A 144179-nucleotide genomic window follows, 5' to 3' on the forward strand; every position below is an offset into this window, starting at 1 on the left:
ATCAAGGCGGACCAAAATCATGCATCATAAGTGGATTTAGAAATTTATAACTTGAATTTGAGGAAATTTGTCATTTATTTTTTGAGTATGAAAATATGAGTATAAGAATGAATATCAAATTGATTTTTGATCAAATAAATGCTTATGTTTCATTATTTCACAAGGCACGCCTTGACGAGCTGAGAAGAATGATCTGTAATACGTGAAGATCCGATCATTGTGTCAAAAGTTATGAGTGTTTTGTAAAGAAGTTATGAAATCTTGATCCTTGAGGTATCATTATAAGCGCCTTCCCACTAGGAAATCCTGAAATTGAGTGATTCTGATAGAACATAACCCTTATATAACAATAAATGATGCAAAATGATTTGTTATTGTATCCACGTATAAATAAATAATAATAATAAAATATGAATTTGATCTAAAAAAGCTATTACAATAAAAAGTTGAATTTTGGCTGTAGGATTTGATTTTTTATTTCTGCTAGTGCTAGTATTCTACCTACTCCTACACTAGATTTTGAAACTTATGAGAAATCTGGTTTAGAATTAATATTGTTCTCTCAAATTATATGTGATTTTCCTTCATTACTACTTGATAATAGGTTCTTACTCCAAGTTGTATAGAGTAGTAGTAGTAGTGAGTTTACAGAAATTTAAAAATAAACATTGAAAAATACCCCTTTTTGAAAATTTGTAGCTCAAAACCCAGGAATCGTATAGGCCTAATCCTGCACAACCACTCAATTTATTGGAAAATTTATTTTCTTTAATTTTGTAGAGAATGCTCTTTCTCGAAAAACAAGGGGTTTTCGAGATAAAATCATCAAATTTCAGATTCGAATTCAGCGCTCCAATATATAAAACCGACGTGAAAAATTATTTCGGGGCTGTTTCCTGAGAAATGATTTTTTGACTGGACTATCATGGCTATCTTTAGTGTAATTCTTGTTAACTATAGCTACTATAGTTCTAGAAGAAGTATAGAATAGCCATGATTCAATTTGTTTCTGTTCAGCATACAATTGGTGATTTGAACAATATAGTCAAATTTTCCTTGAATTCAAGTTTCCTCAACATTTGGGTAAAAAGAGCGTTTGAGTGAAATGAAAGATTTTTGCAAACTTGAAGTCAGGTTTACTTGAATTATTATTGAGTAAAAAATCTAATCTCAAAGTTTTCTTTTTTATCTGCGTCCTGCGCTACCAGTAAATTTATAGGAAATTTTGTAAAGAATGCTTTTTCTAGAAAACTTGAGGTTTTCGAAATAGAATGGTGAAATGTGCCAAAATTTGGGTGTTTTTAGGGGCAAAGCCCTCTGTCTGGCGTGTTATCAAATTTCAGATTCGAATTCAGCGCCCCAAAATACAAATAAAACTGACGAAAAAAATTCGTTCGGGGATGTTTCCTGAAAATTTACTATTTGGACTAGAAGGGGTTCCGACGCAGCTATAAAATTGTCCATTGTCCTTACGGCGTTTTCCTACTCCATGTCATGGGCATTAGAAAAACGATATACAATTATTTTCTTTTGTGAAATGAAAAACTATGCTCTGTACCAGTACCGCAAGTTACCGGTAGGCTTTACTTTTTCATGTTGAGCAATACCCGTAGATCTGTGTGTATTATCTCTTAAAACCATGTTAACGATTTATCAAGATTCTCAAATTGTAGAATCTTAGGCGGGGTTTTATCACGATCGTAACGATTTTTGACAGCCGAAAAAAGCTAGATTTCTAGTCAAAAAAAAACCCTCTGCTACACAATGCCCCTAATGCCGGGTTTACACGACGATATTTGCGCAAACCAGGTTTGCGCTAAATTTGGGTCGTGTAGACGGGAGATCGTTGCAATTTCTCAGGTTTGTGCTTTTTTCGATCAATCTCATCCATGTTTGCAGCGATTTTTCTAGAAAACGATTATGAACATCCTATCCATCAAAACCTAAATCGCTTCAACATGAATATAGAGAATTCACGATTTCAGATTTGGATTCAGCACCCTCGAATATGTGCGAGGTCAATTCTCAAAAACAAGGAAGATATTTAATGGATGATAATTACCGTATGTTTTTACTCTATAGTAATGTTAAAGATTTATGTTATTCACTCTTCACTTGATAAGCAGTATTCTTGATTATTATATTATTAGGGAGGACACTTTCCTCTGGGCTAGTATATAGAACTTATCAACTTTTATCATAATTATAATTTATTGTACGAAATTCCAATTTAATTAAGATATTAATTACTACTCTGAAGATTCCGCTACTGCGCATGTTGATAACAGATTGATTGAATAGTTGCAATATCCTATCTCCTTACATCTTCACTTATTAATTTATTCTTTTACAATATCATTGTACTAAAGTTCAATGATCTAGTAAATTCATATAGTTTCTACTCTTGAGTGTGGGTTTACATTTCCAGCTTCAAACAAGTTGGAGCCAGAGGAGGGCTGGATACCCTGGATTTTCATAATTCACAAGGCTCATTTCCACATGCAGTTCCTCAATGCGATTTTTTATGGGTTTATTTGAAATAACTGGTTTATGTCGATCGACCACGGACCATAGCACACCTGAAGAACATCATTCGCGACACTGTTGCCAACATACCGATTGATATAGGTACTGCAACGAAATTTCAGAAATCGACTTTATCAGTGAATGCGCAATGGGGGTCGCCATTGGTCTGATGTCATTTTCAAGACTGCATGGAAAAAAATTGAGATATTGTATTCTTATATAAAAAAGATTGAAACAATAATATGTAAAGTACTTTTGTTTTAATTGACCTTTCAAATAAGTAAGTTTCTCTGGCGCACATTGTATATTATATTGAAATGTTATCATACCCTGTCCCTTGCAAAATATCAGATTTAAAACTATTAAAAAACATTTTTAATTTTATTAAATTATCCTACAGGAACTAGATTTGATGAGAGGTTAATGTCAGGGATATCTTAAAAAATGTGAACACCGACTAAAACAATGACTTTAATATAATTAATAAGAGCCATAATTATAATTATAAAGAAAAACAAATATACCTACTATTTCAGTATCATTATTTACAATTTGAAAATAACAATTCTAAATAAAATAAATTATTTACAATGAATAATAAAAAATCATATATATTTTTTTACATAAGCAAATAAAAATTCAACTAAAAAGTAGACAAAAATTTCAATTGAAAGTGAATTCCAAATAAAATTCAGAGCTTATTGCTATGATGAGATTTGGTGTCGAATTTTAAAGATAAGAGTTACAATAGACATAGTTTAGTAACTTGAGTTGAAATTGGGTTTGTTGTCGATGATATTTGGGAATTAGGTCTATGACATTGGATTACTTCTTAATAGAGGATGAATGCATTCTTTACTCATCTCAGGAATTCTTTACTCATGTTATACATTCTTTACTTCTCTTATGCGTTCTTTACAACATCATGGTTATAATTGTGGTAATCGTTACGATGATCCACACACTTATATGTATAGATTTGTGACTCAAATTTTCAGAACTTCTGTTTTGATAGAAGTTAGATTTGTGTTCTAATAGAACTTCTGTTTGAATAGGAGTGGTTAAACTAGAGGGATCGATCATACACCCATGATGGAATAATTCTACTATTGGAAAGTGTGAATAAGTACATTGATTTTTTCATGGAAGAATATTATTCCACCATGGCCGATAGAAGGCGAAGATGAGATTCCTAGAATCATTCTTGAATTATTCTAAATATTCAAGAATGAATTGACATAATTATTATTCCACATTGAAGAATAGTGGAAAATCAAGTTCATAGAAATTCTGAATATAAGAGCGATTTGGCTTCCTACAAAACTTTTTTTGCAATGGTAATATCTGATCTGGATGAATCGGGTTTTGACTCCGATTTTATTGTTTAGAAACCAGATCGAAATAATAATATAACTATTTAGGTCCCCGAAATATGAGTAGGCAACAGGATAGGGCATATTTACATGATCATAAATTTGTAACCTACAATTATTACTGAAATAACAAAATCAGTCAATTATTGTCAACTATGGATGAAAACATTTACATGAAACAATAATTATAAACTAACATCACATACTTATAAAGGTATGGTGTCTTAAATACCTCAACTACTTAAAATGCGAAATGCACTCCTAGGACTCCAACTTGAATTTGACAGTAATTCTATTATTCATGGTGTTTGATTTCATCCGGGATAATAAAATTATACTTCACAAGTTTATTGATGATTGCGAGTATATATAGTGAGTAAGCTAGTTGAATTCAATAATATTATTCCTGCAGCTCTGAACTTATAGGATTTTATAATTCTCTACGTTAGTGATCAAGAATATAATATTTTAGTCGTGACTAAATTTTTATCAATTACTAATTTTTTATTAAGGCATACATCAAAATTTCTGCTAAACTGGAATGGACATAACGGAAGTCGACAATAGTCATTTCATGTACTATTACTTTAGTCGACAAAACTTTATTCGATGTATAGAAAAACTGCTGACTTACATAAGCGCTAAGCTACAATATTTTTCATCTCAATAACTACGAGTACTTGAACCCCTTTTGATTAACAAAAACTAATTCAATCAACAAAGCTTTAAATAAATCCCATTATTAAAAATTCAGTCATAGAACAATTTCCAAGTGTCAACCAAACACATAGGAATAATATAATTAACAAAGCATTAAGTTTTACATGAAAATGATAATTTATATATTGTTTCAGACGACCTAATTCAATTTAGCTTACTTATCAAGAATTGGAGTTTCATAATCACATTGTAGGCTATATTCAATAGTAAAAATAAAACGGCATCGAAATTGAAAATATGAATCTCTACAGACTGTAGTTATTACTGTAACTTCATAAAGTTATGGTAACAATATATTATATAATTATAAGTTCCGTGGCCTATAACATAAATATTTAGAAGTTGCAAAACGTGTTAGACATTAGGATGTGCATAGGCCTACACTAGTCCAATATTGACATTTTTTATGCAATTAGATTGGGATTGACAAGCATGTGCACAATCGATTAGCACCAACACGCAGTTTACTGGACTCGTGTGTACAGTGTACAATGTGCACATACTAGTCAATTTTCTCAGTAGTAGTGAGGTGATATTTTAGAAGATATTCGTATAGAGTATTTGAAATTAACACAATCCCTTGAAGTCCCCCAGTCTTGAATTGTACTAGGAGTTGTCACCATATTATGTCACCTTGTGTATATTATAAATACTGTAAGGGTTGATACGCCTTCTTCATTATGCACTTCCTTGTTAAGGGCTACTCGTATTCACGTAAAAATTAAAATCAAAGTACCCTTTTTTCAAATTAATTTTAATTCTCACAAAATGCTTCGATTTATAATGTCATTTTTAAGAGAGTCAAGCACTCAATCTTGCACTCACTTAAAAATACATTATAAGTCGAAACCTGTCGTGAGAAATAAAATAAAGTTGGAAAAGGGGTACTTTTATTTTTCAATCTTTACGTGAATACGAGTAGCCCTTACCAAGGAAGTGAAATAATGAAGAAGGCGCATCAACCCTTACAGTATTTATAATATACATAAGGTGACATCATGGTGACAACTCCTAGTTCAATTCAAGACTGGGGGTCTAATTATAAACGAATTTAAAGGTGAGCTTAGCAAAGCACGCTTTAGTGAACCAATCACTTAACCTAAGCTAAGACATCTTTAGTCTTGAATGAGACAGTTCTCGGAATAGTTTAGGATTAAGACCAACATAAGTAGTTTACTATCTTATTACAAGCAATCCATTTATTCTATGTTTGTCTAGTATGGTTACATCCTACTGTCACCTGAACACGTTTTTAAATAGTTCCAAATATTCATACGACAGGTCAGGTCACCATTTAATATGTTTTCCTCAATTATACTTGAAAAAAAAAAAAACAATTTCAGATCAATTAGTTGAAAATCAGCACAATAAAATATTGTACAAAGTAAAATACATTGGTTGATAATAGAATATAATTCTACTTCTTAGGGGGTGTGTAAAACAATCACTTGGTGCAACAACATTTTTCTTCAATAATTTACAGTGAATAATCATAGTTACAGTACAGACGTTTCAAAATTATCGATTGTATAATTAATATAGCGATTAGTAGGCAAGACTTGAGTAATATTTTGTGTAAACTAATTGGAATTTATAATACATACCTCTTACTGTGGTACCGTTAATGATGGAGAGCTTGTTTATAAAAGGGTGTTTAATATTAAAACGTGCATCTGATTTGAAATGCAAGATTATACCGACGCTAAAAAAGTCAACAACTACAATAGACGACACTAGCGCACTGCCTGCTGGAATCAGTGTAACTAAAATGCAACAATATTATAATTATCGAGTTCCGTTAGTTATTCGCCCCCCCTTGCCACGCTGCAGTATTATTAACATTATTATCAATATTTTAGTGTTTGATGGAGCTTTGAAATGGAGCATTCAACGCAGGTCGGGGTTGTCGTTGACCTGTTTCTTGATGCGCAGTAGGATGGTGGTGTACCATTGGTCGAGTCGCGATATCGAGTCGTAGTCCTTGACCGCCTCAGTGAACCCGTCCGCGTTCTGCTCTTCCATGTGATCCATCAGCACCTGCAACATTCACCACACCACAACATTCAAACTTCACTATAGTTATAAATATATATTTCTTCAACTCACATTGATGCGTATGGTATTTACGGCCTTATGACTTGCACAACAAGCTGTTGAACAAGTTCAACTATTCTTCAAAAGATAACTCGATACGAGTTTTCTCTTCATATTTATTTAGGTGAATTCGTGGTTCAAATCTGAACGTTTTACTAAAACTTGGTGAAGTATAGTTCTGAATTCTAATTGTACAATATCAATGAGCAGTTTAATATTTATTATACACTCATGAGCTTTATATGTTGTGTATCTGTCATACGCTTAATAAATAATAAAGAATAATAATTAGCTGTTGCAATGATCACTTATCTGACAGCATATCTAATTGCTTGATGCTCAAGCATTGTACATGAAAGCAGAGAGGATAAGAAGTTTAAAGTTTGAGCTTCAGTATGACAGTATCCTTATGGATTAGTATCAGTTAGGCACATTGTATTTGAGCCTCCTAATTTCTAACACTTGCTTGCAAGATCAGTAAAATAAATAGTTATCTCGGAAAGTTTTGGAAAGCACCTTCAACTGGGATGGGAACTGAAGTAAAGACTTGGCAAAATATCAGCGTTGCCAAGTTGTAACCTTTTCATGGAAGCCCATATGACTGAATATAGTCAATAAGACAACAACCCTGCATCGACTGTGTTCTCAAATTGAATAACTTGAACTAGTGACCCTCTGGGTTGGAGAACTCGCTCAAGAACTTACAGTACTATTGTAATCTTTGAAACCCGCAACGTTTAATTATACAGAGTTGGTGAAAATTATGAAAACGGCTAAATATGTCTTTTACAAGTATAATCTGACAGGATGTTTCATTGGTGATCCTATTTGAAATGAAAAATTACTCTTTCGCTTCATCCTATGAATCCAAATTTCTCATTTTTTTAAATGATACATGATTTCGATACAGAATTCCAAGAGAAAATTAATGGCGAAAACCACACATTGAGCCTCAGCACATTGAAACATCTGGCTTGAGTTTCTTTAGCCTTGGTACATGAAATAGTCCAGTGTTTTCCAGCAAACTTTACACACACAGGTTCATGTTGACAGTATGCCTGAGTATGACCAAACGGCTGACAACGTTTACATTGCGGAATCATTTTATTGCTTCTAATTGATTCAATTTTCACTTTCATATAGCAAATATGTTTAATTTTATATATATATTTTTTTTGTATCTTCTGTACTCTTGAATGTTAACATGAACATTAGAAGTCTGGTAAACTGTTCTTTTCCATCCTTCTCCACTTTTTTGTTGACAGCACTGATTATTTGAAAGCCTCTGTCTAGAAGATCGTTCTTTATATCCAGATCCTCTGGATCGCATGATGGATGAAGCTCTTTAGCCATGACACGAATTGGACGAGTTTGTTTTTTTTCGTACGTGTGCCATTCATATTTAGCTTCATTCAACATCTTAGTTAAATCTCTGTATTCTTGTTCAGTTTCAACATTCAATTTTAGCTGGTTGTTGTTCATCATGTTGGCACTGAAATTGAGATTTTTTGATTTCAATGCCTTTTTAATTTTAGAATACTCTTGAGCATTGCTTAATATGACTGGTGGTGGCTTGTTTTTCTTTTCTGTCGGTTTCATACTTGTAGACTCAGTAGCAGGCCTCATTTTTTTCTGGTGAGTCACGGATTTTTCTCTTCTTTTGCTTAGGGAGAATCCATGCAGTCTCTGATGCTACAATTTTCTCTTCTTCCTCCCAGTTGGGTGGTGAATAACTTTTATTGTTATTTCTAGAAGATGCAGGTTGCATTGCACCTGAAGCTGATGATTGGAGCTTCCGTGTCGTTGAAGATGCTGACGAAACACCTCTTTCATCTGATTGATCTCCGTCCGTGCTTTCTCCAACTCCTTTTCCAGCTTATTCATTTTTCCTCTCTCATAATTTTTTTGGCATGTGAATTCTTTCCATGCGTTGTGCAAAAACTGCTCGTTGCAGTTTTCAGTTGGTTCGTTTTTAGAAACGATTCCGGGGAACTGTTGACAGTTCCAGTCGTTGACAGTCATTGACGCTGGTTCAACTCTCTTAGCCGGTGTAAGTTGACTCATCATTGTGTCGTCATTTGTTTCCTCCTCCTCCTCCTCTTCGAACTCTGGCCGTAGGAAGGTCAGCAGTCTTTTGGGAGTCGACATTCCTCACATTCCTCTTCAATATATAATTATAATATAATATATAATATTAAACGTATATTATATATTGAAGTAAATTGTACTTCTATAGCCGGACTATATGATAATTCAGCACTGAACTGTTTTTTTCAGCGCAGGGCACTGAACTCGCGCACAACAATCAAAACACCGAACTCAGCACTTTACTATTGCATACACTATTCCAACTACTATCACTAAAAAAGTACCTCTGCTCGCTACGACTGCTCGATCGATACTTAAAACCAGTGACCGGAAATTTATAATTAAAATAATATATCTATCAACAAAAAGCTCAAATGTGATAATATTATGAATAATTATTATAGTAATAACTATAAAACTAAATTGACTACATAAATATTCTACTATACGAGGGTAGTTTAGAAGATTCCTTTCTAGCCAAGAAGACAATCTTCGTAAACATGTTCTCATGTATCTTTTTGGTCATATTTTGATTGTAACTCATGAAAATTTCAGCCACTTTAGACACGTAGTATTTACGTATGGTACATTCGTTTGAGTTAGTCGATGACTCACATCAGAACAAAAATTGTACCATTCCAACTTCTTAATATACCACTGAGTCAGTAATGCATTCAATTATAATCCAAAGTAAGTATAGTGGTGCCAAAATTTAAATCATTGCACCTAAACTGCACCAACAGAGCTGTAATTGAACAAGTTTTGGTCTGATGAGAGCAGACTCAGCACCCGTAATCGACTATAGCATACACGCGCTAAACGACAATAATATACGTAAATACTACGTGTGAAAAATGGCTAAAATTTTAATGAGTAACTATAAAAAAAAACATTCTTCTATCCTATTATCAATATATTCAATATTCATCATCATCATCGTCATTCAAGGATTAGGCTCTGTTGGCCTGTTCCGGCATCCATTTCTTCATCGGTCGTCCGACGCCTCTTCTCCCATCGGGTTTGTAGTGCCTAGCTTGAATTGGAAGTCTATTTGCTGGCATACGAAGTAGATGGCTGGACCAGTCTTCCCTACTTTTCTTCAATATTTGCAATCAAGACTCTACAGTCTAGTTCGGTTCTTATTACTTCGTTTCTTATGTAATCCAACTTGGTGTAACCTTTGACTGCTCGAAGGAACCTAATTTCGGCTGCTTGGATACGTGACTCAGTTTTTTTTTTCATTGACACCCAGGCTTCGCTTCCATAAGCTATTATTGGTACAGTCTGTAGAACTTCATCTGAGTGGCTTGTCTTGTTTTCTTCCCTATTGTTCTACGTATTGTACCACACACAGCACTGAATTTTGTCAATTTCTCACTTACATCATCTTCTCTGTCAAATGAGATACGGCATCCCAAGTAATTGAAGCATTTAACTTGTTCCAAAATTTGGTTCTCAAGCACTATCTTGGATCTAACTGGCCACTTTCCTTTAAACGCCATGACCTTGGATTTTTGTGGTGCGATTATCATGCCAAAGTCCTATTTAACATGAAAAGTGCATATTGAAGTTGGTCTTCTGTGTTGAACATAATTACAGTATCGTCTGCATATAGTAAAGAGTTTATGTGTACAGTATTGCTGAGCTTAATGCCTGAGTCCACATATCGATTCCAAATATGAAGAATCTCGTCTGTATATATATTAAACAAAGTCGGGGACATTGGACAGCCTTGCCGTACTCCTTTATTTATCCTAATTTGGTTTGTCTTCTTATTATTGCCGAACATAATTGTAATATCTGTATTGGTGTATGCACCCTCAATTGCAGCAACCAGATGTTTGGGGTAGCCTTTTTGAAGCATTATATTCAATAACTTTGATCTTAAAACATTGTCGAATGCCTTCTGCCAATCGATAAAGGCCATATGAGTTTCACAATTGTATTCCCGATTCTTCTCTATGATCTGTTTCAGGGTAAATACCGCATCCATACAAGAGCGTCCTCTGCGAAATCCCATCTGTTCTTCCCCTATCAGGTTTTCTGCAATTACCCGTAAACGTCTGTTTAGAATATCAGCATACAACTTGTAGAAGTTGTTTAGGAGACTTATTCCACGGTAATTCTCAGGTTGTGTTCTGTCGTTTTTCTTGTATAATGACACAACTTTTGAGCTTGCCCATGCCGCAGGTATTCTATGGGTTTTCCAACACATATTGTACAATGTCAACAGCCTTAAATAGAGAAACATACCTCCATATTTCTCCATATTTACACCATCAAGACCACAAGCTTTCCTGTTTTTTGACAGTTTAATTGCCAGCAGCAGTTCAGCCAGCATCAAGGGTGATGTCATCAACATGGCATTCAGCACAATTCACAATTTCTTTTTCTGGCAACGTCTCATCAAACCAAAGTTTTTTATAGTGCCTTATCCAATCTTCTTCTGAAACACAGTCTAATTTGACACGTTCCTTTCGTTCTTTGCCCACTGACTTCATGAACTTATAGGCAAATTCCTGTCTACCATGTAAATCATGCTCCACATTTGATATGAAGACATCCCATGCCTGCTGATTAACTTGCCTCACAATTTTCTTAGCATGGTTCCTTGCTCGCTTATAGATATTGTTGTTATCCTCTGTTAGGTGACTAAGCCAGTTCTTGAAGGTTTTCTGCTTTTCATTTATGGCATCCCTGATCTCATCATTCCAAACATTGAGCCCTTTTCGGTTTTGACGCTTTCTTCGTGTCCCAAGAGCTTCTGTAGCAGCCTGTTTTATGACATTTTGCAGATTTTCCCACTCATCATCTATATTTTCCTTTGTTTCTGTTGTTGTTAAATAAATGAGTAATCGATTTTGATACAGCTGTCTAATACTTTCATCTTGCAACAGCCCCACCTTGAAAATTTCTTCCTCTTTTATTATTCTTTTTGTAGATGAATGATGGTACCATCGAGCTAATATATCAATTTTCCCTACAAGCAAGATAGCCCAGTCAATAAAGGTTTTTTCGATCCGAAAATTAAATAAAAGCTGAATCTTTCACCATCGATAGAACCCTCCCAGAGGGCCATTCTCCCAAAAGTCCCAAGAAATCCCCCTGGAGCTTTCACCCCTAGCAACCCTCAAAGTTGAAAAATGCAGGTAATCACGGAAAATCAATTATCTTTGTAACCATTAATCGAAAACAGTTCTATTATATACCATTCGATTCATCACATTATGGACTACAATATAAGTTCTATTCATTTTTTCAATAAAATAAACAGTTTTCTTGATAAAATAATATATATGTAAAAATTTAGGAGGTTTGTAATTTGATTTTTTTGTTTTCTTTGATTAACTTCGAAGAAAGTAGTTTTAAAGAAAACTGAGTCAAATAATTAATGTAGCTACTCTCATTGCAAATCCATTGGTGTATATTGTTACGTATTTGCGATTCTATTTGACGCCGTGGAAGGGGAAACAGACGACGCGGTACGGCGCGACTGACTCTCTTAGCCATAGTAAACAGCAAACAGGAAATCGATTATCTCTGTAACCATTAATCGGAAAAAAATCTATCATATGTCATTCGATTCGTTGAATTAAGGACTACAATATTAGTCGTATTCATTTCCTCAATAAATCGAACAGCTTCCTTGATAAAATATTATATATGTAAAAATTTAGGGGTTTTTCGATTTGATTTTTTTGTATTCTCAGATTAACTCCGAAGCAAGTAGTTTAAAGAAAAATGTCACGAATAATTATTGTAGCCACATTCATTGCAAATCCATTGATGTATATTGTTATGTATTTGCGATTCAAGTTGACGCTGTGGAAGGGAAGCAGCCGACGCGGCTGACTCCCTTAACCATAGTGAACAGAATAATATTGCTGTCTACATTGCATCTCATTTTTACACTATGGCGCTCGAAACAATTAATTTTGTCTATTGTTTTGACATGCGCTGTATCTAGATTTTCACTTTTCAATACTCTAAAAAATATTATAATTCTCTTGATTTAACCATGCTCATGATAAAAATCAGGATTTCGTTGTCAGCTCACAGAATTTATTATATTAATTTGAAGTGTGCCTTCTCCATACGAGTCAGAGGTATCACAATTTCATAACTCTAGTTTCAGATATTGATGTTTTTTAATGAAGTTTCATGATATATTAAGTGTCCGACTCCTTCATCTCATGTTTATGAATAAAAGCGAGACTGTGATAGAAGATTAGTCAAACTGAAGTATAAACATTATATACAATGCATATATCTGATCAACTCAAATTACAAATGATAGTATCAAGCAGAAATGAATTGAGCAACTGAATTTCAAAGTTACTATCCACTGTTCAAATCGCACTGTGATTTCCTTTTACTTCCAAATAGATTGAATCGCCTCACTTTTCAACGTAACAATTATTGTAAAAAAAAACAGTGGAATGTGAACGTCATCCAAATGGCATTTGAATTCCAATTTCCAGATCATGAAATTCATAAAAAAACTAATTCTTGAGAGAATAGTGATGAATTGCAAACAGTGCAAGTAACATTGATACAAAGCGATACAATGAAAATCAATATAGATTAATTTAATACTGGACTTATCAAATTTATATTACCGTTAATTTATATTATTTATAAAGCTTATAAAATGTAAAACCAACATTTTCAATTTTCTCCACTGGAGCAAAACATCGATAGAAAATAAAGAAGAGGCCATTATAAGCACAAAATACTTGTGTACTAGAATTCACTTGAACTAATAACTCATCATTTCAACCCTTCAATGATCACAATGAACGAGAATGGTATGAAAACCATGAAATTGATAATCAGGTACATTTTTCAAATAGCTTCACCCGAATAAATCTGTGAATGCCAAGTCATGAGAAATCATGTTCAATAGATTTAATTTGAATGCTTCAAATAGAAAATGATCTATTCTTTTGGTGCCCGAATCAAAATCAATAACAATCAACATTAATCGACATCAAGAAAAGCTTCTGCCAGTATGATTCTGCTCATGCTTTACTTCCATTTATAAAGTTCTCATTAAGGCCCTTGTGTTATGAATGACAAGATGCGAGTGGAGGTGAAAAATCTATGTGTTAACAAAAATGATAGAAGATGATGAATCATCTTTCAATTCATTTTATACGGTAGGCTACTTTGTGCTTAAATGTGAAAGACTTTCATTATTTTCCTACCTTTTATGCATGCTTAATTTTTATGTTTGCATGGCTTTCATCTTTAGAATCTACTGAATTTTCAGATTGGACTGTCTAGATAATGTAGGTCCAACTAGTAAGAACGGAAGATAAGCTACTTTACAGAGAGAATCATAGAAAGTTTCAACTCAACAAGCCTAAAGTATACATTTTTTGATGTCTTAGCCGTCATATATTTGGCTCAACTGTAGGTATATTATCAACCTGGCTTGGAGAATATTAACTGTAGAAAACAGCAAACACTGCACGCTATGATTTTTCAGGAAATTGCCACTGTTAACACTATTGTAATCGATGATTTATCTCAGTTTTTGACATTAATAACCTATGATAAATTTTAGCATAGAATTATGATCATACACACATATTTCAAATATGTATTGTATTATGTAATAGTATGAATATTTTATCGGTTGCAAACAATATCTTTGACTGCCATAGAATGCAGGATTTAGCACATATATAAATACAAAATGATTTTAGAGAATTAAAATGTGAAAAATTAGTTTCATCGCATGTCAAAACAATAGACAAAATTGATTGTTTCGAGCGCCATGGTGTAAATAAGATGCAAATTGAAAAGCAGTAGGCCTACTATTTTACTGTTTACTATGGTGAAGAGAGTCAGCCACGCCGTGCCGCGTCGACTGTTTCCCCTTCCACAGCATCAAATCGAATCGCAAATACATAACAATATACATCAATGAATTTGCAATGAATGTGGCTCCATTAATTATTTGTCTAATTTTCTTTAAGATTATTTGCCGAAGTTGATCGGAGAAAACAAAAATCGAATCGAAAAACCCCTAAATTTTAACATATAAACAATATACAGACTCCAAGATTAAATAAAACATATTCAACAACTAATATTCAGTACCTGTCACACATAATACTTAGAAACATACCTGACTATCTTAAAACTTTTCAAATTACAGATCAGGCCAGTATAAGCGACTTGTTGAGAAGTGGTTAATTGTAAGTGACCAGGAGGAGTCTGAACGCGTGCTTCTCTCTGTATATAGGTAGGGAATGTGGAACTAGGTGATCTTGTCTGTGGTCCTTCGAAATCCAAGTCCCACAGTGCTTATTATTATTATTTTATTTTTTTTGTAGCCAGTGTAGTTTACTGTTATGTATTACATGTTTTTGATTGGATTGTCCATCGTCATCACCATCTTTCATTCTAAGTTTGGAAAATTCTTTATAACTTAGTATTTAATTGCATTGCTATAGTGTATCTACCTTTTAGTTTTACTAACTTTTAGTCATTAATTATAACTGGCTGTTTCTGCAGCCAATTATTTGTTTTTCTGCCTATAATATCAACATTTACTTATATCTTTTTTTCAATCTGTATTTTTCTCAATTTAGTTTAATATATCAATTTTCATAATTTAGTTTATCGATTTTTAAATTCAGCGAATTACGCCAGGCCCTCACAAACACAGGCTTTTGCCTACATGTGAGTCTCTCATAACGTAAGGGTATATATAAATGTACTGTAACTGTACTGTATTATTTGTAAACTGTGAGAATAAAAAATTTGATTTGATTTGAATTTGACTTTCATTATTTTCCTACCTTTTATGCATGCTTAATTTTTATGTTTGCATGGCTTTCATCTTTAGAATCTACTGAATTTTCAGATTGGACTGTCTAGATAATGTAGATCCAACTAGTAAGAACGGAAGATAAGCTACTTTACAGAGAGAATCATAGAAAGTTTCAACTCAACAAGCCTAATGTATATATTTTTTGATGTCTTAGCCGTCATATATTTGGCTCAACTGTAGGTATATTATCAACCTGGCTTGGAGAATATTAACTGTAGAAAACAGCAAACACTGCACGCTATGATTTTTCAGGAAATTGCCACTGTTAACACTATTGTAATCGATGATTTATCTCAGTTTTTGACATTAATAACCTATGATAAATTTTAGCATAGAATTATGATCATACACACATATTTCAATATGTATTGTATTATGTAATAGTATGAATATTTTATCGGTTGCAAACAATATCTTTGACTGCCATAGAATGCAGGATTTAGCACATATATAAATACAAAATGATTTTAGAGAATTAAAATGTGAAAAAAATTAGTTTCATCGCATGTCAAAACAATAGACAAAATTGATTGTTTCGAGCGCCATGGTGTAAATAAGATGCAAATTGAAAAGCAGTAGGCCTACTATTTTACTGTTTACTATGGTGAAGAGAGTCAGCCACGCCGTGCCGCGTCGACTGTTTCCCCTTCCACAGCATCAAATCGAATCGCAAATACATAACAATATACATCAATGAATTTGCAATGAATGTGGTTCTTGCTCCATTAATTATTTGTCTAATTTTCTTTAAGATTATTTGCCGAAGTTGATCGGAGAAAACAAAAATCGAATCGAAAAACCGTTTGAAACTGTTTGATTTATTGAGGAAATGAATACGACTAATATTGTAGTCCTTAATGTAACGAATCGAATGACATATGATAGATTTTTTTCCGATTAATGGTTACAGAGATAATCGATTTCCTGTTTGCTGTTTACTATGGCTAAGAGAGTCAGTCGCGCCGTACCGCGTCGTCTGTTTCCCCTTCCACGGCGTCAAATAGAATCGCAAATACGTAACAATATACACCAATGGATTTGCAATGAGAGTAGCTACATTAATTATTTGACTCAGTTTTCTTTAAAACTACTTGCTTTGAAGTTAATCGAAGAAAACAAAAAAATCAAATTACAAACCCCCTAAATTTTTACATATATATTATTTTATCATAGATTGTTTATTTTATTGAAAAAATGTATATAACTAATATTGTAGTCCATAATGTTATGAATCGAATGGCATATAAAAGAACTGTCTCCGATTAATGGTTACAGAGATAATTAATTTCCCGTGTTTACCTGCATTATTCATGTTTTAGGGGGTTGGGGGGAAAAGCTCCAAGGGGATTTCTTGGGACTTTTGGGAGAATGACCCTCTGGGAGGGTTCTATCGATGGTGGGAAATTCAGCTTTTATTTAATTTTCGGATCGAAATTGCTTTTTTGGACCTTCATTGACTGGGCTAAGAAATGATCAGAATGTATGCCAGAGCCTCTAAACACCCTTACATTTCTAACTTGTCTCGCTAACTTCTGATTGATGATAATATAGTCGATTATTGACCTGCTTCCCCTTGCTGACCACGTGAATTTATGGATGTCCTTTTTCCTGAAGAAGGTGTTCGTGATCTTCAACTGATTGTAGGACACGAAATTTCGAAGTTTCTCTCCATTTCTGTTAACCACATCTTCACCAAAAGTACCAACACACTTAGATACAGGCTGATTTCCTACTCTTCCATTCAGGTCACCCAACAGCAGAAGATCATCTCTCTTGTTAATGCTGTCAACTACCTTCTGAAGCTGTATGTAGAAACTTTCAGACTCCTCTTTCTTCTATGGGTCTGTACTATCTTCGGGGGCATACACACCAATCACAGAAAAGTGTCCTCTGTCATGTTTGATTCTGACTGTAATTATTCTGTCACTGATAAATCTGTAATCTTTTATTTTTCTATCTTTACTCTTTTATCTTTTATTCAATATTTAATAAGTAAATTATGGGCCTCAGTAACAATTTTCTTCTAAGGCTGGTCACTAACGGTAGTGCATACATGATACACATGACGTCATACATAGTTGCGTCATCACAGGGAAAGGCTTTGAGCAAAATTTTTCAAGTTTCGGTTTTTGTATCTCCGATTATTTGTTTATTTTTTCTTCGCTGCTCTATTCGAGGTTGAATTATTTTTATCATTACTAGTAGTTCTGTGAGCAGTAGACCTCGCGCAGTTATAAGCCACAGCTTCCTTTAATAATTTCCAACAGAGTAAATTCTGTCCTGTCTTGTCGTGTCGGCGAAATATAGGTGTGAAAACGGCTGATTTAGCTGTTTGGGTTGTTGTATTGACAACTAGTAGGTAACCCGTGCTTCGCAAGGGTCTATTTTAAAACTGCAAAATGAAAACTTGACGTAATAAAAAATTCGAAATTTGAAAATAGGCCTATAAGCATCCTCGGTTAATGAAGAATCTATATGCAAAATTTCAAATTAATCAGTTGAGTATATTCCAGACGTGATGATGCGTCAAACATAATTCCCTATTCCTTACGTGTATAAGCCAGTTCTTTCCTTTATTATAGTACTAGCCGTCAGGCTCGCTTCGCTCGCCATATCCGTCTAGCCAGGGGGCTCCGCCCACTGGACCCCCGACTGGATCGTCCAGGAATGAGATCAGCAGGCTCGCTTCGCTCGCCTGCATTTTTCATTTGAGCATTTTTATCATATGTTAGAACAATCCAGTCGGGGGTCCAGACTAAACGTCTGGCTAAACGGATATGGCGAGCGAAGCGAGCCTGACGGCTAGTAATATAATATTCCCAGGATTGAAGTAGCAGTGCCCAATCAATTTTTCCGCGATAAATGCATTTAAATCTTCAACTTGGTGCCAACCTAACAAAGTCAACTCAACTTAATGCCAACCTGACAAAATTATTAATTTAGTTGCCAGTTAACAACTGTTTCGAAGAGGTACTCTATCTAGATTATAGTTCTATAGTAACATATGATATGGAAATTTCAATTATAATTAAGAGATTGGGAGAAGAAGAATATACATGCTAAAAGACGAACTTTAAACCCTTAAAAACAACCCTTAGAGTTAAAATATTGCCAAAAGATTTCTTAGTGCGCCTCTAAAGGGCCAACTGAACATACCTACCAAATTTGAATGTTTTTGGTCCGGTAGATTTTTAGTTATGCGAGTGAGTGAGTGAGTGAGTGAGTGAGTGAGTGAGTCAGTGCCATTTCGCTTTTATATATATAGATAGAAAACTGAAGAATACATAATACTTGAAAACCTCACAGAATCATATTGATTTTTCCAATACATCAATAAATTTTAGTTCGATTAGGATCCTCCTCAATTTGAATCAGGCAGCCTTTTGTTTTCCCAATTCCAAACAAAATACCTAAAATACTCGTTTCACTGGGAATTTGTTCTGATAGTACATTATAACTGAATAATATAAATTATTACTTATTTTATTGTGATCTATTCATGTTTTTCTTATGAAATTCAATTATAGGCCTACAGCATGAAGACTATGTCCAATTCATTTGTACTGGTGGCAAAATTTTACATTAAAAATAATTATTTGATAAAATCCAAGTTCAATAGTAATGAAAACAAATTCCTTCAAAAAATAATTGATAATAATACGTTTCGAGGGAAAAAATTAAGAACAAAAAAAATGGGAAGCATCGGGGATTCGAACCGAGGAACTATCGCTCCGTAAGCAAGCGTTTTACCGCTGCGCTACATAGACGTTCGTAAATGGTAGTCTTATAACACCATTATAACCTGCTCATAAAAAACACACTTTGGGCTATGGAACTTCATGTAGCCTACGGTAGCATAGATGAATTTGAACATTAATTCTGAAAAATCTAGAAGGAGAATTGAAATTTGGGCTTCCAGGTGCACGAGATTGATATTTTTAGAATCTATGTTCAAAATTTGGAGATCTAAATCATTCCCGTTTTCCGGTATGCAATCCACAAGTTGACATGTTTTGATGCGAACAAACGAACACACGAACAAACACAACCCTACTCTCTCTTATTATATAGAAGATGCTAATCATCTGTTGTAAAAACTACTATAATCAAAAGCTAATTTAATACAAGATATTCTGGTAACTGTTCAGCCCGCCCCAGTAGGTTGGGGGAGCTTTGAGTCGAACATCGTACTCAAGAGTTTGTTGAAAACCAGCAACAGTAATACACCAACAGTATCCCTGCTTGTCGTAGGATGCGACTAAAAGAGACCCCCTTTCCAAACCCCGTCTCCTTTTTAATATGCTTTGGAACTTTTCATTTCTAGAATGGCACTTTTTCCATTGACTTGGCTTTGTGCCATTCTTCCTTTCTTTTTCTATCTGTAGGCCTTCCTTGGCCATATTCTTACTCCTTCTTAGGCCAACCAAGGTTTGATGTGGATCGTGCTGATGGGTGGAGCTTTTATATGGTGTCTCTAACGGTGCATGCAGTATGTACCAGGCGCCCTCCTGTAGTATTTAGCCTTGCCTGCACATGCGGGGCTCTGTCTGGGTTGACTCCACTTCCCTAGCTGATCGTGGGAACCACGGTATTTAGATGAAAACGGTAGTGGTCACGAAATGTGTGCGCAGTGGCCAGCGAGCTAGATTGCGTCATCGCCACCAACCGAGGTTTTTAACACCTATTGGCAATTCATGAAACTTATTTGTTAAAAACAGATGATTGGATATATAATGACGTCAGATACACCAGAAATGCGCGTGATACCTACCGTCTTCTTCAATATACCGTGGTAGGAGCCACATGAACAAACCGGGGTTTGGAATGACGGGGTTGGTAGCACTGGGCTGCCTTGTTAGTGCTCAAATCTGTAGCTCTGTATTTCTTGTAATATTTAAGTATTCAAAGTGGAATAGTTGACAACTTGTTATTATCAAGTGAGTTATTAAGTTCTAGTTTACCTTCTGATGATATCCACTGGTCACAAACTGAAAGTAGACAAAATTAATAATCTGGCGAAGAGCGCGTACTTTTCACTCGATCTTGGAGGATTTCGGCCATTTCTAATTGCCAGTATTTGCCTGATGAGTACGATACGAGCAGTAAACAACTACTGAGTAAATTTTGTCGTCTGTTGTGAACCGAAGTGATAACATCAACATCGAGAAGCAGATAGCGAGAATAGAGAGTTTATTTCTGGTTGTCAAAATACCGTTACTTCTCAGCTGTTCCAACTGTTGCGTGTTTACTCGTATCCATGACAACGTTTCTATCTGAACAGTTTCAATCTCAGCTGTTTTTCCAGACGCGGGTGATTCGGATTCAGAGTGATATATTATTTTGATGGTGGAATTAAGTTGATAAGGGAGACCACTCATTTCATCTATTAATACCCTGTATATGAGGATTGTCAGACTATGAACTTGGAATGGAATTATAATTTATGATATCCTAATAATTATTCCCATCAAATCAGGAGCTTCCATGTCCTTGGCCTTGACAGCTCTCTTGGCAGTCCTTGGTTTTCCTTTCTGCTGATCCTTTTCTGGGTGTCCTTCTCTCTTCTGCCTACCCGATCGTCATATCCCACACTAAAATGTCGAGTTTCATTGAAAAATTTCAAACAAAAAAGGGGAATCAGGGCATAAAAACCGACGGTTACAGTTTCAGACGGGATCGCTCGTTGGCTAATGGGAATATTGCATGGCGCTGTCTCAAGGTGGGGTGTTCCGCGAGTTTCAAAACGGACACCAGCATTGGGAGTATTGTTGAATATGGCGGAGCCCATAGCCATGCGAGGGTTGTGGCAAATACGGTCCCAGATGGCAATGATAAGGATGTCAGAGGTGGTAGGCGCGATATCTCGCTTGATGAAAGTGGTTTAATTTCTCCAATAAAATCCTCTAGTCGGGAAAATAGTGTGTCAAACACCCCGGTGGTATGTGATATGGGTGTTAATACACCTACAGCTAGGACGGTCAGTGTTGATGAGGATCGGAGCCTGCGAGAATTGGAGCTCTTGCAACAGAGAGATGATCTGATAGCTTTCTCAAGTAATATGACAAATGAGATTGAACAAATAAAAACTAAAAGCCAGTCAGAAAGTTGTGAATTAAACGAGTTAATTTTATTACGCAAGGCTGAGAAAAAATCATTGTCTAATAGTCCTCTCAATGTCCACTTCAATTGAAACTTTGGAGGCGGACAATCTTGCTCTGAGGACCGAGAAAGCACTGGATAAAATTGAGATAAATAAATGGAGGACACTATATGATGAGTTATTTGTGAAATCAAAAGAGTGCCTTGAGGAGAAACTTTCAGGGATCGACAAGCCGCCCATTTTCACCCAATCAGAACTCGACGGTGCTCATTCTGAGGGTGGATGTGAATTGAAACCTCAGTCCAGCGGCTCCACACATAATAAATCTAATCTTATGCACAAAAATTCTGATAGATCGAGCTCAATCGATTCATCTTCTAATATTAAAGTCCACCACTACGCAGATAGTCAAGGAAAGAATGTGAGAAGTGAATTTACAAGGAAAAGCAATCACAGTTTCACTTCATTTGTCAAACCTGGCGCTAAATTTCATGACGTACTACCAGAGAATTTAGCAGATTACAGTGAAAGAGACCTTCTAGTGATTCAAGCTGGCTCAAACGATGTGTCCAAGAATGAGGCGGGAGACGTGCTGGTGGCGCTACGGAAGAATTTGGCGTATCTCTACAGAACTAATGTTATTGTTTTCTCCATTCCTCATCGATATGACTTGGCGGTCTGGTCATGTGTTAATAAGGCGATAGCACAGACTAACAAGAAGATGCAACAAATTTGTAATCTGTTCTCAAACTGTAGTTTCATTGATATTAGTAATATAGGTAAAATATGCCATACGTCTCACGGTATGCATCTAAATAAGCAGGGGAAGAAATATGTTAGTGACAGCATTATGAAATACATTGACATTCAACTATCAAATTTGGAATCATCTCCACCGATATCACTTAATTTTTTAGAGTAGAGTCGAGTCTCACAACGGAGCTAAGCTTTGAGGCAACTAATAGATCAGGGTTGAAGATGGGTTTCATTAACGTTCAGGGTTTCATTAACAAAGATTTAATTATGAATGAATTTGCACTGGATAACAATATTGATATTATCTGTATTAGCGAGCACTGGTGTAGAAGGGATGTATTATCTTTTGTTAAACTGAATGATTATTGCTTGTTGAACGGGTTTTGTAGGATACAACACATGAGAGGTGGTGTAGCTATATACAGTAAAAGTTCGAATGACTCGTTCGAGTCTTTAAATTGTGACTTTCTCTGCAAAGAGTTGGATTTCGAAGTAACAGGTGTGGTAAATCGCATCACCAGACTGGTGATTGTCTCTCTGTACAGGTCTCCAAATGGAAAGCCAAAAATATTTTTAGAAAACATGGAGAAGCTTTTAGACTTTTTACATAGACCTGAATTTCAAAATTTTCAAATATTTATAGGGGATGACGTAAATTCTGAATTTAATGTTAAGAAAAACCAACGTAGCACAACTGAACTAATAAATTTGCTAAGACAGCACAATGATTTATTCGAATAGCGAGAATACTAGAGGGAATGCCTGTCTGGACAACATTTTCACTAATGTTTGGAATGCTGCTACTACCAATAAAGTAGTATCATTTAGTCACTCAGACCATAAGTTCTTGACAATTGAATGTCATAATGATGCAACTGTTGTAAGCGGTAGTCATTTTAAGATGGTAGTTACTAGACCTATTAATAAGGACAACATATTTAGATTTAAGAATCTACTGTATAATTGTGACTGGTCTAATTTATTATATAGAAATGAGCTGTCTGCTAATGATGCATTTCAGAGATTTTTTCATCAGTTCACTGAAGCATTTAATGAGTGTATTCCACAACGTGAATGTAAGGTTTTAAATAATGGTCGCATGAGGGTCAAGCACGATAGAATGTTGCTGTTGTCACAAAGTAAAATAGTGACGAGAAAATAATAAATAATATTATTGAAAGACGCTCGGCTATCAGTAATGCTAGCCGACCGCGGAGATAAGGGAGGTACCGATGGCGCACCATCTTCCGCGCATCAGGACGATTTCCACCGCCTCTGGCGGCGGCTCAACTCCATCCCCTCCACTTTGGGGGAGTATTTAAACGCCGGACGAGCCCCAGTCCACAGCATTCCGCTCACAACCTCCCTGCTCCTGGTACAGCGGCCCGTTGGCTGCCGTACGTCCCCGACCTCCTGCCCTGGTACAGCGGCCCGTTGGCTGCCGTACGTCCCTAACCTCCATCTCCCTAGGGCACAGCGGACCGTTGTCTGCCGTCCCTGTCCTCCCATCTACCTAGGGCACAGCGGACCGTTGTCTGCCGTCCCTGTCCTCCATATACCTAGGGCACAGCGGACCGTTGTCTGCCGTCCCTGTCCTCCCATCTCCCTAGGGCACAGCGGACCGTTGTCTGCCGTCCCTGTCCTCCCATTTCCCCAGGGCACAGCGGACCGTTGTCTGCCGTCCCTGACCTCCCATTTCCCCAGGGCACAGCGGACCGTTGTCTGCCGTCCCTGTCCTCCCATTTCCCCAGGGCACAGCGGACCGTTGTCTGCCGTCCCTGACCTCCCATCTCCCAGGGCACAGCGGACCGTTGTCTGCCGTCCTGTCCTCCCATTTCCCCAGGGCACAGCGGACCGTTGTCTGCCGTCCCTGACCTCCATCTCCCTAGGGCACAGCGGACCGTTGTCTGCCGTCCCTGTCCTCCCATCTCCCTAGGGCACAGCGGACCGTTGTCTGCCGTCCCTGTCCTCCCATTTCCCCAGGGCACAGCGGACCGTTGTCTGCCGTCCCTGACCTCCCAACTACCTAGGGCACAGCGGACCGTTGTCTGCCGTCCCTGTCCTCCCATTCCCCAGGGCACAGCGGACCGTTGTCTGCCGTCCCTGACCTCCCATCACCCTAGGGCACAGCGGACCGTTGTCTGCCGTCCCTGTCCTCCCATTCCCCAGGGCACAGCGGACCGTTGTCTGCCGTCCCTGTCCTCCCATCTACCTAGGGCACAGCGGACCGTTGTCTGCCGTCCCTGTCCTCCCATTTCCCCAGGGCACAGCGGACCGTTGTCTGCCGTCCCTAACCTCCCATCACCCTAGGGCACAGCGGACCGTTGTCTGCCGTCCCTATTCTTCCTTCTCCCCGGGGCACAGCGGACCGTTGTCTGCCGTCCCTATTCTTCCTTCTCCCCAGGGCACAGCGGACCGTTGTCTGCCGTCCCTATTCTTCCTTCTCCCCAGGGCACAGCGGACCGTTGTCTGCCGTCCCTATCCTTTCTGTCCTTCCTTTTCCTACTCCACTGGAGCGGAACCGAGGCCGTAAGGCCGATACAAAATTACATCAAAGTGGTGTCATCAGAGAAGAGAGCGACCTTCACGCCGTCAGAAGCACCAGGAGGTGCTGTTCACGCCAACTAAGGATCAAAGAAGAAGGAAGAGGAACTTCGACTTGCCTCCTTTCCCCGCCCACATTACGACTGAGCGAAGTCATCCAGGAGCAACACCTGGGTATCAATCACCCACCTCTGAAGCTACTCAGGGTGTACGTGATAGATTGGCGCCCGCACTTGGGGCACGAGGCAACGAAGTAAGAATCATGAGTGAACAGGGAGAGTCTGATTCAGATGTTCAACACCAGGAGCTGACAGAGGATCAGTCAGTCGAGGACATAAACCCCGAGGTGATAGCCGACCCCAGAGTTTCCTGGATCTATAGATTGAAAAAGGATGAGGCATTCAACCTTCTACAAGATTGGGGCATAGTGTCATCTGGAACACTTGCTGAGTTGAGAAAGTTGTTAGTAGAACAACATAAGAAGATGGCTGTACGTTTTCCCAGCCCAAGACCTGGAATAGTGAGCAGAAGCAGTGAGGAATCCGGACACTCAGCAACAGGTACTCATGCTGAAGTTGGAACCAACATTCACACAAACCCCCTCATGGACCCAGGGGCGGTATGTGACAAAGTAAGAAGCTGGAGACTGTCATTCGATGGCCAATCAGATGCTCCCAGCTTCTTAGAAAGGCTAGACGAGCTACAACAAGCTTATGGGCTCACTGGCAACCAACTACTAGTCGCGCTACCTGAATTACTAGTTGGTAAAGCTACTCTATGGATGCGTAATCGTCGCGACAAGTGGAAAACATGGGACAATTTTGTGACAGATTTCAGATCACGCTACTACCCACTTACCTATGAGGAGGACCTCGAGAATCTAATTCAGGCAAGGAAGCAAAAGGAAGGTGAATCGTTTGACGAATTTCTCGAAGATGTACTGACACTCATGAGGCGTCGAGGAGGTTTTACAGACGAGAATAAATTACAGAGAGTGTATAAGAATCTCCTCCCACGGTACAAATTGTATATTCAGCAATCAGATGTTCATAGTATCAACGAATTGGAAAAATTCGTGAGGGAGTATGAACAAATAAAAGCAGAGGAGAAACAGAATAGACAGAATTCGAGAGTTCACATGATTGAGGACACGAAAAAGATTACAAGGCTCAAGGTTGAGACAGTTATAACCCCTACTAGTAACAGACCATCTCTTAGTGAGTCTGAACCCATGTGTGGGCAATACAAGAGACCGGGGCACTGGAGATCACACTGTCCCGATATCCCACCATGTAAAAGGAGCGGAAAGAGAGCACTGAAATGTGTCTGTGATGTGCAGAAGGAGAATAAAACTCCGAACAAGACAGCAGTGATGCGAACGGCACACAGGATTCCTGTGATTGAAGAGTCATCAAGGGACAACAGACTATTCATTACTGTGACAATCGGAGGTAAAAAGTGTCGGGCATTGCTAGATAGTGGTGCTGAAGCTAATTATATGAGTAATTAAGTTGATAAGGGAGACCACTCATTTCATCTATTAATACCCTGTATATGAGGATTGTCAGACTATGAACTTGGAATGGAATTATAATTTATGATATCCTAATAATTATTCCCATCAAATCAGGAGCTTCCATGTCCTTGGCCTTGACAGCTCTCTTGGCAGTCCTTGGTTTTCCTTTCTGCTGATCCTTTTCTGGGTGTCCTTCTCTCTTCTGCCTTCCCGATCGTCATATCCCACACTAAAATGTCGAGTTTCATTGAAAAATTTCAAACAAAAAAGGGGAATCAGGGCATAAAAACCGACGGTTACAGTTTCAGACGGGATCGCTCGTTGGCTAATGGGAATATTGCATGGCGCTGTCTCAAGGTGGGGTGTTCCGCGAGTTTCAAAACGGACACCAGCATTGGGAGTATTGTTGAATATGGCGGAGCCCATAGCCATGCGAGGGTTGTGGCAAATACGGTCCCAGATGGCAATGATAAGGATGTCAGAGGTGGTAGGCGCGATATCTCGCTTGATGAAAGTGGTTTAATTTCTCCAATAAAATCCTCTAGTCGGGAAAATAGTGTGTCAAACACCCCGGTGGTATGTGATATGGGTGTTAATACACCTACAGCTAGGACGGTCAGTGTTGATGAGGATCGGAGCCTGCGAGAATTGGAGCTCTTGCAACAGAGAGATGATCTGATAGCTTTCTCAAGTAATATGACAAATGAGATTGAACAAATAAAAACTAAAAGCCAGTCAGAAAGTTGTGAATTAAACGAGTTAATTTTATTACGCAAGGCTGAGAAAAAATCATTGTCTAATAGAGTCCTCTCAATGTCCACTTCAATTGAAACTTTGGAGGCGGACAATCTTGCTCTGAGGAACGAGAGAGCACTGGATAAAATTGAGATAAATAAATGGAGGACACTATACGATGAGTTATTTGTGAAATCAAAAGAGTGCCTTGAGGAGAAACTTTCAGGGATCGACAAGCCGCCCATTTTCACCCAATCAGAACTCGACGGTGCTCATTCTGAGGGTGGATGTGAATTGAAACCTCAGTCCAGCGGCTCTATACATAATAAATCTAATCTTATGCACAAAAATTCTGATAGAACGAGCTCAATAGATTCATCTTCTAATATTAAAGTCCATCACTACGCAGATAGTCAAGGAAAGAATGTGAGAAGTGAATTTACAAGGAAAAGCAATCACAGTTTCACTTCATTTGTCAAACCTGGCGCTAAATTTCATGACGTACTACCAGAGAATTTAGCAGATTACAGTGAAAGAGACCTTCTAGTGATTCAAGCTGGCTCAAACGATGTGTCCAAGAATGAGGCGGGAGACGTGCTGGTGGCGCTACGGAAGAATTTGGCGTATCTCTACAGAACTAATGTTATTGTTTTCTCCATTCCTCATCGATATGACTTGGCGGTCTGGTCATGTGTTAATAAGGCGATAGCACAGACTAACAAGAAGATGCAACAAATTTGTAATCTGTTCTCAAACTGTAGTTTCATTGATATTAGTAATATAGGTAAAATATGCCATACGTCTCACGGTATGCATCTAAATAAGCAGGGGAAGAAATATGTTAGTGACAGCATTATGAAATACATTGACATTCAACTATCAAATTTGGAATCATCTCCACCGATATCACTTAATTTTTTAGAGTAGAGTCGAGTCTCACAACGGAGCTAAGCTTTGAGGCAACTAATAGATCAGGGTTGAAGATGGGTTTCATTAACGTTCAGGGTTTCATTAACAAAGATTTAATTATGAATGAATTTGCACTGGATAACAATATTGATATTATCTGTATTAGCGAGCACTGGTGTAGAAGGGATGTATTATCTTTTGTTAAACTGAATGATTATTGCTTGTTGAACGGGTTTTGTAGGATACAACACATGAGAGGTGGTGTAGCTATATACAGTAAAAGTTCGAATGACTCGTTCGAGTCTTTAAATTGTGACTTTCTCTGCAAAGAGTTGGATTTCGAAGTAACAGGTGTGGTAAATCGCATCACCAGACTGGTGATTGTCTCTCTGTACAGGTCTCCAAATGGAAAGCCAAAAATATTTTTAGAAAACATGGAGAAGCTTTTAGACTTTTTACATAGACCTGAATTTCAAAATTTTCAAATATTTATAGGGGGTGACGTAAATTCTGAATTTAATGTTAAGAAAAACCAACGTAGCACAACTGAACTAATAAATTTGCTAAGACAGCACAATGATTTATTCGAATAGCGAGAATACTAGAGGGAATGCCTGTCTGGACAACATTTTCACTAATGTTTGGAATGCTGCTACTACCAATAAAGTAGTATCATTTAGTCACTCAGACCATAAGTTCTTGACAATTGAATGTCATAATGATGCAACTGTTGTAGGCGGTAGTCATTTTAAGATGGTAGTTACTAGACCTATTAATAAGGACAACATATTTAGATTTAAGAATCTACTGTATAATTGTGACTGGTCTAATTTATTATATAGAAATGAGCTGTCTGCTAATGATGCATTTCAGAGATTTTTTCATCAGTTCACTGAAGCATTTAATGAGTGTATTCCACAACGTGAATGTAAGGTTTTAAATAATGGTCGCATGAGGGTCAAGCACGATAGAATGTTGCTGTTGACTATACATGACAAATATCAAACTATAGATACTAGACTAGCGTATATCAAATGTAGAAATGAGTATAAAATCGCTATAAGAGAGGCTAAAAGGTTACATAATAAGAACTCCATTGGAAACTCAAAAAATAAATGTAAGGCTGCCTGGAAGACAATAAATAATGTAGCCAAGGAATCAAGACGGACAATAACTATGCAACCGGAGACACTTAACAACTTTTTCATTCAGTCAGTTAGAGAAATCAGAGCCTCTGTGAATGGACCCAGCACTTTTAGAATTGATATGCAAGCAATCAACGGGCCAAGTTTGCCACAATGTTTCAATTTCTGTCAGGTGTTGCCTGAGTTGGTTATAAGTATAGTAAAAGGTTTCAAGTCTTCGAGTAACAGAGACGTCTATGGAGTATCTGTTAATTTATTGAGGGAGATAATTGATAGTATAGTGGAGCCTCTGACTCACTGTTTAAACAAGTGTCTTAAGGAAGGAGTGTTCCCTGAAGAGCTGAAGAAAGCGAGGGTTGTGCCCATTTATAAAAAAGGTGACAAGAACTGCCCAAGTAGCTATAGACCCATTTCTATTGTTCCGGTCTTGGCCAAAATATTGGAAACAATTATGTACATGCAGTTATCTGAGCATTTCGAGGAGTTCCAACTAATGAATGAGTGCCAATTTGGCTTTAGGAGGGGAAGGTCCACAGTGGATGCTCTTCAAAAAGTGGCGAGAAAGGTACTGCAGTCATTCGAGCAGGGAAGCTTCACTCAAGCCACCTTCTGTGACTTGAGTCGAGCTTTCGAGTGTGTAGATTCGGGGATTCTGCTTGACAAGTTGAGGTATTATGGAGCTGGGCACATTGCCCTTAAGCTTTTGAGGTCGTACCTAACGAACCGTACGCAATTGGTGACTGTAGGCAGTGATAATAATAAGTCTGCATTGTTAAATATAGAATCAGGCGTGCCACAAGGCTCAATACTTGGCCCTTTTCTTTTTCTTGTCATGATAAATGATCTGCCTGCCTACATAGGGTCTGATACGGTGCTCTACGCAGATGACACTACATTCTTGCACACCAATAATGATTTGAGAGGCCTTATCCAAGAGACGGAGAGTACGATGGAACGAGCATCTCTCTGGTTCAGGGCGAATGGCTTTGTATTGAATTCAGATAAGACAGAAAGAATCAATTTCAATTTGAAATACGGAGCTACTCTCAACGCATCTAGTATAAAATTTATTGGTGTACATTTAGATCCAAAACTCACTTGGGAGCCTCATGTCAAATATGTAAGCACTAAGCTGTGTAGAGTGATCTATCTGCTGAGAAGCCTCGCTAATACGGTACCAAAATTATATTTACGGACAGCATACTTTTCTTTCTCTAAATCTTTAAACAGTTTTGAAGCAGTTGGGCAAAAGGTGTATAATAAGTTACCGCTACACCTCCAACAAACACCCCTAAAACTGTTCAAATTAAAGGTGCACGATTGGCTGGCAAAAAATCCTTTTTATAAATTAATTGAATTTTACGAGAGCAGAATCAGCATACCTTAATTCTTATTGTTAGCATGTATGAACTAGCTGCTTAATTTTGTAATATTGTCTTTGTTATTTGTAATATTTGGAAAAGTAATCTAAATAGCAATGTAATAGTAACAATGTGTCTCTTAATGTGTGACTGTCTATTTCATGTTCTATTTGTGTGACTTTGTCTTGTGCTTTTTTGGCTGGCTGACAATAAAATTGAATTTATTTATTTACCAAACCCCAAGGCAACTCCAGAAGTTGCCTTGCCTTCAAACCCATCGGGATCTGCCACATCAGGGTAGGTTCCTCAATCTGAAATGAGTGCTTCAGGAACACAAAAAAAGAAAAAAAAACCCAAGAGACCAGAGATGGGTGAAATTCCAGGCACAAATGTAGGTCAAGAGGCTGAGTCGAGGGTGGCCGGGCGCCAGGCGCCCTAGAGGCAGTTTGGCGACCCCTCCCTCAACTGAAGGACCTACAAAAAGGCCAGGAGTGGAACTCACGTTGGTCACGAGTTTGCAGGTGGAGAGACCAAACCTCACCACTGCTCAAAGAAGAACGGTCATTCAGGCAAAACTCCTTGGGAGAGGTGAGGCTTTTGACCCTGCAAAGTTTCGGAGGAGCGGAAAGAAAAAACCCAAGAGGCTGAGTCAAGGGTGGCATTCCTCAGCGGAAGGACCTGCAAAGAAGGCCAGGAGTGGAACTCACGTAGGTCACGAGGACCCAGTATGAAGAGACTGCCAAGCATATCACACTGGATTGCGAAAGACCAGGGGCAAGAAGGGCTCTGTTTGTCTGCAAGCAAACATGTGATGAATGGGAATTAACAGGCCATTAACAGTAGAACATGTGTATGTGGATGATAAACATGCAGGTCTATCATGCAAGTTCTACTATTAGTGGCTAGCCTAAGCGCAAGTTTCACAATATTATCGTATTAATTATCTCATACAGGTCTAGTACCTCGAGATGGACTCGCCCTCATTGACATTTTATTTTACAATAAAAGTTATACAGTATAAGTTTACAATAAGCTAATGCTCCAAGTGTTGAAATTGTATTTTTTATTTTTGTAATTGTATAATGTTTTGTTTATAATGCTTTGTTTTTTGCCAGTAAAGATTTAATCTCAAAAAAGATACACCAGATCTTGACATTATGGTTGTGAGTGATGTTGTGGAACTTCTCCATAATGAATAACCCAACGAAATGTCTTTTTGTTATTTCATAATAATACATTTATTTATAATAGCTTTTTTATTATTAACATTTATATCATGACAGGTATTGTGGCCATGAATCAGGTATTGTCACGACAAAATTGTTGGCTTAATAATAAAAAAGTGGTTGACATTTCTTTGAACCATTCATTTTTTCTATTCATTGTACCATATGTTGTTAGCAATGGCTGTCATCTTCTATCTAATCTATTGTGGTATTAGATTGATAATGAGTGGGTTATACCTTGAGCAGTTTGTACTCCCTGGAGTCCTGGAAGGCCGGATAGAGATCGACATACTTGTCCATGGCATGCTGAGCGTTGAGCACGTCCACACAGAGGTGGCACAGCGCCGCTCTGAACAAGTACTCCTTGGCGCTGTACTTCAGCAGAGAGCTTTCTAGTGACGACGAAGCCACCTACAATAAAAAGTGACATTGTAATTATATCAGTCATATTGTTTGTTACAATTAGTATTTCGACCAATACAACGACATCATCAGGTACATCAGAAAAATATTACAATGCAATGCACAATGTATACTAGCATCGTTCAAAATATAACTTTCACTTAGAACGAGATAAAAACCTATGTACCCTTTTTTAAAAATAGTTTACTTACGACATGTTTCGATATTTATGTCATTATCAAGTAATTGAATGCTATTCATTTTATTCATTTACTTGATAATGACATAAATGTCGAAACATGTCGTAAGTAAACTATTGAAAAAAGGATACTTAGATGTTTTCTTTTTATTTAAGAGTAGCCCTGACAAAAAAGTGACTTTCAATTAAAGTAAAAGTAAATTCGTATGGCTTTTGTTGGTGGAGAGTCCCTTGCGGGAAGGTCCCACCGTCAATGGGCCTTACGACTGTCATACTTCAGCAATTCAATTATTTTGTTGCGAAACAATAAATGCCTTTATTGAATGGGGTAGTCATAGAATAGTACCAGGACTTCCTATATACTACTGGACCTGTGCCTAGAAAAAATGGACGCCATAGTTGATGAACTTTCCACTAAGAAAAAAATCACTAAGCAGCTGTTTGAGAGGGTCTCAGTTTGTCGAAATCTCAGTTCGACTAGTTCCCGTTTAAAATATTTATGCCAGCCACCAACTACGGCGGCCATTTTTTGTAGGCGCAGGTTTGATATATAGGAGGTTCTGATAGTACTATTTTTTATTTGTGTTATAGCCTATTTAAACGTGCATTCAAATGTTGTCAAACATGTGATCTATACTCAGTTCCGTGAGCCGAGTGACGACGTAAACATGTGCATATGTGAGTGGGGCTTGTAGCAGCAACACCTGTGAGCATGGCTCACACTAGCCACTTAACATGAACTCAACTGAATTATCAGTAAGTGATTCAATTTGAATGAAAACGCGTTTCAATGAGATCATATTTTTGAGTTGGAATAGAGCTCGGTGTGCACTGCTCTGCTATCTATGAATTTCAGTTCTCTGGGTTATTCTTATATTTTTATCTATTGCGGATGATGCCAGCTTGTGCGAGAGTGGTGATTTGATGAGGTGATCAAACGTCCTTGCCTACCGGCAGGATCCGACCCCACGTCCAGGTACCGCTAGCAGATTGAGGGGTGCAACGCCTTAGTTGTTTTTCCTAACCTGGTCGGCATCTATGAGTTTCATAGAAACCGCGACGGTTCATTAACATGTTTTCTGTGTGCATATCACCTTATCTAATCCATATTGTACAAAATTGTAACTATTGAGACAATATATTGTACAAACTATTCTGACCATTGGCTTGAGGCGAACGCACACAGCAGCAGGCAGACAGAGAAAAATCGAATGTCTGCTTGCAGACGTGAGCAGACATATGCAGACAGATAGACGTCTGTGTGCGTTACGACATCCCAACACCTGGGGAGGTGTTTTACTTCTGTGTGCATTCGCCTCTAAGCCCAAAACTCACATTTAGTTGAATGTTATCATCAATCCGCCCACCTGTTCGTAGATTTTGATAGCCTTGTCGTAGTTCTCGAGCTGGGCGGCGTACTGAGCGACCTTGAGCATACACTTGTTGGCGGACGAGTTGCTCTCCTCGCCCTTGAAGTAATCAGCCGCCTGTTCGTAGTGCTGCACGGCGCGGTCAAGGTCAACGGCCTCTGTCTCATACATCTCGGCGATGGTCTGGTGGTGTTTGGCCGCCATCGTGAACCGACCCATGTCCGTGTAGATCTCGATCGCCTTCAGCAGGCACTGTACCGCCTCTGCAACGCAAACAACTCATTATAATTCTATATTCAAATTCATTATTTGTGGCAATCCCATTACGTTGTAAGGTGTAAGTAGTGTAGCAGGTAACCCGTGCTCGGCAAGGGTCTAATTAAAAACTTGACCTACTGAAATATTGAAGAATTTAAAATAGGCCTATAACCATCCTCAGTAAATTGAGAATCTATATGCAAAATTTCAAGTTAATCAGTTCAGTAGTTGAGACGTGATGATGCGTGAATTTTCTATTCCGTACGTATATAAGAAAATTCTTTCTTTTATTATATTTCCTTCTTCTTTCTTCTTGGCCTTTTCCGTCTTTTCTCCTTCCGTTCCTTTATTTTTAGTATCCTCTTTATTATTAAGTACTAGTTTTTATTCTGTATTTTTTTCAAGAAATTTGTTTTGGATCATTTTTGTTAAATATTTTTGAAAAACATTTATATTGCAACTCACACCTGCGCACAGGGTTTCTTTGCAGGTGTAGATTCTTATATATATATTTTTGTCTTGAAAGTGTTGTATATTTTTTTGAGAATCAATAAATTTGAATTTGAATTTGAATATAGATTACAATACAAACATAATCCAATTTTCAAATGAAATTCGAACGTGAATTAAACCAAATTTAGAATAGAGATCAGATAACAACTTCAAATAAGGGGAAAGATCAGGCAAATGATACCTCAACATTCAAGTTTGATTTAGCCAAGGTATTATGAGGCACTTAACTTTAATTTATCAATTATGTACATGGATAACCATTGTTGGAAAACCCTTCTATCCTCCCCCTTTTTTTTTGAACCACTGTTCTTAATTTGATTTCATTTTTTTGCAAGTATTCAGTTGTATATTTGTATTGGATTTGTGTGTGTAAATGGATAAATAAATTAAATTGAAATTAATAGAGTGAAATATTCTAAAATTAATTATTTTACACATTACTGCACTTTAATTCTTAAAGTAGTTCAGCAAGTGATGTAGGCCTATGTCACATAAGAAGTAGAAGTACGGTACTACATTAGAGTGAAAGCTAATCTAAAAAAGACATTCATCCATATTCATGTAAACTGTTATCAAGCACTCATGACAGCTCAACTGTTAGAATAGCATGTCACAATGCAACTGTAGACTAAAGAGATACTGTTTTAGTGTCATAAGATAAATTCTTCAACTGAAAAATGAAGAAATATTGTTAGAGTACGCTGGTAAAATATTACCTATATTAAATGCACGTTGCTCTCCATGAGATCAAGGATTCATTCCTTCTGATTAAAAATATTCTATTGATCAACGAAAAAGTAGTTCATCGATATTTGAATAAATAAGTAGTAGTAAAAATTGAAAATATTTTTCTTCAATATTTTCAAATATATTTGTTGAAATGTTTTGTTGAATTTTTTGAATTGATTAATTCAGTCAAATAGAAAAGTAGACTTGACATGTGACGTTATAAACTTAGTATAGACTGCATATATAGGCTACAGTATGCCTATATTTCTTGTGAAGCTCGTGAGGATATTTCTTACCACTCCATGAAATGGGAAATGGCCAAGTAGCCTAATACATTGAGCTTTTACAGTGGATTCCTAACCATCGTGGAAGTAAGGAAAGGTGAGGGCTGAGACTATCATACAAACAAGCCAAACCTTAAAATAAGTGCAATCCAATCAGAAATCAATAAAAAATTGAGTACATTTAAGCATTCAACTTTTTCATATCAAATGAAAAAATACTACTAATTTGAAATAGGCCTAATAATAACCGGATTGAGATTATTACGCCCAGAACTGGTCTTCTTTAACAATTAAGACAATCAGGCTAATTTATTTCTTGTTTTTAGACACTCTAATAATGACCAAATTTGAATATCGTTCAATATATAATGCAAATTGAGCAATACCGTAGCATAAAGCTAAATTCATCACTCACCGTTGGGGTCTGCCTTCTTGTAGCAATTTGCCGCGTCAACGAAATTAGTGGCCGCGTCATGTCTACTTCCGGCCTTGTTGTGGAGATTAGCTGCCTCGCAGAATGCATTTCCGGCCGATCCCCACTTTTTCGCCATTTTGAACATGTTGGCCGCGCGCTGATAACATTCTACTGCTTCTTCCACTTTTGAAGATCCACTAAATTAAAAAAGAATTGAACATTCTGAAATTAACGATCAAATACATTTTTTTTGCCGGGCGTTTCTTACTGACAGGGAAACTGTCTTCTGTAACAGCTGACGTAAGAGCACACAAAACTGCGTCACAGCGTCACAGGCGACTGGTACAACGTTCCTGTTTTTGACTATAGGGACAAGAATATGCGGCACAACTTAAAGTTAGTTTAGCTGGCTCAAACTATACGAGCGTCTCAGACGCGCAGAATCTTTTTCGCTAGTTAACCGGATACATTGTCTCTCATGAGGTAAACTATAAGAGCAAAATAGACACTCACTATGTGAGACTATACCACAGAATACATACAAAATGGATAGTATCAATCAAACGCATATCCAACCAATGCTTTTTACATGTCGCAAATCTTGAGTGCACCAAGACCACGTCACGTGACTGCGCCACAATTTCTTGTTAGAAATTAAAATCCTGGTTTTTTTATTGGCTCGCGGCAGTGAACGAGAGCGATTGACCCGGATCAGTAAAGTGATTCGAACCTCCCATCAATACTATTACAATGCTGAACTTTCTTACAAGATGGCGGATTTTTGTGCCAGGATCTTAAAAGAGACTTTACCTATTAACAAAATAGGCCTACATGCTGATTTTGATACAAGCCGACTTTTCATTCTGTATGTATTCTGTTACTATACATTCTAAAGCCGCGTAAAATAAATTCAACGCGTCTAATAGGTCTAAGCCAAATGAGGCGGCAGGGCAGGAAGCTCTTAGATTGGCGTTTGGGAATTAGCTGACCTGATAAACAGCCAATCTGAGAGATCCCCTGCAACTAGTTTGAAAAACACCTCATATGGGTTGGCTTTCAACGATTCTATAGTCGCTAGCGGTTCTAGCCACCACTGGTCCTACTCAATTTTGTCTTGATTCCTCAAGACAATAGACAGCATCAAAATGTTAGTAGCCTAAATCAATGTTGACATCTTGAGTTTTTTCTATGGTAATTAAAAGTCCAATTTAGACAAAATGACTAGCCTACAGATTTATAATATATAGGCTATTTTGTTTAAGATTAATATTATGATCATCTGCAGTGTCTAATATTTCAAGCTTACAATTATAATAGATTCACATTATGACATAAATTATGTGCAGTTAGCCTAGGTACAGTAGTCTTAGTAGAGCTATAAAAACGATAAACTCAAAATTTTATTACTTATTTCCATTTTGTGTAAATTACACAAGTTCAAAAACTCAACTTGAAGTTGAAGGTACGAGTAACAAAATAAAAATAATCAAGTAACGGATATTAACCAAAATATAATAAAAGAAGTCAAAATAAGAAGGAAAGCTACCTAGCCTAAATCTGGTATAGGTTGGAAATCTCCAGAGCTTGGGTGGAAATCAGAAATTCAACAATGACTTCTAAAGAATTAAATAGCTACAAATAATTGTAGCAACAATGGATTGAGGTACCAGGAAACTAATTAAATAAGAAAACAACAAAGTAACATAGAAACGCAATACAAAAAATGAACACGAGATACTCACCCAAATAAAGAGCCAAAGAATCCTTTTGACGAAGTCAACTTTTTCTCGGCATCTGCCATTAACTGCATAGCTTTTTGTTCGTTATCAGCCATCTCTATATGATTAAATAACTATCAAATTTTGATAACTAGACTTTCAATTTTTGAGAGAAAGACTTTACCTATTGACAAAATACTTGCTGATTTTGACACAAGATGGCAAAACGATCTCAGCTGTTGCAAACGCATGCGTCATTTCTTCTGGGACTTTGATGATTCATTTCTCGATAACTGATATGTTGATTATAACAATCGATACTTGATATCATAGAATATTATCGATAGTATAATCAATATTCTATCTATCGATTATCCTATTGTCGATGTCGATAAGATGTTTAACAAAATAAACAAAGACACATAACCTACAAAATTACAATATTAGTTTGAACTTTGAATTGATCATTGAATCATTACAGTATGTTATTGAATTATAGTTTTATCATTAAGTAAATAAAGTGTAATTTCTCATGGAAAGTCTATTTAGTGTTTGTTTAAAATCGTAATTGTCACAGCATAATGTAATTTTAAAAACATCAAAAGAAACAAAAATGTCTGTATTGAGAAATAGTTTTAGCCGGACTTCAGCTGCTAGAAGATTATTATTTTGTTCATTAAAAATTAATTCTCCGAGTATTTTTTGTGTCAAATGCAGAAAATTTGTACAATATTCAACTACTTCAGAAACTAATGTTATTTCTGGAGCTGTAACTTTGCCCCGATATCTAAATTCAGTGATCAAATTCAAAGGACCTATAAGTGTATTTGAATTTATGAGAGAAGCTTTAACAAATCCTATTCATGGTTATTATATGCACAAAGATGTATTTGGTAAATCTGGTGACTTCATCACATCTCCTGAAATTAATCAAATGTTTGGAGAGGTAAGTTAAGTCTTGACAAAACGGTACCGTTTTTCAAGACGGTAATTAGATACGGTATCAGAACCTTCAATTATTTCAAAGTGCAATTCCTTAGGAGTATCTCGAGACGCGCAGTTAGAACCACCGCAGCTAGAGCACATAACCCATAAATCCATTTGATTTATTAGATATGAATCTTGAAAGCTATATAGTAGCCAACACTTCTAACTCATCTGCCACCATAACTTTTATACAGCATAAAAATCCAATCAGTCATAGAATTTAATATTAATTTTTAGGTTATGTGCTCTAGCCGCGGCAGCTCTAACCACGCGTCTCAAGACGCCGCTATGGAATTGCACCACCTTTGCATGAAATATTACATATGCTAAACTCTCATCTCAATAGTTGGCAATTTATCATTTAATATTCATATAGAATTTTATTTACTTTTTTTACAGTTAATATCTATCTGGATAGCCAATGAGTGGATGAAACTGAATAAGCCTAAACCACTATTTCTCATAGAACTTGGACCAGGAAGAGGTACAATGATGTCTGATATCCTACGGGTAAGGATAATAATTTATGTACCTGTTATACATCGATAGAAATCTCAGATGGAAATGTCATATTATCTCTCACGTAAATCATAGAATAAAAAATGTATAGGTATCTTTATTTTCTAAAGATTAAACTCTATAATTGATTTCCTTATTATAATGAAGCTGACCTATTTTGCCTGCAATGGCATTTTGGTGTGGGGCAGTGCTTTTATGAATGTCCTGAGGCCTCTGTTGACTATCCAGAAGGGTGCTATGGGCCATCCAAGTCTCTATCACTCAAACCAGCTACAAGAGTTTGAGATCATTGTAAACAGTTCAGGGTCTTGGATGTAAGATAGCTTTCTATCAACGCATTACTAGTGCACATACTAGTCATATGATATATTAATGTATCAAAACACATTTATTTCAGTCGTTCCTCCAGTTTCAACAATATGAGAATGACTAAATTATTAACTCTAGCCTTATATCGATCCCCTTTTTTATGTTGCACATCGTTTGTGGTGTAAAATGCCTGCTTACTTCTCTGCCTTCAGCTGATACAGTGCAATATCTTATGAGAGAATAATGATCTGACTGGGAGCAGGGAAGGGCAATTTCTCCTATCCCTTGCATTAGGTACTCATTTTTTTCACTCAACACTATTATACTTGTATTTAATAATACCTTTTGCATGCTATACCGTTTTTAATGATAAATTTCTCCCATCTCTTTGTTTCCCCTTTCTTCAACAATTTTCGTTAATTTCAGGAAACTGAATTTTCATAATCCTCCTATTCCTTGCATGAGGAGGATTATTATATTATAATATATAATAGGTGTAGTATAACAACATATGTTTTGAATTTGTTATTACTGTTACTAAGTCTCCAAACAAGCTCATTCCAATTCGAAACCTGTATTGTTCAAGTTATTAAAAACCTTTCTTAAGGTATTAAATACTTATGTCGTGTTTACTCTCATTCCTATTACAATTTTAATAACTTGATATTGTAAAATGAATACGATACTGAAGCCAGACAAGTTTAGTGTGGATTCAAACTTATCAACTGCAAGCAAGGAATGGACACATTGGCACAAAACTTTTCAGAACTTCATTACCAGTATCGCACCACAATCATCAGACTCTGAAAAGCTCAAAACACTTATCAACTTCATCACTCCAGATATTTATGAGTACATAAGCGAAAGTGGTACGTATAATGATGCTATATCTACTTTAAGGAGAATCTATGTAAAACCTGTAAATGAAATATTTTCAAGACATAAACTATCTGCACGTCAACAACAGCCTGATGAGACTATTGATCAATATCTTCATGCCTTAAAACTATTAAGTAAGGACTGTGAGTTTAAAGCTGTGACAGCTGAAAGAAATAGGGATGATTATATTCGTGACACATTTATTGCTGGTATGAAGTCTCCTACAATTCGCCAGCGTTTACTAGAGAATGTTGCATTAACACTAGAAGAGGCATATAGTCAAGCCAGATCCCTGGAACTTGCATATGCACAATCATTAGCTTTCCAATCTTCATCCCAATTAAATGCAACTTCTTCCCAAAATACTGAAGCAAGCAATCAGAATACTGATTCAGAAAACTGTTTATTAGCTGCTGCTAATGAAAAATGCTATTTTTGTGGTAATCTGAGACATCCTCGGGTCAGCTGCCCAGCTAAAAATACAATTTGTCATAATTGTGGAAAACAGGGGCACTTTGCTAAGGTCTGCAGGTCGAGTAAATTACAAACCAAACAATCAAAAAAATCGAAAGATATTATGAACTCTATTGACCTAGCAGCTTCGCCCGGAGGATTGACAAAGAGTACAGTACAAGCCCTGGTTAATGGAAAATCTGTCTCTGCTTTGATAGATACAGGGAGTTCTCTGAGTTTTATAAACAATTCTACTGCTCTTAACCTAGGTCTTCCTATAAGACCAGGTAGGGGTACTGTATCAATGGCGACTACATCAATCACATCCAATATAACAGGACAATGCTTAGTAGATCTTGTCATTCTTGATCACTGTTACAAACAAGCAAATCTTTCGGTCTTACCAGAGCTTTGTGCGGATATAATTGTTGGACATGATATTTTGAAAAACCATGAAAGTATTAAAGTAGTTTTTGGTCACAGCGGACCGTTGTCTGCCGTCCCTGTCCTCCCATCTCCCTAGGGCACAGCGGACCGTTGTCTGCCGTCCCTGTCCTCCCATTTCCCCAGGCACAGCGGACCGTTGTCTGCCGTCCCTGACCTCCCATCACCCTAGGGCACAGCGGACCGTTGTCTGCCGTCCCTGTTCTCCCATCTACCTAGGGCACAGCGGACCGTTGTCTGCCGTCCCTGTCCTCCCATATACCTAGGGCACAGCGGACCGTTGTCTGCCGTCCCTGACCTCCCATCTACCTAGGGCACAGCGGACCGTTGTCTGCCGTCCCTGTCCTCCCATATACCTAGGGCACAGCGGACCGTTGTCTGCCGTCCCTGTCCTCCCATTTCCCCAGGGCACAGCGGAACGTTGTCTGCCGTCCCTAACCTTCCATTCCCCAGGGCACAGCGGACCGTTGTCTGCCGTCCCTGTCCTCCCATTTCCCCACGGCACAGCGGACCGTTGTCTGCCGTCCCTGACCTCCATTCCCCAGGGCACAGCGGACCGTTGTCTGCCGTCCCTGTCCTCCATCTCCCTAGGGCACAGCGGACCGTTGTCTGCCGTCCTGTCCTCCCATTTCCCCAGGGCACAGCAGACCGTTGTCTGCCGTCCCTGACCTCCCTTTTCCCCAGGGCACAGCGGACCGTTGTCTGCCGTCCCTGACCTTCCATTCCCCAGGGCACAGCGGACCGTTGTCTGCCGTCCCTATTCTTCCTTCTCCCCAGGGCACAGCGGACCGTTGTCTGCCGTCCTTATTCTCCCTTTTCCTCAGGGCACAGCGGACCGTTGTCTGCCGTCCCTGACCTTCCATTCCCCCCCAGGGCACAGCGGACCGTTGTCTGCCGTCCCTATTCTTCCTTTTCCCCAGGGCACAGCGGACCGTTGTTGCCGTCCCTATCCTGTCTGTCCTTCCTTTTCTACTCCACTGGAGCGGAACGAGGCCGTAAGGCCGATACAAAATTACACCAAAGTGGTGTCATCAGAGAAGAGAGCGACCTTCACGCCGTCAGAAGCACCAGGAGGTGCTGTTCACGCCAGCTGAGGCACAAAGAAGAAGGAAGAGGAACTTCGACTTGCCTCCTTTCCCCGCCCACATTACGACTGAGCGAAGTCATCCAGGAGCAACACCTGGGTATCAATCACCCACCTCTCAAGCTACTCAGGGTGTACGTGATAGATTGGCGCCCAACGTGGGGCACGAGGCAACGAAGTAAGAATCATGAGTGAACAGGGAGAGTCTGATTCAGATGTTCAACACCAGGAGCTGACAGAGGATCAGTCGGTCGAGGACATAAACCCCGAGGTGATAGCCGACCCCAGAGTTTCCTGGATCTATAGATTGAAAAAGGATGAGGCATTCAATCTTCTACAAGATTGGGGCATAGTGTCATCTGAACACTTGCTGAGTTGAGGAAGTTGTTAGTAGAACAACATAAGAAGATGACTGTACGTTATCCCAGCCCTAGACCTGGTATAATGAGCAGAAGCAGTGGGGAGACTGGTCACTCAGCAACAGGTAGGCATGCTGAAGTTGGAACAACATTCACACAAACCCCTCATGGACCCAGGGGCGGTATGTGACAAAGTAAGAAGCTGGAGACTGTCATTCGACGGCCAATCAGATGCTCCCAGCTTCTTAGAAAGGCTAGACGAGCTACAACAAGCCTATGGGCTCACTGGCAACCAACTACTAGTCGCGCTACCTGAATTACTAGTTGGTAAAGCTACTCTATGGATGCGTAATCGTCGTGACCAGTGGAAATCATGGGACAATTTTGTGACAGATTTCAGATCACGCTACTACCCACTTACCTATGAGGAGGACCTCGAGAATCTAATTCAGACAAGGAAGCAAAAGGAAGGTGAATCGTTGACGAATTTCTCGAAGAAGTACTGACACTCATGAGGCGTAGAGGAGGTTTTACAGACAAGAATAATTACAGAGAGTGTATAAGAATCTCCTCCCACGATACAAATTGTATATTCGGCAATCAGATGTTCATAGTATCAACAAATTGGAAAAATTCGCGAGGGAGTATGAACAAATAAAAGCAGAGGAGAAACAGAATAGACAGAATTCGAGAGTTCACATGATTGAGGACACGAAAAAGATACAAGGCTCAAGGTTGAGACAGTTATAACCCCTACTAGTAACAGACCATCTCTTAGTGAGTCTGAACCCATGTGTGGGCAATACAGAGACGGGGCACTGGAGATCAAACTGTCCCGAAATCCTGCCATGTAAAAGGTGCGGAAAGAGAGCACTGAAATGTGCCTGTGATGAGCAAAAGGAGAATAAGATTCCAAACAAGACAGCAGTGGTGCGAACGGCACAAAGGATTCCTGTGATTGAAGAGTCATCAAGGACAACAGACTATTTATCACCGTGACAATCGGCAGTAAAAAGTGTCAGGCATTGCTAGATACTGGCGCTGAAGCTAATTATATGAGTAACGAGGTCTATGAAGTCCTCCGGAAAATAGGGATGATACGGAAAGAACCAGCACGTCTCCACGCGATATTAGCTGATGGACGATCTACCCCATTAAATGGGAAGCTGAAAACTAATGTAACTATAGGACAAATCACAGTTCCACTAGTGGCGTCTATACTGGATGGACTTGGACAAGAGTTGCTATTAGGCATGGAATTTATGCGTGAAAACAGGGTGAATATTCACACATTCACGAGAGAGGTAGAGTGGGATCCTCCTCAACTGAATCCTTCAAGTCCGCTTATTATGTCGCGATCTCTCTTATTGGGGACTAAGACAACTGCAGTCCCAACAATATCAGCTATAGATTCCGATTCTCAGGACAACAAGAGTCGCAACAGAAGGATGTTCAAGCAGGTTGGCTTGAATGGAGTCAAACTTGATGCCTTGATTGATAGCAAGATGGAGATGTCATATATTCCAAGGCAAGAATCCTGGGCAACATTGTGATGGATCACAGGGATGAGATGACTGAGTATGAACGGCAGGCCACGATTCATGCCCCAGCCACCAATACAAGTGGTAGCTCCGAGAGTGATGTGGAAAAGTTAGTACCACCCCCCATTGATATGGTTGTAGAAGAGCCAACACAGTCTTTGACCATCAAGGAAGTAGTCTCACAGTCCCAGGATCCCAGACCAGGACTCTCAAGGAATAAGGATCCAGTGTTGTGTCACCGAGTCTCAACACCTGGTAAGCGTAAACGGGCTGGCAAGCCACGTATAAAGATCCAATTACCGGATGGACGACGTAAATATGTGCCCGTAGATCAGGCATAGATGATGCCCATAGGCAGTGGCATACACCTCTAAAGGTGATGCCTGAGTGGCATACACCTCTTAAGGTGATGCCTGAGAAGGTGTACACCTCTTAAGGTGATGCCTAGTTGGCTCACGCCTTTTAAGGTGGTGCCATAGAGGGCTCCGAACACCCCCCCCCCCCCAAGTAGGAGTGGGGTGTCACAAAGTAAAATTGTGACGAGAAAATAATAAATAATATTATTGAAAGACGCTCGGCTATCAGCAATGCTAGCCGACCGCGGAGATAAGGGAGGTACCGATGGCGCACCATCTTCCGCGCATCAAGACGATTTCCACCGCCTCTGGCGGCGGCTCAACTCCATCCCCTCCACTTGGGGGAGTATTTAAAGGCCGGACGAGCCCCAGACCACAGCATTCCGCTCACAACCTTCCTGCTCCTGGTACAGCGGCCCGTTGGCTGCCGTACGTCCCCGACCTCCTGCCCTGGTACAGCGGCCGTTGGCTGACGTACGTCCCTAACCTTCCATCTCCCTAGGGCACAGCGGACCGTTGTCTGCCGTCACTGTCCTCCCATCTACCTAGGGCACAGCGGACCGTTGTCTGCGTCCCTGTCCTCCCATCTCCTAGGGCACAGCGGACCGTTGTCTGCCGTCCCTGTCCTCCCATTTCCCCAGGGCACAGCGGACCGTTGTCTGCCGTCCCTGTCCTCCCATTCCCCAGGGCACAAAGATGTATTTGGTAAATCTGGTGACTTCATCACATCTCCTGAAATTAATCAAATGTTTGGAGAGGTAAGTTAAGTCTTGACAAAACGGTACCGTTTTTCAAGACGGTAATCAGATACGGTATCAGAACCTTCAATTATTTCAAAGTGCAATTCCTTAGGAGTATCTCGAGACGCGCAGTTAGAACCACCGCAGCTAGAGCACATAACCCATAAATCCATTTGATTTATTAGATATGAATCTTGAAAGCTATATAGTAGCCAACACTTCTAACTCATCTGCCACCATAACTTTTATACAGCATAAAAATCCAATCAGTCATAGAATTTAATATTAATTTTTAGGTTATGTGCTCTAGCCGCGGCAGCTCTAACCACGCGTCTCAAGACGCCGCTATGGAATTGCACCACCTTTGCATGAAATATTACATATGCTAAACTCTCATCTCAATAGTTGGCAATTTATCATTTAATATTCATATACAATTTTATTTACCTTTTTTACAGTTAATATCTATCTGGATAGCCAATGAGTGGATGAAACTGAATAAGCCTAAACCACTATTTCTCATAGAACTTGGACCAGGAAGAGGTACAATGATGTCTGATATCCTACGGGTAAGGATAATAATTTATGTACCTGTTATACATCGATAGAAATCTCAGATGGAAATGTCATATTATCTCTCACGTAAATCATAGAATAAAAAATGTATAGGTATCTTTATTTTCTAAAGATTAAACTCTATAATTGATTTCCTTATTATAATGAAGCTGACCTATTTTGCCTGCAATGGCATTTTGGTGTGGGGCAGTGCTTTTATGAATGTCCTGAGGCCTCTGTTGACTATCCAGAAGGGTGCTATGGGCCATCCAAGTCTCTATCACTCAAACCAGCTACAAGAGTTTGAGATCATTGTAAACAGTTCAGGGCCTTGGATGTAAGATAGCTTTCTATCAACGCATTACTAGTGCACATACTAGTCATATGATATATTAATGTATCAAAACACATTTATTTCACTCGTTCCTCCAGTTTCAACAATATGAGAATGACTAGATTATTAACTCTAGCCTTATATCGATCCCCTTTTTTATGTTGCACATCGTTTGTGGTGTAAAATGCCTGCTTACTTCTCTGCCTTCAGCTGATACAGTGCAATATCTTATGAGAGAATAATGATCTGACTGGGAGCAGGGAAGGGCAATTTCTCCTATCCCTTGCATTAGGTACTCATTTTTTTCACTCAACACTATTATACTTGTATTTAATAATACCTTTTGCATGCTATACCGTTTTTAGTGATAAATTTCTCCCATCTCTTTGTTTCCCCTTTCTTCAACAATTTTCGTTAATTTCAGGAAACTGAATTTTCATAATCCTCCTATTCCTTGCATGAGGAGGATTATTATATTATAATATATAATAGGTGTAGTATAACAACATATGTTTTGAATTTGTTATTACTGTTACTAAGTCTCCAAACAAACTCATTCCAATTCGAAACCTGTATAGTTCAAGTTATTAAAAACCTTTCTTAAGGTATTAAATACTTATGTCGTGTTTACTCTCATTCCTATTACAATTTTAATAACTTGATATTGTAAAATGAATACGATACTGAAGCCAGACAAGTTTAGTGTGGATCCTAACTTATCAACTGCAAGCAAGGAATGGACACATTGGCACAAAACTTTTCAGAACTTCATTACCAGTATCGCACCACAATCATCAGACTCTGAAAAGCTCAAAACACTTATCAACTTCATCACTCCAGATATTTATGAGTACATAAGCGAAAGTGGTACGTATAATGATGCTATATCTACTTTAAGGAGAATCTATGTAAAACCTGTAAATGAAATATTTTCAAGACATAAACTATCTGCACGTCAACAACAGCCTGATGAGACTATTGATCAATATCTTCATGCCTTAAAACTATTAAGTAAGGACTGTGAGTTTAAAGCTGTGACAGCTGAAAGAAATAGGGATGATTATATTCGTGACACATTTATTGCTGGTATGAAGTCTCCTACAATTCGCCAGCGTTTACTAGAGAATGTTGCATTAACACTAGAAGAGGCATATAGTCAAGCCAGATCCCTGGAACTTGCATATGCACAATCATTAGCTTTCCAATCTTCATCCCAATTAAATGCAACTTCTTCCCAAAATACTGAAGCAAGCAATCAGAATACTGATTCAGAAAACTGTTTATTAGCTGCTGCTAATGAAAAATGCTATTTTTGTGGTAATCTGAGACATCCTCGGGTCAGCTGCCCAGCTAAAAATACAATTTGTCATAATTGTGGAAAACAGGGGCACTTTGCTAAGGTCTGCAGGTCGAGTAAATTACAAACCAAACAATCAAAAAAATCGAAAGATATTATGAACTCTATTGACCTAGCAGCTTCGCCCGGAGGATTGACAAAGAGTACAGTACAAGCCCTGGTTAATGGAAAATCTGTCTCTGCTTTGATAGATACAGGGAGTTCTCTGAGTTTTATAAACAATTCTACTGCTCTTAACCTAGGTCTTCCTATAAGACCAGGTAGGGGTACTGTATCAATGGCGACTACATCAATCACATCCAATATAACAGGACAATGCTTAGTAGATCTTGTCATTCTTGATCACTGTTACAAACAAGCAAATCTTTCGGTCTTACCAGAGCTTTGTGCGGATATAATTGTTGGACATGATATTTTGAAAAACCATGAAAGTATTAAAGTAGTTTTTGGTGGAAAAAAGCCGCAGTTAACCGTATGCAGCGTGGCAGCCTCAACTGTAGAACCGGTGTCATTGTTTTCTAATTTAAAACCGGAATGTAAACCAATTGCAATCAAATATCATCGACACAGTACGGATGATTTGAAGTTTATTGAAAATGAAGTAAGTAAAATGCTTAAAGACGATGTTATAGAGCCCAGCATTTCTCCATGGAGAGCTCAAGCGTTAGTGGTTACAAATGAAAATCATAGAAAAAGAATGGTCATTGATTACTCCAAAACTATAAATCGTTTTACATTACTGGATGCTTACCCACTACCAAGAATCGATGATATTGTAAACAAAGTTGCAAATTATGAGTTTTTCAGTACTATCGACTTGAAAAGTGCATACCACCAAATTACGATAAGGAAAGAAGAAAAGCACTACACAGCATTTGAGGCATGTGGTCAACTCTACCAGTTTAAACGCATTCCGTTTGGGGTCACTAATGGAGTGGCAGTGTTCCAACGTGTAATTGACCAAGTTATACGGTCTGAACAGCTACAAGACACTTATGCTTACCTTGATGATGTTACAATCTGTGGCAAAACACAGGAGCAACACGATATAAACTTGAAAAAGTTTATCAACGCTGCAAACAAATACAACCTAACTATCAATAATGAGAAGTCTTCATTTTCACTGAAATCGATCAACTTGCTGGGCTATCATATATCTAACAAAACTATCAAGCCTGACCCCAGCCGATTGGAACCACTGAAAAATTTACCTCCGCCTAGAGACACTGCATCGCTGAGGAGGACCCTTGGTATGTTTTCACATTATGCATCACTAATACCAGATTATGCCACTAAGGTGATTCCTCTTGCCCGTACTGCATTTCCCTTGTCTAAAGCAGGGTTACAATCGTTTGAAACTATAAAAAGTGAAATAATTGGATCTGTAGTAAGCTGCATTGACCCTGAAGCACAATTCATTGTGGAAACTGATGCATCTGAGAGCACCATTGCTGCTACTTTGACTCAATCAAACCGTCCAGTTGCATTCTTCTCAAGGATACTTTCACCAGCAGAACAAAGACATTCAAGTGTTGAGAAAGAAGCACAAGCCATTGTAGAAGCACTGCGAAAATGGCGTCACTACTTGGTTGGCAAACATTTCAAGCTAATTACTGATCAGAGGTCGGTAGCTTTTATGTTTGATAACAACCGTCATGGTAAAGTGAAAAATGAAAAGATAATGAGGTGGAAACTGGAACTGTCTTGTTTTCATTACGATATTGTATATAGACCTGGCAAAGATAATATGGCTGCTGATGCTCTGTCTAGAGTATGTTCTTCAATCCAAAATCAGGAAAATCTATTAGTTGATTTACATGAGTCTCTATGCCACCCAGGCATAACACGGTTGTACCACTGGGTTCGGAGTAAAAACTTACCCTACTCAATTGATGAAATCAGACGTATAACAAACTCCTGCAAAGTGTGTGCTGCTGTCAAGCCCAAATTCTTCAAACACAAAGGGACTCTGATTAAAGCCACTTCTGCATTTGAACGGCTAAATATCGATTTCAAAGGCCCTCTGCCTTCATCAAGTCGAAATCGTTATTTATTGGTAATAGTAGATGAGTTTTCACGGTTCCCTTTTGCTTTCCCATGTCCAGACATGTCATCATCTACAGTTAAATCAAAACTGAAAACCCTGTTTTCTACGTTTGGGGTTCCTAGTTACATACATTCAGACAGAGGAACATCATTTATGAGTCAAGACTTGAAAAATTACCTAAACTCGCATGGAATTGCAACTAGCAGAACCACTGCTTACAACCCAGCAGGTAATGGACAGGTTGAAAGATATAATGGTATTCTATGGAAAACGATTGAGCTAGCATTAAAATCACTTAATTTAGAAATAAATCAATGGGAGTCAGTTTTAGAAGATGCTCTTAGCTCAACAAGAACATTACTTTGCACAGCCACAAATCAAACTCCTCATGAGCGTATGTTCTTACACCCACGTAGATCTGGAAACAATGGTGTTTCAGCTCCTTCTTGGCTTCTCAATTCCGGCCCTGTCTATTTAAAAAAATTCAATCGAACATCTAAATATGAGCCACTTGTTGAAGAGGTCCAACTTCTACATGGAAATGCTGAGTATGCACATGTAAAGCTACCTGATGGAAGAGAAACCACAGTATCAACACGTCATCTTGCTCCAGTTGGAGAGTACGAAAACAGAGATCACGAAGAACAAACCGATTCTGAAAATGATGAAAATTCTCAATTACCAACTTCCGAACCTGAACTTGAATACTTCCATAATCCTCAAGCAACCCAAAACCAAGAAAACGAAACTAGTACTACTGCCGAGAGCTTACAACCTAGACAACAGACTACTGGACAAGAAAATCAAAATACATATCCAAGAAGAAGTTTTAGAAATAGAAGACCTCCTAATTATTTGAATGACTACATTCATTAACTCTTTGGGGGGAAGAATGTAGTATAACAACATATGTTTTGAATTTGTTATTACTGTTACTAAGTCTCCAAACAAACTCATTCCAATTCGAAACCTGTATAGTTCAAGTTATTAAAAACCTTTCTTAAGGTATTAAATACTTATGTCGTGTTTACTCTCATTCCTATTACAATAGGATACATGAAATATATAATTATATTATGCTATATATTAGGACATATTTATTATCATTCTTACTCTATACTCTATTATGTTTGTATAATTATAATAATACCCTTTGCATACTATATTACTGGTGTTATATTTATCACTTTCCTTGTATTGCCTTTGACTGAAAATATCGTTATTTTTGTACAAACTTGTCGAGAGTGTGAATGTGGCATTACACATGACAAGGCCTTGCAAGGACTTATGTGGACTGGACTTTCCGATTGTTTTGCATATGTGTGAGCCCGGCAGCTGCTTTGATGGACGATCCTCTACAGTTACAAAGCCTTTTTTTGTATGTTTTTATATTTTTTTGTTGGCTTCAGCCTCTTTTCTTCTTCTCTATTTTTTAATAATTATATGTCTTTCTTAGTAGTTTAATTTGTCAATTATTACTCCCTCTACATAACTGAGATAAATGGAGAATTGATTCAGACCCTCCTTTCCACACAAGCACTATAGCCTGTTTCTGCTGAGGGTGATGCCCACATGAGCCCTAGACTTGTGCGTGTGGGTAATGAGGCGGATGATAAGAGATGAGTGAACCTACATTTTTAGGTGGGTGAAGCTATGTGAAACTGTTAGTCTTTCATACTGTGCCGTTCTTACACTCTTATCCTACCAAAACAGAATTATTGACAGTAGTCGACAGTAATAGGCTTGAGATAACAAAACATCGACTTAAAATTTGGAACATAAACGGCACAAACCATGGAATATATTCTTATTCTATCTTTCTATATGCTAGCCCCTAGTCATTAGTTGTAGCTATACAAATAAGATTATACACATGACTCGAACCAAGCATTGGCTTGAAAATTACTTAGAACTAGCAATTGCTTTATTCAATCGACCTATTGAAGAGGAGATAAATAAATTAAATTGAATTATGAACATGCTTTGGGTCTCTCCAACTAGAAAACTGTACGTCATATTTACTGAATACAATGATTATATTTAAGCGTTTACTGCACTTATTGAACATTTATTTTCTCAAGTAAAAAGAAGCGATATCTTCATTTTTTATTACATGAACTATTTCATTATCAACAACCATGAGTCTCTCTCAACATCATTGCATATTGGAATCGACAGCATTCAATAGGAAGTTGATTAAAATTATGATTGAAAACATCTATAAATTGTGAGACTGCACTAGAATAATTGGGTTGGGATGAGAAAGGCTCTTTTCAAGCACGGATCAGGTGCAACTATTATATTTGATTGTTAATCGCTTCAGGTATTCAAAAAACTCAACCTACTGGAGAATGTGAGCTGTCATTTGATCGAAGCCAGCCCGAAAATGACTCGATTGCAAGCTGAGAGTTTACATATTGATTTGGAAAGCCTGAACGACGAACCGAATGACAGCCAGTGCTTCTGTTCAGGCACAACCGTAGAAGGTGTTCGCGTGCATTGGTACAACCATCTCAAATCGGTACCTCCTGCTTTTTCTGTTGTTGTGGCACATGAGTTTTTCGATGCTCTCCCGGTACACAAATTCCGTGTAAGTAATTCTTCGTAAAGTACTTGTAATTTTTCAAGTGAAAACTGAAAAGTTTAAACTAGTAAAACTTGTTTTGGTTAATACACAATTATTATCTATTTCTAGTAAACTCTGCACAATATCACCTTCACTCTTCACTACTAACCAGGAATCAAAAATGAATAAAGAAAAACAGCAAAGAATAATATGTTGTATTTTTGACTATAGAGTACAAAATTCAATGAAGAATGGAAATTCATTCATATTAAATATTAAATTATATTAGATTCATAAATATATACGTTGTATATATATTTTTTTATTTCTATTAAAACTAGTCACTAGGATTAACCATCAATTTTGTTCTCTTATTCCTTATCCTAACATATTAATTTTTATTGCTAAAGTCTTCCAGTGAAGCCTACATTTCTAATCTATAATTATTTCTCTACTTTAAACTCTTTCGCAACACATTTATTTAATTTAGCTCAGCTGAGCTTTAGTGTTTACGAGTTTGTGTTTCTTGAATAGTTCCAAATTTTTTAAATAACTCAATATTATTCGTTAAAAGTTGTAATTGAGTGGAATATTTCTTATTAATTTATAAATTTAAGCCATCTAAATTCAAAATTTATAGTTTTAATGTTTATTTTGGACCAACATTTTATAAAAATTGTACACGTGAAATTCTAACCTTATATTGGACTTTTGTCACCTATAAATTTGGAAGAAAAATAGCACAAGGACTACCTTATTATTTTATCTTTCAATGTTATTACATTAGTGTTATTTGCATTGTAAATAAATAATAATAAATTTATACTTTTTTCACTTCACTAGCACTACACCAACTCGAAGGGCTTTGTTCTCTTCAACCTCCTTGTGAGTTCAGTGCTGTCTAGTAGTTGGATGACTTCGGTGTTGTCGTGTTGATGAAGCGTGACTCATGATGGGCTGCCAATCGTCTTATTTCACTGGTCACATAGGGGATGTGCAGATCTCGGTGCAAATCGCTGTTCCTTATGTACCAGGGCGCATTCACCATGTTCCGCAGTACTTGTTTTGAAATGTTTGAATCTGATTGATGTTAGATGTTCTAGAGCAGCCCCATAGCTGAATTCCATACGTCCAGACAGGTTCTAGGATTTGTTTGTAAATCAATATTTTGTTGTCCAATGAGAGATGTGATTGTCGGCCCAACAGCCAATAGATTTTACTGTATTTGAGTCCCAGCTCGCTCCTTTTCATCTTGATATGCTCTTTCCATTTCAACTTAGCGTCAAGAGTCATTCCAAAGTATTTTGTGATATTTTTGTTTGTGAAATTGATATGGACTTCATCTCATTCAATCGAATTCTCCATTTTTTGGTCCAGACACTGAATTTGTTGCTAGCATTCTGTAGTTTTGTGGCTGCTTCTTGTACTGTTTTCCCTTCTGGCAGTATTGCAGTATCATCAGCAAAAGTAGCAATTGTCACTGCATCCAATTCAGGAAGATCGCTTGTGTACAGCACATAAAGAACTGGTCCAAGAACACTACCTTGTGAAACTCCAGCCCTTATTTCCTTCAATTCAGAGACGTCGTCACCTTGTTTTACTCAGAATAATCTGTTGGTGATGTATGATTTTAAAAGTTTTACAAGTTGAGTGGGAAGAATTTTATGAAGTTTACTGATCAGTCCTTCATGCCACACTTTGTCAAATGCCTGTGCCACATCAAGGAAGATTGCTGAGCATATAGATTTTTTCTCTAATGAATTCTCTATCACATTGATGATTCTATATACTTGGTCCAGGGTTGAATGCTTTTGCCTGAAACCAAATTGATGGGCTGGTATAAGATTCCTGCTACTTATGATGGGAATCAATCTCTTCATTAGCAATTTCTCAAAAAGTTTTGAAATTACAGGTAGCAGGCCCGGGTTTAGGGTGAATAGCGCCCTGGGCTACACACAGCTTTGCGCCCCCCCAGGCGCCCCCCCCCATTTGAGAAATCCGTGGATATGAAAAAGCAAATGCAACAAGGCCACCAAAGTTGTGTGCTGAGATTTAAAGATTAATACAATACCGAAAAATTCAAGTTAAGATAGTAAGTATGTAGTAATGTGAATAAACCTTAATAAGCATAAGTTATAAATTTAAGTGACAGATTTCTTTCTGAATTTTGTTTGAGCAAATGTTTTAACAATTTCAGAAAATTTGGTTTCGAGAGTAATATCATGTTCAGAGCACATTAACACCAACGCATTCTGTTTTTCCTCTCGAAGAGTTGATCTTTTGGCATTTTTCACTCTAGATAGAATGGAAAACCCTCTTTCGGCAGAGCAGTTGGTCACTGGGAGAGTCAGGAAAATTCTTAGCGCTACTTCGGTCTGTGTGGGAGCAGTCATGAGTAGAGTCAACAATGAGGGAGTAGTAAAGAACATTTTTTATCTCACTTATAATGGTTCGATGAACAATATTCCCCATCATATCGATAAATTCATCACACGTACTAGCAGATAGGTATGAAACATGTCCTGAGCCTTTGTACGCATAATTTTTAATGTGTTCAGCAAGGAAGGGATCATATTCACTAATCAGCTCCAGGCATCCCAGGTAGAGTCCATTTGAAGTGGATCCTAAAGTTTCGTTGTCTCCCCGAAAAAGTAATCCTCTTACTGCTAAAACTTTCACTACAGAGACTACTCGTGATAGAACCTTTTGCCAATATTTTACTTCTTCTTCGTACTGAGTTGATAGCATGGTATTGACTTTGTAATTTTTTTGTCTGGTAATGTAAGTAAGCATGTTACGTCTGTGGTCAGCTGACTGTTCATGATGTTTGATCAGGTTTTGGCCATGCTTCCAGTCATTAAAACCAGAACAAAAGTTAGTTTTCTTGTTGTGGAAGAGGCAGCAGGGAATGCAATACAACTTTCCAGTTGATTGGGAGAACATCAGCCAGTCCCTAGTGTATGTCTCTCCATTAGGAAGCACACATTTTAAAAAATTAACAGACAAAGTACGTTTTTGATCTGAATAAATCCGCTCGGAGTTTGAAAAATCTGCATTTAAGTTTTGTTTGGGTGTTTTTTCAATAGACGAAGGAGTTTTAAAAAAGCAATCGATTTTTGGTACTTTTTTCAACAGTTCCTTTTCATCACTTTTTTCATCGTCTTTTCGCAGCTCTCTTCTTAAATTCCGCACCACTCAACTTTTTATTCATTGTTATATAATTATTATTTTGTGAATATAAAATAAATCTGATGAATGACAATGAACACAAACATTATCAAAACACAAACCACGAATTCACGATTCAACTCACAAACCGCGTTTCGACACATAAAATACGAGACTGAACTACGCCTACGGTAATAAACAAGCCCGTTCGCGATTTAGCTGTCGACTGATCGATTTGACGATTTCTTGACGGTGGTTGCGCGGAGCGCGGGTGGGGAAATGCACAGACGTCAAGACAATGAGTCAGCAGCGGAGAGCATAAAAATTCCTGTTAGTCTACTGTTTGTTTACTTTCCTCACAATGAAGTGCGCTCTTTTCGTCGCTCTTTCTCTCACATAATTATATTCTATTTTAACAAACATTTAGTACTGAATAAATACGTCAATATTCAGTCAGTAGCTAACCGAAACAGAATATTTTTTGCGGCTACAGAGTATTAGTTTCCAAATATAATTTTCTCTACAGTGGAATATAACAAATAAGCAAATAAAAGATATTTTAAAAAATGGGAATTTGGGACCCCAAATATTTGGCGCCCCCAAATATCTTGCGCTCTGGGCTATAGCCCAGTCAACCCATTATATAAAATGGGGCCTGACAGGTAGAAGAGATATTGAGCGGTACGATTTTGCTTCTTGTGGACATTTCCCAGGCTTTTGCAACATAATGACTTCTGCTACCTTTCAAATTGTAGGAAAATGCTATAATCGGAGTGATGCATTGGATACATATGTTAGCATAACAATACCTTTCCTTGGAAGTTTCTTCATGATTTCACCTGTAATCAGATCAAATCCAGGTGCTTTTTTGGTATTCAGATTATATTTTATCAATTAATGTTCAGTAACATTTTCACCTAAAATTGAAAATAAGCTCGAATTTCGATAAAATGTGATTATTTCAATTGCAAAGTGTTGGCAACAGTTATGAAATCATTCACTATGAAGAGATAGCAGACATCGTTTGTGTCCAGCGTTATTGTCCTGACACCAGCTGGCTCAGATCTTTGAATTAGTAGACTTTAGATGCGCGGGAATACTAGCGTCAGGTAATCAATTTTCGTAACGGCAAGGAAAGTTGTGTGAGTGCGCCACACCAGATTTTTCTGTTTTGTTATTCAAGATATTCTTGTCAGCAGGATCACGAGTTTGTTGCCATCTTCTTCTTGCCCTTCGTTTTTCTAAAACAAGTTGCCGAATCTCCAGGGGGTAATTGCATCCTTTTGTTTTCCTGGTGTATTGTCTGGTGTTTTTCCAGGCTGATTTCTGGATTTGCCACATGAAATTTTCTGCTGCTCCATCTAACTGCTCAGCTGTTCTAAGTGGAATATTCAAGTTGATTTCATTCTCCAACTCCACTTTAAAAGCTTCCCAGTCTGTTGTCCTGTTGACTAACATTGGTCTGTCTTCTTTCTTTATTATCCGTTCACTAAGTGTGAGAACTACAGCTGAATGATCCGAATCCAGATCAAAGTTCTCTTCAATGTCAATAAAATTACTGGATATTCTCTTTGTTATGAAGAAATCTAGAAGATCTGGAGTTTTATTCAAATCTGTTGGCCAATAAGTAGGTGTCCCTGTTGAACGGAATTCGCAGCCCAGCTCCTGGATAGCCTCTCTGAGTTCTTTTCCTTTGGTAGTTGTGAGTCTTGAACCCCAATCCTTATGCTTGGCATTAAAATCTCCACCCACTATGAATCTATCTCCAAGCTGAAGAAGAATATTTGTGTAATCATTTTTCTTTAAATTGTGACGTGGTGGAAAATATGCAGCTCCAACAAGTATTTTCTGGTTGATGGACTCTATTCCAACTACAGTTAGCTGTATTCCATCACTTTGAATACTGAAGTCTTCATAGTGTTTAATATTCTCCTTCACTATTACAGCACTTCTACCTCTTGCTTGATTTTGAGGATGTATAGTTTCGTAAACATTATATCCATTGATTTTGAAGTGAATCTGCTCAGTTGAATGGGTTTCAGAGATGAGGCAAACATCTATATTCCGTGTCTTCAGAAATATTTCTATTTCTTGTCTTCTATTATTATTAATATTATTTATTCCATTGGAATTCCAGGTAGCAATTCTTATATCTTGTTGGCTCGCAATATTCATTTTCTAGTTTTCTTCTCGATACTCTTACTCTTCCCTTCCAAGCTGTCAAGTCATCCAGAAAGAATATTTAAACTGTTTAAAAAATTTCTGCAAAACCTTATTGACATCAACCTGTTGTTGTTTTTGCTGTTGCTGTTGTTGTTGTTGCTTTGGTTGACTCTCCTGTTGTAGGCTTGGAGTAGGTTTCGTTACTTGGGAATAGGATATATCTCCAGTGTACTTTTTTGAAGTGAAGTTTCTCTGTTGGGTTGTATGTGGTACTTCGCTACTTCTTTTAACTATGTTGTCTTTTTCAGTTCTTCTTCTCTGAAGTTCTTTAGCGGTGAGACAGCCTCTGTAGTTAGCTGGGTGAGCCTCAGCACAATTGAAACATTTGGCTGGGGTTTCTTTAGCCTTGGTACATGAAATAGTCCAGTATTTTCCAGCACACTTCACACACACAGGTTCATGTTGACAGTATGCCTGAGTATGACCAAACCGCTGACAACGTTTGCACTGCGGAATCATTTTATTGCTCCTAATTGATTCAATTTTCACTTTCATATAGCAAATATGTTTAATTTCATATATTTTTTTGTATCTTCTGTATTTTTGAATGTTAACATGAACATTGGAAGTCTGGTAATGTGTTCTTTCCCATCCTTCTCTCCTTTTTTCATTTTGTTGACAGCACTGATTATTTGAAAGCCTCTGCTTAGAAGATCGTTCTTTATATCCTCTGGGTCGCATGATGGGTGAAGTTCTTTAGCCATGACACGAATTGGACGAGTTTGTTTGTTTTCGTACTTGTGCCATTCATATTTAGCTTCATCCAACTTCTTAGTTAAATCTCTGTATTCTTTTTCAGTTTCAACATTAAGTTTCAGCTGGTTGTTGTTCATCATGTTGGCACTGAAATTAAGATTTTTCGATTTCAATGCCTCTTTAATTTCAGAATCCTTTTGGATATTGCTTAATATGACTGGTGGTGGCTTGTTTTTCTTTTCTTTCGGTTTTATACTACTTGTAGACTCAGTTTCAGGCCTTATTGTTTCTGGTGAGTCACGGATTTTCCTCTTCTTTTGTTTAGGGAGAATCCATGCAATCTCAGATGCTACCATTTTCTCTTCTTCCTTTCCTGTTCGGTGGTGAATAACTTTTATTGTTGTTTCTAGAAGATGCTGGTTGCATTGTACTTGAAGCTGATGATTGGAGCTTCCGTGTCGTTGAAGATGCTGACGAAAACATCTCTTTCAGCTGATTGATCTCCGACCGTGCTTTCTCCAACTCCTTTTCCAGCTTATTCATTCTTCCTCTCTCTTCACTTTGTTGGCAAGTGACTTCTTTCCATGCGTTGTATAAAAACTGCTCCGTTTCAGTTTTCAGTTGGTTCGTTTTTAGAAACGATTCTGGGGAACTGTTAACGTTGAGAGTCATTGACGTTGGATCAACGCTCTTAGCCGGTGTTAGTTGACTCGTCATAGTTGTGACGTCATCTGTTTCCTCCTCCTCTTCGAACTCTGGCACAAGGAAGGTCGGCAATCTTTTGGGAGTCGACATTCCTCACATTCCTTACATTCCTCAGCCGGATTATATGATAATTCAGCACTGAACTCGCGCACAACAATCAAAACACTGAACTCAGCACTTTAACTATTGCATAGACTATTTCAACTACTCTCGCTAAAAAAACTACGTCTGCTCGCTACGACTGCTCGCTATGACTGCTCGATCGATACTGTTGTATATATGATAAACATCAAGTTACATTGTCCACACCTGGCGAACTTTAGACGAACAAGTTATTCAATCTTAAACGAGTTTATTATAGAATCATAAAATATAAAATGAGTTATGAATTAACTTTTAATAAATAAGCTTATTAGTACAATTATGATCAATTTATATATATTATTTGTTCTGACTCATTAGTGTAATAATTTTATTGCTAAATTAACCAGATTCTATCCTATTCAGACAGAACGCTATTTTGGTTGAACTATTTATATTTTATAACAAATTCGGAGAATCCCTCTTCTATTTTACAAATAGATAGTGGTATTAATGTTGTTGCAGAAAACAGAAAAAGGCTGGAGAGAAGTGCTCATTGACAGCAGCGATCCAACCGATTTGGAAGCCAAAAAATTCAGATACGTTCTGTCTCCTAATCCAACCATAGCAACCAAACTGTTTGTCAAGGTTTGTCACTTTATTTACATATTAGAGAAAATTAATAATGTTGTGAATTGAAATGATGTGTCATTTTAATTGTAATTGACGGTTGAACAATGAAAGAAATGACCTCTCCAATCTGCCATCCTCACTCTTATAAATACATTTTCATTCTCATTTGATAAATTTGAGTTTGACTCGTAATAAAATACAAAGTTATAAATGGTCTATTTCACTCCAACCATCAAATCTTGAAAGTTGAAATCAAATCATCATTTTATTAAAAGAAGAATTACACAGAGATTTTCTATTCAACATGATTGTAATCAGTACGTATCTGAAATTGTAAGATACCATTTCGATTAGAAGATCCACAAAAGAAGCTACTCCATTTTCTATGTATTCCTCAAGAATTTTAAAAAAGACTTGAGTAGTCTATTATATAATGTGGAAGAGGGACAGTTTAAGTGAGAGGGCTATCATGGTAATTTCATTCACAAAGTTTTGCTGTTTCAAATGAAAAATGCAACTAATTTCTCAACAGGAATCAGACACCAGATGCGAGATCGAAGTGAGTCCTGATTCTCGAATAATCATGAATGAATTGGCCAACAGATTGGAACAATTTGGTGGTATGGCTCTAATTGCCGATTATGGCCATGATGGCTCCCAACCAAATATGGACACATTCAGGGTAAGCTCGGCAAATCTGATAATAAGTTGAAGATAATAAATAAAATAGAAGATAGAAATAACATCAAAAGTAGGCTAGATCAAAGACAGAATTGGTAGAATTGGTTGTGTGGAAGTGGGGGGTGGGGTGTGATATTGCGCCGAGTACCAACTAAATGACACATTAAAATGTAAAATATTACAGAAGGTTGGAAACTACTTACAGTACAGTTGTTTGATCCTTCACTTTTTTCCTTCGTCCTGGTACCCCCAGAAGAAGGGAGTTTATTGCACAAAAATGAAAACAAAAATAATGATACAATAATAGTCTTACAAAATTATCAGGCCTTATAAACCGAATCAGTTTGAAGTAGATAACAACTTATCAATCCTCTATTTCAGCGATAAAGATAAACACCAGACGAATTAGCTTCTCCAAAACCATCTATAGAAGGTTAGACTGGAGGAGTCAAACTTCACATTATATTTTCTTGAAAAATGGAATAACATCAACAGAAAATCAGAAACATAGAAATAGAATTACATTAGAATGATGAATTACAGTATAAAATTAAATTATACAATGAATATAAGGAAGGTCCCCGCAAGGTTAAAGAACCTGTGCGCAGGGGCCGAGTGTTAAAAATCTAGATATTTTAAATTTCAGGATAAAAGATAAACTAATTAATAAAAAATATTAAACTAATTACAGTGAAAGGAAAAATAGAAAAATATTAAACTTCTTAAACTTAGAAAAAAAAATACTTAACTTAAAAAGAAAAAAGAGAGGAAAAGGAAGAAGGAAAAGAGAGAACAGAAAGGACAGGAAAGAAAGAAGAGGGATACCTAATAGAATTAAATTAATCTATTTCTCAAGAGAAAAAAATGGATAAAATTGGCTTAGTTTTAGTAGCAGATATTTAAAAACTAATGTCATTCGAAGATAACCATTTATTTATATCTCTTACCAGCTTTTTACTCAATTTATTGGTGATGAAATGATGAGGGATTTTATTAATGAGTTTAGATGCAATGTATGAAAATTGTTTTCTGTAAATGGACAAATTAGTGTCAGCAACCTGAAAAGTTATGGATGAGGGACAAAGATTATAAGTAGATTCACGCAAATTGAATAGATCTTTATGTTTATTTATATAAGTTATGAGAATTTTGATATATAGCTGTCTTACTGTTAGAACCTTGAATTCAAGAAAAAGATTTTCACTTGGATAGCGGCTAGGTTTTCCTAGTATGGCTTTGATTAGGGTTTTTTGAATAACAAAAATTTTATCTATATGATTAGAATAAGATCCACCCCATATTCTTATCCCATATCCCAGGTAAGATTTTATATAAGCAAAATATATAAGCTTTGAAACCTCTTTGTCACTAACTTGGCTGATATTGCGAAATTTACTTATCCAATGTTTAAGTTTATTACAAGTGGTGTTTATGTGAACATCCCATCGTAAATGTTGGTCAACAATTATGCCAAGATATTTAACATGTTTCTGTTTTTTCAACTTGGAGCAAGAACATTTAGTGTCTGGATGTTGTTGATGTTGGTCATGTATAATGATGTTGTCAAGAGCATGTGGCTGACCAGCAGCAGTTGGTGAAAATGTCATAAAGTTACTTTTATTTATATTCAAGGTTAAGATATGATTATCAAGCCAGGATTTTATAATTTTAAGACCAGTTTCTGATTTATCCTTGGCCTCCTCCCATGTAGTTCCAGTGAATAACAATGACGTGTCATCCGCAAAGGAGATTGTCACACAATTCTCTATTTCTAGTTTGATAAGATCGTTGATGTATACAAGAAAAAGAATTGGTGATAGTACTGTACCCTGCGGTAGGCCGTATTCAGAGAGTTCTTTGCAACTAGTTTTGTTGTCAATTTTGAGGAATTGATGTCTATTGTTTAGATAGCTGGTAAAAAGTTTGAGGGGTACTCCACGAATGCCTAGCTTTTCTATTTTTGTTAGAAGTTTAGAATGAGGGACACTATAAAAAGCTCTATCAACTAAATATTTTTTCATTTGTTTTTAGAAAATCTTCAAATCATCATTACTTTTCAAGATTTGAGGTAGCTTGTTATAAAATTTCCTACCAATATAATCTGGTAATATGATAATCTGCTCTGTTTCGCGTATTATACTCATGAACATCTGAATTCTGGATCACACCACTCGTTTTCACATGCATTACAACTTCATATACATACAAGATGGCACAGTTAATAGACCAAGCTTTTTAAATAAAGGCCTACAAGAGTCTAACCTATTCACTTTCTCTATACATCTGAGTGCCTTCTTTTGAATCTTAAACACCCTGTCCATATTTTGTTGAGATGAATTACCCCATACTAAAATAGCATACCTAATATGAGATAGTATAAGTCCATGGTAAGCAGTTAACAGTAGTTTTTTATCATTCAGCCTAGCAAGCTGCCGCAGGACAAATACCCCAGATGATATCTTATTACATAATTATCCTCTCAATGTAAGGATGCCATGTTAATCTCCTGTCCAATAAAATTCCCAAGAATGCTACTTTCTCTTCTTGGTCTAATTCATTTTCCTCTACAAACACATTTATTTCTCTATCCTCTACTGAATTATATTTACTTTTGAATTGTAGGAATTGACATTTCTTACTATTTATTGTTAATTGCCTTTGCTTCAAGAATTGGACAATTGACTGTACTCCAGTAAAAGCATTTATTTCTAGACTATCTAATAAATAATTGTTAAAGATAAGCGATGTGTCATCAGCAAACAACAGAGCTCTGTGATCTTTTAACTCTTTTGGTAATTGGTTCACATACAACAGAAACAGTAAGGGACCCAGAATTGAGCCTTGAGGTACTCCAGCCTGGACCTCCAGTTTTTGAGATTTAATTTTTACTATTTCATTCCCATCCACCTTGATAAGCTCAACACACTGGTTTCTACCTATGAGATATGATTCAAACCATTTTAGTTCTTTACCATTCACACCTACAGTTTTTAGTATTTCCAATAATATTCTATGGTTCACACAATCAAAAGCTTTGGATAAATCAAGAAATATTGCGGCTGCCTTCTCACCTGAATCTATTATATCTATCAGTCTTTCACAAGGGATACTATTGCAGTCTTAGTAGATTTCCCTTTCTGGAACCCATGCTGTTCATCACATATGAAATTAATTTCTTCCAGGTGCATCAATAGCCTATTTAAAACTACTCTTTCAAAAATTTTACTTATTACATTTAGAATACTAATGGGTCTATAATTTTCAACTCTTTCAGAATCACCACTCTTGAAAATTGGCAAAATTTTTCCTTGTTTCAGATCATCAGGGAAAATACCCTGCTCTAGTGAAGTATTAAGGAGATGCAATAAAGGGTCCAGTAATTCATTTTCACATTCTTTTAAAATTTTGCTTGAGACCCCATCCAATCCTACTGTTTTTTTGTTATTCAAATCATTTATTATTCTTGACAACTCATCTCTTGATAATGGATGAAATTTAAATACCTTTTCAATTGGCTCAGCATTTAATGTAGTTGTATTACAAGTATTAGTGTTCAGTGACTTTTGGAGATTATATGCAACCTGTTGATAATACTTATTGAAAAAGTTACAAATGTCTATACTATCATCCATATAATTTCCATGTTCATCGATTATCCTAGGGACATTAGTAACTGTATCTTTTTGAGCTGCTCTCCTATTTCTATTAATTACCTCCCAAACAGCAGAGTTAAAATTGGTACTAGTTGTTAATATTTCAGCTGTTTTCTTACACTTAGCTTTCCTCACTTCTTTTGCATAGTTTTTCTTTAGACATTTGTATAAATCAGGGTCACCTGATTTATGTAAGGGTATAATATTTGCTAATTTCAAAATATCTGGAAAATGACCCTCCAAAAAACAACGATTTATTATTATTGTCAAAGGTCTGACAATAAATGGCCAAATTATTATCAAGCATTTATTATTAATTCTGTCCACACCTGGAGCTGCGTTAGTTTTCAAAGATTTCAAAGTGGTGGAGACTTCCTCTTCATTTGTAGGTGTTAGGAAAAACGATTCATGGGAATTCTGCAAAAATGAATCTTTGAATTTGTTACCTGCAGTTGAGATGGGATTATTTTTTTTCAAATTTTCAGCATATATTTTTCCGACCTGTGCAAAATGTTGATTAAGTACATCAAAAATAAAATATCACAGATTAGCTCACTAGTTCTTTAGCACGAAACGTTACCATGTGCTTTTAAATCATTAATAGTATGCATTTATTCTATGCAGCTCAGGTGTCGACTTGCTGCTGCTTGTCGATTTAAAAATCTCACTATATATTATCTCCTTTCCAAAAATCATAAAAATAATCAATTGATAAATCATAAATCTCAAATATAATAATATGTATAGATCTCAGTATATTTCTCAATATATATCTCTCAGGGCTTAAGGTTCGGCCTCTGGTGGAATCAGATGAATTAATTTATCCAGTGAACAAGAGCTACATTTATATCTTATAATTTGCTAATAAAATTAATTGAGTGAGCATATGTACATTATAATATTAAATTTAGATACTCCTTTAATCTGTGCATCTTTAGATATATAAATTTGATACAACTCTTATCCAATAAAATATGTTTTGTACCTTTTTAAGACTTGCGCAAGTTTTATAATAATTTAAATATTCATAACCTTTCGACGAGCTAGCTTTTTATATTTTTGTTTCACTCGAAGCACTGAGGGCGCCCTAAATTTATCGATAATTTATCACTCACGTGCTGAATTTTCACAAGACGATGGTGGCGATCCGTATTTCCTGGTCGTCCTGGATTTTTGGTGGCCAAAGTCGTCCTCTCCAAGGGAATAAATAAATATCTAATGACTTACGCTTTAATACAGCATCACTAAGTCTTATAAAAAATTAATGAATTTAAACTTTAAGTCTTTCAAATGTACAACTCAACAAAAAGGGACTTGTGCTCTATAAAATTTAGTGGTGTTCCATGGTGGTGTCTGGCAGGCAAGTGGGCAAGTCCTACCCTTATTTTCTACAATCCTATTTCCGACTTACAAATTTGCATACATTTAAATATTCAGTTACTACGCCATTAAAAAGATCAAATAGTCCGTGCCAATCTATTAAATTATTACTCATATCTTAGGTATTATATTTTATAATTACTCGGACCATATCCAATACATAAACTGAGTAGTGATAATTTATAAATTCATATCATTTATAAAAATATTTATAGATAAATTTGAATCGGCTCTCTATTGCCGCCCATCGATTACTGTAATTTGATTGGTTCATGCAAATTCACAAATGTATCCATGCGCCTATGAATATCCTACTTCCTTAATATTCAATTTTTTTTTTTTTGGTGTATTTGTTCATGCTCATTACAGATAATATTTTTGGAATCTATAAGTTGTTTTTCCCTCTACAACAAGTAGCCATGTGCTTTCCAAATTCTCTAGTTGAATACTATTTGTTTACAACAAATTATTGCCAAGGTGTCTGGCTAGATTTCACATTATACGGCTTGATCGATTATTAGGTCGCCGATCAGTAGGTATTAAAGCCTAACCTCAAAATTTCCAATACTCTATATAATATAATAAATAGCAAATAAAATTCTTTTCTATTCAGCTGTTCTAATTTTAGCCATGGTACCCATTATTATCTAATCTTTTACTTGTTGTTATCGCACTTGGCGATAATAGAATAGCTGTTTGCTCCAGACCTATAGAATTCTTTCAATTAGCGATTTTGCTTGCTTATCGAATTTTAATATGTTACAATACGTAGCAATTAAATATATTATAAGCATATGAATAAGTTAGAAATTCAGCTTCTTTATGAAATTTGATTGTAGATCCAATGTTAATTTAAAAAAAATGATATTAATAAACAAAGTGTGAGATTTTCATCTCATGCAATGTAGTGTAATTTAGCCAATTATTCGACATGAATTTTCACAATCCGAGAGCATCCATTGTTTAAAAGTTAAAAGTGTTGACGATGGTGAAAATTCATGACAAGTAAAATTGGACTGAAAAATCTATGAATAATATATATCAATAAAATTGATAATATAAATAACTTACTGAACCAGGAAAATGGTGTCTAGGAACAGAGGGGTAGAGCAGGGCCCGATTATCTGCTGTAGATAGTTCCAGGTCCCGTCCTCGTAACCAAGAGGCATACATTTTTCATTCCAATTTTACTTGTCATGAATTTTCACCGTTGTCGACACTTTTAAGTTTTAAACAAAGGATGCTCTCAGATTGTGAGAATTCATGTCAAATAATCGGCTACATTACACTCAAATATTGTTTTTCTACTCCAATTTTCATAAAATAAAAGAGATTTAATACCTGTGAATTTCCTCTCACTTGATACATACACTACTAATAAAAAAAAATAGAATAAAAACTTCAACAATTATGCTTCTTAATAGTATTTTAGTTGATTTTTGTGAGGTCTTCCTCCCTTAATACCTCAATATTATTCCTTGTTATCCTTACGAACTAGAACTTTTCCACTCCTGTACCATACATATTTGTATCGATTCTTAACGGCTTGCTGCTTAGCCAGCCATTTCAGTCTCTTGAAATAGGCAGAAAGATTTTCAGATTTATACACTATTTGATCCTTCTTAGTGCAGGAGGAAATTATTTGGGATTGCAAAAGTTTAGGACCCTTTCGAGCCATATTCAACATTTTTCCTTCACTTTCCTACTCTTAAGAACAACAGTGATTGATCTAATTTGATTCTTATTCCTAGTTGGATAATAATAATAATAATAATAATAAATTTCAATTTATTTCATTTAAAGTTACATAGTATCATATACATACAGTGTTTTTTTGCTCCTCTAGCTTAGAGCTAATTGAGGAGTATTCAAATTTCATACTACATCATAATAGTTACCGTATACATTCTATAAATACTACAAATGAAAATTTTTGTAAAGTGTTCAATAAACTAAATTGAAAGTCTATTATAGTTTCTATCTGGGATTTGATATTAAAGTTCTAATTTCTACCACTTGAATCACAACATTAGTCACTCTATATTCTACTAAATCGGTGATCAACCTTGCAGACATTATTGTCTCTTGCATTTAGGTGGCTTTGAACAGCTGACTAGCTGAACCAACATGCACATCAACAATATTACAATACACACACAGTCATAGAATACAAAAACATTACCTATCCTCCAAAAAAACATTTATTATACTACAAACTGTAATATACACCTCTTAATCATTTTCAACTGCTTCTAAAGCACTTTTTTGTTTACAATATTAAAATTATTCTTATTTATTTATTCATCCATAGTTTTTCTTTTCCATTTCCCATTGTACAGTGCAGTTATTATTGTCTACTATGTGCAAACTAACCTATCTACTAACTAACCTATTAGAATATTAACAATAATCTTCAACATATCTTTTCATTCAAACAATTCCTATAAAATAATTCTTAAGTTTAGTCTTTATTTCATTTCTTTGTAAATTTTTCAATTCTGGTGACAAATCGTTCAACAGGTAAGGGATTCTGTATTTTAATAGGTTCTTACCATAATTATTATTATAACGCTGTGCTCTAAATAGCCTATTTCTCAAACCATAACTTATTTCGTTTATTTCCCTTAATTTATCTTCAAAATAATGTCTGAACAAATCAGTGTATTTTGCGAGAGATTCTGGTGTCATAATACCCAATATTCCAAGCTCGACTCCATTAAATAATGTATTCAAGAAAGGAGATAAATCAAACATAGATAATACAAGGCCAATATGTTTAATTTATATATTATCGAAAGTTATGAGGCTTTTGGAGCAATGGGGCCAGACAACACCTACAAATACTTGGGGTTTGGTCAGTCTAAGCAGATAGATCAGAGAGAAATGAAGCAGAAAATGAGGAATGCATATCTCAACAGAGTTAAGAGTCTGCTTAAATTTCACCTCAATGGGAAAAACATGATTAAAGCCATAAATACTTATGCGGTGCCTCTCTTGATTTATACATTTGGAGTGATCAGCTGGACTTAGACTGATATTGAGGAGCTCATGAGAGCAACAAGAGTCCTCACAAAATTCAGAGCACATCACCCCAAAGCTGCAATTGAGAGACTGATACTCCCCAGGCATAAAGGTGGGCGGGGGCTGCTAGACCTCAAGTGGTTGTGTGACAGACAGGTGCATAGTATGAGAACTTACTTTTTCACAAAGCAAGAGCATCTTTATTAAATAGTCAGAGAAGCAGACAAGGAATACACCCCTCTCAACTTATCAGAGCGAAACATTAATGCTGCCCAAAGTAGCAATCAGCATGAAAGCGAGGTCCTGGAGCAGGAGGTTTCGAGGTGGAGGAAACAGTTGCATGGGAGGCATGCATTTGCATTAGGAAAGCCTGATATGGATGCAGATCAATCGAATGCCTGGCTAAAGCAAGGTGACTTGTTCATTGAAACAGAAGGCTTCATGGTGGCTATACAAGACCAAGTGATAGCCACCAAAAATTACAAAAAATATATAATGAAGCTACCTTTGAACGATGACCTTTGTAGACACTGTGGTATGGCATCAGAGACAGTACAGCACATTGTGTCTTTCTGCCAGTCAATGGTAGGTACTGAATACCTCAAGAGGCATAATGATGTTGCTGGCATACTGCACCAGGACCTGGCATTAAGGCATAAGTTGATTATCGAGAAAGTTCCTTACTATCAATATGCTCCAACTTCAATCCTAGAGAACAATACCCACAAGCTGTATTGGGACAGACTGACAGAACGATTCCACATAACAGGCCAGATTTAATCCTGATGAATAAGCTGACCAGGGAAACAGTCTTAATAGATGTAGGCATTCCATGCTGCCATAACATGGAACACTACTACAGTGGAAAGATTTCCAAGTATCTCCCCCTGGCAGCTGAGATAAAGGATATCTGGCATCAAGAGAAAGTGGAAATTGTACCAGTCATAATATCTGCAGTTGGATTGATGGGGAAAAAAGTGACTGCAAACCTAAGTCATCTGGGTGCCTCGAGAAAAAAGATCTACTTGATGCTCAACACTGTATCAATGGTTAGGGCATTCTTAAACCAAGCAGCAGAATAATTCATCAAAGTCTTGTCATAGACCGATTTTGATGAAAAACTCACATAGTAATGTGATGAAAAATGATAATAATAATAATAATAATAATAATAATAATAATAATAATAATAATAATAATAATAATAATAATAATAATAATAATAATAATAATAATAATAATAATAATAATAATAATAATATAATAGAATAGAATAGAAAAAAACGTTTATTGATCAAATAAGCTACCTTAAGCGAACCTCAAAGTGGCTGCTTGACAAGGTACTATTATACAAAACATGTAAATTCAAATATAATTATACATATATCAGTGAACTTTATTTTTACTTAACAGTTAAATTCACTTATCAGTTTATTACACTGTCAAATTTACTTACATAATTTACTTAACAGTTAAAATTATCATGATATTAATTAATTAATTGTTGGCTCAGCTCTCAAAAATTTAAAGAGTATTATAATATATAGTCAACCTGAACTTACATACAAAAAATAGAACAGAATGAATCACAACAATACAATACATTAATAATGAGTTACATTATGTTACATCTAAAGTGTAATTATTCAACCAAATCTTTAAATTTCTTTTCAACAGGCGCATATTAACAAACTCAGCACAATTATCGGGTAAATCATTGAAAGTTCTTGGTACAATGTAGATTGAGGTGTTTCTGGCTAAATTATTTGAAGTAAATGGTACAACATACCTCTCATTCCTTAAATCATATAGATTAACTTTCATAACTAAATATTTTTTGCAGAAGTAATTTCCTAAAATCAAAGTAAACAGAAATATACCTTTTATATTCAAAACCTTGCATCTATTCAAAAGGTTCTCATATGAAATATCTCCCTGAGAATTGCTGACCAAATGTAAAATCTTCCTCTGTACCGAAGATATTCTCCTAAGATAAACATTGCTAGCAAATCCCCACCCTTGCAATCCATATCTCATAACAGACTCTCCCAAGGCTATATACATCATCCTCTTCACTTATTAGGTATTAAATCTTTAATATAATACATTTTGGCCAATACCTGCTTGAGTCTATTACAAACATTTTTTATATGAATATCCCAACGAAAATGACTGTCAACTGTTACTCCTAAACACTTATAATTTATACGATTCGATATAAACTGACAATCTCTTGTACATATGAAAATATCTTGCTCCTGCAGTTGGAAACATTCACAGCAATGGTGCTTAATTTTGGGTTCCCTAATTCTTTTCATGTAGGATGAGGTTATATGTAGCACCTTGGTTTTAGTGACATTTATATTCAGACAATTATTATGAGACCATTTAGCTAGAGTATTGGTATCAAGTTGTAACCGGGTTTCGGCCACATCTAACGATTTATGAGAGGAAATCAACAAAATATCATCTGCAAACATAAAAATCTTACAGTGAATCAAATACCTAGGTAAGTCATTTGTGTAAAGTAAAAACAGTGAAGGTCCCAGGACTGATCCTTGAGGCACTCCCACATTTGAAGTCCTCTCTTGACTTAGATAGTTCCCAATTTTAACAACAAATTTTCTATTCTCCAGATAACTTTCAAATAACCTGAGTACAGGTCCTCTTATACCAACACTAGATATCTTTTGTAATAAAAATTTATGATCTATAGTGTCGAATGCTTTTGAAAAATCTATAAAAAGACAAAGGTTATGAATATTATCCTTCAAGTTACCATATATATAATTAGAAAAATTTGACAACAATTTATTTGTACCTAACCCTTTCATAAAACCATATGGAAAATCATTGATGATATTATGCTTATGCAGGAATAAATTCATCCTCTCGGCAATATATTTTTCGAATTTTTTTTTCAAAAATTGCTAATAATAATAATAATAGCTATAATAATAATAATAATAATAATAGCTATAATAATAATAATCTTTTCCTTTCCTTTCCTTTTTCCTTCGTCCTGGTACCCCCAGAAGAAGGGAGTTTATTATCCCTTCTTTATATACAGTCAAACCTCTGTATAACGAAGTCGATTATCATGAGAAAAATTATCTCACTGTAGAGAGGTATTCGTTATTGAGAGGTTGTTCTGTCAGAAAAAGTGCCACGATCCTATGGATCGTATAATATCGTATCACGGCGGTAAATAAATGAATATGGTACATAAAACATATCGCGAACGTAGGTAGGGTACCTATTAGGCCAATATTAATATGGAAATTTGAAAATTCATGCTGTTTAAAAAAACATGTTTTATTGAATATTTATAGACTGTAATGAGTAAGTAAACTCACCAATTTATTTCCAGAGAGCTTGATTTTGTACTATTAGTAGAGTTCAATCAAAGTACATACTCTGTAGCAATATTTTTCAACTTTTTACACTGCTATTAGATGGAACGCAAAATATGGTTATTTTGTCAATAATGTCACCATAAATACTATAATAACTCAATTTTCCTATTTTTTATGTTTTATATTTGAAAAAGTTAGTAATTTTCGGTTGAACTTCTTGTTTTGACGGATTCTTCTCCTCAGGTTCGTCACAGCCATCATGATCATCATAGTCAGTTCAAAGAATTGAAATGTGTGACAAAAGCAAGAATGGGAAAGTCCAGTCGTTCACCTGCCTGGTCTACAATAATGACAAGTTCTTGAAATTCAATTTCCAGTTACTTGCATTCAATTTCCGACATGTGTTTCACCCTCTATTGACTGTCTACCACCCTATCTTCTTCCTACCTCAATTGCCATTATTATTAGTCTATTGACCTTTCTGCTGAAACTAAAATTTCCTTTAAAATGACCGTCTGCTTCCTATACATACTACACTTCGTATGTTGAAGTCAAGAGAAAAATGTGTTGTTGAGAGGTCCGAAATTCGTTAAATAGAGGTAAATAAGCAGCCAACACTCAAAAATGTCATGGGACCAGGTAAAAATTCGTTGTGTAGAGGTTTTCGTTAAGAGGAGGTTCGTTATAGAGAGGTTCGACTGTATATAAAAGCGAAATGGCACTGACTGACTGACTCACTCACAGAACTAAAAATCTACCGGACCAAAAACGTTCAAATTTGGTACCTAGGTATGTTCAGTTGGCCCTTTAGAGGCGCACTAAGAAATATTTTGGCAATATTTTAACTCTAAGGGTGGTTTTTAAGGGTTTAAAGTTCGTCTTTTAGCATGAATGTTCTTCTCATTCTCTTAATTTATAATTGAAAAATGTCCATACCATATGTTAATATAGAACTATAATCTAGAGAGAGTACCTCTTCGAAACAGTTGTTAACTGGTAACTAAATTAGTAATTTTGTCAGGTTGGCATTAAGTTGAGTTGACTTTGTTAGGTTGGCACCAAGTTGAAGATTGAAATGCATTTATCGCGGAAAAATTGATTGGGCACTGCTACTTTAATCAGAGCTATTCCTGGGAATATTATATTACTAGCTGTCAGGCTCGCTTCGCTCGCCATATCTGTTTAGCCAGACGTTTAGTCTGGACCCCCGACTGGATCGTCCTAACATATGATAAAAATCCTCAAATGAAAAATGCAGGCGAGCGAAGCGAGCCTGCTGATCTCATTCTTGGACGATCCAGTCGGGGGTCCAGGGGGCAGAGCCCCCTGGCTAGACAGATATGGCGAGCGAAGCGAGCCTGACGGCTAGTAGAAAATATAACAAACAAAAATGAAAAACACGCTTATAAAAAGAAATCTTACAAACAAAACAAATGAAGAATAATAAAAAAGCAAGAATGACAGAAGATAAGAAAAATTGCTTTTCAGTAGAAAATTTCAAAAATTATAAACCAGACGAAATATAAATTCTCCAAAACCTTCTAAAGAAGGTTTGACTGGAGGAGTCAAGTTTTACATTATATTAAAAAAAACATAGAAATAGTACATTGATATAATCAATCAGTGATCTCAAAATGATAATTTTCAATTCAAATCATATCAAAAGAAGAAATAATTGTCAATCTTGAGTAGAAAAAAAAATTAATCGATACATTGATAATAATTATTCATTTAATTGTATTTTGTAGTAATATGTTGCAATAGAATAATAAAGCAATGGGATTTCAGTTGTTGCTTATCACGAACAATAATACACAAGAAAAAAAAGAAAGAATTCATGGAGATCATTGAAATTCACTCAAATTATTTAACAGAAAGTGTTTCATCTTATTTTTAACAATTGAAATTCTATCCAGACCAATTAAATCATCTGGCAACTCATTAAAAATAGTTGGTACAAGATAACTAAGTTCACATTTACCATGATAATTATTGTATTTGGGCACAATAAACCTCTTATATGCAGCACCTTGTCTTCGCTCATGCAAAATTCTACTTTCTGTTTTATAGTTATTAGAAAAATTATTTAATAAGATATCATATCTGAAGAGATCATTTACAGGAAGAATGCTATATTTCTTAAACAAATTTGGCTTAGGGTAACTCTCTTGTTTTGAATGAACTATTTTCAGCAAGGAATTTTGTAATCTCTTAACTCTATCAATTTCATAGCCACTTGCATTACCCCAAACATTGATACAGTATCTCACTACGGATTCAGCTAGAGCTTTATGAACAACTATCAGTGTCTTCTTTGAGACAGATCGCTGTAAGTTATAAACCAAATAGACATGAGCGAAGACACTGGCATACACTATCAATGTGAGGACCCCACTTTAAACAATTATCAATGTAAATACCAAGATACTTTTGAATTGTAACTTGTTTGACCTCTTCATCACAAGTACAAGGAGATCCAAAGTTACTTTCATGTAGACAATTTAAGGAATGCATAGTAATATTAGTGGACTTTGAGGTTTGATGTGGCGGTCTCATATGCATAAAAGTGGTTTTTTTTTAAATTCAAAGTCAAGCCATTATCATGGATCCATCTTTACATTCTATTAAAGTCTCTTTGTAGCAATATTCTTGCTTCATCAAAAATTGTGTGGCTAGCTACCATAACTGTGTCATCAGCATACTGAAATATTTTAGTTTCCTTTGAAACACCAACCATTGTGATTACTGACACCAAAAATAAAGCAATGGTCCAAGATTGGAGCCTTGTGGCACACCAGAGGTGACAAATTCGTGGCGACTGTACAATTTTCCTATTTCAACAGTAACCTTTCGGTTATTCAAATAATCTATCAACCAGTTAATACCTCGTCTTGACAAACCAATTTCACTCATGGACTGTACAATTTTATGAAAAGATAAAGTGTCAAACGCTTTCTTGAAATCTAGAAATAATATAAAAACATGGTAATTTTTATTTAATTTATCATTTATATAGTTACATAATTGTGATAAAAGCTGACCAGTTGATTTGTCGCGTTGGAATCCAAATTGAGCTGAAGGGATTAAATTGTGATTTTTTAAATGCATAACTAATTCATTACAAATATACTTTTCTACTATCTTATCAGGTGAAGAAAGTATTGAAATAGGCCGATAGTTAGAAATTTCTGATCTGGATCCATTTTTGAAAATCGGTCTTATTATGAAAGTTTTCAATTTCAAATTTCAAATTTATTCAAATTTCAAATTTATTTATTTCCTCAAAAAAATACATTCACAGAAACAGAAATATTACATTAGTCTATGAAGAAATATCTCCCTGCAAAGGTAAAAACCTGAGCGCAGGAAGGAGTCTATATAAATTCTGATCACAACAAAGCAGCAAGAAGGCGAACTATTCTAAGCAAAAACAATGCATAAACTATTTTGATTATTTTTCTTATGTGAAATATATTTCAACATTTATATATTCACTTATATTATATATATATTACTTATATTTTTCTACATTATTAAGTATTCCTACAAATAGAATAAGACATAGTTATGAGAACACTTCAGACAGGCAGAAATACACAAACTACAAAATGAAATATTGAGTTTTGAAAATTAAGTAAGTTCAATACAGAAACACAACGGAAATCCTCCACAACTCTTAAAAAATCGGTAGACAAGAAATAGGTACCTGACTAACCCAGATCACCATACAATAAGATCATTTGTTTTTATCCAATTATCCACTTCCTTAGAGTTATGTTTCTTACAGCTTATTTTAATAATTCTACTAGGCACAACATTTATTAATCTATTAACTCTGTAATTGAATTGATATCGACAAACATTCAGGTCAACTCTGTTTTGGACCACTGTCAAATTTCTTAGGTTGTACGGGGTTTCACGGATATCATGTTGAATTTTATTTTTATCCGCATACTGAATTAGACTTTTAATATATAGCTGTCTTAGAGTCAGAACATCAAATTCTCTAAATAACTCTGAGCTTGGGTAGAGTCTGGGCCTACTCAATGCTGCTCTCATAATATGCTTTTGCACCACAAACAACCTACCTATGTGACAACCCGCCGCACCACCCCACGCCAGTAAACCATACTGCAAGATGGATTGAACGTAAGCAGTATGAAGCAACTTTGAAATACTTCTATCATTAATCAAACTAATTCTGTGAAATCTATATATTAAATATTTTAGTTTTTTACATTTATCATCAATTTGACAGTTCCATCTAAGATGTGAATCAATAATAATCCCAAGGTACTTGGCAGAGTCTGTTTTATCCAGTACTGCACACTGGCAAGGGGTTGATGCAGGCAGACTGCAGGAAGGAGAATGCAACTTCAAGGTCAGATTTATAGGCTGAGTCCTAGCATTTGGTGAAAAAGTTATATATGTACTCTTTTTATGATTGAGTGTGAGTGTATTTTCATTCAACCAAGACTCAACGATGCTCAATCCCTCCGCTGCAAGAGCATATACATCCTCCCATGATGTACCTGTAAATGTTACCATGGTATCATCGGCAAACGAGATAAGCGTTCTTTTATCAGTACTCAAATTTAGTAGGTCATTTATATAAATGAGGAATAGTATCGGAGAAAGCACCGTACCCTGTGGTACACCATATCCTGATAAATTTGTTTGATCTGTCTTGTCACCAATAGTTATTATTTGTGTTCTATCCTTTAAATAATTTTCAAACAATTTTAGAGCTATACCCCTAATTCCTAGGTTTTCCAACTTTGTTAACAGTTTTTTGTGAGGTATTGTATCGAAGGCTTTCGCCAGATCCAAAAAAACTGTAAGAGTCTTCCTACTACTTGTAAAATTCTCAGTAACAATGTTTAAGAGATGTGATATGGCATCTTGTGTACTCTTCCCAGCCTGAAACCCAGGAACTTGAATTTATTTGGAACTTTACCTTCCTCTAATAGTCCAGTCACTATGTACATTGGTGCATGCAATTTATATTGTAGTTCTGATTTTTTAATATATTATTTGGGTACATGAGAGAAGTCCAGAACCAATTTCTTCATGCAAAATTTCCCTGTGCTAAATACAGGGTGGCCCAAAAACCTCGTATTTTCGGCTCATTTTCCAGTTTTCAGCTATTTCTGCCAAATCTCGTGATCGGACAGAAAAATTTACTCTTGCCTTTTTTCTAGATTATGAATATCTGAATAATATGAGATCATTCGGAACTCTCTTTCTCCAATGAGTACTGAGTTATCGTTTTTCAAAAATGAGTGGAATTTGAAGAAAAAAAGAATTTTGATGAATTTTAGTTTTTGATCAACAATATCTTCCGATTGTTACCATTTAAATGTATAATTCGAAATCTTTCTGAGCGTATTTTTGTGCTCTACAATCTGAGATCAGGTAGAGCGCTCTATTTCATATAGATTTCCAGGTACACCTGACAACAATGCTCCTTGTATTGTGAAAAACACCTAATTTTCAGCTTCAACCATCATCACCAACTACATAGTCTTCACATTGATATTTTGCACAATGACATAAGTTCATAAGATTATGTTCTATGAGAATCACCCGTTGGATGCACTTCATTTCAGTATATCCTAGTGTAGAGGCGCGCTTAAGGACACCTCAAGGATCAAAATTTCAAACACTTATAACTTCTGACACAATGCTCAGATTTCATCGTACTACACTTCATTCTTCTCAGCTTTTCAAGGCGGTCCAAAATCATGCATCATAAGTCAAATTCGGTCAAAAAGTGGAAAATTTATTGTTGAGTGTACTAAAGCCCATATTCCAATAATTATACAAAAAATGGCCAATTTCTATATTTAAAGCTGCATGTCTTTTGAAATACTTTTGATAAAATTTCCAAATCTAGTGAGGATGTGAATATTGTCCCCCTCTGCCCACTCCAATAAATATTACTTTCAATTCCAATACCATTCGAAAGTTACAGAAGATTTCAAAAATGGCGATTTCAGTTTTCACATTTTTTCGTGATTTTAATGTTGATCAAGAGTTTCTAAAACGAGTCTGATGCATCATAGAAACTCTCGGTTCCAAATTGTAGATAAATTCATCCTCTAGGAGCTCAGTTGTCGAAAATCCATCTTGAATCACTTTTCCCTATCATAGTATTGCCAAAACCGTTAATATGATGAAAATATCTACAAATTCCGGATTTTTTTCAACAATCAAGTCTCACTTTACAAAAACATTTTTTCATAAATAGTTTACAGCAGGTGAAAGAGGAAATTATATTTTACATTTCAAGATCAAGTAATGATTTTTATAATAAGGGTATTATACACCAACACGATAAGCATGGACTTCAGATGAAATAAGTATGGTAATTGATAGTTTGATTACCAAAATGGTGCATAACACTTGGTTCCTCGGTAACCAATAGTTAGTGATGATAATGGTTAATGATAATACTAAATAATAATAGGAGGACCAGGGTTGTGAATCCCAATTTGGAGTCAAAACCCATGAATGAAATTGTGGGCTTATGCGCATTAAGCCCACAATTTATATGGAAGCAGAATACTGCAGTATTGAATCTTAGAGACCTAAAAAGGCAAATAATGTAAACAGAGACCAAATAATATTGACTTGAATATATTGAGAGAAAACAAATTGTTATATATGAACAATAAAGATCAATGAAATTTGGACTGAATAATGAATAATACAAAGCTGAATGAATTTTCAATTAATAAATAAAGAATATTACAAAGCAACTGTTGATACCCTTTATACTGAAAGGGTGAAGCTGACCAACAAGAACTGTAAATTATGTAGCAATGTCAAAGAAATTTAACTTCAAGACATGTAATTTATACTGCTATAAATTTATATTTCATAAATGAAATGAATGCTGATTGTGTTGAATACAAAGTAAATGTACTGAATATTTATTTCAACAGAGTGTATCATGAGTTGTTCAACATCCAAATTATATGATTCAATAACAAAATCTTGTTTCAATTTTATAGTTTGAAAATGTGACCATAAATAAAACCTAAATCCAATTCAAATGCTAGTGTATAAAGTTCAAGTATATAATTGAAATGCAGATTATAACCTAATTGTAATTTAGATTTACTTAGATACTAAAGTGTTTGATATTGAAACAAATTATTGAAATACAATAATTTATAACCCTACTTGGATGGTCAATATTGTTGAATGTTATTATGCAATTGGAATGCAGATTATAAACAAAATGATGTAACCTAACTTGAATCCTGCTTGATCAAAATTGAATGTCTTATAGAAATATTTGACTTATAGAATAAACATAAGATAACCTAAGAAAACAAACGTTTTCAAGGATGCAAAACTTGTCTTACTTCAAAATGCAGATTCATAAAAGATATTTTTATATTTTGATTACTAGCACGCAATCAAAATGCTCTCAAAAAATGCAAACTATCTAACTCAGCAAAGCTGCAGATTTATAACTTGTAATTTCAAATTTCAGTAGTAGCCTAACCTATAATCAAGATGCAAACATGATGCATTTAAAAATGTATAAATTGATAAAACAAAATGTAATGAGAGCTGATGCAAAATACTTATATGAAATTCTTAATCAAAATACTTATTCTAAAGTACTCATCTGAGTGTCCGATACAACAGCCTTGGTCAATTCAGATATCAAATATTTCAGTGTCAGTCAAATGGGCTGAGATGTGTGATTCACTGGCCAAATAGCTCTAATAAATCTTTCCAGGCACCAGTGGGATGTTTGAGATTGTCCATTTCTCGATGTATGAATGGAATTCAAAAACGTTTATAAGATGAGATGTGAAACCTTCACTAGTTGAAATAGCCCTTTGAAGAACCTAGTTGATAAGTTGAGAATGAGGCATTCACAAAATTTGAAAGAGATTTGAATGAGATTTGAATTAGTTGATGAGATGAGAATAAGGCCTAGAAGCCGAAATGACAAAATCCAAGAGGATCCAAAACAAAAAATGTATAATGAAAATATAAACTAAAGAGGCTATCTTGATGAATGCAGGAATGAGAATGAGAAAACATGAGTAACACGTTGCAATTTTTTGAAACTGAGCAGTGTGCGATTAGTGGGCAGTACCGGTATGCACGGGTTTGCAAAAACCAACACTACCAACCTAAATAACTAAGCTAATAATGTAACTTTAGCAACAAAATATAAAATAATAATAATAATATAAAGGAACAATAGAGAATATGTTGTGACAAAGATTTGAATTATGACATTGCTAAAATCTAACTAAATAAATGGAACAACTTAAATAAATAAGATGGCTGAATGAATCAGCTGTGCAGACAACTGCAGACGAAACAGCTGTGTAGACGATACGCTATGTAGAGAGGTGTGTGTATGCTGTGTAGAGAGGTTACGCTAATAGCCGGTAGATGTCACTGCAATTGTGCAGATGACATAGATGAGACAGACGACAAAATATTGGTGGAATCTGACATAAACTCCCCACCGTTGTGGAGTTTTGACAGAAAACTCCGCAACAAAATAATGAAAAAATATGTCAGATGAACAGCTAGACATCCTCATCCTCCTCCATGGGTAATGGAGCAATGCTTGTTATGGCATGCTTGAAAGTACCCAGCTTGGTGAATACATTTACAACTCTTATCTTATTATCAGCAGCTGGAAATACTTCTACAATACGACCTAGTTTCCATCCTGTTGGCATAGTGCCAGGGTCCTTAAGTAGCACCAGTGTGCCAATTTGAATGTTGGGTGAAGATGATGTCCATTTTGAACATTTTTGAAGGGTGTTCAAGTATTCATCGGACCAACGCTGCCATAGCTCTTTGGAATATTCAGAAAGATGATTCCAATGCTGGAGAAAGTTGATATGCTTTTCATTACTGGACCTCGATGGAAGTGCTGTCAGGGGGCGGCCAATGAGAAAGTGACCAGGTGATAGGTATTCAAGGTCATGAGGATCTTCAGACATATGTACCAGTGGTGTAGAATTGAGGATAGCTCCTATATGAGCTGCTAAAGTACATGTTTCTTCAAGGTTCAGGATTTGCTTCAATGTGTTGCACTTGAAAATATTCTTGAAGCTTTGAATAGATCGTTCCCAAAGTCCGCCGAAGTGTGGTGCCCTGGGTGGGATGAACAGCCACTGAACCTTCCAAATCGAAGCTGAATCTTGCAATGTTTTTTGATTTTGTGGAGATTGTAGAAATTTGAACAAATCTAGTAGCTCATTGGTTGCTCCTTGAAATGTAGTGGCATTGTCGGAGTGAATTGCATGAGGAATCCCACGAATAGACATGAATCGTGTTAAAGCTGCTAAAAATGTCTTGGTTGAGAGATCAGTGACAACCTCCAAATGAACTGCTCGGGTTGCCATACAAATGAATAATGCAATGTATCCCTTGACAATGGTTTTAGATTTGGGGCCGCCAAGACGAATAGGAATAGGACCCATGTAATCAAGACCACAATTGAAGAAAGGAGATTCGAAATTCACTCGAGAGGGTGGAAGAGCTCCCATAATCTGTGTTGAGTGAAAGTGTGTGAATCGAAAACATTTTTGACAATTTTTCAGGGTGCTTTTGATAGTACGTCTAGCAGAAGGTATCCAAAAACGTTGAATAAGTGAAGTCATTGTTGCTTGAACACCTGCATGATGCAACAAACAATGAGTAGAATGGGCAGAGGTGAATTTGTGTTTTTTTGGAAGTAGAATTTGGTGCTTATAATCAAAAGAGATTTCAGCATTTTGTAGACGACCACCTACGCGAATCAATCCATCAGTGTGTACAAATAAGGACAAGGACATGTAAGGACTATTTATTGCCAATTCCTCACCTTTCTGAAGTATTTTCAATTTGTTACTGAATACTTCTTGTTGAATCACCTTGAGAAGCTGATTTTCAGCAGCATCAATTTCATCAATTGAAAGTGGACCAACAAGCCTTTCAGTAGGATGACTGAGGTTGTATTTGTAGTGAAGTACATAAGCAGTAGCTCTAATCATTTTGTGACTAGAAGAACAAGTGCTAAATAACATAGAAAGAGGAGACTCTACTTCATTGTTAGCTAGACAAATGTTGCCAGGACGTGGCAAAATAATGTTTGAACAAAATGAGATCCAAGTTTCAGTGGGTTTGGAAAGCCAACTGGGACCATGAAACCATAAATCAGTATTGATAAGTTCACTTGGAGTACACCCACATGAAATGAGATCAGCTGGATTGTTGGCAGTTTTGACATGATTCCAACTATGTTGAGAGGTACTCTCCTGAATTTCTGCTACTCTCAATGAGACAAAAACGTTTTTCCTGTTTGGTGGAGACTGAATCCAAGAACAGACAACCTTTGAATTCGACCACAAAAAAACATTAGACACTGGAATGTTCAAAGATTTGAGAGCATTTAAAACCTTAACAATAAGACGTGACAAAATTAAAGCAGTGCATAATTCCAAACTTGGAATTGACAGAGGTTTGAGTGGAGCAACTCTGGATTTGGAACACAATAAGTTGGTAGAAACTGAATCATTATGCACAGAGCGAACATAAACACATGCCCCATAAGCAGAAATACTCGCATCTGAAAAACCATGTAGCTGAAATGAGGCCACATTATTGTTTGCTAAGACATGACGTGGAATTGAAATTTTTGCAATTTCAGGGAGCTGATGAATTATTTTTAGCCATTGACACAGAACATCATTTGGAAGAGTTTCATCCCAATCCAACTTGAGAAGCCATAGTTTTTGGTACAATAATGATTGGTGATATCAATCCTAATGGATCAAATATGGATGCCACACAAGAAAGAAATTCTCTTTTTGTGAAAGAAGTTTTTTCAACTAATTGATTGACATTTGACGAAATGGACAGATGGTCAGAGGATGAATTCCATAAAAGTCCAAGGGTTTTAGTTAAATTGTCATCAGAGTCCGATATTGCTTTGATTTCAGCAGGTTCCACCAAGTTATCAGGTAAGGATTTTAAGAACTCTGGTGAATTTGACATCCATTTGCATAGCTCAAAACACCCTTTGTTGAGGGTGTCAAGTATTTGTTGTGATAAATCAATAGCTTCTGTAACAGATGAAGTACCAGTTATTAAATCATCCACATAGAAATCATTTTGAATAACTGAAGAGACAAGTGAGTCTGGGTTAGCTTCCAATTCTGCAATTCTGTTGAGAGTGCGAGTGGCTAAAAAGGCAGCAGGAGCTGTGCCGTAAGTAACAGTATGTAATATCTTGGGTAGATTAGATATTAATGAATTGTTTTTACCAAAGTGTAGATGTGGTTAAATAAAGCTAAAGTTTACTCTATGAAAATTTGTTGTATTTAAACATTTGCTCTACCAAATTTTTACATCAATTTTGGCTCTACTCTGGCTGCCTAGCCTAATACAAAAAAAAAAAACATTTAAAGAAATTTGGACTGGTACAATAAAACAAAAAAAACAATCTATCGTTATGCAAATAAAGTTCGATCGCCCCTTGCCATTTGAGTAGAATTAATTTTGGGACTCACCCATAATGAAGACATCGAAGAAATCCATTAGATGATGATTTGGGTGATCCACACTCCCGAAAAGAATTTGTGTCTGCGCGCGCTCCGTTTGCTTCAATGGTTAAAAGAAGAGTGCACGGAAAGAATGCAATTTTTGTCTCAGGTCCGACTCTTCCTAGGCCTACACGTGGAAAACTAGACTATGGCAGGGGGGGAAGAAGAGCCGGAAACTATTGATGGGACGAGTGGATGGAAACTATCTTTTCCAGGCTGGGATGCAAGCTAGGCAGTTCCCAACCCTGAGAAAGATCCTCACCTCGTCCATCGGTTGAAAAAATGCAAGCTTTCCATAGCCTATGCTAGGCAGCCAGCAAATAAAATATTATGTTCAATTTTTACTAATTTCAATAATACTTCCAATTGCTTCCATTACATCACCCCCTCCCTAGAAAAAGGGCGCACTAGGATTCCCGCAGCTCCTCAGGATCCTGGGTGGGTGGTGTAGAGTCCTCTGCAACATCCATTGTAGAGGGCTGCTCTGCTGATACCAAAGCATCCTTGCTCTGGGCTGAGTGACGGTGGTGGTCCCAGACCAACCCTGCAGCCAGTGCAGCGACAGCAGCAAGGGTGGCTCCAAAGGCGAGTGTTGAGGTGAGCCACCAGCTCCACCCCTCAACTTAGGGTTGATCTTCCAGGGATGTCAGATGGTGTAGCAGCTGGTCAATGGACACCTCATCTACACCAAGTTCACCAGGTTGCAGGTGACCCTCGGTCTGATGATGGTTGATGCCCTCCAGTATCTGCTCTCTAGTCATGCCTTGGATAGTCAGCATGAGAGCAGGAGGCACACTAAGGAGTGCCAAGTGCTTCTGAAGATTGAGGTGCCCTCTGGCACGAGCTGATGGTAGGATCTGGTAGTGGGACTTACTTAAGGTGCAGCCAGGTGTTGCCTTCATGTGTCCAGTTCCATGGAGTGTCAACTCATGTACAATGATCTGGTTGCCCTGCTGACATTGCAAGACAACCTGCCGCTTGGATGCTACACTGTAAATCCAGGTGTCATCTCAATCATTCCAGACCCAAGTGTCTGCTGGGTCGGCAGCAAGCACAGTCAGCTGACACTGTTGTTGAGCTGCAGCAAGGTCGTTCAGGCAGGACAGTGCACTCAGGCAGGATGGATGATGTCGGCTGTAGACTGGAGTCATCACTGAGCATATAGTCAATGGCCCCGCTTCACACTGCTCCAGTTGTTGTTGGTGGATGACTGCAAACCGAGCCCGATCAGGTGTCATCAGCAAGCGGTGGGCAGGCTTAAGCTGGTATTGTACCATCAGCAGGGTCTGGTTGTCACAAACTGGCAATGCAAAAGCCTGGAAAATTTCAAATCTCCGTCCAGGAGACATAATTGGCACCATCACAATCAGTTTTATCAAGCCACCAATGGATACAGCACACACTCGCATGATATTGTAGTACAGATAAGCACTGGTGGGGTTCGTCCCAAATGGCAACTCCAACCCATCTTACAGGCTTGATCGAACTTTTTCCAAAATATTACCTAACTCAACAGGAGACAATAAATTGATACTTAACCTACCATATGACTATTCATTAATAATCGTTATCAGTTTTCTTAAATCTAACAATGCATTACTACTTGCTAATCTTAAATTATGTAGGGCTGAGGATGTATTAATATAGGCATTCAAAAGTTCTTCTATCTTAATCACCTTTTGGTTAAGTTTCTTTATTGCAGAGACTATTTCATTAGTGTTCTTTGAACATTCCCTTGCAATTTCAACCAGCTCTCTACTGTTCTCTGCCACTCTGCGACTTTAATGTCGGGTCAGGGTCAAGTGTTCCTTCTTCACATGAATGAGGCCTGCAGTTTGAGTTTGGAGTGCTTCCTCGCTGTGTTTCACTGACTGCAGATCCTCGTCTTCTGCCACTTCAAAGATTACACAAAGAAGTTTTCCTCCCGCATTGATCAGCCCCCTTCTTCCCCTTCCTTGGTACAGAAGATCCATCAGGGTTCGAATGGAGTCAGAGATGTCATCCTGCATATCGCTGATGCTGCTGAAGGCTTGCTTTTGAATGTGTAGTGCAGGAATTTTTTCTGAAGCAGTGGTGATGGCATTCTGCATTTCTTGGGTCTGATCGTGTAGTTGAGAGAGTTCGTGACTGATTTCAGTGATGTTGATAACTACCAGGATCTTCCAATAGTCACCTGTCATAAGGACATCTGCTTTCTTCTGGAACCATACTCCTTGTGGATTGATGATCTCTCCACATGATTGGCCGATAGCACCTGCAACTGATGAAACAGCTGTGTCTCCAGTCTTGGAGCGGGTTCATGTTCTGTTAGTTAACTCCTCTGTACAGTGTCCTTGCAGTGTTAGATATCTGACCCTGATACCCTTTTCTTGCCACTCAATAGTTGCATTCCTCAGCCCAGTTATTTACAGCAACTTAATACTATACCAACACAATTACTCTTATCCTTCTAATATTAACCAATACGATTTGTAATCAAAACATCCAGAGAACAAAATACACTAACTGTCAATGGCTCTCCATTGAATATGAATATTTGAAACAACAACTAAACAATAAATTCTTAACCTAAAGTCACATGAATCTCAATTACTAGATATTGTAGCCAATTACAAAAGTGTTCGATAAAATTCACAAACAAAATTAATCAACAACAAACAATTTGGATCCTCTGAATTTTCAATAAAACTTCAACAACTGGGTATAGCAGCATGTGATCCTCAACGAAGTCCTTGTAGGCTTACACCTTCCCACCAAGGTTTGCTCAAACCTCTACCAAACAATACTCGACTCAGCTATGCTTTAGGACAGACACACTTCCTCCCTGCCAGATAGCCATGCTTCTACAGTTCCAGACAGCCATGCTTCTTCCCTGCCAGACCTCCATGTCTGCAGTTCCAGACAAGTCATGCTTCCTCCCTGCCAGACAGCCATGCTTCTGCAGTTCCAGACCGCTGTGCTTCCTCTCAGCCACATGCTGATGAGTCTCATATTTGAGCTAGTGACACCTTCACTTTCTCCTGATTTTCTCATGCATACCCTAATGCATGTTGTAACCTGCACACCCTAGGCAGTTACCTGTGCACACATCTCATGTGTGACTTCCTTGGGGCACCAAACAATGTTGCTTCCGACAGTCGACTACTTATCTCTGTTACTCTAGGTCGAGAGATAGAAATATTCTTCTCATCTTGGCATTGTCATTAATTTGATACCTTCTGTACTCGTTGGACTCCATCTCAAATGATATACAGTAACATACAAGATAGAACTATTACAATCTTGATCACATGACAACTATACCCTAAAAAGTCTACTGCATCAGTTAAACTGAACACATTACCTACATCATTAAAATTCACCAAAAGCGTTTCAATAACCAATTACCAACAGCATTGCCAAAATACTACTATCCTTGTTTTTTTTTAATCACTTTCTTCATATCAACATAATTACAAAAAAAAATGTTACTAAAATTTTCTACTTCTTCATATATCTTCATCACACTTCTTGTGGCAATCAGCTAACCCAGAGCCAAACAACTCTGCAGCAAAGAAATTCCTACTCGATCCAGAAATTTTTTACCCGAATTTATTGGTTAGGTTGCCGACCTTCTCTGACTTCTCGTTGCAAGTGGGGATCTGGGAACATCTCTCTGAATTAGATAAAATAAAATCCTGCTTGTACCGCACCTGTGAAGGATCCTCTTATCAGCATGCAAGGCGATGATGCTGCTAGCAGACAGCACTCCTTACAACTCCAGATGACATCACAGTTAGGCTCTCCAACTCTGCTGTAGAGCATACTCCGTCTAGGGGTAGGATGTCATACAGCTCTATTGGGCACCGCGAGAGGTGGTGACGTCAAACGCTGTCATTGTCGCGGCTGATATCGCTAGCGAGTGCAAGAAGGTGGTCTCATCATCTCATCCTCAGCTACCGAGGAAGCGAAGGGAAATTTCTTACCGCTGGAGGGAAACTCCTGAGCGCTGGCCGGAGGGAATTTATCAACCAGAGAGGGAAATTGTTCCGCGCAACCAACCGGCGCACTGAGTGATCTTCTCTTGGTTTTCCTTTCACACGCTTTTTCGTTGGTTATTGGTTGTTTCTTTCTGCTCTTCTTCTTCTTCATCTTTTTGGCTTTTTGCATCGTACGTCCATCCGTAGATTCAGATTTGGTGCTATTTCTCGGAGATAGATCATCAACCAGATCTTCTTCTCTCTGTTTTGTTTGGAACTTCGCGTTCTTTTCCAAGCTACAGTCTATAAGTGGGTATTCTCGCTGTTTCTCCCTTACTTCGCCAGTGTTTTCGACTCTATGCTCGCCCATACTAATAAATTATAACATAGTATGCTGTTACCATTTAATATGTTATTCCTCTTTCATTCGCTTCATAACCATTGCGAAATTACAATTTACTATACCTTTAAACAAACTATACTGAAACAATACTCTAATGACAATAAAATGTCTTGTGAATAAACTAAATTTGTTATCGAATCTCTCACAGAATTATTTATTCCGTATGCAATCATAAATATTGATTCCAGAACGCAATAAATGAAACAAATATGTAAATACTAATATATCCAAACAATTTAAAAAAAAATCTTTTTCAAGGCTTTGATAATTTACTTAACTTTCAAATTCTTTTGTTCTAAGACACATTTCAATAAAATCCTTCTATGAGTTAGTTTTTCCCATAAATTAATTTCTTCACTGATTATTTTCCACAGAAAATAATCCCACATTCCCACAATAATCCCACATCCTCCTATCACACGAGATACGCCAACAAGCAACAGCATTCTTTGAAAACATTTTTTCCTTCAATTTAATCGTAGACTAATAATGTGTTATATCATCATTTCATAATTACTACTGTATTTTGTTTCCGAAATACAATTCACTGTATTTAATTTGCGTAGGCAGCCAACTAATAATTAAATTGATAATTCTGATTAACATAAAAGTAACAATTTTTTCTAATAATTTGCATTTGGCATTCTTGCAGCCGAATCCCACCGCTGCCACCATTGTAATATCTCGGGTAGATTAGATATTAATGAATTGTTTTTACCAAAGTGTAGACGTGGTTAAATAAAGCTAAAGTTTACTCTATGAAAATTTGCTGTATTTAAACATTTGCTCTACCAAATTTTTACATCAATTTTGGCTCTACTCTGGCTGCCTAGCCTAATACAAAAAAAAAAACATTTAAAGAAATTTGGACTGGTACAATAAAACAAAAAAAAAAAAACAACCTATCGTTATGCAAATAAAGTTCGATCGCCCCTTGCTATTTGAGTAGAATTAATTTTGGTACTCACCCATAATGAAGACGTCGAAGAAATCCATTAGATGATGATTTGGGTGATCCACACTCCCGAATAGAATTTGTGTCTGCGCGCGCTCCGTTCGCTTCAATGGTTAAAAGAAGAGTGCACGGAAAGAATGCAATTTTTGTCTCAGGTCCGACTCTTCCTAGGCCTACACGTGGAAAACTAGACTACGGCAGGGGGGAAGAAGAGCCGGAAACTGTTGATGGGACGAGTGGATGGAAACTATCTTTACCAGGCTGGGATGCAAGCTAGGCAGTTCCCAACCCTGAGAAAGATCCTCACCTCGTCCATCGGTTGAAAAAATGCAAGCTTTCCATAGACTATGCTAGGCAGCCAGCAAATAAAATATAACGTTCAATTCTTACTAATTTCAATAATACTTCCAATTGCTTCCATTACAAGTATTTAACTGAAATTGCTGAAGTGGTTGAGATGGATCCTCACGCTAGAGAATTCTGTGCAAATTTCTGTCATTAGTATTCAAAACAACCTGCCGATACATTTTTGAAACATCTGCCTTAATTGCAATCTCATGCATACGAAAACGCAGTACAACGTCAAATAGTTCTGATTGCACTGTATGACCCTTTTACAGTGTGTCATTGAGAGATAAACCAGATGATGACTTGGCACTGGCATCAAAAACAACTCGCATCTTAGTTGTTGTAGAGTCCGGTTTAAATACCAGATGATGCGGAATAAAAAATGTTTTTTCATCATTGGTAGCTGGGGGAACTAAAGACATATGACCCAAGTCTTGATACTCACGCATGAAATCTATATATTGAGTCTTCAAATCAGGCTGCTTGGACAACCTTTTCTCAAGTGAATGGAAGCGTTTGGTTGCTTGAAATTCAGATTGTCCTAAAGCAAGTATGTTATCCTTTCGTGGTGATGATACAACAAATCTACCACTATCCAATCTAGTGGTGTGTTCTAGATAGTGCTCTTCTACCTTGAGAACATCTGGAGAGGCTGTAACGTGTGAAGTGACTTCTTCCAACTTCCAAAATTTTTCAAGCTGTACAGAGACATCTAAATTGGAAACGAAATTTGAAATAACTGCCTGCTGACCCTTGTTAGTGTCAACAGCTGATGGTGACTCAATTGCTCCAAATATTACCCAACCAAGTTTACTGTTCTGGATAATAAGTGAGCTGGTTGAAGTTGCAATTCTTTCAGGATTCATGACAGCAGCAAATACTGAAACTCCTAAAAGTAAATCAATATTCTTAGATTTGTGGAAATTTGGATCTGCAAGTCTGATATTTGAAGGAATATTACAATTTGAAATATCAACATTGACATGTGGAACATTACTTGAAATATTGTCAACAACAATGCATCGTTGTAATGTAGACCAGGCTTGGTCAAATGATTTCACTTGTATTGAATGTGCAATAGTAGAAGTTGATTGATTGTTACCAATGCTGCTAATTACACTATCTATGTGGAGTGGAGGCAATGCTAATTTAGAGGCTAATCCTTTGGTCACAAGACAGCAATTTGATCCTGAATCAAGAAGACATTGGCATTTGAGTAATTCACCCCTTGAATTTACAACTAAAACTTCTGCTGTAGGCATCAAAGCTATTTCTGATTTATGTTGATCATAAGGTAGTGTTTGTATGAGTGACCACTGAAGGTGGATTGTGTGAAGAGTGCATGTTGTCTGAATCTATTTGTTTGTATGTTGGTGCTGAATTTATAGTTTGCAAGGAAGAGTTTCCCATGTCAAAAGATTGTTTTTCAATTGTGGATGCTGTGTTTGTGCCTGAAACCTCTTTTTGTTGAGAAGAAGATTGAATGCTGTTTGAAATAACTGTATTTTTACCAGGAAACTTACTTGGCTGATTGTATGAATCATGGAGTAATGAATGATGACGTTTGCCACATTGCTTACAAGCACCTGTGCAAATGTGTCCAGCAGAGTAGGGCCTGAAGCAGTTTACACAAAGGCCCTTTGCCTTTATGGCATCTACCTTTTGTGCAACTGGAAATTTAGCAAATAGCTGGCAAGTAAAAGCATTATGTGAATGATCCTTGCAGAATAGGCAAGCACGTAAAGTCTGAAAACTATTATTAGTATTATTATTATTTGATAATGGACGACTAACTTGTTGTTTGTTTGGAGCATTCCAAGGAGTACTGGGGTTGCTATTTGTTTTTTGTGAATTTTGAACATTTGCTGAATTGTTTGAAGATACTGCATCTAGTACCTTGCATTGAGTTTCTAAGAAACTCCATAAACTATCTATAGTAGGAATAGTATCTACTGATGATTTCTTTTCCCATTCACGGAGTAAGTTTGAATCAAGCTGTGAGGTGATTTTATGCATATAAAGCAGATCTTTAATTTCAACATTCAACTTCAAAGATTCTAATGCATTTATATGAGATTTCATACTGTCTATGAATGCTCTTAATGATTGAGAACAGTTTTTCTTCAATGTTGGAGGAGATTCAATTCCTACAATGTGGGTATTTGCAATGAGTTTTGTATTATCATATCGTTCTGTGAGTAAATTCCAAGCTAGTGAAAAATTTTCATTACCTGGTGGAATGTTTTGAACACGAGCAAGGGCCTCACCTTTAAGGCTTTGCTTCAAGTAGTAGAATTTAGTAGCTGGTGACAAATTTTTGTTGTCTATGATTATGTTTGAGAAGGTTGCCTTGAACTCTAACCAAGTGTCAAAGGCACCTGAAAAAACAGGTAATGGTACCTGAGGAAGCTGAAAACCCTGATACATGGGCATGAGTTGTTGTGCTGCTTGCACAGTGTGAGTAGGACTGCTGTCCAATTGTGTGGGCTCAGCAGGTTGTGTGGGTTGAGCAGGCAATTGTTGATTCAACATAGCAGGTGATTGAGAGGTGGGTACATTTACTGAATCACACATCTTAGCTGGTTGCTGTTGTAAATCATGAGATTTCATAGTTTGATTAATTCTAGCCATAAAATTAATTATTTTATTGATGATAGCAAAGTGCTCATCATCACTTATGTCTTCTGAAGCCAATTGAATACTAACTTCATCATATCTCTCTTCAATTTTTGAAAGTTTACTTTTTACTACTGATAATTGCTGATAAGTGTTTTCATCAACTACAACAAAATCAATGTAATCTCCTTGAAGCCAAGTCAGCTCTCTGACAATACCCTGCCTTATCAAAAGTGGGTTGGGTGAACGACCTTTAGGAGGCATAATGAAAGATACTAAATACCTTCAAGGCTGATGTTTTTGACACTCTTACACTAGGCAGCAAGATGTGGCTTTAATGGCATGTGACATCATAGGAGATTGCCAAAACTGTATATGAGCTGCCCTTGAATATTCAATGGTTGAATGTGCATCTACCAGAGTGTACAGCACTTCTTGGATGGATTGATATTTCTGTCAAGAGAAATAAAATACATTAATTAAATGCACACAAAAATGATGATGCCCACTAATGTGGGAAATATTGAAAAATCAGAGAATTCAAAAACAATATTATTTGGTCAATTTATTTTTAAAATTTTATCCACGGTCGCAAATAGAAAAAATTCCGGCCCAAAGGACCAAAACAAATATTATACACCAACACGATAAGCGTGGACTTCAGATGAAATAAGTATGGTAATTGATAGTTTGATTACCAAAATGGTGCATAACACTTGGTTCCTCGGTAACCAATAGTTAGTGATGATAATGGTTAATGATAATACTAAATAATAATAGGAGGACCAGGGTTGTGAATCCCAATTTGGAGTCAAAACCCATGAATGAAATTGTGGGCTTATGCGCATTAAGCCCACAATGTATATGGAAGCAGAATACTGCAGTATTGAATCTTAGAGACCTAAAAAGGCAAATAATGTAAACAGAGACCAAATAATATTGACTTGAATATATTGAGAGAAAACAAATTGTTATATATGAACAATAAAGATCAATGAAATTTGGACTGAATAATGAATAATACAAAGCTGAATGAATTTTCAATTAATAAATAAAGAATATTACAAAGCAACTGTTGATACCCTTTATACTGAAAGGGTGAAGCTGACCAACAAGAACTGTAAATTATGTAGCAATGTCAAAGAAATTTAACTTCAAGACATGTAATTTATACTGCTATAAATTTATATTTCATAAATGAAATGAATGCTGATTGTGTTGAATACAAAGTAAATGTACTGAATATTTATTTCAACAGAGTGTATCATGAGTTGTTCAACATCCAAATTATATGATTCAATAACAAAATCTTGTTTCAATTTTATAGTTTGAAAATGTGACCATAAATAAAACCTAAATCCAATTCAAATGCTAGTGTATAAAGTTCAAGTATATAATTGAAATGCAGATTATAACCTAATTGTAATTTAGATTTACTTAGATACTAAAGTGTTTGATATTGAAACAAATTATTGAAATACAATAATTTATAACCCTACTTGGATGGTCAATATTGTTGAATGTTATTATGCAATTGGAATGCAGATTATAAACAAAATGATGTAACCTAACTTGAATCCTGCTTGATCAAAATTGAATGTCTTATAGAAATATTTGACTTATAGAATAAACATAAGATAACCTAAGAAAACAAACGTTTTCAAGGATGCAAAACTTGTCTTACTTCAAAATGCAGATTCATAAAAGATATTTTTATATTTTGATTACTAGCACGCAATCAAAATGCTCTCAAAAAATGCAAACTATCTAACTCAGCAAAGCTGCAGATTTATAACTTGTAATTTCAAATTTCAGTAGTAGCCTAACCTATAATCAAGATGCAAACATGATGCATTTAAAAATGTATAAATTGATAAAACAATATGTAATGAGAGCGGATGCAAAATACTTATAAGAAATTCTTAATCAAAATACTTATTCTAAAGTACTCATCTGAGTGTCCGATACAACAGCCTTGGTCAATCCAGATATCAAATATTTCAGTGTCAGTCAAATGGGCTGAGATGTGTGATTCACTGGCCAAATAGCTCTAATAAATCTTTCCAGGCACCAGTGGGATGTTTGAGATTGTCCATTTCTCGATGTATGAATGGAATTCAAAAACGTTTATAAGATGAGATGTGAAACCTTCACTAGTTGAAATAGCCCTTTGAAGAACCTAGTTGATAAGTTGAGAATGAGGCATTCACAAAATTTGAAAGAGATTTGAATGAGATTTGAATTAGTTGATGAGATGAGAATAAGGCCTAGAAGCCGAAATGACAAAATCCAAGAGGATCCAAAACAAAAAATGTATAATGAAAATATAACCTAAAGAGGCTATCTTGAATATTAAGGTGAACGAGTGATCCGGATCACATTTATTCAAAAAACCCGTTCATTTGACCCATTCATCAACTGGGGTAAACCTCTGTTTTTACTGTCTTTTCACTGTCTCTACCTTTTTTTTTTTTGCTTGTTTATAGGAAAGCTATAGAAAATTAACCGTTCAATTGAACGGGTCTTTTTGAATGGGTCGCGACAGTGAACGTGAACGACTGACCCAAATCAGTAAAGTGATCCGAACTTCCCGTCTCTAATCTTGATGAATGCAGGAATGAGAATGAGAAAACATGAGTAACACGTTGCAATTTTTTAAAACTGAGCAGTGCGTGATTAGTGGGCAGTACCGGTATGCACGGGTTTGCAAAAACCAACACTACCAACCTAAATAACTAAGCTAATAATGTAACTTTAGCTACAAAATATAAAATAATAATAATAATATAAAGGAACAATAGAGAATATGTTGTGACAAAGATTTGAATTATGACATTGCTAAAATCTAACTAAATAAATGGAACAACTTAAATAAATAAGATGGCAGAATAAATCAGCTGTGCAGACAACTGCAGACGAAACAGCTGTGTAGACGATACGCTATGTAGAGAGGTGTGTGTATGCTGTGTAGAGAGGTTACGCTAATAGCCGGTAGATGTCACTGCAATTGTGCAGATGACATAGACGAGACAGATGACAAAATATTGGTGAAACCTGACAAAGGGGTTACCGAGATACATAGCTTTGAATATAGAAATCGGTCATTTTTTGTGGATTGGAATATGGGCTTTAGTACACTCAACAATAAATTTTCCACTTTTTGACCGAATTTGTCTTATGAAGCATGATTTTGGACCGCCTTGATGAGCCGAGAAGAATGAAGTGTAGTACGATGAAATCTGAGCATTGTGTCAGTAGTTATAAGTGTTTGAAATTTTGATCCTTGAGGTGTCCTTAAGCGCGCCTCTACACTAGGATATACTGAAATGAAGTGCATCCAACGGGTGATTCTCATAGAACATAATCGTATGAACTTATGTCATTGTGCGAAATATCAATGTGAAGACTATGTAGTTGGTGATGGTTGAAGCTGAAAATTAGGTGTTTTTCACAATACAAGGAGCATTGTTGTCAGGTGTACCTGGAAATCTATATGAGATAGAGCGCTCTACCTGATCTCAGATTGTAGAGCACAAAAATACGCTCAGAGTGATTTCAAAGTATACATCTAAATGGTAACAATCGGAAGATATTGTTCATCAAAAACTAAAATTCATCAAAATTCTTTTTTTCTTCAAATTCCACTCATTTTTGAAAAATGATAACTCAGTACTCATTGGAGAAAGAGAGTTCCGAATGAGCTATGAACTTGATACTGTGATTTAATAATAATAATAATAATAGTAATAATAATAATAATCTTTTTTTCCTTTGTCCTGGTACCCCCAGAAGAAGGGAGTTTATTATAGAAAATATATCAAACAAACATGAAAAATACACTTATAAAAAGAAATCTTACAAACAAACAAATGAAGAATAGTGAAAAAAGCAAGAATGACAAAAGATAAGAAGATTCCTTTTCAGTGGAAAATTTCAAATATTATAAACCAGACGAATTATACAGGACCAAGGTTAGAGGTTGTGAATGAAAGTCCTACATAATTTCGCTCCTGGGTTTTGGAAGATTTTGTGTTAATAGTCACGGATAAGTACAAATTTTGTGTTAATTTCATTATTAATTGTTTCTTGATCACGTTTTATCATTTTGTTTTAGATTTTAATTCTTAATTCTATTTTAATAAGCCAAACACCGTTTAGAGGTTAGTTTGAGGTTAGGTTTTCGAGATTTAAAAATAAACATAGATAGTTTACTTGACTAAAATTATAACCAAATTAAAATCCTATCATTTATAAATCAATTATTATTATTGCAAGTAATATAATTTCTTAGATAGGAAGATGAGCTCCAGTAGAACACCGAAGGTTAGTAATAGAAATGTACACATAGCGGGAGTACTTACGTGTTCCCAAAACCAAAATTCAAAAACGCCAAAACCAAAAACCCCAGTTTTTCAAACTACTTTAGCCGAAAAAGTTGCTCAACTACAAAGTAGCCACACTAATTTAAAAAACCAATTAGAAGTAACTCTAAAAACGTCTGAGGAAGAAAGGATAGGGATGGTAGAAGAAATTAAATCTTTGGAACTGATTATAAAATTACAAGATGAAGACCATAAAAAAGAAATACTAAATCTAAAAAATCAATGTAGTCTAATGTCGGAGGAAATAAAGAAACTAAGGCCCATGTTATACAGACAGAAAAAACGCGACAGATTTTTCGCCACGTAGACGCCAAGCCTACCGAGCAATGGACGTCACTGTGTGCAAGTTATACGAACGTTTTATCTGTCGCGTCGGACCCTGTAAACCCGGCGTCAGCGTCGACAACGCGACCGGACCAGTAAAATTGGCAGAAAAAACGCAATAGAAATGACGCGAGTACTGTTATACGGGCAGCTTTTACACGGCAGATCCGTACTTCCCCCCCCCCCACCATACTCCTCCGGGCGTACACTTCTCCCTATTGGCTCCCTCGGAGCCTGCCGCGGCGTGTTTGCTGCTCGTATAACAGCTCCCTGGCGTCGACGATGCGGCGTTATTGCTGCTCGTATAACAGCACTGAATTGTTAGTTCAGCGTCGGCATTTTATCTGTCGCGTTTTTTCTGTCCGTATAACAAGGGCCTTAAATCTAAATTTTATAATACTAAATGTATGATAGAACCTCCGTCCAAATGCAAAAAAAATAGAATCTAACCTAAATGATGGGAAATGCTCTGAAAATGGTCGAAATAAAACGTACAGTGAGGTTTTGAAGACAGCAACCAAAAATATAGCTGAGGGAAATAAAGATAGGAAAGGGAGAGTTGTGCTACTGACATCCAGTCATGGACGTGATTGCAGTGATCTCCTTGATAAAAGATTAAAAAATAAATTTGATGTCCAATGTTTTTTCAAGCCAAGTGCATCAATTAATGCAGTTGTAGAGTCAGCTAGGGAACAAACTGAAGACTTTGATGAAAATGACTATCTAATTGTACTGGTGGCTCAAATAATATAAATGAACCTAACTTGAATCTTCCTCAAGTAACAGAAAAAATCAAGGAAATTGTGCCACTCAGCAAAAAAACAAACTTAATAATAAGTACTATTCCTAATAGGTTTGATAGGCCAGAATTAAATGAAGCAATCAATTCGACAAACAAATCAATCCATAATACAATCAACAGCCTAAAAAATAAGAATTCTAAACAACTGGGGATTTGTTTTCTATGTGAAAGGCTGAAAAGACATAACTTCCCTAATCATGGGTTGCATCTAAATCGATCTGGCAAAGTAATCTTTTGTAATAGATTGGCAGAGCTGATTGAAAGCCGTTTGCAATCCTCTGGTTTAAAAACAGTCAAAAAAACAAATAACGACTTTTTAGTGAATTGGCTCAAAACAGTGAAAGGGAAATAGCTACAAATGCTAGAGATAGAGTAGCACAAGATGGTAAGGTTTTTAGTATTTATCATCAAAATATTCAGTATCTTCGCAACAAAATTGACAGATTAGAAGTATTTCTTAAACAGGAGGATCCTGACATTGTTATTTTCACAGAGCATGGCTTAAAAATAAAGGAAATAAATCAAGTTAGGATTCCAGGCTATTCACTGAGATCAGAATTTTGTAGAATAGCTCATAGAAGTGGTGGTGTATGTATATTCACTAGCAATGCTAAACATACCCAAACTCATGAACTGGATTTTGTTAAGAGATTTTCTGTTGAGATGGATTTAGAGGTGACGGGACTAAGGTTAAAAATTGATGATCGATTTGAGGTAGCAGTGTTAGGTATCTATAGGTCACCAAATGGAGACTGGCAAAATTTTTGTGAGCTGCTCCATACACTTTTGGAAATTACAACCGCTCGTTTCACAAATGTTATAGTAGTAGGAGATTTCAATACCAATTTTGCCAGGCAGGATAAAATGACAGAGGATATTAGAGATATTATTAATATGAATAATTTAGAAATTAAGGTCCACGAATATACAAGAGTAACTCGAACTTCACAGACAATTATTGATAATATCCTCACAAATATAGAAGGTTGTAATGTCAGGTTAGGTAGCTCAGATCTATCAGATCATAACTATCAAATTTTAGATGTCAAGTTGCAGGGCCAGAATCCAAGCAGAAAAAAAACTTTTGTGAAAGAAATTCAGCAATATGAGCTAGGAAATATAAATATTGTTTGAAGCAGGAACTGCTTCAAGAAAATTGGAGTAGTGTTTATAACAGTTGTAACCAAAATTACAAATATAAGCAATTCATTGATACTCAAGATTTCACATTAGTGTATGCTGTCCGATAAAAAAAGTCAAAGTAAAAAGTAAATTAAACAAAGTAGATGAATGGATAACTGAAGATATTCTTACTCAAAGAAATATTGTTAGGGAAGCTTATGAGGAATTTAAATTAGTGAGGGATGTTCCGAGTGAAGTCAAATACAAATGTCTAAAGAAAAACTATGCAAAGGAAGTGAGGAAAGCTAAGTGTAAGAAAACAGCTGAAATATTAACAACTAGTACCAATTTTAACTCTGCTGTTTGGGAGGTAATTAATGGAAATAGGAGAGCAGCTCAAAAAGATACAGTTACTAATGTCCCTAGGATAATCGATGAACATGGAAATTATATGGATGATAGTATAGACATTTGTAACTTTTTCAATAAATATTATCAACAGGTTGCATATAATCTCCAAAAGTCACTGAACACTAATACTTATAATACAACTACATTAAATGATGAGCCAATTGAAAATGTATTTAAATTTCATCCATTATCATGAGATGAGTTGTCAAGAATAATAAATAATTTGAATAACAAAAAAACAGTAGGATTGGATGGGGTCTCAAGCAAAATTTTAAAAGAATGTGAAAATGAATTACTGGACCCTTTATTGCATCTCCTTAATACTTCACTAGAGCAGGGTATTTTCCCTGATGATCTGAAACAAGGAAAAATTTTGCCAATTTTCAAGAGCGGTGATTCTGAAAGAGTTGAAAATTATAGACCCATTAGTATTCTAAATGTAATAAGTAAAATTTTTGAAAGAGTAGTTTTAAATAGGTTATTGATGCACCTGGAAGAAATTAATTTCATATGTGATGAACAGCATGGGTTCCAGAAAGGGAAATCTACTAAGACTGCAATAGTATCCCTTGTTGAAAGACTAATAGATATAATAGATTCAGGTGAGAAGGCAGCCGCAATATTTCTTGATTTATCCAAAGCTTTTGATTGTGTGAACCATAGAATATTATTGTAGGTGTGAATGGTATGGAACTAAAATGGTTTGAATCATATCTCATAGGTAGAAACCAGTGTGTTGAGCTTACCAAGGTGGATGGGAATGAAATAGTAAAAATTAAATCTCAAAAACTGGAGGTCCAGGCTGGAGTACCTCAAGGCTCAATTCTGGGTCCCTTACTGTTTCTGTTGTATGTGAACCAATTATCAAAAGAGTTAAAAGATCACAGAGCTCTGTTGTTTGCTGATGACACATCGCTTATCTTTAACAATTATTTATTAGATAGTCTAGAAATAAATGCTTTTACTGGAGTACAGTCAATTGTCCAATTCTTGAAGCAAAGGCAATTAACAATAAATAGTAAGAAATGTCAATTCCTACAATCCAAAAGTAAATATAATTCAGTAGAGGATAGAGAAATAAATGTGTTTGTAGAGGAAAATGAATTAGACCAAGAAGAGAAAGTAGCATTCTTGGGAATTTTATTGGACAGGAAATTAACATGGCATCCTTACATTGAGAGGATATGTAATAAGATATCATATGGGGTATTTGTCCTGCGGCAGCTTGCTAGGCTGAATGATAAAAAACTACTGTTAACTGCTTACCATGGACTTAAACTATCTCATATTAGGTATGCTATTTTAGTATGGGGTAATTCATCTCAACAAAATATGGACAGAGTGTTTAAGATTCAAAAGAAGGCACTCAGATGTATAGAGAAAGTATGTATATGAAGTTGTAATGCATGTGAAAACGAGTGGTGTGATCCAGAATTCAGATGTTCATGAGTATAATACGCGAAACAGAGCAGATTATCATATAATGGGTCACAATAGTAGGTTATTTGAACAAAAACCAGATTATATTGGTAGGAAATTTTATAACAAGCTACCTCAAATCTTGAAAAGTAATGATGATTTGAAGATTTTCAAAAAAGAAATGAAAAAATATTTAGTTGATAGAGCTTTTTATAGTGTACAAGAATTCCTTTCAAACCTAAACTAGGTTGAACTACTTAGTGTTAGAATTATTATGTAATAACTTGACTTGTCTTATACTCCATGACTGGAGTCTTTAGGATGTAATCTAAAAAAAAAAAAAAAATTCTCCAAAACCTTCTAAAGAAGGTTTGACTGGAGGAGTCAAGTTTTACATTATATTAAAAAACATAGAAATAGTACATTGATATAATCAATCAGTGATCCCAAAATAATAATTTTCAATTCAAATCATATCAAAAGAAAAATAGTTGTCTATCTTGAGTAGAAAAAAAAATTAGTTGATACATTGATAATAATTCATTTAATTGTATTGTGTAGCAATAAAATGATAAAATGATAAAACAATGGGATTTCAGTTGTTGCTTATCACAAGCAATAATACACAAGAAAAAAATATAAAAAAGAAAGAATTTTTGAAGATCATTCAAATTCACTCAAATTATTTAACAGAAAGTGTTTCATCTTATTTTTAACAATTGAAATTCTATCCAAACCAATTAAATCATCTGGCAATAATAATAATAATAATAATAATAATATGTGCCAGTCCTTACCTCCTCATTTGGAGTGGTCAAGTGGAACAGAAACGAGCTCCAGGAACTGGACAGGGAGACCCGAAAAACGATGCACATGGAGAGGAGTCTGCATCCCCCTTCTTCTGTTGACAGAATACACCTGCCAAGACATGAGGGAGGCAGAGGTTTGCTTGGTCTGGAGAATCTGCACAACAGGGTGGCCATACAGTTTGCCTGCAGCATAAAAAGATGCTCTGACCCCCTGATGCAATTGGTTCACGATAATGAAGTTGCAGGGGTGGGGGCCTTCCTATATAAGGCAGCACAGCATGCCGCAGATGCCCTTGGTCTCGATTTTAACACTGAGAGGGAGGAAAGGGCTTCAGCCTAATCAACTAGAGTAAAGACTGCTGAGTCTAGACTTCTTTTGCGGCAGCATACGGACAAGTCCTTGCATGGTGTCTTCTATAGGCATATCGAGGAGCAGGGCTTGTCCAAAACGCTGACTTTTGCTTTTATGAAGTCAGCAGCCCTGAAATCTGAGACTGAGGGTTTCATACTGGCATGCCAAGATGGTGTCATCAACACCTTGTCATACCGTAGCAGAGTAATGCACATGAATGTCCCAGATATCAGTTGCAGGGTGTGTCATAGAGCACCAGAGACGATCATGCACATCTTATCATCGTGCTCTGTTCATGCAGCTGTGGGCTACATCCATAGACATAATGCTGCTCTGCGAGTGCTTTATTACCATCTTACACACTCATATGGTATTGACAAAACACCAGTGCTGCCTTATGCCCCAGGGGAGATTCAGTCTTTTGTGGGGAATGAAAGGTGCCGAGTGTATTGGAATTACTCATTCTCCACCACCAGGCTTTTAAGAGCCACTAAGCCTGATGTTGTCCTCCATGACATAGTGGCAAAGACAATGTATGTAATCAAGTTCTCAGCACCAGCTGAAGGCAACATTGTCAGCAAGGAGGAGGAAAAATAGGCAAAATATCAAGACCTATCAATAGAGGTGTGCAGGCTACTCCATAAGAATGGTGGTGTTGATTATGGGAGTTTTGGGTGGCATGAGACCCTCATTTTTGGTCAACCTTAAAACCATTCCAGCCTGTGAGAGAGCTGCTACTGCACTCACAGGTCAAATGCAGAAGGCTGTCATCCTGTGTTCATTACATCTACTCAGGACAAACGATTTAATGGTAACGAACCCAGTATGATTGTTTAACACATGGACATGTGGAGCAGTCACTCTGGAAAAATCGCTTGTCACTCTTCCTTGGGGGTCGGAGCCCAGGGAAAGGGTGGTCAAGCAAAACCTCAAACAGGGAAAACAATAATAATAATAATAATAATAATAATAATTTTTTAAATTAATTTTTGTTTAATTCATTTTTTTCTCACATTACATGAATGATAGGTTTTACAAATTGAATTAATCATTATACATATATAATCTTATATCTATCATAAATGAAGTGAGAATCTATTAAGATTTCCTATTATAATTTTGTGGCTACCCCATGAAGCTAATTTTAGCTTTTATTGGGGCATTGTACATACTAAGAGATATTTTTGCAAGATTTGAATTTATAGATGGAAATGTTTTAGGAAATACAAATTTGTAGATGCGTTTATTTCGTGGCAATAATATAAGAATGATATTTTTATCTATTGAATCGTGGAGTAGTAATTTTTAATTTCTATTTTTACTTGTCTGTAAGTGTCTAGATGTTGTAGATGATTCGGTAGACTATTGAGAATGCATGGTACAAAATATTCTGGTACAGCTTTTCCTATTTCAGTGAAGTATTCTGGTGTTCTATATTGTGTGTGTCTGGTGTTGTATCTGTTTCCATTGGTACGTCGATAAGCATTTTCGAAATAGTATTTCAGCAGTATTATATAATTGTACAGGTTTCTGAATGAGAGCAATTTTAAAGTGTTTGTATCCACTCCTTGGAAAAAATATCCTTTTGATTCTGTTGATCAGCTGACTTACTGGGTTCAATATATAATATTATTATTAATAATAATAATAATAATAATAATAATAATAATAATAATATAATAATAATAATAATAATAATAGTTGTGAAAAGTTTCATTAACTTGGTTAAATCTGGATTTTAAAAGTGAGGACAGTGGCTCGCACACCAATCGCAAGCGAGCGTTATGTTAATACCATTGTGTTTTTATTATTCAACTTCAATTGATCTTTCATACCGTAGCAATGCAATATGTCTGTTTATCAACTTAGTAGAGCAACATAGTATGTATATTATATATGCATTATACGCGTATTATATTACTGCCTGGTTAAAAAGCAAGTTAATAGCCTATGCCGATCTTTGTATCATTTTGACTTTGTTGAAATTTTATCTACAACCTTAATCTTTATATTTATTAAATACTTTATTATTATTATTATTTGAATAAAAAAAAATATTATTATTATTATTATTATTATTATTATTATTATTATTATTATTATTATTATTATTATTATTATTATTCTCTTTTTCATGCAATTGCGGATAGCTTATGCGAAGAGGGGCAAAATTTATGCAACCTCTTGGCATTATTTTCTATTATTGATAAAGTATTTTACCAAGGTATGTTGGAGCATTTGGCGTACTATGCGAGCTGTATCAAGCAGAACAGACTTCTGCATTTTCCCTACTAGAGTTTCTGAGACATCAATAACCTTACAGCTCTCCTCTGTTGAATTAAGAATAAGACCATTCACGGATATTACGATTAGGATTATTCTGACATTCTTGAGGCCATACATATCTTTGAGCTCAAATGCTAGCTCTTGATACTTTCAATTTCTCACCTCTTGTTCTTTGACAATTTTCATCTGCTGGTATGGCTACATCAATTATTAAGGCTTCTTTTTGATTAATGTTCAACATTAGGATATCAGGCTTGTTATGAATGACCTGCCTGTCAGTGATTATTTGAACATCCCAGTAGATCTTAATCTGGTTTCTCTCAATAAATGCAGGAGGAGAGTAAGAATAGTATGGGGGCATTTCTTCAAAGAACTCAAATTCCTGCTGCAATTTCAGGTGCACTATTTTTGCTACATTATTATGTCGCCTCAAATACTCTTCTGGTGCCAATATTGAGCAGCCTGGAACTATATGCTGAATACTTTCTATTGCAGCGTTACACAGCCTGCATTTATCACTTATGCTCAGATCTCTTATGATATGTCTTCTATAGGCATTGGTAGCTACAACCTGATCCTGCATAACAATATAAAGCCTTCTGTCTCTGGGTTATTATTATTATTATTACACTTTCTGTTAAATAATTTGAATGATCTTCATAAATCCTTTCTTTTTTATATTTTTTTTCTTGTGTATTATTGTTTGTAAAAAAATAAATTCGTATGGCTTTTGTTGGTGGGGAGTTCCTTTCGGGAATGTTCCACCGCCTGAATATATAATTTAAGCCGTCAATGGACCTTACGACTGTCATACTTCAGCCGGGACCGACAGTTTAACGTGCCCATCCGATAACACGGGAGTGATCTGGTTAAAAAACTTTTGGTAATGAGAGGGGTTCGAACCCGGGATCTCTATGCTGCTACGCAAGCACTCTATCCACTAGACCACGGATCACTCCCATTTTTATTATTGTTTGTGATAAGCAACAACTGAAATCCCATTGTTTTATTATTTTATTGCTACACAATACAATTAAATGAATTATTATCAATGTATCAATTAATTTTTTTTTCTACTCAAGATTGACAACTATTTCTCTTTTGATATGATTTGAATTGAAAATTATTATTTTGGGATCACTGATTGATTATATCATTGTACTATTTCTATGGTTTTTTTTAATATAATGTAAAACTTGACTCCTCCAGTCAAATCTTCTTTAGAAGGTTTCAGAGAATTTATAATTCGTCTGGTTTATAATATTTGAAATTTTCCACTGAAAAGGAATATTCTTATCTTTTGTCATTCTTGCTTTTTTTATTATTCTTCATTTGTTTTGTTTGTAAGATTTCTTTTTATAAGTGTATTTTTCATTTTTGTTTGTTATATTTTCTATAATAAACTTCCTTCTTCTGGGGGTACCAGGACGAAGGAAAAAGGAAAGGAAAGGATTATCACTATTATTATTATTATTATTATTATTATTATTATTATTATTATTATTATTATTATTCTCTTTTATCTCCATTTTCATGGGTCATAATAAGGTGTCATTGGCTTATTTAGCAAAATAACACCTTTCCTATCTTGGAATATTGAGGAAACTTCTTACCAGCGATTTTGTGCAAAGTATTACTGCTTTTTGCATTAAATTTTGCACCCATACAGGCAGTCTCAAACTTTGCAACCTTTCTGGCAGTTCCTTTGGTATAACACCTGTAGCTGACACTATCAGAGGTACTATCATCACTCTCTCTTGCTTCCACATATCCCTTATTTCCTCTGCCAAAAGCAAATATTATTATTATTATTATTATTTGATAAAATTGATTACTTTCCAATCATATCTTGTCTGACAAATACTAGGTAAGTTTTTGATGTTTAGATATTCACTACATACCAAATACTTCATGTGGTCTTAGTCTGTACATAATGAATGCATAATGAATTGCTAGCAATATGTAGCTATTTGAGTGATCCTAAATCTACTGTATTACAATTTCTCCGTGGACTGTGAATAAATTATACGATCAATCTACAAATTTAGTACCTAACCAATTGAATATTCTGCTTCAAAAATAATATAAAACTAAAACTTCTACACATTAGGTGAGATACTGCTCTCTCAACCTGTTCACGTCTCCACTATCCAATCATATTTATAAGATATTGAATATTCATCATTAAAATAAATTATTTGATCTCAGTCTACACCGATGAGGTCTCGCGATGGATTAATAAAACATAATCCTTCCTTCATTAGATCAACCAACATAAAATAATAATAATTCATCATTATTTAAGCATTCATGTTTAGAGTGGTTCAAATTTTGTTTCATTCATTATTGAGAAATACACAAATTCAATTAATACAACTGAATTGTTGATAATCTAATTTTTTAAAAGCGTTCTAATGTGTTCTGCTGCAGGCTTACAAGGGTCATAAACAAATAGATCCCCTCCATGATCCAGGGTCTGCCGACCTAACAGTTGATGTTGACTTCAATTTCCTGAAGAACAATACTCTAGACAAATTAATATCATTTGGTCCTATCACGCAGATGGAGTTCTTATCTAGAATGCAAATCGATGTTAGAATGAAAGTAAGTAGCAGTTTTGGATAAAACATGATTCCTATAGTGAGGTCCACGTTATAATGGCAGTGGAGAAAGATATTAGAACAACGTTGCCGATCCTCGGTCTTTTCAATGCCTTCTATAGACGGTAGCTGATACAGGTTTATTGATGTAATATGAACTGTTCATTCTCGTTTGAAATAATCAATTATATTTTATTAAGCAACAATTTATATTTTTCAATAATTTCATAATGAATTTTCACAATTAAAATGAAATATTTTGTTGATTAATTCTACATTGTTGAAATACGATCTGGCAACAGAGCAAAGCGAGAAAGAGATAGCGCTATCCGCTGTGTTGAATTATAGACAAGAATAGCAATACCATTGCTAATCAAACACTGCCATAATAATTTTAAAATATGAGAAATATTTTTATCAGATGGAAAGATTACCACGGAACTGGATAAATTATCATATGGGATACTAATCCAAACGTGAACTGGGTTTATTAACAGAAGTGAGTTTTTGATCTTGGAGAAAACAAAAATAACAGTTTTTGAGTGTGAATTATGATTCAACTGTGAATTGTGATTCAATTGAATCAACTAGAACAGATGATATCAGATACTTGTGGATGAGAAAGCTGCGTGAGGTCTACTGTTCACAGAACTACTAGTAATTCTAAATTTTCCGGATAGTCTAGTCAAATGGTCATTTTTCAGGAAACAGCCCCGGAAAATTTTTTCCCTTCGGTTTTATATGTATTTTGGGGCGCTGAAATCGAATCTGAAATTTGCTGACAGAGCACAAAGGGTTTACCCCTAAAAACCCCAAGAAACCCAAAATTTTGGGACTTTTTAAAATTTTCCATTTTATTTCGAAAACCTCGGGCTTTTCGAAGAAAAGCATTCTATACAAAATTGAAGACAACTCAATTTTCAATAAATTGAGTGATCACGCAGGATTCTATGATTTCTGGGCTTGAAGCAACAAATTTTCAAAAAAAGGTGTTCTCAAGGTTTTTTGATAATTCTGGAAGCTCGCTATTTTCACTCTATACAACTTGCTCAACTTCGAATATTAAAGAGTAATGATGAAAATTCACATATCGTTGAAAGTACAATTAATTCTGAACAAGTTTCCTAAGAAATTTTGAAATTTAGTAAACGGGGGAGGGGGAGTAGTAGCGAAAATAGAAAACCATGTCCTACAGACAAAATAAAGTACACATTTTCCATTGTAATAACTTTCGAGGCCTTCCTTACCGATCAAAGCAATATTTTGGATCATGATGTTATACAAGGGCTATTCTATCAGAATTAAGGCGTTCTATCAGAATCACCCGTTATATGCATTTATTTCAGAATTTCCTAGTGGGGAGGCTCTTATAAGGACACTTCAAGGATCACAATTTCAAACACACATAACCTTTGACACAATGGCCATATGAATAAAGTTTGAGCATTTGTTTATGCTTCTAAAATATGGATCATATGCTTCATTTTCTATAAAAACCTTTTGCTCATGCTCATCAAAAAATAGTTTGAGCATTTGCTCAAAAGTAAAAGCTTATGCTCAAAATTGTATTAATAACCTAGAGCAATTGCTCAACGTATAACCAGGTGAGTAGTCAAAGAAAACCAAGTAGTCAAATAGAGTTGCTCAAAGGTGAGTAGTCTGGAGCCCAATATGAATAAAAATCTGGTGTGGCGCACTCACGCAACTTTCCTTGCCGTTATGAAAATTGATCACCTGACGCTAGTGTTCCCGTGCATCTCAAGTCTACTATTCAATGATTTGAACCAGCTGGTGACAGGGCAATAACGCTGGAGACACACGAGGTCTGCTATCTCTTCATAGTGAATCATTTAAAATCAACAGTTGCCAACAGTTTGCAATTGGATAATAACATTTTCTCGAATTTCGAGCTTATTTTAAATTTTAGGTGAAAATGTTACTGAACGTTAATTGAAGAGATTCTCATGCTCAATCTTTTCCACTCGAAATTTTTTGTTCAAGATGTCTACTGAGCACTAAGTCCAAGTCCTCTGTCACCAGGTGTCTTCCTGGGTCCTGGATCGTTCTCGGAGTTCTCGCAAAGGCTTTTCCTAGCCTTTCTCGAGGTCCTCTTGCGATTCCAGATTGAATCGGCAAGCTGCGGGAGCCCGCGCACCGGACTTCTCTTCTGAGCACTAAGTCCTAGTCCTCGGGCACCGGGTGTCTTCCTGGGGCCCGGATCGATTTCGGAGTTCTCGCGAAGGCCTTCCCTAGCCTTTCTCGAGGTCCTCTTGCGATTCTGGATTGAATCGGCAAGCTGCGGGAGCCCGCGCACCGGACTTCTCCAAGTCCTAATCCTCGGACACCGGGTATCTTCCTGGGGTCCGGATCGATCTCGGAGTTCTCGCAAAGTAAGGACTTCTCCAAGTCCTAATCCTCGGGCACCGGGTGTCTTCCTAGAGACCAGATCGAGCTCGGGGTTGTCGGAAAGGCTTTTCCTTGCCTTTCTCGAGGTACTCTTGCGATTCGAAGTTCCGGCGATGATGTACCAAGATGTAGTCAGGTTTTAACCAAAACCTGGCGTGTCGCTGCTGGTTGAAGCAGGCAGGTTGATGCCCAAACTCGTTGAAAAAGTCGAACAACACTCGTCCAAGTGTGTGCTGAACTGCGGAGCTTCCAGTGTCTGAGATTAACCACCTTTAACCTCAGACACAACTCCCGGTCATCGAAGGATTCGGAGTACACTCAAAGCACGAGATGTACTATGATGCTAGCTGCGCGCTGCTTCCTTCACTCTATCTGTCGACCACTCACACTGGACACCCGAACTAGACTGCCTGCCTACCAGCCTTTTTCGAGCCTCCCTCAGTGGCCGAGATGGAGGAGAGTAAGGATGTGCATCACTGCTGAGCGGTAGCCCAGCGGCTGGCTTGCATCAATCGCTCTGCTGGAGTGATGTTCGGTTGCGGAGCAGAGCGAAAGTCTGTACGCACCTATACACACACACACACACACACACACACACACACACACACACACACACACACACACACACACACACACACACACACACACACACCCACACCCACACACACACCACACACCCACACCCACACCCACACCCACACCCACACCCACACCAAGCAATACTTTCCTTACCTATGGTAATAGGGCAAGGAAAGTAAAAACTGAGCATATGCTCATGAGCATGAGCATGGAGCATAAGGTTTTACTCATGAGCATTAGGTAGAAGCATAAGCATTTGCTCATTCTTATATGAATAAGCTTTACCTCAAACTCCTGAACTCTGAAGCAAATGCTCACGTATTTAAAAAAATTTTCATCAGCTGATTCACCTTTGTTGCCTTACTTTGCTTTTATAGCTCATGTAAGCGCTTAAATATTGGGGCACCGAGCTTCACTCGTTATTTTTATTTATTGATAAACAAAACACAATTCTCTAAAATGATCGTTTTTATATTTTACAGCCAGCTATACGTCAGCTTATGAATTTCGGGGATGCGATAATTCGATTTGTCACAGAATCACTTGCTCACTTTTTACTATCCACAGAAGTCGAAAGTCTCAGCTGTTTCAGCCAAGGATGAATTATCCTTTTAATGTCGTTCAGCAAGTTTTCCCAAGGATGAGACCTAGTGCAATCAAATTTTTATATCATAAACCCACTATGTTCCAAATTTCGTGAAAATCGTTAGAGCCGTTTTCGAGATCCGTTGAATATAAATAACCAGATAACCAGATATAAAAATATGAAAACAATCAAATAACCAGATATAAAAATATAAACAGATATACAGAAATTGCTCACTTAATATAATAGGATATGCAATTATGGAAACCGCTTGTGTTTGGTCATCTGCTCTGTTCTCTATCCATGAATTGAGTTTTAGGTTAGTTGAGTTCTGAATTTTGAAATAATAGCGTGAAAAAAATGTCATCTCTATAATAATCTTCAGCATAATCCTATAATCTCAATAGCCTTCTTATAATCATCTACACTCTCATCTTCTTAAATGCCTATTTCCTATTCTGTGATGGCTATCTTTATATCGGATAGGTTTCTTTTGTAGGAATAATGGTGATATGGTTCAAATCTAAATGAGTGATCCATGGTTGAATCTAAAAAGAGTTTTATAGTTCTCAACTATTGGCTGTATCTGGTATGGTTCCCTCTTACACAAATTGATACTGTGTATCTCAATTAACATTTTAATTATTTTGTAGGATTCAATTATCTCTATCAATTATAATTTTTTCCAGGCACTGCTTGAGAAAAGCAATGACGAAGATGCTAAGAAGTCGATAATTTCCGGATACAACATGATGATGGACCCTAAACAAATGGGAGAACGATTCAAATTCATGTGCTTTTTTCCTGCTGTATTGAAAGATTATCTCGAGAGAGTACCAGTTGCCGGATTTTCATCCTGAATCTTGAAGAAGAAGCCCTCAGTCCTATACTTGTGCTTGAGTAATATTCATGAGAAGTATGATGACTTCGGGAAGATTTTTCTGAGATAAGATCTGAGGTGAACAGATGATGAGATTTTAATAGGTCTATCAGACCCTACACATTAATTAAGAGCATCAGATATCAATGTACAGGATAAACTCCTGCTTGATGAATTTAATTGCTACTGCTATTCTAAATACTTTTCTATAAATAAATAATGTACGTCGTTATTTAATAATATAGCACAAATAAAAATATTGTATAATGTTATTCAATCAGTGTTTCAATTTATGTTTTTCATATCAACCATTTAATGTTAGAAATAGTTTTATAAAACAGGAATTTTGTGTTGAGAATTACTACCTAGCTTTAATGTCATGATTGGAACATTTAGGTGAAATATTATTCAAATTGACTCATTCTATAAATGTTCAAGTTTCTGGAATAGAAATGCAATAACGTTCGATAGAACTCACAAATCCATTCTTTATTATTATTCTTCCCTTACCACAATTCATATATGTTCATGATATATTATTTTTTTCATTCAGTATCATTTTATTTATTCCCTCACTTTATACCTGTTTCAATATCTGAAATGACTTTGGAATAGGCCAATAATAAGGTATAATAATATAGGTAGTGTGCCAAAGAAGACAATTTTGAATAAAATTTAGAATTTGGAAATAGGCCGACACATCTAGAAAATACCTGAGTCTATACCTAATTCATGCAGGTGAACGGGCTAGAGTCAAGAAAACTTCAATTAATCTTGCCATGCCTGATTTAATAGGTTTATACTATAGAATAACACTACAATTTGAAATAATAGAAAAATACAAACAGCTTCAATAAACATTGGCAGCTAAAATCGAACAACAGAAACAACAATATCATGTTACTTTGTTGACATTCTTCATCTGATTCGGGGGGGCATTACTATCCCCGTTTAGATAGCAATACGTCACAAAACCAAACAATATCAGTCATCAAATAACAAATAATTAACTTCAACATAAAATTACTCCAGAAAGAAAAGCCCGTTGAACCCAAGTTTCGTCGATAGTAACCCATATAACCCATTTCATAATAATTTTGAATCCCCACTTTTGATTGACATTCTCGAATGAACCTTTGTTTCACTACACTGCACTTTCGTTGGTTTGTACGTTGCTTTATCGTCGGGGTTACAGTACCTTGTTTTTGGCGGTGAGCTTTTACCGGTTGAATTTGGCTTGACGGCGACATCCTCTTACGTCCCTAGACCTGTCGTCTGAACGGGTGTCTTGAAGCGGTGTTACATAAAGTTGCGGAACCAAAGGGGTGGTAGTACAAGAAGTTGGTTTGGGGACACACATGAACCGCTGTAAATAAATGTATTACAGCATTAATTTCTAACTCTTCCTACAATTCATCAAAAGCTAAAACAGGAGTTTATTCTGTTATTTAATTTAGATTTTATCTTGACGTTCTGATTTCCTTCTCAAAATTTAACAGATTTAAAACAAATTTACTTGCCAGAGTGTCATTAATCTACAATGCAACTTTATGAAAACACTCGTAATAAATTAATATAATGCTTTTAGAAAAATGAATACTTCATTAATTATGATGTTAACTTTTATGATATTTTTCGTTTGGTTTGCAAAATCAAATATAATTTTTCATATAGTAGCTCGGCTAGTATTGTTGGAAACTTGTGCGCTAGCCAACATTTATTTTATTTATTATTTATGAACTTTAGGACGCAATCCAAGTGTAAATGACGGGCATTCGCCCAAAACTGCTCAGAACCTTAATTAAAAATGAACATTCCAGAGTTTATGATTTGATTTACCTACAAATACAAGTCCAAAAACTAGTATCAACTGAAATTATGAATTTATCACCTAATAAAACAAGACACTTTATAACACAATAAAAGAAAAAAATATTGAAAATTTCATTTTAAGGAAAGATAATGTTTGCCTTATAAGATTCACCTGTAATTAAATAAAATTAGTAGACACATAGAAAATAATTTAAATTGTATTAAAATTTGAACATTCATTAATATTAATTTCCTGGAGAAGAAAAACTTTCTTCTTCATCTATTAAGATTTCTATCATAAAAAATTTACTAAATCATTCGAAAACCTTAATGACATAAGAAAACAGAGTCTGAAAAATATAAAATTATAAAATGTCATAAACTCAATATGAACATAATCTTAAAAGTTTCATTCCAATTTAAAGGCTATCTTCCTGACTTTCAGCAATACTCTACGATAATATATCTCCAGAAACAATAACTCAAATGTAACGTAACTGAAATCTTTCTATACTTCTTTAGAAAAAAAAATTATAATTATCTTCCATCACTAATAAAATCAAAAGGATTATTCTCAATCAATATTATTAACTTGAAAAATAACAGGCTTTGTTGATAAAATCTTTTGATTGAAGTTTCACTTAATTAATTTCCCTAAATTATATTTTAACCTTAGTTTACGTACCTTAGCGGTTATTTGAAGAAACAATTATTCGTACATGATGAAGAAACACAATTAAACCTTTCAGGACATGGCACTACTAGTAAATTTAAACATTAATAAAAAATAAAACTAGCTCCTACATTAACTACTGAAATAAACTTATAAACCTGCCCAAAAAGGGCGAAACATAATGACTACATCTTTACTCTCGTAGTGCTCCTAGCAAAGTGTCCTCCGGAACGTAATCTGGTCTCTCGACTGGGGAATCCCCACTACTGTATTTAGAAACAGGTCTCCTATTGGGCGAATGGAATCAATTTGACCAATCGTCGCGTGGCTTCTACAGCCTTTGGACCAAATAGTAACTGCAAAATCGGTAGTTTGTTATAATTTCAATGCTTGCTGTTTTCCAACTTATCGCATTTTATGTCGCGACAAAAAGGCTAAGTTTTAGAGATAATTCCATAATCTACATTCCTCGACGACTCGGAGCCACAATTTTTAAATATCTATCCTGGGAAACTCAAAGTCATGGCCGTTCATAATAGAGAGAGAAAATAATTTATTTCGCTAACTCACTTACAATAATGGCTCTAGTCTATTGCGTATTAAATTTACTATTATAACTTGGGAAAAGGCCTGAATTAAAGAGAGTGTCCGGCACACTCCCCTTCCTTCCGGTGTGAAACACGCAAAAAGAAATCTAATCAGGATATGTTACCATAGAGGCATTCTGTATGATTTGGTGAGTCGAATTTCTGGATTGATAGTAGGATTCAATTTGAAGCGGGCCCTCTTCAAAAGAAATCTCTTTAATCATTCCGAAATTCAGCAAAATGTATAACTAATTGAGATTTGTGGCAAGAGTCTTTAAAACTGTGGCAAGAGTCAGGACAAAACAATATGGACGTGTCCACCTTTTAAGTAGGTACTAAAGACGGACCGAGTATAATAATCTTGAATACTTCAAGCACTTTATTGAGTCCCTGGTTATTTTCTTGGCAAACTCTAACAAGGGAAAACGTTTAAAAGACATCATAGTTTTAATTGGTTCTATGTTACTCTGCTGTTGTAAAATATGAAGTACGTTGATTATAATAGTAAAGGATGAAACCTTTTCACTCTGCTGAATGTATTGAAATCTAACTATCATTACTATAGAGTTGAGAGTGCAACATATTTTTAACAATATAAAGCAATTCAGTAGGCAATACTATTCTACATCGACTACAATTCAAAGATAATAATGGTTGAAACTGCAACGCTAGCGAGCCATCGGAGAGCAATGACACACGCTTGATGTACATTCCGTAGCTATGAAAATTTCTATCCATTATTGTATTCCAGCAGGAAATCTCCATCACTGAATTATTTTAAGTGAACTAAAACGGAAGCAGTTAAACTGAATACACCTATGATAAGATTATAATTGTATTAATCATGGAAGGTAAACTAATAAAGAATAGGGATATCAACAAAATAATATGAAATATAAAGCGAATAGAATATAAAATATGAGGCCTTAGACATTATTCTTATTATTTTATGAATTGGAATATATATATCTATATGTACTAACTCCTAACTATGTGAATGTATAATTCTTAACTATGAATGGATGAGTATTAAGCTATTGAAAATGGGTATAGTATAGAATATTATGATAAATCGTCTTATGCTAAATAACTTATTATTATTATTATTATTAGAGACATCATTTACATACATAGTATTATGACTGTTGATGACTTCAAAAATTGATCATCACCCGATTTACCAAACAATCAATTATCTACTACCGTGGGAAAACTGTACAATCATTTACCACGAGTATGCAGCCGATCAATGAAATAAAATTAAACCTAATTCACCTACCTAAATATATTTAATATTACGAAGTTAATAACATAATTTAATGACTAATCTAGTTGCGCAAGTTATTTACATTCCGGAATTTCTTCTATATACATTATATTGTCACGTAACAAAATCTTTGACTAATAAACCCTTCATGAACCCGTAATGAATCCTTATAACAAATACGGTAAATATCTTTATCATAACTCTTTTTCTCCTTTCTCCTTCTCATTCATTAGGAATCATCTCGTTGAGTGTATAGGGACAAGGCTACAGAGTGGCGCCATACTCACAAAAACCTATCCAATTATAACTCACGACAAAAAATCTTGCCTTCAATAGACTGATCTGTATCCTTTTTTCAACATAACTCAAGTAGTCATCTTTCAAATTGCTGTTTATGGTGGTTTCAACCGTTGAACATTTTTATTTGAGAGACATGAGCTTTTTGTACAAAATTTTGGGTGGCGGGGTCGTGTAACGATACGGTAACCGGAGAAAACCAGTCCTTAATAACGAACGGTCCCTTCCACCTGTAACTGAGTTTGCTAGAAATCTTATTAACGGCGCTGGATTGTACATGTGCTTGTAATAATACCAAATCACCCGTTTTGAAAGGTACATCGACACGACGCCGATCATATCTCTCCTTCACTCTCGTATGTGCTCGAAGTAGATTATTTCGAGCCTTCCTCCAAATCTGAACTGTTCCCGAATTTAGTCGTTCGGGGAAAATCTCATCCAACTTCCATGCATTAAGCAATGGGTGATTGGGACTATACCTAAAGATAAGTGAAAAAGGGGTACACCCTGTGCTATCATGTGAAGCCAGGTTGAAGGCCAATGGCAGCCAGCTTAGGCAGTCATGCCATCTGGTTTGCGATTCTGCGTGAAAAGCAATCAGAGCGCTTTTCAAGTTTCGGTTCACGCGTTCAGCTACATTGGGGCAGGGGTAATAAGGGGGCGTTGTGATATGTTGGATTCCTAATTGGAAACAAAAATTTCTAAACAACGTCGAAGTGAAGATGGTCGCATTATCTGTCACCAGTCTTCTAGGCACAGAAAAATTAACAAAGATTGATTTCAGTGCTCTAATTACGGCTGCAGTATTTCCTTTTCTAAGTGGTATTAACCAACAAAACTTAGTAAACGAATCAACGCAAGATAGAATCTGAGTATATCCCTCAGTAGTTTTGACTAACAGGCCTACTAAATCACAATAGAAACGAGCTAATGGTTCATTGTCAACTCTAGAAGCAAGAAAACCATAATTTTGTTTAGTGGAAGGTTTGCTACGTCCACAAATATCACATGACTTTACAAGTTGGGCAATATCCTTTCTAAGTCAGATAAGGAAGGTACCGATGGCGCACCATCTTCCGCGCATCGAGACGATTTCCACCGCCTCTGGCGGCGGCGCAACTCCATCCCCACCACTTTGGGGGAGTATTTAAACGCTGGACGAGCCCCAGACCATGGCATACCGCTCACAACCTTCCTGCTCCTTGTACAGCGGCCCATTGGCTGCCATACGTCCCCGACCTCCTGTCCTTGTACAGCGGCCTGTTGGCTGCCATACGTCCCTGTCCTTCCATCTCCCTACGGCACAGCGGACCGTTGTCTGCCGCCCCTGTCCTTCTATTCCACCAGGGCACAGCAGACCGTTGTCTGCCATTCCTGTCCTTCCATTTCCCCAGGGCACAGCGGACCGTTGTCTGCCGTCCCTATCTTTCCATTTCCCCCAGGGCACAGCGGACCGTTGTCTGCCGTCCCTGTCCTTCCATCTCCCTAGGGCACAGCGGACCGTTGTCTGCCGTCCCTGTCCTCCCATTTCCCCAGGGCACAGCGGACCGTTGTCTGCCGTCCCTGTCCTTCCATTCCCCCATGGCACAGTGGACCATCGTCTGCCGTCCCTGTCCTTCCATCTCCCTAGGGCACAGCAGACCGTTGTCTGCCATCCCTGTCTTTCCATTCCCCCAGGGCACAGCGGACCATTGTCTGCTGTACCTGTCCTCCCATTTCCCCAGGGCACAGCGGACTGTTGTCTGCCGTCCCTGTCCTTCCATTTCCCCAGGGCACAGCGGACCGTTGTCTGCCGTCCCTGTCCTTCCATTTCCCCAGGGCACAGTGGACCCTTGTCTGCCGTCCCTATCTTTACATCTCCCCAGGGCACAGTGGACTGTTGTCTGCCATCCCTATCCTTCCATCTCCCCAGGGCACAGCGGACTGTTGTCTGCCGTCCCTATCCTTCCTTCTCCCCAGGGCACAGCGGACCGTTGTCTGCCATCCCTATCCTGTCTATCCTTCCTCTTCCTACTACACTGTTCTTCCATCTCCCTAGGGCACAGCGGACTGTTGTCTGCCATCCCTATTCTTCCATCTCCCCAGGGCACAGCAGACCGTTGTCTGCCATCCCTATTCTTCCTTCTCCCCAGGGCACAGCAGACCGTTGTCTGCCGTCCCTATCCTGTCTATCCTTCCTCTTCCTACTTCACTGGAGCGGAACCGAGGCCGTAAGGCCAATACAAAATCACATCAAAGTGGTGTCACAGATAAGAGAGCGACCTTCACGCCGTCAGAAGCACCAGGAGGTGCTGTTCACGCCACCTGAGGCACAAAGAAGAAGGAAGAGGAACTTCGACTTGCCTCCTTTCCCCGCCCACATTACGACTGAGCAAAGTCATCCAGGAGCAACACCTGGGTATCAATCACCCACCTCTGAAGCTACTCAGGGTGTAGTGTTAGATTGGCGCCCAACATGGGGCACGAGGCAACGAAGTAAGAACCACTCAGCGACAGGTGCCAAAGCACCAGAACCAACATTAGCACAAACCCCACTCATGGACCCAGGCGTGGTATGTGACAAAGTAAGAAGCCGGAGACTGTCATTCGACGGCCAATCAGATGCTCCCAGCTTCTTAGAAAGGCTAGACGAGCTACAACAAGCCTATGGGCTCACTGGCAACCAACTACTAGTTGCGCTACCTGAGTTACTAGTTGGTAAAGCTACTCTATGGATGTGTAATCGTCGTGACCAGTGGAAATCATGGGACAATTTTGTAACAGATTTCAGATCACGCTACTACCCACTTACCTATGAGGAGGACCTCAAGAATCTAATACAGGCAAGGAAGCGAAGGGAAGGTGAATCGTTTGACGAATTTCTTGAAGATGTACTGACACTCATGAGGCGACGAGGAGGTCTCACAGACGAGAATAAATTACAGAGAGCGTATAAAAATCTTCTCCCACGGTACAAATTGTATATTCGGCAATCGGATGTTCATAGTATTGACGAGTTGGAAAAATTCGTGAAAGAGTATAAACAAATCAAAGCAGAGGAGAAACAGAACAGACAGAGTTCGAGAGTTCACAAGACCGAGGACACAAAAAAAATCACAAGATCCAAGGTCGAAATAGAGAAAACTCCTAGTAACAGACCCTCTCTTAATGAGTCTGAACCAGTGTGTTGGCAATGTAAAAAACCGGGACACTGGAGATCACAATGTCCCGAAATCCCACCATGTAAAAAATGCGGAAAGAAGGCACGGAACTGTGTCTGTGACATGCAAAAGGGGAATGAAACATCGAACAAGACAGCAGTGGTGCGAATGACACAGACGATTCCTGTGATCAAAGAGTCATCAAGAGACAACCGACTATTCATTGCCGTAATAATCGGCGGTAAAAAGTGTCAGGCCTTGCTAGATACGGGTGCTGAAGCTAATTATATGAGCAACGAGGTCTATGAAGTCATCCAGAAAAAAGGGATGATACGGAAAGAACCAGCACGTCACCGCGCGATATTAGCTGATGGACGGTCAACCCCGTTAAATGGGAAAGTGACTACTAATGTGACCATAGAACAAACCACAATTCCACTAGCAGCGTCTATAATGGAAGGACTTGGACAGGAGTTACTATTAGGCATGGAGTTCATGCGTGAGAACAGAGTGACAATTGACACATTCACAAGAGAGGTACAGTGGGATCCTCCCCCATTGAATCCTTCATGTCAGCTAATTACGTCGCGATCTCTCTTATTGGGAACTAGTACAACAATAACTCCAACAATAGCAGCTGTGCAATCCGAATCTCAGGACAACAAGGATCGCGACAAAAGGATATTCATGCAGGTTGGTTTGAATGGAGTTGAACTCAATGCTTTGATTGATATGGGAGCAGAGTTGTCATATATTTCGAAGCAAGCAGCTGGCAAAATTAAATGGTCTGGAGAGACCAGTAGAAGAGCTATCACTCATCAACCTGCTCTTCTTGATGGCACTAAATTACCCGTGGACAAGGAATTAAGACTGGCTGCCATAATTTGTGAGAGGAAGCACTACTTGCGAGTTTCAGTTTGTAATAATCTGAAAATCGAGATGATCCTGGGGTTGAAACACCTGAGAGATATGAGAGCACAACTTAATACTCAACAGAGGAGGCTACACTTGCCAGTGGCTAAGCTTCAAAAGAATATCGCACTTGCAACAGAAAAGGAGGATTTTGAAATGTTCCTAGAAGCAGAGTTGAAGAAATTTCATAATGTACCTGGATCCACACATCTACTCAAACACAAGATCAAGTTAAAGGAGGGAGTTCAACCATTCAGACAGCGTCCCTATCCCCGGAATCCAATCATGCAGAAGGTGATAAATGACGAAGTGGATACTATGCTTGCTCAACGGGTTATTGAACCAAGCTGCAGTGCTTGGAGTTCACCAATAGTACTTGTGAAAAAAACGAATGGGAAGATCAGATTTTGCATCGACTTTAGGCAACTTAATGGAGTGACACATCATGATGCATATCCCCTACCAAACATGACGGGTGTTTTGGATAGACTCCGCAACGCTCGTTACATCTCTTCATTAGATCTAAAAAGCGGATATTGGCAAGTACCTCTCGCTAAAGACAGTAAGGAGCTGACAGCATTTACCATGCCAGGACGCGGACTTTTCCAATTTAGGGTGATGCCATTTGGACTTCATTTAGCTGGTGCTACCTTCCAACGGCTGTTAGACCAGGTGATAGGCCCAGAGCTGGAGCCCTATGCGTTTGCATATTTGGATGATTTAATAGTACTTGGAGAAACACTTGAAGCACACAAACAGCACCTGACTGAGGTGTTTAGTAGGCTAAGAGAGGCCGGATTAATTATTAATGAAGAGAAATGTCAATTCTTGAGGACTGAACTCTGCTACCTCGGACATATTGTAACTGAACAAGGGCTGCAGACAGACCCAGATACCATAAAAGCTGTTGTCGATTTCCCGATACCTAAATGTATAAAAACACTTAGAAGTTTTTTAGGACTGGCCTCGTGGTATTGCCGCTTCGTCCCGAATTACTCAGACTTAGCCACCCCTTTACACCATTTATTAAAGGTGGGTGTGAAATGGCGATGGGGCAAAGAAGAGGAGGAAGCATTCGTGAAATTAAAGGGTGCTCTCACTCACTCTCCCATACTGACTTACCCGCACTTCGAGCTCCCATTCACACTACAGACTGATGCGTCAGATTATGGACTTGGAGCCGTGTTGACTCAAGACATAGCTGGAGAAGAAAAGGTCATAGCTTATGCGAGTTGGGGTCTGAAAGGACCTGAGCTTAGATATACCACTACTGAAAAGGAGTGTTTGGTGGTAATTTTTGTGCTAAGGAAATTTAAACCTTACATTGAGGGTTATGAAACCACAGTAATAACTGATCATCAATCTCTGAAATGGCTCCGAGCCATACCTAATCCAACAGGAAGGATTGCTAGGTGGATCATGGAGATGCAACAATACGAGTTAACAATTAAATATCGAAGGGGAAAATTTAATATGGTCCCTGATGCTCTGTCTCGTGGCCCATTGACTGAGCAAGACGATCTCGAGTCTACTCAACCCGAGAAACAGGTAATACCAGTCAGTATTGACCGTGAACAAGATGATAATTGGACTCGTAAGATAAAAAAAGGCCTTACTGAGACACCCGAAAAATATTCGGACTATGTGGTGAGAGACGGGCTGCTATATAGACATATATGGCCACAGAGACAAGTACCAGACGGTCAACACAGTGATCATTGGAAATTATGTGTACCTCGTGATTGCCGTCTTAAAATAATGAATTACAATCATGATGCCCCCACAGCAGGACACCAAGGTATATATCAAACATACGATAGAATAGCTCGATCATACTACTGGCCAGGACTATACAAAGATGTAGCAAAGTACGTACGTGAGTGTAATGAATGTCTACGACATAAAGTAGAACAGAAGGCACCATATGGCCAGATGGAGAATCCACGAAAAGTTCAACAGCCATGGGAAACGGTGAGTACCGATCTCATTGGTCCACTTCCTCGGTCAAAACGTGGTAATCGATACCTTGTGGTCTTCCAGGACCAATTCACCAAATGGACTGAGGCCAAACCACTAGCTAAGGCCGATACTACAGCTGTTATTAGAGCTCTCAATGAGTTAGTACTGAATAGATTCGGAGTAAAACGACTTTTGATATGTGATAATGGGACTCAGTACGCAAGTAAAACTTTTCGGTCTTTCTGTATAGATGCAGGAATCACACAGTTTTTTACTCCACCTTATACACCTAGCTGCAACCCTAATGAATGAATCAATCGTGTATTAAAGACCATGATACAAATTTATGTAGGCGAGAGTCATGCCAATTGGGACCGATACATAAACAAATTTTGTTTTGCAATAAATACCGCCATCCATCAAAGCACAAAACATTCGCCATCTTATTTGAACTTTGGACGAGAATTACGTGCTCCAGGAACGATAATTCTTGAAGGGGATGACGACCCAAGAAGAGAAGCCAGAGATAACAGCTTCCAGACCCAAGATAAAAGGATAAAGATGTTAATACACTTATGAAAGATAGTGATTGACAATCTGGATGAAGCATATCGGGATACAAAACGCTACTATAATTTGAGGAGAAGGCCACTGAAACTTGTACCTGGGCAAACGGTGTTCAAAAGAGAGTATCACCTCTCCTCTGGAGCTGACCAATTCGCAGCAAAATTAGCGCCCAAGTTTTCGGGACCACATAAGGTGATACAGATGTTAAGCCCAACAGTAGTGAGATTACAAACAATCAAGGGGAAAACTGTTACAGTACATATCAAAAGATATTAAGCTTCTACCCCCTCTCGCAAACGAGGACGATGAAGGGGAAGAGAAAGTCAATCCAATTACACTTCCAACCAGGCCGGTTGGTTAAGCGGGTTGCCTATACTCACAGTATACGGCGCAGTGGCTAGATACAGTACACGCTCATCTAGTTCAATGTTCGCCCGAGAGATGGCGCGGGCTTCCACTCTGGAATCCTTTCTGAGTTGTAACTCAGAGATTTGATAAAAACTTTACCTGAAAGGGGTGCAGTGAATTACAATAACCCTAGTCTGTTTGAGATAAGGCTCACAAAATTGTTATTAGAAGATAAGCTGTTATTTACCTGGTAAAGGTGAAAATAATTTAATTACTGAAGTCTTTATCCCCTCCAATACATTGTTGAACACAATAACTATTGCACTTACCCTCATTTTGAAACCTAGGTGGTGGGGGTTACTGATATTGAATTGAAGTGGCTAGTAATCTTTAATTATTTAGTCAGTTGAGTAGAACTACTTGTCAAGATGCCATCTCATCGTTTGAACTTCCTTGATTCATACCTACACCTTGTAGAGAAGAGAGCTCGAGACCGCTGTAGGGGTTATAGCCGGTTTCAGAGCTTGAAAACAAGACATTGGCAACAACAACCCCGTGATTTGCGAGGTGCTCTCGCCAGAATCGGCCGACAGGGACTCTGGGCTGTTCCAATTCTAATTGACAGGAAGGTCGCAGTAGCAATTGTTGATCGCTTTCGGGAGGAAATCCATGGGTTCGACCCCTATAGAATCTTAGATGAGGATGCTAGTCGAAGGCTGCTGAATATAGTAAGGGAGTATTTGGAGCTCAAAAAAATTAAACGGGTATGACCGTACAGATTTGTGTCATATCCATGCAGTGCCAGGAACGTCCCACGATGGCAAGTTGATCATATAATCGCATTTTGTGTGGAAGAGTTCCTTCAAGGGCAACAAATACGTCCTGGCACCAACCCTGAGGACACGATGCATCGGATACAATCATTATATCCAGAACTGCCTCTTCCCCGAGAATCAACATCAACTGTATGTCAGGTCGAGGAATCACCACAAGCAGGAGGACAAGGAACCCCGTCCCCTCAAACATCACCACCGCTAAGCACAGTTGAGGCACTACCACCTCTCGTGTCACCAATTCCCACAGACGAGGAAGATGCCTTCCTCGAAGAAGGAGGGGGTGATTTTTAGTTATCACCCTCCTATGGAGGTGGAAGCCCACCTGCAGCCCCGCCACAAGTATCCTGGGTTGACATGGTCGATCATTGGGATGAGATGACTGACTCTGAATGACACGCTGCTATTCATGCCCCAGCCGCCAACACAAGTGGGAACTCTGAGAGGGATGTGACAGAGACAACAGCACCCCCCACGGTCATGGATGTGAACGAGACCACACCACCCCCCACTGACATGGATGTGGAGGAGTCCGTGCCATCCTCAATGGATATGGACGTAGGAGAGCCAACGCAGTGTGCGACTATCAATGAAGTAGTCCCACCATCCCAGGAACCCACACCAGGTCCCTCAAGGAGGAAGGATCCAGTGTTCTGTAAATGAGTCTCGACACCTGGTAAGCGCAAACGGGCTGGCAAGCCACGTATAGAAATCCAATTACCGGATGGATGGCATAAATATGTGCCCGTAGACCAGGCATAGATGATGCCCATAGGCAGTGGCATACACCTCTAAAGGAGATGCCTGAGCGGCATACACTTCTTAAGGTGATGCCTGGGAGGTGTACACCTCTTAAGGAGATGCCTAGATGGCTCACGCCTTTCAAGGTGGTGCCATAGCGGACCGTTGTCTGCCGTCCCTATCCTTCCTTCTCCCCAGGGCACAGCGGACCGTTGTCTGCCATCTCTATCCTTCCATTTCCCCAGGGCACAGCGGACCGTTGTCTGCAGTCCCTGTCCTTCCATTTCCCCAGAGCACAGCGGACCGTTGTCTGCCGTCCTTATCCTTCCATCTCCCCAGGGCACAGCGGACCGTTGTCTGCCGTTCCTATCCTTCCCTCTCCCCAGGGCACAGCGGACCATTGTCTGCCATCCCTATCCTTCCATTTCCCCAGGGCAAAGCTGACCGTTGTCTGCCATCCCTGTCCTTCCATTTCCCCAGGGCAAAGCGGACCGTTGTCTGCCGTCCCTGTCCTTCCATCTCCCTAGGGCACAGCGGACCGTTGTCTGCCGTCCCTATCCTTCCTTCTCCCCAGGGCACAGCGGACCGTTGTCTGCCATCCCTATCCTTCAATTTCCCCAGGGCACAGCGGACCGTTGTCTGCCGTCCCTGTCCTTCCATTTCCCCAGAGCACAGCGGACCGTTGTCTGCCGTCCCTATCTTTCCATCTCCCCAGGGCACAGCGGACCGTTGTCTGCCGTCCCTATCCTTCCATCTCCCTAGGGCACAGCAGACCGTTGTCTGCCGTCCCTATTCTTCCATCTCCCCAGGGCACAGCAGACCGTTGTCTGCCATCCCTATTCTTCCTTCTCCCCAGGGCACAGCGGACCGTTGTCTGCCGTCCCTATCCTGTCTATCCTTCCTCTTCCTACTTCACTGGAGCGGAACCGAGGCCATAAGGCCAATACAAAATTACATCAATGTGGTGTCATCAGAGAAGAGAGCGACCTTCACGCCGTCAGAAGCATCAGGAGGTGCTGTTCACGCCAGCTGAGGCACAAAGAAGAAGGAAGAGGAACTTCGACTTGCCTCCTTTCCCCGCCAACATTACAACTGAGCGAAGTCATCCAGGAGCAACACCTGGGTATCAATCACCCACCTCTGAAGCTACTCAGGGTGTACGTAATAAGATGTCAAAAGTTGAATATCCATAGTAGTTGGTAGTATACAACTCTATTGTTATAGCCAACGATCTATATACAGGGTGATTCATAATTATGGTAAAATAATTTAATACGTGATAGTAGTGCTAAAAATGAGAAAAAAAGTTCCTATAAACATATATCCATAAACGCTTTATTAGCGAGCTATACAGGATGAAAGAATTCACCCGGAATTCAGTTCCTCTGGTGAAATACACCGATGCTGAATTGTTTGGGGACTAGTTTTTTGAAAAGCTTATGCTGGATCCATATGGAAAAATATTTGAAAAATTGAATAAAGCTAGTCTGGAAGCTGTAGTGTGAGTAGTTTTTGAGAAAAAAGTTGAAATATGCAAGAAATCTAAGTAGAAAAACACAGACATCTACGTTTGATGCCCAATAACTTTCTTTGATGACCAGTGAACAAATAATTCTTTGCAATAAAAATTGTAGAGAATTTAATTCTGAAAAGAATTATGTAAGCTGTGTAAACTAAATTTTAATGAAAGTTGAATAAAATGTATTCTTATGTAGTACATTACACCACAAAAATTTGCTTTTTTATGAGGAGAGAACTAATAACTCATAAGTTGTAGTTGATTGCAAATTAGATATTCGGTTTTTTATGAAAAGTTTTTTTTATATGAAAGTGGCATATCTTAATGACATTGAACTTATACCAAAAGACTAGTAGATTATGCCATTAAGCCTGGGAGGAGGCTCGAACAGAAGTAGATTCCTATGATTCCTGCCCAAATGTTTACTGAAAACTGATGTTGTGGAAGATTAGGATTGATGGCATGAGGATTCTCAGCTGCCCAAATATGTTGGTTGTGGTCGTTAACGATAGCTGTTATTGTAAAGTGTGCCTCGTCGGTAAATAAAACAGTTGTTAAAAAGTTTGGGTAAACAAGTTTTATTAAAAACCATCGCCAAATACCAGCATGGGGAATACAGTCTCGTGGCAATAGAGTATGAACTTTCTGGAGGTGGTATGGATGTAATTGTTGCTCTTTTAGTATCCTCCAAATAATAGATTGATTGACATTAAACTGCACTGACAAATCTATTGTGCTCTTTTCTGGATGTTCATAAATTTCATTAAGAACTTGTTCTTCTAACTCAATGGTCGCCAAACTTATGAGCCTGTGAGCTAGAATAGAATTTATAAATCTTCTAGTGAGCTACCAAGAAATATTGGACTTGAGAAAGTACGGTACGCACACTTTTATTGTCTATAAAGATACATTTCTAGTGTTGAAATCTACTCATCTCATAACAAAAGTTGAAATGTACATTTCAATGAGAGCAGTGGAACACTTTTTGGTCATCAAGTATTTTCTTTATGTTTGGAGTGTATGTTGTAGCCGCTATTCTGATGCAGTTGTCCAAATTTTCATCAGTCAGTCTGTTCCTATATCGATTTTTCATTAATTTCATACTTGAAAAAGATGCTTCACACGAGTAAGTAGAGCTGAAGATAGCTTTCAACCTCAATGGAACTTGAATAATATTTGGATATTTTTCTTTGGGGACTTGAGGCCAAGTATTTCCAACTGAATCCTGATCTCCACCAAAATTTTTTATAACACAAGCTTCAAAATCTCCTGCATCGATCTCTACAAAAGGAGAGTTGATGAATTGCACCATATTCGAGATGCTTTTGAAATCTTGAAATCGTTGATTAAACTGTTGTCTCAAGTCTGAAAGAATTGAAACGTATTCTTGGTTATTGCTGCGGTACTGTGGAGGATTTTTCTTGTCATTGATTTTCTTCAGACTGGGGAAGTGTCTATATTCAAACTGGACGACATTCTCTTGCATCTAGCATTTCTGTGAGCTACCAAAAACTACCCCACAAGCTACCGGTAGCTCGCGATCGACTGTTTGGCGACCACTGTCCTAATTCAACAGTCATAGTAGATCGGGGTCTGCCTGCATAAATGTGCTCTTTGGATTTCAAAGAATCTGTTTCATACAGACATTGATGAATAGTGGCAAAAAACCTTGAACTTGGACATACTCGGTTAGGAAAGTTCTCTTGATACAAACGTCTTGCTTCAGTACTATTACAGTAGTGTCCCATTCCATACATTAAATGCATTTCAGCTAATTCGGAGTTTGAATAATGTCTAAAATTACCTGCCATTTTTTTAAAAGTTAACACTTAACACAAAAGCAAAGTGGAATGGTTACAAATAACTGGTTAATAGATTAAACAAAAAACAGAGTGCGGTTACAGTAGGCCTAACTTAGAGTTTGTTTTTTTGTTCAACAGTGAGCTAAAAAATTTCTGAAAATAATTTTCAGCTGATAATTTCTTTTAAATATTTTCTTATTTAAAACAAAATAAATCAGATGTTTTGGAACAGCTGTTATCAAAATCCATGTTTTATTTGCAATCAGCTACAACCTATGAGTTATTAGTTCTCTCCTCATAAAACAGCAAATTTTTGTGGTGTAATGTACTACATAAGAGTACATTTTATTCAACTTTTATTAAAATTTAGTTTACACAGCTTACATAATTCTTTTCAGAATTAAATTCTCTACAATTTTTAATGCAAAAAATTATTTGTTCACTGGTCATTAAAGAAAGTTATTGGGCATCAAACGTAGAAGTCTGTGTTTTTCTACTTAGATTTCTTGCATATTTCAACTTTTTTCTCAAAAACTACTCACACTACAGCTTCCAGACTAGTTTTATTCAATTTTTCAGATACTTTTCCATATGGATCCAGCATAAGTTTTTCAAAAGCCAGTCCCCAAACAATTCAGCATCGGTGTATTTCACCAGAGGAACTGAATTCCAGGCGAAATCTTTCACCCTGTATAGCTCGCTAATAAAGCGTTCATGGATATATGTTTATAGGATCTTTTTTTCTTATTTTTAGCTCTACTATCACGTATTAAATTATTTCACCATAATTATGAATCACTCTGTATACTAACTGGATAGCGAACAGAGTAGGCTTTACCAGCCGATAAACGGTCTGGCGCCTTTTCAGCCATCCCCTCCACAAAGAGGCACATGAGTAGCCTACTGCCAGCCAGAGGCCTATGAACCATTAATAACTTTCATTAAAGCTCCAAAGATCGTGCACCTTACAGGATGGTTCCTAAATGTTCTGCATATAATTGCACCAACAGATTTAAGAAAGGAAGTGATATCTCATTTTATCAGTAAGTTGAATATATTTATTCTTTTATGTACATTGAAATACCATTATTCTAACTATTCATTCAATATTACTACGTTTCATATTATTATTACTATTCATTCTTCCTATTCTACTATTATTTTTTCCTACAATTACCTTGAAAAGTGGCCATTCCTTCACTGATTACTGAATGCAAAAAATCACTTTTCCGCTCTAGTGCGGGGAAAATTTTTTCTGCACTCCAGATTTGCAACATGGCAACGCAATATAGTTAGTAGGTTATATGGAGCACCAGTGCAGCAAAATCAAAATGAAGTTGGTAACAGTGACTGAGGTATAGTGTTGTTATAATAATATTAAGGACAATGAGGACAGCGACATGAGTGACAGCCGCCTTCATCCATTTACTACTACATTATTCAATTTGACAATTAATTAAGGTTTTTATTAATAATAAAATTACACAGAAAAACATTTGATGGATTTCAGGCAATTTTACCCATAATTACCCACTTTTCATATTCAATGGTAACTGTAGAAAAAATTTAATGCGAAATACGTGCGCAAAGTTCCTCTGCTGCACTCAAGAAACCATTCCGCCCTCGCCTACCGCTCGTGCATAAACGTATCTTTCGGTGCAGCAAACTGTCACTTTGCGCACTAGTTGCACAAATAACTATTTATACACCGAGGATATCCTGTAAATATTTTATTTTGGCTATTGAAAAGAAATAATTGTCCATTATCAAATCATAGATTGTTTAATAATTACCAATTTTATTTTCTAGATTATATAGGAATACATTTATGAACTTGCTGCACATATAAATTAACTGCCATCTAACCACACTTAATCAGTCAAAGTTTGATAACGTAGACATCTATAACACGTTTATAGCATTTGATTGGCTATTTTATAACAATAATGTAACTGGTGGAGGTATTTTTAACCCTACACCACACCTGACATCATTTCTGCAACCGGTGACATATTTGTCTCTATTGAGTTAATCTTCCAAAATATGAAATATATACATGTGGTTCTATAGTCATTCTTGCATACTAAACCACCGCTGGCCACCAATGTAAACGAAGGGGGTTGTTTCTTCTCTTCTATAATATTTACCAAAATTATGCTATCAAATCTCTAGTTGAATCCTTGATTGGTTGGGAGCTTTTAGTGGATTCGTTCATTCAAATGCACAGATTATCATCATTATCTAATGGTCACCTATTTTAGCAACTCGCAACTACGAGCCAGGAACTTCAATGAAAAATACTAATAAAATTCAACTTCAGGTTTATTGAATTCTAAATAGGTAGAACGAATTAATAAAAGTCAGGCAACATGTCAAATTTTCAAACAGAACAAAGTGATTCAGCAATTGATTCACAAAAAAAATATATTCAATACCAATCTACACATTTTGGGAACCTGCTAACTTGCTGCATTTAAATTTGGGCCTCGGTCATTCTATGAAATTAAATTTTGAGCTTAATAAGAAAAACAACAAAAGTTTGGCACTCACCATTTTAACAATATTTAAACTTGGACTCTTCAGAAACACTCACATACGCTTTAATAAAACTCACTATACTTAAACTCACACTCACAAATAATTTCCTGATTCTACTCCTTCTAACTCCATAAAATTTGGTTTTCTATTCAACTAGATAAAAATTACTGATAACTGAAAGTTTAACAACTCGTCCCTCTGAATGGGAAATGGGCCCATTCAGAGGACCGAGGCTCGCACACCGTTACATGTTTTCCGTTCACGTCTCAATACCAACTGTCGCCTTTTCACTGAAAATTATTCCCCCTCCACGAGCGTTGAGCATAACTTCCAGTGGAAAAGCCAAAGCTGCAAAAAGGTCAATGCTCGTACAATTTTCAAATACAGTGGCTTTTTCGACATGAAATTGAAACTGCACTTGGAAAATGCACGAAAATTGCTTAAATTTTGACAACTAAGCAACAAGTTAGCAAATTCAAACAAGACAGAGTCAATTCTCACACTAAAAACGCAGGGTTCAACATACAGTTAGAATCAAAGTTCATTTCAGTTCAAAAACCTGAAAAACAATATAAGAAACACAAAAACAACTACAATAATACCCTCTCAATATCACACTATTACAATAATATCGGGGTACCAAGCTTTGCTAGTTATTTATTTATTGATAAACAGAACACAATTATTTTAAATGATTGGGGAAGGACTAACAGGCACAGCCCAAAAGTTTCTTCCCCAAATTTTTATTTATACACTATAAATAGTCCAAAAAGTAGGTTATGATCCACACACTTTAATCCAGGTCCAATTTTCAGTCCAATAGTTTGAAAACAGAAAAATTGTAATTCAGGTAGTTTATAACCAAATTGAATAACACTCACTAATCACTTAAAACTGTGATAAAACTGATTAGGTTCATTAAACTAGATAGATTAAACTTTATATGAACTGTGAAACTATTTAAATTTCATTGACCAGTATGATTATATTATTCATTTCACTATTTAAATATCATTTAAATTGAATTGTAGATTGCATGCTTGATATATGTACTGCAAACACAAAATATGATATGATGTGTTTAATTATTTCTTAATAAAAAATATATTAATTCAGAATATTACATATTTTCTACATGCTTTGTGTGTCTACAAAGTTGTCTTTTTATCAATAAGTAAGATTATTGAGAATATAAAGCGAATTTTTGTCAAGAAGGGTTTGATAGTGCAATAGAAAAGCAAGGGTAGCCTTCCAGCGCTGTGCCTTTCTTGCCTCTTTGTGGTGGGGAGAGAGCTCAGCCCAGCCGGACCGGTTCTTTCAGCATGCAGTTCGCTATCCAGTTAGTATATATAGATCGTTGGTTATAGCATATAGCTGACTATGCATTGTCTTCTTTATATCTCAATTAATTATTTTCAGTTAGTTCTACTCAAACTCTTGACGAGACAACTCGGCTCCCGAAATTCTTTCACATTTTTTGTAGTTGTAGTGTTAATAAAGTTTCAATTTTTAAAAACTCAGTTGTGTCGTCCAATGCAAGTCCTCGAGCAAGGCACGAGGATTTTCGCCCCGTCCGGACAAGCCGTGCTCGCGCACTGCAGGATAAAGGGTAACACAGAACACAAAGCCGGGCTTTCGCCCTGCGAGCCGTGCTCACGCACTGTGTGCCGTGCTTGCGCACTGCGGGCCGTGTTTTCACACTGTGTGTTGTGTTTTCACACTGCGTGCCGTGTTTTCACACTCCCGCGGTGCTTCCGCACCGCGAAGGTGTGCGTCCGCGTAATGACAATCCAGACACACACTGACTGATGTGTCATGTTTGCACACAACGTTCGGATGAGCTAGCAATCTGGCTGCAGTGTTCCCACACTGCTGTGGTCAAGCTCGCGCACTACCTTTGCCGGGCTTTCACCCTGCGGGCCGGGCTTTCGCCCTGCATGCCGTGCTTGTGCACTGTGGGCCGTGCTTGCGCACTGCGGGCCGTGCTTGTGAACTGCGTGCCGTGCTTGTGCACTGCGTGCCGTGCTTACGCACTGCGTACCGTGCTTTCGCACTGCGTGCCGTGCTTTCACACTGTGTGTCGTGTTTTCACACTGCGTGCCGTGTTTTCACACTCCCGCGGTGCTTCCGCACCGCGAAGGTGTGCGTCCGCGTAATGACAATCCAGACACACACTGACCGATGTGTCATGTTTGCACACAACGTTCGGTCGATTTAGCAATCTGGCTGCAGTGTTCCCACACTGCTGTGGTCATTCTCGCGCACTACCTTTGCCGGGCTTGCACACTGCATGCCATGCTTGCACACTGCGGGCCGTACTTGCGCACTGCGTGCTGTGCCGTGCTATGAATTTAGAAAGTTAATTTGGAATTTAGAATTTAGAAGCACACACAATATAACTTAATAAAAGGGGTTCTTGATAAACATACCTCGTGCTAGAGAACGGGAATCTAGAAATGACAAAAGAGACAACGAAATAGAGAGAAGATATCAACTATATTGTCACCTCTTACAGTTGAATTATTCAACAATTAATAAAACAAAGAATGAAGTTATATCATGAAAACCGAAAATTAAATTACTAAACTTAGAAATTTATCTCTGAAATAGATAATTCGGTAATAACCTACTCTGTATGCTCTACATTGAAAACGTTTTAGATTGAATCATAAGAAGCTTAAAAGACTGTAATTTCAGAAAGAAGAATTGAAAATTATCATAGATATTTCTCAGCCGTTAATCATGAATAACAATAAATATTTTAAGAGAAGATCCACATAAAATTCTTAGAACATTAAATTTAGAACACACTTGGAAAGTTTAAAACACTATCAAAACATTATCAAATATAAATGATCCCCAATAATAACTATTCTGTATCTTTATATCATGAAAGCTGCAAAAACTAATATTCCTCAAGTATCACATAACGGAATTCTACCTTGGAAAACTATTCAAAAAATATATGTCATCAAAACAAATTTAGAAAAGCTAGGGTCCTTGAAACTTCATTTGATCCTTTACAACTTTAAGATGAAAATTATTTTAATACATTTATTTATCAATAAGGGACCTTTAAACATTTCATATACTAATTCAACTTTAGTAGATTAGTAGATTAAAATATAAATTTGAAGAAAACTGAAATTCCCAGCTGGATCCTTACAGAGAAAATATGGCCTCACATTTCAATGTAAAGATACAACCGAAAATCTATTACTCAAACCAAAATTAATAAAATTAGTAATCTATCCATTCCCAATAATATCTCAAAATTACGATTTAACAAAAGTCTAATTCCCCACGTTTTAATTGATTGAAAGTTTGTAGTCACTAAAACCCATTTTGTCACATACGGAGTTCCTGGGACGTTCGTTTAATTTGGAAAAAAGGGTTGTTACCTCAAAGCTGTTTCTTCAATTCAAATTTAGGCTCGGTGATTGAGCTCTACCATCAGGAGACAGCATACCCCAAGCTTCTAGGACTGCCATCGATTCAGAGGCGTCTCAGCGGCTTAACAACACACGTTCATGAACCCGTAAATTGATGGATTCGTACGTTGATCCCATACTTTCATGTTCCCGTACTTACACCGCTGTTAGAATTAAAAAAAAAAAAACTAGGATAATACAAATTAACTTAACTTCAGTTATATAATAAAATCAACCTACTTTAGGTTATATAAAACTCAAATCAATACTTATTACTTTAAAACATAAATAGACATTACCTACTTCAATCTCTTGATTTAATAGAATAGAATTCATTTGTAATCAGGGTTATGCCCTATACACAAAGCGATGAGTACATAGTATTCCATAATAGGCCTAGATAATTCACAAGTTGATTGAATCACTTCATAATAAGGTATTTCGAGTATTGTTGTTAGTTTAGTCAGTTTTCTTACATAAATTACATATATGGTGTAATTCAAAGAATTAATTACATGATAGGTGTTTCCTAATTAATCAAGAAAGCTTTTCATTAGAATCAAAAAGAGAAATAAATTCTATAACAGAAATACTGATAGAACTCATAATAATATACTATAAACATCAGTCAATTTGGATTTAAACAACAGTAATTGAAATTTAGGTTAATAGCTTCCTCTTCAAAAATAATTTAAAATCAAAAATATCATTCTCAACTAGGTGATTGTTCAGAGTCACTAGAACTAGAGCTACTCATCTCAATATAACAATAATAACAATTATCATATTTACCCTGTACGTTGAGAGAATAGAGGACATAATTATATGAGATCAAACACAGAATATAATAATTATGATAATGACCTGAAATGAAAATGTCAATAGATAATTTGAAGGCTAATCTTGTCAATTAATAAACTCTTTCTCATGAGAACGACGCCCAACACCATGTAATGGGGTATTTAATAACGGAATATATTGGGGTTATATTATGTATGGTATTGTGATGGTATTATAAGGTTGTGAGAACAACCCTAGACATTATGGTAACAATTTATAATAGGGGAATCGCTTGGCTTGCGAGAGGTTAAATTGATCTAACTCTATAACTCATGAGAAAGGAACTATATTTTAAAATAATAAACAAAACAGTTATATTTTGGAGAACTAAGTAATCGATTTAATCAAATTGTAACTCAAAATGAAACTGGAAACTTAAATAAAAATAGTATTGAGAAAACTTTTTAAACAAACAATAGAATAATTACAGGATTGCCTTCAATAAAAAAGATGAATAATATATAATAATAAAATTGATAATATTAGCTCACTGAACTCACTGAACCAGGAAAATGGTGTCTCGGAAAAGAAGGGTAGAGCCGGGCCCGATTATCTGCAGTAGATAGCTCCAGGTCCCGTCCTCGTAACCCTACTGACTAGAGCCTCTCATTTTTTCCATAATTTTACTTGTCATGAATTTTCACCGTCGTCAGCAATTTATCTATTCACTGTGAAAATTCATGACAAATAATAAAAATTATGTAGTTCTATTACAATAGTATTCCATAATAGGCCTAGATAATTCACAAGTTGATTGAATCACTTCATAATAAGGTATTTCGAGTATTGTTGTTAGTTTAGTCAGTTTTCTTACATAAATTACATATATGGTGTAATTCAAAGAATTAATTACATGATAGGTGTTTCCTAATTAATCAAGAAAGCTTTTCATTAGAATCAAAAAGAGAAATAAATTCTATAACAGAAATACTGATAGAACTCATAATAATATACTATAAACATCAGTCAATTTGGATTTAAACAACAGTAATTGAAATTTAGGTTAATAGCTTCCTCTTCAAAAATAATTTTAAAATCAAAAATATCATTCTCAATTCCTTCTTCTAGTAGGTACTCTACATTTCTACATATTACACTCAAATGTATCTATCACAACAAATTTAACACTCTGATGGAAGCTTTCATCGATAATCATTTCCTTAATTATATTATAATCTATGACGTACCTTTAGTAGCGGTTATAGGAGGAAAATCTCCATTGTGAGGTGACAATTTGATACTCTCTCTCTTTTCTCAATTAAAGCAACTACTGAGGTGGAAAAAACTAAAAAATGCTACTGGAACAAACGGTTCCAGAGCCAAATACTAAAAAGCCGAATTCTAAAAAGGCCTAAAGCTGGCATGAGAGCCATGATTAACACAAAGTTCTGATCAGACTACATTTAGTACTGCTTATGACCAAGGACAGATGCTGAGTGAATCCACTTCGCTTTTCTCGTCTTGCCGTGGACAGCTGTGTGATCGACCATACTAGCAGGCCCGGCCCCAGAGGTGGGCGGACCGGGCGGCCGCACAGGGCAGCAGGCTTTGGGGCGGCAAATTTAAAGGGACGGAAAATTTTAAAATACAAATAAATAATAAATTTATAATATCAAATGCGAATGGTAAAATTATATAAGAAGCTTTTCAACCTCGAGCTAGTGAAGACTTTTCTAAGATCAACAATGTCCCAGGAACGTCTGAGTGGTCTAGCGAACATAAAATAGTTCAGTCCCCAGATCTTGAAGAATTGGTGAAGGAATTTCTCCATGCAAAGGTCAGACGAGTTCTACTCAATTAAACAGGTGTGTTAAACAAACTTGTAGAAATTGTAGTTCTAATTACTTAGCAAGTTAAGTAGGCATAAGACTATGTGGCAGTCTACGTCTTAAGGCTGTGCAAAGGCTAAAAATAAACTTTCTTGTACTGGTGATATTTTTCAAAGTTTTTCGATTCATATATATCAAAATGAAAAAGTTTTCTTAAGAAAAAGTTTTTTCCGATCATTACTTTTTGAGATATGAGCGCCTAAAGTCTAAATTTTGGGACAGAACATTTCAAATTCGGTACGAGATAAATTGATATAATAAATAGTTGATAGTTGATTGAATAAAACAAGAAAATTTCGAAACATTCCCTGAAAATATCAATTTTTGAGAAAGTTATTCAATTTACAAAAAAAAAAAACTCAACTGAACGCTATTTTTGGTCATTTTTAGTAAATTGAATAACTTTCTCAAAAATTTATATTTTCAGAAAATTTTTATTCTATTAAATCAAAAATACCATGAAGAATTTATCCTTTGAATTTTATGGATTTACCTCGTACCCAATTTGAAATGTTCTGTCTCAAAAATTTAAACTTTAGACGCTCATGTCTCAGAAAGTAATGATTGAAAAAAAAAATGTTTTCCTAAGAAAACTTTTTCATTTTGATAGCTTGATCCTCAAGCGATCCTTGATCGTGTCCTTAAGCGCGCCTCTCCACTATGAAATACTGAAATGAAGTGCATCTAACGGGTGATTCCCATAGAACATAATCTCATGAACTCAAATCATTGTGCAAAATATCACTGTGAGGACAATATAGATGGTGATGATGGTTGAAGCTGAAAATGAGGTGTTTTTCACAATACAAGGAGCAATGTTGTCAAGTGTACCTGGAAATCTATATGAGATAGAGCGCTCTCCCTAGTCTCAGATTGTAGAGCACAAAATTACCTCCAGAGGGATTTTGAATTTCACATCTAGATGGTAATCGGGATATATTGTTTATCAAATACTAAATATGATCAAAATTGATTTTTTTTCCTAAAATATCACTCGTATTTGAAAAATCATAACTCAGTACTCATTGGAGATAGAGAGATCCGAATGATCTCATTTCATTCAGAATTTTATAATCTTAAATAAAGGCGAGAGCAAATTGTTTTGTCCGATCACTGATTTTGCCGGAAATAGCTGAAAACTGGAAAATGAACCTGAAATACGAGGTTTTTGGGTCACTCTGTATATAGCACAAGGGAATTCTTTTGCATGAAGAATTTGGTTCTGAACCTCTCTCATGTATCCAAATAAAATATTAAAAAATCAGAACTATGATATAAATTGCAAGCACACCCCATTTTTTATGTCTATATTGACTGGACTTTACTGTTCCCCAATATTTATATTTGTCAAATATTTGTTAGAATGTCAATTAATATTGTTAAACATAATTTTTTAGAGTTTACTGAGACTCTGTGGTGTGAATGGCGCAATCACAGCGGAGATACAATAGTAATGCTGGGTGGTTTCTGCCGCGGCGGCGAAACCGCCGTCGCCACCTCGAAAAAAAGTCGAGCTTACACATTCAGCGGCAAAAATACCGCCAAACATTGAGCGGCAAAATTACCGCCACGTATGATCAGTAGTCAAAATAATTCTTGTAGTTCTTCATCGCAAATGTGTTGTGACTTCTCTGTTTCATGAGTGTTCAGTTAATTGTATTTGGCACATTTTTTCAAAGTATATTATTAAATGTTTAACTCAAAATGGAAAGGCAACAACTTTCACCACTTTTGTTGTACCGTCGAAGGAAAAGGAGACAGCAGAGAAATCGCCTTGTTTGGATTCATTGGAATGAACGTTTTTATTAAATCGACAGCGATATATAACATATTACAGTTTTTTCCTTGTCATCCAGAGTTTCAAAATCCCCCCTAATCTCCATACACACTTCCTTCCACGCATTCCTTATTGCATCTCGATCCTTAAATATGTCGAGGGTTTTGTCCCACAAAACTGGTCTCTGTTCTACAAATGATATTAACAACTCATTGTATATTAACTTACTCTTTTTCTCACACTCGTCAACCACAAACACTTAAAACAATAAATAGATGTTATAAACAACTCACAAACTTTACAACAAGACACAAATTAAAAGGCTGATTTTCAAAGACATCTGACTTGGAGCAACTGGGAAAGACGACTGATCAGCGGCGACAGTAGACAACCGCCAAATGAGTTAATGCCCATTTGGTCAGGTAGGCCACTACATAGTCAAGAGCGGCAAAAACACCGCCAGCTTCAGTGGCAGTGGACGGCTGCTGCATAGATGCCGCCAACGGCAATATAGCCGCGCGGCGTTTCTGCCGCCCAGTGTGTAAGCTTCCATTAAAGTCCATAGACTACTGCTTGAACAGCGGCGACGGCGAAATTACCGCCCCGGCAGAAACCGCCCAATGTGTAACCGGCGTTAGGCAATCGCTCAAGGAAGGGGTGGAACCCGGGATTAGCAATTAAAGACGGGATACTTGCAGGGGGGGGCGGCGGTTGCCGATCTCGCCCAGGGCGGCAAAGTCCCTAGGGCCGTGCCTGCATTCCAAAATACCTAAAAACGTTGATTCAATAATTTCATGTGCTGCTGAATATTTATTGGTGCTAAAACAGCTCAAACTGTATATCACGAGATGAACTAGGATAAAATAAATTTCTACGATTTGTATGCTGACATAAAAAACAAAATATATTCCCATAAAACAGTGTATATAAAATATTCGATATATCTATAATTTTTCTTAAATAAATTCTTTCTAAAATCTGAATAATTATCACAGGATTTAATAGCTTTCACAGTAGTGAGTTTCAAATTCATAAACACATTATATTTAATACTGATGCTTAGACTTCCTGTCAATTCAAAAATTCTACAAATATAAACCTGTTTGGTCCATAGATTCGATATGATATACTTTGCTCAATTAGCAAAAATAATAATTAACAAATTAATATCAAACATGAGATCTCAGGGATTTATATGAGTTCGGGCCGTGCATGGAAGTAAGCTTCCTACATATATCAAATAAATTTATAAAATGTTCTTATGAACTATGTGATATCACTCAACACGTTGTGACTTTTTCTTTAATTTAAGTTAATTTGAATAGCGATTTTAATTAATTTCCCCACTATATGTAGAAAACCTAAAACGAGCTCGTTTGACTTATCACTCACATAAATGAAGTTCTCGACGGTCTCGTGGATTGAATTAATTATTTCCAATAATTAATTAGGCAGGCTCCTTTCGTCTCTGCTGGGCTAACGCGTGGTCCAGATTCTTATAGATTTTTCTCCGAATCAAAGATATATTTATTGGAATTGATTGTAAATTGAGAACTCTTCAACAACACTGAGTTCACAGATAATTTAACATTTAATACAAATATTCACATTTAGAAAAGGGGTTGGCTTGATAATTTTTAAAATTCAAAAGGAAGAAAGAACCCTAAACTCCATGTGCGTCCTCTCAGGTCGAGATCTTAAGCCAGAAGAAGGAGGTTTTCAGAAAAATTTGTCTCTTCCTAGAACAATTTTGTAAGCTTCTTTCTGATTGGTCTTCAATTTAATAAACTCAATACAATTGGTCGCCTCAGAATCAGGGCTTCTTCAACTTTATAATAGAAAAAATTTAAATAAAAAGTTTTTATATAAATACATGTAGTGTTTATCTTGAATTAATTTCATAAATAAATCGCAACATACGATTTTAATAGATAATACATTTAGTTTTTTATATGAGTTTTGTATACTCTTGGTTTTTCGTGCTTTTTTAGATTATAATGAATATTTGTATAGAAATAATAGTTGTCCGTATTTCTACACATTAACCTTCCTTAGTATATATAATATATCCTTTGTGAGTAAATTTTATATAATTCAACCTGTTATACTGGTTGATTGAATGATCAGCTGATTCGCTCAGTATTGATTCCAATAATTATCGATTTATTCAAGATCGATTGATTCTTTTCAAAAATGTAAACAAATAATTCTAACCTCAACGTACATGCAAGCTTTTATTTTTTATAATCCGCCAACAATAAGTAAGCCGCTTTATAATTTTTAATCTTGCCAATGGATTCTCATAGTTGTAGAATCACAATTATACATGTTCTCTTATCGTTTTTGATAATACTATTACTCCTAATCACTAATAATATTTGATTTAAGTTGATTGATCCTTTGACTAGGTCTAACTTTCTTTTCCATTTTATAATTCTATTAAATTTATTGGTTCATTTCAAAATACTTGATGGTACTAAACTACCACGTGACACAATACGCCCTCTGATTTCTGATATAAAACGACAATTCGAGAATATAATATAATTTTATGATCCTGTTGGTTTTGGAACAGAAATCACACATGTTACAAAGCCTTTTAACAAATCTACTGAGAATCCTGTCTCCTAACAATTCAACAACATATACAATAGTAAATAAATTCAATTCAAATATATACGCCTTACATCGGCCAATCTCCTACTACACACAATACACAAGTATAAATTATCTCCTCCTTCATACATAATATGAACATTTTTTCCAATCCACGCTTCGCCCTCAGGCTGGAAGCACATTTGAACGTTAGTGCAAAATCATTGCCAACCTAACAACACTATAATTCTCTGACTTGCAGAATACAATATTTCTTCTTCCTCGACATAGGACAGTGGCTTGTACATTTTGATTTCAATCTCTTACTTAATTTGGGCTTTACTTTTATACAATGAATATTTTTAAAGGATAATCTTTGGTAAATTTTATTAACAAGAACTTCTTATTCATTTGATACATTGAAACTTTGGCTTAATGCTTTTTGGTGGTAACTATGCGGTTTGATCATTTGGCGGATAATTTTATTTATTTTCTCAATTAGATCTATACATAAATAATAATAATATAATATTTTTTATAATATCTTTACATACAATTCACATTTATATGACACTTGAGCTTCTTATTCGGGGTATCAACTTGGATGATTTAATAGGCATTGACTACTCGGGTTCTTGCGGTGAACAGGCAATGTTCGCTGGCTTCTGTTTATCAGCTGTCGCCATTTTGATGTCTTCAAGATATACAACAGTAAGTTGGCTTTTAAATTGAAAGTTATTTATTCTCTTGCTTTATTGGTGAGGATGGTATTAAAGGTGGTTTCTAAATTTTTTATTTCTTTATTTTCAGGTGTTGTTATTCGAAGTGGATACTCGTCTGCTAATTAAGTGTATTGTTTGGTGTTCGTCTGGTACATATACATAGACAGGTAAGCCAATGACGTTTCATCAAAATATTATTATTTACTTCCTTATCGCTTAGTGTCTCGATAATACGGTTTGAGATTAGAGATATTTTCCCACCAAGTTAAATTTGGTTTGCATTCTTCATACAGCTGAACTGTATTATGTTCAGTTATGGCTGCAATTTTAGATGGTCCAGTATAAAATATGTGAAAGAATTTTCTGGTAGTTTTCTCCAATGCATTGGATAATCTATGGCTTTTTAAAAGTATTTCATCTCCGACACTGTATTTAAACTGTTTGGATTTATTATCATGATAATGTTTTCGTGAGGTCACTGACCTTTCTAATCTCTGTTGTACAATGTGACAGATGTCTAGGTTAGGACGAGTTAAAGCATTCGACGGTGGGAAATCTATTAACTTTTCAATAAACATTTTATTTCTTTCTCCGAAAATAACCTCTACTGGTGTATATCCTGTGTTTTCATTGATACAATTGTTGAAACACTCTTCCAGGAATGATAGGTATCTAACCCAACTTTGATGTTTTTCAGCGCAGTACGCCCTCATGAATCGTGAGATTCCTGCCATACGGCGCTCCACAGGATTCGAGCTAGGAGAGTATGCGGAAGTTCGAGATATTTTTATATCAGCCAGGTCAAGTATTCTTTTCCATTGTTTGCTACAAAAATATGAGGAATTATCTGATAGAATGCGCTTAGGTTTTCCTACTTGTGGAGTCCACTTATTCACTATGCAATTTGCTAGGGTTTCACCTGTTAGTTTACCGATGGGAAAGAACATGGTGTATTTAGAGAATGTGCATGTTAATACGAATATATATTTTTTCCCATGCTGTGCTAGGGGTAGAGGACCATAAATGTCTGCTGATACTAACTCCAGTGGGGCGGTCGGCAATATAGGTATCATTGCTCCACTGACTTGATATTTTAGATGTTTTGTTTTCTGACATAGGTCGCATGCTCTTAACACTTTGACTACCTTTTTGTGCATACCTTTCAAATCACAGGCTTCTTTTAGTGTACATATCGTTTTTCTTACTCCAAAGTGGCCAATTCTCTCATGTGTTTCCTTAATCACTTCCTCCGCTATTTCCCTAGGTATTATGATTCACCAGTTATAACTTTGTGGTGTGGTGCGGTGAAATAGGAATCCACGGTATTGTGTGTACTGTCGCAGGTAGTTGGGCGGTTCAGACTATGTCCTTCCTCCAATATTTCTAAAATTTGTGATAGCTTGGGATCTTCTCTTTGCGCGTTCTGAATCCTTCTGGGTCTTAGTGTATTCTTGTAGACTTTAGGTTTCATATTTTCGGGATATGGTATGCTTTCGTCCATTTCCATTGCGTAGCATTTTGGGTTTGTGTCGTTACAGTATGTGGCATCTAATTCTCGGGATAGAAAATCGGCTGTTTGGTTTTGCTTTCCTGGTAAGTGGGTGAGATCGAGATCAAACTCTTGAAGAGCGAGAAACCATCATGACAGTCTGTTGTGGTTTAATTTGGCTGTTTTAAAAAATGTAAGAGCTTTGTGGTCGGTGTTGATATGAATTTTATTTCCCAACAGTAGCGTGCGGTATTTTTTACAGACTTCTACTATACTTAATAACTCCTTTTCCGTAATCGAATAGCGTCTTTGTGCTGGGTTTAGTGTTTTACTGAAAAAGGCTAGTACTCCTTTGTCTCCTTCGGCACTTTTCTGAAATATTTCAGCTCCTATGGCGTAATCTGAGGCGTTTACATTTATGTAAAATGGTTGGCTCATATCGGGATGACTTAGTACAACTATTTCAAGGAAAGCTTCTTTTAATTCTCGAAATATCTTCTCTTCTGCTTCTGTCCACTTCCATGCTTTGTTGGTAGATAGTACGTGACTTAATTGGGCAGTGTAGTGTGACATATGGCTGTTGAAACGTCTATAGAATTGAAGAAATCCAATGAATTTCTGCAGTTGCTTTCGGTTAGTAGGTGAAGGGAATTTTCTGATGGCTTCCAGCTTACTGCTATCTTGGGAGATGCCGTCTGGGGTAATGATATGTCCTAAATATTTGACTTGTTGTGCAAAAAATTCGCATTTTGATAATTTCAATTTGAGTCCACATCTGATGAGGCAACGGAATATTATGTTTAGGTGTTGACAATGGTCCTGAATATTTGCTGAAGAAATAATTCCATCATCTACGTAGAGTGTACAGAAATCCGTGATGTCTTCTCCTACAGCTTGATGAAGGCAACGAATAAATATGGCCATGGCATTCCTCAGTCCAAGAGCTAGGCAGGTGAAGCGGTAATTTCTTCCATTGAATAAGAATGATAGATAATCTCTTGATTCTGCTGCTATCTGAATTTGCCAATAACCTGCGCTTAGATCAACTGTAGAGTATACATTTTTCCCACTAAAGGTTTGAAGTACTTGTTCTATCTGGTCTGGGCTCTCACGGTCATCTTCCAAAATGCTGTTAAGCGCTCGCGCATCCAGACATAATCTCATGGTGCCGTCTTTCTTAGCAACACAAACAATTGGTAAGCTATATTGAGAGCTCGATGGTTCAATAATCCCCAATTCTAACATTCTATCTATCTCTGCTATAGCTGCCGGGCGGTATGTAAATGGTATTGGATAAGATTTTCGGTAATAGGCTTCATGAGGTTTCACTTTGAGTCGGCATTCAAAGTCTTTGGCTAGACCTGGTTGTTCTGAGAAGACATCTCTATTCTCAATGAAAACCTTCGCAACACTGTTTTTTGTATCTAAATCCCATTCGGCATAACAGTTTATCCTATCCAATATTTTTTCAAACATTTCTTCAGAGGAAACCTCTTTATCAATCACGCCGTCATCTGTTGTCGTTAAACTGAACACTTCAAAATGCTCCATGGTTTCTTCCATCTCATGAATACCCCAAGTCCTAGGAACGCCTTCTATGTGATATGCAAATTGTACTATCCGATTTTCTCCAGGATGTCTTTCTAAACTGAGAGGTGTGATAATTTCGGTGGTGGTGATTTCAGGACTTGCATGGAATTTTAGTGTACGGAAATTTAAACAGGTTCGAAAATA

General features: G+C 36.8%; 2 protein-coding genes across 3 annotated transcripts; one reads left to right on the top strand and one right to left on the bottom strand.

Moving 5' to 3' along the window:
* Positions 1–2769: 2769 nt before the first annotated feature.
* Positions 2770–38092, bottom strand: LOC111050939 (alpha-soluble NSF attachment protein). Its single transcript, XM_039432330.1, has 5 exons — positions 37850–38092; positions 36108–36304; positions 33906–34171; positions 32175–32348; positions 2770–6656 (listed from the first exon to the last, which is right to left on the bottom strand). The coding sequence occupies exons 1-5, from the start codon at positions 37939–37941 to the stop codon at positions 6507–6509; spliced, it is 879 nt and encodes a 292-aa protein (XP_039288264.1). The 5' UTR covers positions 37942–38092; the 3' UTR covers positions 2770–6506.
* Positions 38093–38230: 138 nt separating this feature from the next.
* LOC111054600 (protein arginine methyltransferase NDUFAF7, mitochondrial) lies at positions 38231–111044 on the top strand. 2 transcript variants are annotated; one of them, XM_039432328.1, is made up of 7 exons: positions 38231–38771; positions 39212–39322; positions 52113–52379; positions 59754–59876; positions 60394–60543; positions 106147–106320; positions 110577–111044. In XM_039432328.1, exons 1-7 carry the CDS (start codon positions 38439–38441, stop codon positions 110745–110747), a joined length of 1329 nt encoding a protein of 442 aa, XP_039288262.1. In that variant the 5' UTR covers positions 38231–38438; the 3' UTR covers positions 110748–111044. The 2 variants fall into 2 exon arrangements, with proteins under 2 accessions (XP_039288262.1, XP_039288263.1); XM_039432329.1 differs by lacking the exons at positions 38231–38771; positions 39212–39322 and adding exons at positions 45451–45514; positions 45955–46065.
* Positions 111045–144179: the final 33135 nt, after the last annotated feature.

Source organism: Nilaparvata lugens, chromosome 7 (genome assembly GCF_014356525.2).
Source record: "Nilaparvata lugens isolate BPH chromosome 7, ASM1435652v1, whole genome shotgun sequence".
In the NCBI taxonomy this organism is placed as follows: Eukaryota; Metazoa; Arthropoda; class Insecta; order Hemiptera; family Delphacidae; genus Nilaparvata; species Nilaparvata lugens.

What these genes read in the sequence shown, in the direction of transcription:
- LOC111050939 (XM_039432330.1), bottom strand. Translation starts at nt 37,941, where the DNA reads ATGGCTGATAACGAACAAAAAGCTATGCAGTTAATGGCAGATGCCGAG. An exon ending in TTCTTTGGCTCTTTATTTGG is followed by an intron (nt 36,305 to 37,849) that starts GTGAGTATCTCG and finishes TTTTTAATTTAG; the next exon opens with TGGATCTTCAAAAGTGGAAG. An exon ending in CAAGAAGGCAGACCCCAACG is followed by an intron (nt 34,172 to 36,107) that starts GTGAGTGATGAA and finishes TTTGCGTTGCAG; the next exon opens with AGGCGGTACAGTGCCTGCTG.
- LOC111054600 (XM_039432328.1), top strand. Translation starts at nt 38,439, where the DNA reads ATGTCTGTATTGAGAAATAGTTTTAGCCGGACTTCAGCTGCTAGAAGA. An exon ending in TCCCGGTACACAAATTCCGT is followed by an intron (nt 52,380 to 59,753) that starts GTAAGTAATTCT and finishes ATGTTGTTGCAG; the next exon opens with AAAACAGAAAAAGGCTGGAG. An exon ending in CAAATATGGACACATTCAGG is followed by an intron (nt 60,544 to 106,146) that starts GTAAGCTCGGCA and finishes GTTCTGCTGCAG; the next exon opens with GCTTACAAGGGTCATAAACA.